Source organism: Pelodiscus sinensis, chromosome 2 (assembly GCF_052426305.1).
Source record: "Pelodiscus sinensis isolate ZL-2025 chromosome 2, ASM5242630v1, whole genome shotgun sequence".
Lineage (NCBI taxonomy): Eukaryota > Metazoa > Chordata > Testudines > Trionychidae > Pelodiscus > Pelodiscus sinensis.
In genome coordinates this window covers 235537688-235681866 of record NC_143053.1, presented here as the reverse complement: position 1 = coordinate 235681866, position 144179 = coordinate 235537688, and positions in this window count along the sequence as shown.

Below are 144179 nucleotides of genomic sequence, written 5' to 3'. Positions count from 1 at the left end.
GTCCCTCATCGAGACAGACAAGCAAGCGGGGAACCCTGAGAACTGTCTGTCTGGGGTGGGGGTCAGGACCCTTTTAGCATAGCCCTCAGCTAGCCTGAGGCAGCAGCTCCATACCCTAAGTCCTAACCTGATGCCCTGCCGGCACTGCTTCCGGCCAGCCTTAACTTCGGTTCAGGGTCCATTCAATGTGGACATGCTATTTAGAATTAGCAAAACGCTAATTCAAATTAGGTTTTGGGTCTAGATGCACTAATTCTAATTAGCTTAGTTCGAATTAACTAATTCCAATTAAGTTAGTTCGAATTAGTGCTGTAGTGTAGACATACCCCTACAGACATGGCATAATGTCTAAGTATAAGTTAAGAGTTAAAATATGGGTATACAGAGTGGATTTAGGAGTTACTTGAGGGACTGAATAAGCAATTGGATATCACAGCAGAGGGTACCGTAGAAGAACCACTATCCCAAAAGATATAGGTCTTTCAAGAAGATCTGAAAGGGTAAGAATACGAATGGGCCATCACCCACTATATGCTTTTCTGTGGTTTATCCTGACCTGTGCCACTTCTCAATATTTCTTAGCATTATCCTTCTTCAGAAACACTTCTGGGCATCTTTTGAATTTCTCATTACAAGTCACCTACCTTGGTGCCATATGTTTGTTTCCCTTTCCATGAAATCATTCTTTGACTTCCCTTTTTCCTTCTTCGTGTCTGTCATCTTTGGTGAAAACTGATCCTTGATTTTGTTTCCCTCTGTAGTGATAGAAGCAAAAGAACTATTTAAGAATTCTGCCAACTCTAATCTCGAGGGTACATCCTGAGCAAAATGAGCTGTACAAAGGAGACCTTGTCTAAATGCCTTCTGTTAGTCTTCTATGCTTTTGTTTTCTTCTCTACTCAGCCATATTATTTTCTGTCACTTTTTAAGTTTTATTTTTATTAATTTCTTTTACTTGGATGAATTTTGACTGAAGCCTCCTTGACTACATCTTAAGTAGCTTTCTTATGTAGAAAATCCCAGCCAAATCTCCAACTTGTTCCACATTCGTTCAAGTAGCTAATATCATCTCGCTTGGGAAGTTAAAAAAAAAAAAAAAAAAGTTATAATGCACAAAGAACTAGGGCAGCTTTTTGTCACATTAGCATAGTGGTTGAAAATTCAGACCAAAATCAGCTCTCTCTTTTCTGAATTTACAGGAACAATTTAGATCTCTCTGTTTAACAAATAGCTCTAGATCCAATTCCTAAAAATAGAAACTTTTGCCAAGTATTCCAGCTATGCTTTACCAGACCATTCAGAGTTTTCCAGTTCAAGCTTTTATCTTTCTACAAATCTAGTTTTGTCAAGAAAAGTTCCTTGCAGCACTGTTTTAGCCTAGAAAAAATCATATTAGAAATTGCATCTTTTATCAGCATATATTAGTTAATTTAAATGAAAAGTATGTGAAATTCTCACCTCAGATGTTCAAATCATCACTAAGGTCATGTCCACACTACAGAGGTAGGTTGAACTTCTAGCATTCAATTTAGCGTGTCTAATGTAGAGCCCTAAATTGAACACTGAGGGCATCCGCCACTGGCATCTAGCACTCCTTGTTCTATGAAGAGTAAGGGAAGCTGGCAGGAGTGTATGCTCCCATCGGACACCTGCAGTGTAGATGCCACGATGGCTCGGCTTAAAGTAAACCAGATCCAGCTATGCATTTTGCATAGCTGGATGGAGTACCTTAAGCTGACCTGCTTGGCGTAAGTGCCAGTCACTCACCTGAAGTAGACTCCATCATTTCAATGAATTACTTCTCCCCAATATGAATAAGAAGTTCACAATCTAGCTCCAAAACAGAACTGCTTGGGCTCAGGCTTTTGAATTCAAATTACAGCTGATATAATTTTAGTTGTATAAATAGAAAATAATATCTTAAGGATTCATGCAGTGAAAAGTCAGAACTCTCTGAGCTGTCAAAATCCAATAAAATAGTTTCTATCCATCGCATATAAACTGAATATTTGCATTTGTAGCACAAATACAGTGGTATGGTAAAGACAGGGAAACTCAATCTAGCAAAGTATTTTTGTCTTTCTACAGCAAACCCTCAAGCTAATCATCCAAGGACCAGATTTCAAATCCCATCCAAATTTCTAAAGAACAAGCTGGCAGACAGTAGAAGTAAGTTCTATGCCCTTTGGCTAGTTGTGCATTACATTTTGTATGAATGGCAGTTTAAGTAACTTTCTGAACAAGATAATTCTATATATCTAATTACAGAACTGGTGTCAGAATTGTTCCAGCTGTCCAGAAGGGTTTGCTATTTTATGATGTAATAAACAGTGTGTTATTAAATCACACATCATCTGGATTTTTTACTCCGGTTACATAAAGATTTTATGACAATATCTGCATATCTCTTAGTGAAAAAAATCCACTCTTTAAATTAATTCCACAGATTTTTAATAACAAATCTACATTTACAGATGAATCCACTTTTAAAAACAGGGCCTATAAAATAAAACGTGTTAATAAGCTGGTTAGTATGTGTTGTTAGTTAAAACATTATTTAAGAGGTAAATCAAACTCACACTTTAAGCACATTAGTTAACTTCTAATTAATATTTTTCAAAAAAAATACTAGAGGAAATAACCTGGAAACAATAATGAAGGATTTCACAACAGTAATCTTAAAAAGGCCGTCAGTATTATGTACTATTATTGAGAAAAAGACTGTATTTTCCTAGCATTATTTTGAAAACTATTTTGTAATGGCTGTAGAATATTGTCTTGGTCAAAATAAAAAAAAACAGACCACAAAGATTTTTCCAGCCTGAATTATCTACTTTACTATCACAATGAAAGACTATGGCCCTGATCCTACAAAAACTTATGTGCATGTCTATCTTTATGCATTTTTTACTTTGACTGCAATGAAACTAGTAATAAGCTTAAAGACTCTTAACAGTGCTGCCAAACATGTCTCCTGACATTTAGTGTTTGTATTCTTGTAATCATATTCTTACAAAACTATTTTAAAGAAGAGTTTCTTTCCCTTACTCCTCCTAAACAGTAAGAGCGAGGATCACCAAATTTGATATGCAGCTTCCTCTAATCTTAACTTAAAATAATATCAGGGTTTGATTGTTCCAGAACAATGTGATGTGCATTGAATGCTATTGTTTCTCATCAAGTGGAAAGAAAGGGGTGTGGTAGCAGACCTTAGGAGGCAGCAAGCACCTAAGCCCTGAGGAACAGCAGCTGATTGGGTCATGCAGCTCCAGGCTGTCCCAGAGGAGCCCCCGGTGGGTGGGATGCACAGCCCACACCACCCTGGGGAGCAGCCAGTGGCTGCTCCCACTCTCTGATATAACTCTTGCATTCCCATCCCCTGCTCTGAGCCCCTCCTCACCCCAACCCTGACTCCTGTACCCCCATGCCTTCAGCTTCCTGCCCTGAACCCTCTACATCCCTGAACCCCTGCCCTTCCTCCTACACCACCCACACCCCTGAGCTCCCAGCCTCCTGCCCTGGAAGGCCCTGAGCAATGCTGGGTAAGTAGTCTAGTTAAATATAGGCTCATGTGGTTGAAAGCTGACCTAGGGAGGCTTCTGACCACCTCCTTCTACCACAGAAGGCACCAGACAGATATTGGAGTCATCACTGCTGATGTGGGGTAGCTTGGAAACCTATGTCTCTTGGGCTACATCTACATTGGCAAGATTTTGCACAAATACTCTTTAACGCAAGAGTTTTTGTGTTAGAGTATTTGCGCAAGACAGCATCTACACTGGTATGTGCTTTTGTGCAAGAGATGTGCTTTTGCTCAAAAGCATCCTTGCCAGTGTAGATGCTCTCTTGTGCAAGAAAGCTCTGATGGCCATTTTAGCCATCAGGCTTTCTTGCGCAAGAAATTCATGTTGCCTGTCTACACTGGCCTCTTGCGCAAGAACAGTTGTGCAAGAGGGCTTATTCCTGAGCGGGAGTATCATAGTTCTTGCACAAGAACTCACCACCAGTGTAGACAAGCAGCAAAATCTTGCCAATGTAGACACAGCCTTAGAGGAGAGTGGTTCCATTGTTGAAACATTTAAGTTACTGAGCTGTAAAGAGCTTAATGCAATAAGCCATTGTCGCTAATTTAAATATTGCGGTAAAGGGGAACAATGACTGTATTAACTCACACACAGAGAGGCAGAACTAGAACCGTGGCTCTTCAGCTTCCAATGCACAGACCTACTCTGTTTGACTTAGAGGAGAACTCACTTCTTGATTGATGTTGATAAATTCAAAGGAATGCACACTGGCAAAAAATAATCCCAACTCGATATACACAAAATGGTGGCTCTATAGAAGTTGATGCTACTCAATAAAGAGATCTTGGAGTCGGATAATGCTCTGAAAATACCTGCTCAGCATTCAGTGTCAGTCAAAGAGAGTGATAGGAACATTTAAGAAAGGGATAAGTCCAGGTCTGTATCTTCATTGCACAGCAACCCCCTTCTGACAACAAAGTCACTCCAAGACCCTGGGAGAGGGCTGCAGAGAAAGGGAACCACAGCGTGAGCTCCACTGACCATCATGTGGAGGCTGCAGCCTAACCACCACCCTTCCAGATGGGGATGGAGCTTACGCTTCAGCATTAGCCCCGAGTCCCCACAAGTCTAATGCTGGCTCTAGTGAGCCCCATAAAATTGGGTAACAACCTACTTTGGGAATCTGACCCACAGTTTGAGAGCCACTAGGACAGATAAGAAGATGGACATTATTGTAATACTACTCTATAAATCCATGGTGTGTCCACACCCTGAATCCTGAATGCAGTTCTGGATATATTAGGGATATAGACTGACTTCTGTATGGGAAAAGAGATTTAAAAAACTGGAAATGTTCAACTTATAAAAGAGATGAGTAAGGGCAGGCCCGTCCCTATGGGGAAGCAGGGCCATCCCTAGGGAATGTTGAAAAGCATGACACAACCTCCCTTTCTGCCCCTCCTTCCTCTTTCCATCCAACAGTTGTCCTGCAAAATTAGACACGACGACCTTTAAATGGAAACAAATTTCTTTTAAGTGCACTGGGATGAATTTGCAGTGCACCGGTACTAATCCGTATGTTCTAGCTGTATGCAGAGTTTACATTTTCACTTGCTAAAAGTCCATTTATAGGTCAGGTTTTACAATGGGATTTTGACGTACTGATGCTGAGAAATGCAAGACTTAACTTTTAGACACCACGAAAATCACTGGGATTCACTGGGGAACACTACAGCCCTGCAGTTGCATTGCTTGAGCAAGGACACTTACTACATTGTCTGGGAGAGTAGTTAATCAATCTGTCCAAAAGGCAGTAGTAACTCAATGACCAAAGAATTCTCTGCCAACGTAGTGCTATCTACACTGATGTTTAGGTCTGCTTAACTATGTGTTTGTGTGTATGGATTTTTCACACCCCTGAGGTAGCTATGCTGATACAACTTTCTAGTAAAGATCAGCCTTCAGTAATTGTGAATTAGGTTCTTAGGCTTTCAATACAACAAACAGAGGGTGCCTAAAAATGGGTGTTTGGTAAATATACCAAGGCTGGAGAGAGGTGCCTCTGTCTACTTGGAGTTCTCAGCTGTGAACCATCTCCTAGAGTCAGGAGGCCAAGTTGTTTCCTGTCAGGAAGAGGACAACCACTTTCTGTGTTACTCTTAGCCTATTAGCTAACGTAAAGTGCCATTACAGCAGTAGGATTCATGAATCTCCCACATCCTAGGAATGCTTCAACCACAAGACTATAGAATTATTCTCATGCCTGGTCTCTCTACCTGGCCTAATGACTCTTTAACTATGTAATCCAAAGTGGAATTACTTCAAATAGGAAAGACTGCTAGACCCTTCCACTCCACATTCACATTCACATGCATACAGAATATCCCGTAGCACTCTCCAGAGAGGAGGCAGAGACCTGTTCAAATCCTTTCTCTCTCATTCCAGGTTGATACTCTAGCCAGTGAGATAAAAGTTATGAGGATGGCCTCTTTCTCCCCATCCCCCCCTCCTTTTGCATGGAGGTTTACATGCTCTGAGCTCACCTACCAAATGGGGCTGCACTGATGAGGTAGGCAGAGGAAATGTCTCTTTCACCAGATTGTGAATTGCATTGGGGCTTAGGCGTCTGATCGTCTAGAGCAGTGGTTCTCAAAGTGTGGGTCGAGCCTCTATTTTAATGGGGTCGCCAGACCTAACATTAGACTTGCTGAGACCCACGGCTTAAGCTGAAGCTCAAGCTCCAACTCCACCTAGGACAGTGGGGCCTAAGCTGCGGCTCCCTCTCCATATACCCCACAGTGACGGGGGTTGGGATCCACACCTCCCAAGATCATGTAGTAAGTTTCTTGTCAGAAGCAGGTCATGATGCAGTGAAGTTTGAGAGCCCCCTATCAAGAGTAAAGCTTCAGTGCACATGCTCCAAGGCAGAAATATTGGTGCCTGGGGAACGGATGCTGCCAACATATAGGCATCAAGTGAGTTTAGGCTGACAGATCTGATCTCTGATACCAAGCATGTGAAGATCAGAAGTCAGAAGTGATAGATTTTAAAGTCAGAAGTGACCTTGAAATAACCTTTTCTGACTTCTTACATAACATAGCCCATTCAGTTTCTCCCATATACCCCTGTATTGAGCCTAGCACTTGTGTCTGACTAAACTAAAGAATATCTTCCAGAAAGGCATCCATTCTTGGCTAAACTAGAGTGATTTAAGACAAGTAATTACTTTGTGAAGACAAATGATTGCATTACAGTTCAATTGTCCATTGCTCTTCCTGGTAAAAGGAAGGCCACAAACTGACTCATGTGTAAATTGTTTTGATAATTTTCTTTATGTCTATCAGAGTTTGTCATACTTTTTCTGATACTGTGCACCACTAAACATCCTCCCAATAGAATGTTGGAAGATACCACTGCACTAAGTTCCCTGATGACAGAAAGAATGCAGCCTGGTTTACTTACACAGAGAATGTGCAGTATCAGACAAGCTGTGAAGACTTCATTCCATATTGCTCCGTATTAATTTTCCAGTAAGTACAATGAGCCCTGGTTGCTTGCTATTTCAATACTAATACTTACTTCTCCTTACAAATCATGCTATATCAGTGCTGTTTTGTGATCTGTCCATTGGTTTCCTGTCAGGTTTCAGATTTATCTGAATTTTTCTATGGACTTTTAAGGTAGTTAGGGATTTGGACCTTTCTACATCATTGAAAAGCTTGTTCTCTATAGAATATGAGGAGCTCTAATCTTCCCTCTCTGACTTTTTATGGACCCTAAGATTTTGTTTTGAGAGTTCTGGCTACAGTGCATTTTCATTTTGTGCCGTACACAGCACCTTTAAAAACTTGTCATTCCTGACATCCATCCAGCTGAATCATTGACTCCTGTTCAACTCAAGGTTTCAAATCAATTTGCTCTGGTTCACTTCTACCAATGAGAATTAATATGGTAGTGCATTGTTACTAAGTTAAAATTCAGTGTCAACTCAGTCAAAATACGACATGCTGAAGAACCATAAGTGTATAAGGAATGTCACTCAAGTGGACCTCCACACACTCTATATATGAGGGCTTTTCTCTGGCACTAAATATACCAAGTCTGAGGGACTGTAAAGATGGGATGGGAGGGAACTAACTGAACCACACTTAAGTGGTTGAATAGTCCAAAAACATGCGTAGATGGCACTGAAGTATAAAGGCTGGAAGCAATGGAGGGACTCCCTGTAGAGGTTTATTATTATTTGCATTATACTGTCAACTAGAGTCCCCAGTGACACCCAAGTACCATCATCGTCGACAGTACAAATACAAGGCAGTCCGTACCCAGAAGAACTTACTATTTAAATAATGGGAGAGAATTTCATTCCACTATCTCCTGAGGAGATCTCAACACATAAATGAACTAGATTACTCAGGATTTACACGATCAGCTGTTTGGCGGCACAGTGCGGTAGTCTGGACGCTCTCCGGTCGACAAAGGAAGCCCTTGTCAACCGCCCCGGTAAACCTCATTCCCGGAGGCATAATAGGGCAGTCGACAAGAGCTTCCCTTGTCGATCACGGAGCGTCCAGACTACCGCGCTGTGCCATCAAACAGCTGATCGGCACAGCGCGGCAGCCATTTTGATGTAAATGAAGCGGCGATTATTTAAATTGCCACTTCATTTTTCTATGTCTAGAAACCTGATCTACATGGCTCCGTCAACGGAGCCATGTAGTCTAGACATACCCTAAGGTGCTATGTGGTCACTTGTTTTTTTAAGTCTTTCTCCTTTCTGAATACTGACTATTTATTCCTACCCTTTGTTTCCTATCTTTTAACCTGTTATCAAACCACGAGCTCCCGGCTGCCCAGGAGAGGGGCAGGAAAAGAATACAGCAGGCTCTCCACTTTCCACTTGTTTGCTGAGAATCAGAGGATACAACAACAAGATGAACAACAAGAAAGCAACACACAGAGACCAGTATGTGTGGCTGCAGTCCCCCCCACCACACTGGGTTGGGGGGTGCCCTCAGCCATCCCCTCTTACTTACTGAGATGAGTCACAGGAGCAGGATTAGAACTCTAGTCTCTTGAGTGCTAGCACAATAAGGGTACATCTACACAGTAGGGTACATCTACCTCAATTGTATAGCTGAAGTTGAAATAGCTTAAATTGGCTTTTGGTGCTGTCTACACAGCAGGAAGTCAAAGGAAGACCACTTTTCCTTCAACTATTCCCTACTCCTCATGAAATGAGGGCTACCATGAGTCTGAGTAAGAAGTCCTCCAGCTCAACATTATTTTGAGGCACTCTTTTGTTATTTCGGCATAACAACAGTTATGCCGAAATAACGCTGCCGTGTAGATGTACCCTAACTGATCTACTGGATGATGCAGCCTCTTCAAACTTTCACTCATTGTTTTGCCTATATAGGGCAGTACTATGGCTGATGCAGGTCATGAGTAAGTTTCCCTATCTCACCCATATGTCCCTGCACAGGGCTAAATACATTCCCAGCAGACAGCATAAAAACTGATTAAACTGAGTGTTCCAATGCCCAAAGGGTGCATGGTGCTGCACAGCAGTACCAGCTGATCAGAGCTGGTACTGAGGATGCAATTTCTGCAATTGTACTGGGGATGCAAACACTCCTGCTCTGCTGTGACATGCTTCTTCCTTTCTGAGGTATTCCGAGTCAGATACAACATTTCCGTGAACTATTGTGCCTATGTTGTGCCTCCTACAATAACACATACTTTCTCTGATGTTCTTCATACTCAAAATATCAATTGGTGGTGATAATATTAATAGGAGAAAGCGTATCTTAATTGCTTGACCTATGTTAGAAGCACTGAATGTCATGTCAACGTCTTATTTTGCTTCACTAAACCAAGTCAGTGACTTTGCTTGCTGGAAAACAATAATTCCACATTATGAAAAGTTTCTAAGTTTCCATTTTTGGGGTGTGTGTGAAAAACTGAGAGTGAGACATACAGGCAGAGAGTGAAAGAGCGCGAGAGAGTGGGAGACAAAAAGGACTTTTAAAGCACTTAATAAAATCACTGCGGAAACATTTTCTTATTTTTAAATTCAATAGTGATGGGCCATTCCAAACACCACACAGAACAGTTCCAATAGACCACTGCTGAATAAAATGATTCAAATTGTTTATAAGCATATAATGAAGGTGTAAAACCACATGAAGGTGTAAAACCTAAAAATCTAAGACAGCCTGAAGACCATCAGCAATCCCAGTGCCAAATAATTACATCATCTACTTCTTAAAATGATCATATTTGCTTGACCAAAAATGAAGTTTGCAAGGCATATCACAGATCTATTTGCAAACCTACACTAAATGGTAAAAGTAAATATAGTAAAAGAAAAACGAAAAAGACAATAACCAAAAAAACCCTGAAATACAAGAAATAATTATGGTAACCTGGAGTAAGTAAGAAATATATGAAAAATAGTCTCCTTCATGTCACAGAAAAGGCTATGACACAGACAACTCTGGGGTCAAACAGTGCACAAATACATTCCTGACAATAGTTCTGAAAAGAATTCTACATTGGACGTCAGCCATCCTCTTTGCAATTGGAGGCTTATATACAATTTGCCAGGCGGGCTGGCTGGCATCCATCACCAGAAGCTGTCTTCTCTATATTGCATATGGATAATCATGAAGTGTTTGGAAATGACAAATCTTTACCACAAGCATAAACAATGACTTATGGCCTAAGCTACTGAAAATAAATTCAGAAGACCCACTGAAGCAAAGCAAGCTGCCAGGATTGTCAATATTCCAATCCACCGCATGAGCAACAGGCAAGAAAATAGAAATATTTTTATAATCAGGAATGGCTCACTCAAGGAGGCTACTGTCTAGTCTGGCAACACTTCCCCAGGAAGGGCTGATTCCAGCAAAAAACCAGCAAACAGAATGAAAACCAAACTTGACACAAGAACATGAGAATGGCTGCATTGGGTCTGACCAAAGGTCCATCTAGCCTCCTGTCTTCTGACAGTCGCCAATGCCAGGTGCTTCAGATAGTATGAACTGAACATGACAGATAGGTGAGATATACACTGAGACCCATGTACGTTCAGTTAAATCAGTCAGTTTTGCTACATCTGCTGCAGTAAGGGAAGAGACAAGACTCTTAGAAATAAGATTAGGAATCCTCATGGTAGGGTTATAAGTAAGGGATTCAGCAAGCAGCCTTGGGAATTCCAGCTCCTATCATACATTCTCAGCTTTAAAAACATCAAAGAATTTAAAAAGCTACCCCAAAATCAAGGCATCCAGAGTATTATATAAAACATTCCTTATCAAAACCCAACCCCCCAATCTGCTGAAGAAAAGCAAAGGGCAGTTGCTTGCAAGGAACAAGTTCAGTTACTAGCAACAGTGGCTGCAAAGATTGTAACTGAAAAGTCATGACTCTGCTCAAAAGATCATTGAGATCTGAACACCCTTCCACAAAATACTCTGCTTCAGCCAATGAAGGCCATCCCAGAGAAAGTAGAAAAGAACCTTTTGATTTTTTTTCTAAAAAGAGGGGATACAAAACAATACACTTATGCCACAACATAGAGGCAATTAAATTAGAGACTAATACCTGCTGTTGGAAGGGGAGATGAGGCAAACATTACTTCCACTTTTGCAGCTTTCCCTCCAATTATTCCATAACACCATTCTAATTCCAATCCATATACCATCCAGTCCCAGCAAAATTCCCAGTGCCTTAAAGCCAATTCAGCTCCCCTATCGTTCCCTGGCAAAGTTGTGGGGCTTGCGACCATCCAAGCCATGAGCAGGAGGGTCTCACTCTTTACCCATTTTATGCAAACTGAGCAAATCTGCTCAGCAGAGGACCGGTGTTCAGTTAAAACATGATCATGAGTCCCAGTGACATTATCAATGTTTGCAAAGACTTTCACCAGAGGACAAGTTGGAACAGGGAGTGAAAGAGCCAGAAGGACACTTTACCAACATGCATAACTAAGGCTTGACAGAAAGTACATACAATTAACCCAGACAAGAGAACAACCCTTTCTGATTTCCCTACAGACTGGAAAGGGGATACTCAAAATACAGCTATATATATCCTTATATAGTAACTAGTATCACAACCAAAAGCACAAATGGTGAGAAACAAATACCTAAAATCTCCACCAGGGGAGTATCTTTTTTGGGCCTGGGATCACAGACCCACAGAAAAATCAGTTGGAGGCTGATTTTTTGGGGGAAAAAAACCTTCACTGGATTGCCTCTGAGCTGTGTAACTGAACAGCTGTGCAGTTTTACATTAAGCCCCACATAAGGGCTCATGGCTGGGGTAGGGAGAGAAGATTCTGTCCATCAGTCCCTGCATGGAGATGCCCCAGACTTGCTGTAGCTGGGAGACTGGCATCCCTCTCCTAGCCCTCCCCAAACCTTAGCACAGATCTGTAGAGTCTGGGGGAGAGGTGACTCTTCCCCATCCCCTGCCCAGCCTGGCCTATCAATGCCAGGGCCATGGAGTGGTGCCCCTCCCCGGTCAACCCTGACTGGAGCTGGTGTGGCCATGGAGAGGAACTGTCCACTTGGCTCCGAGCTTCTGTGGTAAGAGAGGACTGGGATTTGTCCTCTCTCCCTGGAGCTGCCTGAACCCCTTCCAAAATCCCTCATCTCCAGTCACACCATTGAGCTTGCGCCCTCATCTAGAGCATTCACTCCCTCCTGCATCACAGGACTGCGCCACCACCTTCACCCCAAAGCTTGCATACCTGACCGCAGAGCACATACCTCCACCCACCCACACTTCAACACTGTGCCCCAGCCCTGAGCTCCCTCCCATACTCTTAACCCCTCAGTCCATTCCTTCCATACACCGTCCAACCTCAGAGAGACTGGAGGGAGAGAGCTGCTGAGAGAAAAGGGGCAAATATAACATCTGAGAATTCTCCGTGACCTGGAATAAAGAACCCCATTCAGCAGTGTACTTCCCAGCTACACGAACCAAACTAGCACACTCCAAAATTGGAGCTCCTACTACCACCATGTTTTGCTTTGGGGTTTTGCCTGCAAGGCCTCAGCAAAGGCCACAGATTCCACAATGCCAGGCTGAACTTCCATTTTGAATAAACTTAAAAAACAACAAATGGTCTGTTAGCACCTTACAGACTAACAAAACATATAGATGGTATCATGAGCTTTCGTGGGCACAGCCCACTTCTTCAGAAAGCTCATGATACCATCTATATGTTTTGTTAGTCTATAAAGTGCTACCAGGCCATTTGCTGTTTTTTAAGTTTATCCTGTACAGACTCACTCGGCTACCCTCTGAAGCTCCCATTTTGAAGTCAGGCTAAGGCCAAGAGGACACTGAATCAGCAGCCACAGAACCAGTAATACTGTCTCCTCCTGGTTGTAAAGCAGACACCAACCTCCCAAAATCACCAACCCCAAAGACATTGGGAGCCTGTTGGGACCTAGAGTCGTTCAAAGCTACCCTCTCCGATCTTTATCCCAGAAACAACCATCTCTCCAGGCACATGATCACCATTCGCAGCGGTAACTTGCTTCTTTGTAGGGCACCAAATGTGTGACTCTCACAATGAAAGCAGGCCTCATCATCAGTGGCAACCAATAGTGTAGCCACTCTCTCTAATCCTATACTTCAGGGAACTTAAAACATTTTGGAAGGATTGTTTAATATAAACAGAGTTGCTTACAAAACAAGACCTGCCAAACCTCTGGGGTTTACAGCCTAAAGGATTCTTGCTAATAGAGTTAAGTGATCGTACTATAACTCATACCATTTCTAGCCAGTTGCTCATTTCCTGAAAAAAGAGGCATACCAGAGACATTGAATTTAACAGCAGATATTGAGAGGGGCACGACAGTGACAAAAACCCACTCCACAACCACCTACTTAACAAAGCAAAGCATGGCCACAAACATAACAGCCTGGCTCAAGTGGAAGGCATCCCTCACATGTGTAAAGCCAGCCGCTTTCCCACAACTAGAGCACACACCTCCACAGAGGCAGAGTCTGGAGACACTGGGATCTCTTGCCCTGACTAGCCAGCCCAACAGGCAGACAAAAGGCTACTAAAACAAAAGAAATCCTGACATTAATCCCACAAACCCCACAAAACTAAACACACACAACAAAACAGTACCCCATTGCCCCAACAAGAACTCCTCCTAAATGGTGAGAGCTAGGACTACCAAATTCAATAGACAGCTTCTTCTTATCATAGCTTAAACCCCGGTAAGGGTTTGGTAGTGCCAGGAAAACGAGATGTGCCTGGAATGAGACTGCTTCTCATAAAACCATACAGAAAAGAGACAGAATCACCAGGCAGGTGACAGGGGCTGGCTGGGCATGCCCCCTTCTGTCCAGGACTGCTTCAGCTCTAAGCCTCCCCCTCCAAGGTATCTCCTCCCCTGATTTGTATGGAGACATTTCTGGTTGTTTCCCTTCATCAGCGAGCAAGGGGAAAGGGCTCAGTCTGGTTGAGGAGTGCAGGGGGCAGACAAACCTAGGCCTACCCCATGGAAGGGATCTGAACGCTTACTCTGGCTGTGCCCACTGGAGCTGCAGCAGCTGTGAAGAGGTGCTTCTCACCTGGCCGCAAGCTGCTGTGGCTAGAGAGCACTGGGATTGTCCTCTCTCCCCCAGCGAGCCTGAATACTGAACCCATCACCCTCCCCTCCTTCCTCCCCCCCCCCCTCCCCCGAGCACTGATTTAAATGAAGTGTATACATTTTCATTTTATTTTCAAAAAAACAAAAATTGATTGAGGTTAAGGACCCAAGCAACACTGAATAAATATTCTAGCAATTAAATACTCAGTGGGAACCATCATAGCAATATCTATGCTGTAGTGTTGATAACTTCAACAAAACTCTGTGTGTGAATGTAGGACTACTCATTTTAGTGAAAGTGGCAGAATAAAGCAGTAGAGAGATGCAGTGACTTGTACCTTTCACAGTCTATAACCCAGAATACCTGGACATTCAGAACCAGATTATTTTGGGCATAATCCATTTATCTTATACAGTGTCTGAGGCCAGATATGTAGCTGTTCATATTTCCTTCACATCCACAATAAGTATCAAATATCAGTTACATCTGTTTCAAAAAATGCAGGACTACAACATCACCAAGTCAGAAATCATTCTGAGCATCCTGAAGGAAACAGAATCATATGTGTACGTAGATGCTAAACAAAATAATAAATTGCATCAGATGTACAATGATTTTTTCTTCATAAAAAGTCATTCCATAAGGTCATTGAATATGGAGAAAAATCTAAGAATTCCTTTTTGTGTTTCAGAGATGGGTGGGTAGGGTGGAGGTAAAATGTAAATGGTTGCAGTCTGCACCTTCAGAGTGACCAAGGAAGAAAGATAAAAGGGTTAGAGGGATCTTAGGGACCTTGAACTCATTACTGTGATTACTAACTGGTATGCTCTTTGTTGGGTTCATCAAGACACTGACTTTGGCATTTATTTGTTTTTTATCAACAGAGTTGCCTTGTGTCCTTCTCCAAAGTGAAGAAGTATAATCTTCATAGCCTCAAATAAAAGCCAGCAAAAAAGCCAGCCAAAAAGGCAAAGTTCTTCCAGGAGATTTGCCAGAAGAAATGTCTCAGTTTTTGTACAACATTAACAAAAACGTGGCTCTCTCAATTTCATAATCATCCCTGTTTGTGTTTCTTCACTGGGTAGGAAAGTAAGCAGTCATTGCTTTCCTTGCCTTGGTTATTTAGCTTTAGTATTAGTATTCTAAAGGAGCATGGTAATAATCTTTGAGTTTTCTCACCAGTATTGTATTGCACTGCTGTAGCCAAATTTTACGGTTGCAGAAAGCATTAGCAAATCAGTCCAAGAGGCACTTTGACTTTGATTTAATATGAAATTTTATGCTGCATCCCCAGCTATTTCCATCATTGAACTAATTATTTGGTGTGCTTTATTCTTCACACTTACTGTAAAAAGGGTTATTTTTTTCCAGAAAACACTAGCGTCTGATATAAACAGAACATGACTCAGACAGACGGAGACCAGTCAATCAACATCATGTTCTTACATGACACAGTATTATTAGCTGTATTTTCATAAATCATGGTAGTGCAGACATCTAGTTTAAACTTCTCTTTATTTCTTGCCAGTATTCTTGAATCTTTCCCTCCTGGTTCATATTTTATGCCTATTTCAGAAAGCTGTTAAGACTTGTTAATTATTTTTAGGACAGTATAGGTGTGTATGCCTCTTTACAGGAAAAGTCTAGACAGATTCCCTTCCTGGAAACAGCTTAGGATCTAAGGGCTCAGTCATGCAACTTAGGCAGAGTCCTGCCTTGGAGAAGCATGGTGCTTTGGGGAAGCAAAATTACCTAGACTTCAGAGTATGCACAGGGAGTGTGCCCTCTCCTACTGTCGAGGCCAAGCCTACACATTGAACTGTGGCAAGGGGACCCACCCCACTCTCACATCTTGGCATCAATGCATGCCCAGTGATTAGGGTAGACTATAAAGAGAAAAGGAAGATTTCACTGAGGGAGTTGTATGGGAGTGCTGCTTATACAAGTCATGGCAAGTAGGCAGGTGGAGGGAGGATCCTTTCTGTACTTAGCACATTTGGTGCTGCCTTCCCCCTCACTCCTCCTTACTATGATCCCTTTGTGCATTCCTGGCTTGCGCAGAGGGAGAAGTCTCTATGCTTACCCAAGTGCAGGGGCTTTGATTATAACAGGGATTTTCATGTACAGGCAGTCCCCGAGTTACGCGGATCCGACTTATGTCGGATCCGCAGTTACGAACGGGGTTCCTCTCCCTGGTCTCCAGCAGACCAGGGAGAGGAAGCAAAGAGGCGGAACACGTGGGCAGCGGACAGGGCTGTCCGCTGCCCACGCGCTCTGAGGCTTGTCTCTGCTTTGCCCCGTCCCCCCGTCCCCCTGGTCTGCAGACCAGGGGGAGGGGGGGGGCAAAGCAGAGCCAAGCCGCGGAGCGCCCGGCCAGCTGACAGCCCAGAGCGTCTGAGCTGTCAGCTGATCGCGTGCTCCACGGCTTGGCTCTGCTTTGCCCCCCCCCCCGTCCCCCTGGTCTGCAGACCAGGGGGACGGGGGGGCGGGGGGCAAAGCAGAGCCAAGCCCCGGAGCGCCCGGCCAGCTGACAGCCCAGACGCATCTGGGCTGTCAGCTGATCACGCGCTCCGCGGCTTGGCTCTGCTTGGCTCTGCTTTGTCCCCCCCCCCCGTCCCCCTGGTCTGCAGACCAGGGGGACGGGGGGGGCAAAGCAGAGCCAATCCCCGGAGCGCCCGGCCAGCTGACAGCCCAGACGCTGACACCCTGCAGACCAGGGGGACGGGGGGGGCAAAGCAGAACCAAGCAGAGCCAAGCCGCAGAGCGCGCGATCAGCTGACAGCCCAGACGCGCCGTGGCTGTCCGCTGCCCGCGTGCTCCGCGGCTTGGCTCTGCTTTGCCCCCCCCGTCCCCCTGGTCTGCAGACCAGGAGGAGGGGGGGGAGCAAAGCAGAGCAAAGCCGCGGAGCACGCTGGCAGCGGACAGCCACGGCGCGTCTGGGCTGTCCCGCTGCCCCCGTGCTCCATGGCTTTGCTCCAGACACCTGTGGTACAGCAGCTGGGGCGCTGCCAGTTGGTCCCGTAGCGCCGCTCTGGGCGCTACTGGACCAACCGGGCAGCACCCCAGCTGTTCTGCCCCAGGCTCCTGATTCAGCCACTGCTGGTCAGATTCAGCAGCGGCTGAATCAGGACGCCTGGGGCAGAGCAGCTTGGGTGCTGCTGGGTTGGTCCAGTAGTGCCGAGGAGTGGCGGCGCTACTGGACCAACCCAGCAGCACCCCAGCTGCTCTGCCCCAGGCATCCCCAAGTCAGCCGCTGCTGAAACTGACCAGTGGCTGACTGCAGGAAGCCTCTGCCCCGGGCTTCCTGGAATCAGCCGCTGATCAGTTTCAGCAGCAGCTGACTTGGGGATGCCTGGGGTTCTTAAGTTGAATCTGTATGTAAGTCAGAACTGGCGTCCAGATTCAGCCGCTGTTGAAACTGATCAGTTTCAGCAGCAGCTGAATCTGGACGCCAGTTCCGACTTACATACAGATTCAACTTAAGAACAAACCTACAGTCCCTATCTTGTACATAACCCGGGGACTGCCTGTACTGCATGATGTAGGACACCATATATGCTTCTCCAGATATACCTTAGGCACCTCCAGAACCTCTGGTCATCACTGAAGATGACAGCAAGAGTAGGAGCTACCAGAAATGGGCAATGGTTATGGAAGGCTGATAGAAAGTTGAGGCCCAGAAGCTTACATGGCTATTTGGTTTAAGGAGAACATAGTTTGGAAGCAAGTTTAAAGATGTGGGTTTTTGAGTAAAGACTTAATGGGGGAGAAGAGGGAAACTTAGTGGATGGGGTCTGGAGTTCCAGGCAGCAATAGAAAGTCTTTGTAGGCTCCAGCCCAGTGTGACAGAATGTGGGAAGGTGTTTGAGAATGAGGTGTATATGGGCATGCGGAAAACATCTTAGTTTATCAAAGTACAGGAAAATTTGTGATTTTATTTTTCCATCTGCACTGTAATGGTCTGTAAATGCCATACAATAATTGGTACCTGTAGAGTAACTGTGCAACCAGTGGCACTGGGAGAAGCAAATTGTACTACAAACCAGCAGCTGTTTCCACTGGTCAAGAACTCTTCAGAGAAAATACGCCCTTTTAGACTAGAAGATTGACAGATGAAGTGTCTCTGCTGACAGAGGTATCTCATTGGGAGAGAAAGGTGGTTTCTCAAATTGTCATGGTTCAAACCACTTTATAACTCAAAGCCAGCACTTTGACCTCCCCTTCGCAATTCTACCTGTAGGGCTTTGTAGTTGTGCTGTCACTATGACTCTCCACTTTGTAATCTCACCTGTCTCTCAGAGTGCTGGTAGAACAGTGCTAATACACAGATTGAAAACGTCTCACTCACTAGCATATGACAAGTTCATACAATCCATCAAATATTACCTTCTCAGTTAAATCTTATTTCCATCCAAGGCGATGAAAACTTGTCAAATAATTTCAAGAGGTCCAGCATTTGAGGTGAATACGCAAGATGCTGACAGAAAAGAGAGGGAACAAAGTTGTATTTTCTGTCAGTAAGGAGTCTCTCAGGCTATGTCTACACAGCAGCATTATTTTGGAATAACTGATGTTATTTTGAAATAACAAAGAGCGCATCTACAAAACTGCAAGCCATTATTTCTAAGTAATAGTGAGCTGGAGGACTTCTTACTCCGACTCATGTAACCTTAATTTCATAAGAAGTAAGGGAAATTGAAGGAAGAGTGTTCTACCTTCGACTTCCTGCTGTGTAGAGAGAGCCAAAAGCCGAATTAAGCTATTTCTAGCTCAGCTGCGGAATTGACATAGCTGAAGTTGCGTAGTTTAATTCGACTTTTGTTCTGCTGTGAAGACGTGCCCTCAGATCAAGCTGATAGAGATTTCATATTTCAAAATCTGGCTTTGTAATTAATTGAACCAAACAAAACAAATGAAGGAAAATTATAGAAAAAATATTTGCAGTTGATCAAACATTTCATTTTTATTTCAAGTTTATTTTGTGTTATGGTAGAACAAATAATATAACATTTTAAACATTTGAAATTAAAAGTAATTTTTAAACAAAAAATCAAAATGTTTAATTCCACAAATGTCAAAATGGAGCATTTCAACATTATTCAATTTTTTTCAGTTTTCTTCCGAAATGAAATTTAGACAAAAGTGTTTGATTTGGCAAAGTGTTTCAATTTTGGTGGAACTGCATATTCTGATGGAATATGGTTCTGTTGAAGTGTTTTCTCAGCAGCTGAACTCAAATCATTTATAAAGATGAGGCGACACTGTGTCACAATATAGATTCACAATTGTTCAGATTAAGCATCTCTCAATCAAATTTCCAGATTTTCCTTGGCCATCCAGTGTTATCTAGAAACTCAGGGTATGTCTACACTACCCTCCTAGTTCGAACTAGGAGGGTAATGTAGGCATACCGCATTTGCAAATGAAGCCCGGGATTTGAATTTCCCGGGCTTCATTTGCATAAACTGGGCGCCGCCATTTTTAAATCCCTGCTCGTTCGAACCCCGTGCCACGCGGCTATACGCGGCACGAACTAGGTAGTTCAGACTAGGCTTCCTAGTCCGAACTACCGTTACTCCTCGTGGAATGAGGAGTAACGGTAGTTCGGACTAGGAAGCCTAATCCAAACTACCTAGTTCGTGCCGCGTATAGCCGCGTGGCACGGGGTTCGAACGAGCAGGGATTTAAAAATGGCGGCGCCCAGTTTATGCAAATGAAGCCTGGGAAATTCAAATCCCGGGCTTCATTTGCAAGTGCGGTATGCCTACATTACTCCGCTAGTTCGAACTAGCGGGGTAGTGTAGACATACCCTCAGTGATTAGCCTTGCTCTTCCTCTTCATGTTCAAGGAATCACATACAGAATTATACATAGTACATGGAACAAGAGAAGCAATTCTGCATAGAACTTAATGAGCCACCCTCGTGCCCCAAAAGTACTAATCAATTTGAGATACGTCACCCTGTTCTAGGAGTATTTCCTCAAAGTAAGGCGTTCATTCTGCCTGTTGGTAACACAAATTGTCACTAGAAAAAAATGCATCATCATGATACCTGCCTCCATAGTCTTATCTCCTGTACTTCCTCTTTTTCTTTATATGAAACTGCCCTGTATTATTTGTACCACCAAAGGATCATTACTGAAGTCCAAACACTAGTGCTACTATTTTATTATTACAAGTTGATGTGTTTCTCCCAGATAATCTCCTTCACCCACAGGTTTCTCTTTCTTCTTCATGTTGCACTGTTACTTTGTATGGCACAGAAAAAAAATCTATATTTTTGGGATGGTTATTTCATATTATTTTAGAGGAGATCCTCAGACTCCAATTAAGTTCAAGATCATATTGCATGATGCGTTGTGCAAACACATGCGAGGACATGGCTCATGCTCTGATGAGCTTACAGTGTAAGAAGACAAGTGCATGAGGCAATGGGCAAGAAAGATACAATCAAATATGTTAGAAATAGATAAAGGAAGTTCCAGCTATTCCCATCAGCCACTCAATTTAGCCATCATTAATAGACTTATTACATATAAGACAGACAAAGTGGGCCAGGTAATATCTTATGATGAATGAGACCAGCTTTTGAGCTATACAGAGCTCTTCTTCAGATTGCAGGTAGGAACTGGGACTCACATGGCTATAACAACACTAATTATATCTAACCAAGGCTGTAGAGGTGAACCATTGGTAATCTGAACCATAAAAGGGTAATAGCTAAGTTTGTCTACACACACAGTTGTTATACCACTTTATAGAAGTACAAAACCTGTATGTACATCAGGTTTTTTGTCTCATTTAGAAAGGCTGTTTCATACACAAGGGGTAGCATGGAAGAAAGAACAGAGATGCTGTAGGAGAAACTAATCAACTGGCTGATAAATTTCTCCTTGTAGAGGTAGTGAGGGGTGATAGAAGATAGAAAAAATAAAGGGAGGGGCAGAGATCTGGAGGGACTTGCAGGTGAGGAAAAATATATAAATTTGTCTTGCAAAATGAAAGATACTTTAGAAAACCAAATTCTATTACCAAACCCAAGTAATGATTCCATAGATAAAGATTCTGGGAACTTTAAATGATAAGTCCTTCAAACCTCCTCTAATATTTCCCGGGGGGGGGGGGGGGTTAAGGAAGGCTAGAAACTTCTCTTAATCCTTTGTGTATTCTCAAGATAAAGAAAATTCTGACACTAACCATGAGAAAATTCAAGATAATTTGAGTTAGAAAAGTGTAAAAACCAAGGAATTTTTGTGGGAGTTCTTACTGGGTGACTGGAAATAATAAACCTCATAACTCCAAATGCATCACAGGGACTTGGGAAGTACTAGGTCCTATTCTGTTGAGTGTGACCTTGGTCATGTCACTTCATCTCCAGGCTTCTCTTTGGCTATCTATAAAACTGGAATCATGATTTCACACTGCCTTTGCAAAGTGCTTTGAGATAGATGTAAAGAATTGTATGAAAATAAGTATGTAGAGCCGAATCTCTATGTCAGTAGAGTAACACCAGTGATTAATATGTTCTAGTGTCCACAATGAGGACATGTAGGTTTTGTAAGTTTGAAAAAAATTAGGCCTGATTTTTAAAAGGTCTAAAAATTTTAAATCTGAACTGCAAGACAACATGCACAGCTTTGGTTAAGGACAGCCGTGTGTGTTTTCTTATATGATCATCAAAGCTGATATGTATGTTACTGCCTAATAGAGAACATGCATATAGTTCATCTGAGGCCCTTTCTGCCCTCTCTAAGGCTACGTCTACACAGCAATGTTCTTTTGGGATACCAGAGTATCTCAAAATAGCAATTCGATGTCTTCACAGCAAGCCCATTATTTTGGGCTCACTATTCCAACATCCCTGTAAAGCTCATTCTACAAGGAGTCAGGGACGTTTTGGAATAGCACTTTATTTCAAAATTTGGCACTGTGTAGGCAGCCTCAAATAACAAAATAAACTATTTCAAAATAGCATTGAAATAATATACGCAGCTCAAATTGTGTATCTTATTTCAAGTTATGGTGTAGTGTAGACGCACCCATAGATGCTTTTGGCCATAGAAGCCAGAATCTATCCCTAAATTAATAATTAACACCTTTAATTTAATTTTGCCAGGAAATATTATAAAGATATCAGAGACAGGGGAAAACAGTAGAATGCAATGCTAAATGAAAAGAGCAGAATAGGCTCAGGATTCTTGAAAAGCCATTACTGAATAACAAGAATTAAATAAGACACTTCCCTGAAAGATTCTTTTACATTACTTTGATGAAGCTGGGTGGAGAGGCTACACTGGAAAGGCTTATGTTCTCCATATGTAACACAGAGAGTATATCATCTGAATGTGAAGGTAGGTCAGGGGTCCATGGTAACCAATGGCTCAAAACTCCATACAATAGCATGTACTGGCCCCTGTGGATTGCTTGCATTTTGAAAGCAATGCAGAAGGAGGAAAGATTGGAAGAATCCCAAACTTCCAGGTTAATGGAAGAAATCAGCTTTAAATCAACAACAGGATTATCATGAATATTGTTAATCTTTTGTAAGAATCTTGTCTTCCAATACAAGGTGGCAACAAATTTCTCTTGGAGGCAATGTGTATCATATTTTTAGAGATGAGACTCATTATGGTCAAATTTCCAAAGGAGCCCCAAACTAGCATGTCATTTTAAGAGATCAATTTTTGGATGTGATTCTCTAAATTCTGCCACTTCGAGTTATATTTATTTACTTAAATCAACATAAGAACATAGGAATGGACATTCTGTCTTATCTTGGCTAATAGCCACTGATGGAGCCCTTCTCCGTGAACTTATCTAGTTCTTTTTTGAACCCTTACATAGTCAATTAAATTGAAAGAGATCATCTTTGAATGCCAAAAATTCTTCTTGACAACAAATTACCACAATCATAAGTTATCCTACTGAATAGAACCTGAGACATATGAATGGGGCCTATTGGCTTCATTGGAGTTGAATATGCAGCTGTTTGTCTGCATGCTGTACATAACAAGATCCTAGACTAACAAAAGCTGGCTATGCAAAGTTTGGGATCTTAGTTGGTAGTGGTAATAATTCACAGGCATCCTTTTGCTCACAAGGTGCTAGAGAGGGATGTAATATTCCAGGTGATAGTGCTCTACAGAGATCTATCTATACTGAGCAAAATCAGAGCTTTATTTATAAAAGACACCTATCTCACAATCTAGGCCAGGGTGGGCAATAATTTTTGACTGGGGGGGCACTCAAAGAATTTGGAAAGTGGTCAAGGGCCGCACTCTTCCATGATATTAATGGGGAAGGTATGTAGTCTGGGATGGAGGTTGGGTGCAGAAGGGAGCTTGGGGTAAGGGAGGGAGTTCGGCGAAGGAAGCAGTTGTGACCTGGGGCACTGGACTAGGGTGCAGGGGGTTGGATTGTGACCTAGGGTAGGGAATTGGGGTACAGAGGAGGGTGCAGGGGTTTGGGTTATGAGCTAGAGAAGGAGAGGACTGAGATCTGGGGCAAGGGATTGCGGTGCCGGATCTGGAGGGGATATGAGTACAGGATGGGGCAGAGAATTTGGGTATGTGTAGTAGGGGGGCAGGAGTGGAGGAGCAGAGGATAGGGGAAAGGAGGGGCTGGGGTGCCAGAGGCAAGTTCTGGCTAGGAGACTTATCAGCCAGCAGCCTGCTCCTGAATCAAGCTCCCTGATTGCCCTGCCCTCTCAGAGGCTACAGCCATGTGCTCTGTGAATAACTACAAGTCCCTTGTGCTTTGTGGCTGCCTGTTATTGAAATAGGCAGCTCCCATGGGCTGGCTTCTGGCCAGAAGCCAGTCAATAGGATTCTGCTGGGGGTGGGAGAAGATCCTAAAGCTTTCCCCCCTCCCCTCCGGGCTCAGTTTTTAAAGTGAAACTGCCCCATAGCCGCATTTCTGAGGGGTGTGTGGGTGGGGCGAGGCAAGCAGGGAGCCTGCCTGGGGTTCCCAGCAGTCTCCGCAGGCCAGATCCAATGGCTTGGCAGGCCGGATGTGACCCGTGGGCATAGGGTTTCCAGATGGTTTCAGAAAAAATACTGAAAAAAAGGACCCCGAGAGTTGTTAAGCAAAAAAAAAAGTGTTGCCCATTTAAGAAATGTGTGGTGAGGCTTTTTGGCCCTGCTGGTGACTACCTGCTACCTAGCTTCCCTGCGCGGGACCAGACAGCTACCCTACAGAACCTGGTAAGCACTAGGGTTGCCAGGCTGCCTCCATATCGAGACGGAAAGCCAGGACATTTTAGGTGTCCAGTGTTTTCTGAATTTTTACCAGACAGAAGGCAAATATACAGAACTTTCCAGTTCAATACCAGATACCTGGCAACCCTACGTGGGCCGCATTTTGCCCAGGCTTGCTCTAGGCAATTCTGACAACTGATTAAATCCATAGTATTATTTGTACATGGGGGGGAAACACATTTGTCATATTAAAAAGTCATAAATATATGTTTTATAGAGACAGAGAAAAAAAGAAAATGCCCTTTATCTACTAGAATCTGAGTAAATTAAAATTCAGCAGTACTTCCATGCAACCAAATTCATACTAATTATTTTAGTATTTGCACAGCTATGGAACACAGTTATAAAGCCAAATCCAGAGGAGGTGTAAAAGGTGCTGTGAATTAAAACCAATTTGAGTCCTTTATTCACTGCTAGAGTAGCCCTACAGAGGTCTAAATTATACCATTTGGCTTGTACTGTACTTCAGTGTGGACCAGGCCTTTCACTGAATCTGGCTTTCATCAAAATCAAAGTAACAGATAGCCACACCGGAAACATTAAAAAGACAACCTTTTTGCAGTTATAAACCTTGAAACTATTCCTTAATTGTTATTGAAAATCTACATGTTTATTGCTGTAAATGAAAAATGGGTTACATTGCCAAAGAAATATGATTTTTGGTAGAATAACACACACACACACACACACACACACACACACACACACACAAAAGAATAGTGATAGAAATGTAGCTGTGTTAGTCTGGGGTAGCTGAAGCAAAATGCAGGACAATGTAGTACTTTAAAGACTAACAAGATGGTTTATTAGATGATGAGCTTTCGTGGGCCACGAAAGCTCATCATCTAATAAACCATCTTGTTAGTCTTTAAACTGCTACATTGTCCTGCATTTTGCTACACACTCAAAAGGTTTTGATGTTACAATGATGTAACTGCTGGTTTCAATTGAGTTACAATGGCACAAAACTAGTCTGAGCAGAGATACAGACCGCTAAGATTATCAATAGGTATATTAATAGAAGTCCCATTCTGTGGCAACTTTTAAGGTTTTGACATTTGTTTTTATTCTACATAGGACACTAAACTATGCTGATATGTTTGGTTTTGGATAAAAAAGATATGGGTTTCAATTTGGGACTGGATTTCTCTTTCGCGCTCTTTCTCTCTTCCCCTAGAAATGACCAGGGAGCCCACTCTCAATCTAATAAACATTCCCATCAAATCTTTGTTAAATTCTGTGCATCTCTGTGAAACATTTTGACAACACATCATTTTGCCACAAAAATATTTAGTCATGATGTATCAACCTGCCTCTAACTGATGATAATATTTAGTAATGCATGGGAATATCCAACAGTAAAATACCATGGGACAGATTTCTCAAGGAGCACACAGTTGTTCCCATCTAGGCACCCAACTATATGGTCATATTTTCTAAGGAGCTAATTCTGATTCAGGTACCAAAATAACTGCTCTCTTCAAAAATCTGGCCCTAACTGTGGGTGCTGAGCACTTTTTAAAACCCTGCCAGTAAATGTAAGCAAATACTGATCCCTTGCTGAGTTCTGAGATCTAGTGCAAACAATGTGAGACTTCATAAAAATATACAGCTTTTCATTTATCCCCTGTTTTGCTTTATATTAGGTCACTAGCTGAGAAGCCTTTTGCCAGCAGAAAATTTTATAGGGAGCAGAAAACAGCCTTATTAGTTAAGTTTATTTATGATGACAAAAGGAAAAGCCCATGTTGTAAATGATAATTTATTCCTGATCAGTAGTAAATCAGCAGGATTTCACTGCTCACATGGGGACCTGCAGTTAAATAATTAATGATAAATAATGAGCCTCATAAATGCTCACAGTGTTTTTGGAGCTGCTATTTATACATGAGCTCATTCTACAAACTCTTGCTGTTATAATCAAGATAACCTGATGTCCTTACTGCATATAAAACATAATATGATAACATTAACCATCTCTGTGGTTAAAGTTTAGGGTGTTATTGCCAGGTTAAACTAATTATTCACTATCTCCAAGGACTTTCCTAAATGATGAGTTAATATTTCAATTTGATGTGTCTTTTGTCATGATTAATTTAGTTCATATAGTATTGTCAGGCATTCCACTGACTTGGTTTTTAAAACAAGAACAAGGAATGTTACAATAGCAAAGATTAAAATAATAAATAAATGGATAAAAACCCAACTGTCTTGGAAAGTAATAGAACCTTCATGATTCATGCCATCAGTCAACCTCTAATAAATGAGAATTAGGAAGAAATGTTTCAAATAGACTGATTATTCTATGCCTTTTTAAAATAGCGTTTCTTGCACCTTGGCAGTGCTGACCCCTGAACTAAACGGAGCTTTAGTCTGATACAGAATGGCAATTCCACGTTCCTTCACTTTATAAATTCTGAACAAAGAACTAGGCTATGCTCTTATAAAGTTCTGGACACCTCTTGTGAATGTCTACAACTCCAGTTGACTCAGAATCTCACGGAATCATCAAGTTCCTGGCATGATAAGGGAGCTTGATAATTTTCTTTTTAAAGTTGTAATCTTGTTCTCTTTGAAGCTCCTGTTTTATCATGGACTTCAATGACAGCAAGATCAGGAACGATAATGGTAATCCCTAACATGTTTGTCAGGGATGGATGTATTTTTGTTGCAATTTAAATGCATTCAATGTACTATCCAGTGTGTCCAACATATAAGAAAAGGTGCACTCAGAGTACCTGTTTTTGGTTTCTGTCTAGAAATACTCAGGATATACATTTGGGGTGTGTCTAGACTTTTGTCGACAAAACTATGCCTGCGTCTATACTGCCGCTGAATTGTGTTGACATAATGTTGACAGAACTCAGCAGTTTTGTTGATGGCTGTAAACCTCATTCTATGAGGAATAAGGCCTTTTGTCAACAGAGTTCTGTTGACAGAAGGCGTTATTGCATCTACACTGTGATGTCGACAAAGCAAGCTGGATGTAGTCTAGATGATCTTTGTCAACAGAAGATACTGTCGACAAAACTTCTGTCGACAAAAGCCTGTAGTCTAGACATACCCTCTAATGTATTTTAGAAACTATTAAGATAAAATTAATAGTACAGAGCTTTAAAAACATCCTTTTGGGTAAAATGTCTCGTTTTAGTTCTTAGCCAAGAGATTAACTTTATTTTTGGAAAGTTTTTTAACTTCCTTTTAGCTATTTTTGATCAGACAAGGCCTTTTGTAGATATTCTCTTTTACAAACAGGACACTTGAATGAGGCTTTATAAAAACTTCAAACAAAACATGGACTGGATCTTCAGTGACTTTTAGCTCTTCAGTCTTTTTTTAAACCAATATAACTGGGGAATAATGAAGTAAAGGGAGGTGAACACAGTATATTATCATATTGCTGCTTTTTACTGCCTGTTAGGAACACTTAGAGATGGGGCACCCAAAGAATATGCATGTCTGCACGTAAAAGAATATCATAGAAACTGGCATGAGACAGTTGAGACAAGCCATTGTTGCCCACAGAAATGAGGAAAGACCCACTCAAGTTTTCCATCCTGGAAAGAATCTTCCATTCATATTAATGGATTAGAGTTGGGTTGGAGGAAATGGAGACTTCCAGAAGCCTAAATTGTGTCCTCCTTGAAGAATGAGTGGTAGCTGGCAATTAAATACCATGGCAGAGCAATCTTTCAAAGCTCCAAAGACAGCATTTCCTTTCATAATAAAAAATAATTCATAATTCTGACAATTATTTGCAACGTTTATTTATACTTCCAGAGTCTTATCCCCCACTCACCCGGGTGAACACTGTAGAGTTTCTCACATTGGTATAAGTGATTGGAGAATAGGCCTTACCTCTGTAAGGATCATCTAATTGGAATATATAAATATTATCTTGTACTGTCTTTAGGTTCTTTGTTAAATGTGCTATCTGAAGTTTTGGTAATTCACTCATCTCTGACAAATAACCCATCCTCTGACTTTAGCAAAGCTTTTGATATGATCTCCCACAATATTCTTGCCAGCAAGTTAAGGGAATATGGATTGGATACATAGACTGTAAGATGGATAGAAAGGTGGCTAGACTGTTGGGCCCAATAGGTAGTGATTAATGGTTCGATGTCAGGTTGGCGGTCGTTTTCTAATGGAGTACCACAAGGATCTGTTCTAGGACTGGTTTTGTTGAACATTTTTATTAATGACCTGGATGAGGGGATGGATGGCACCCTCAGCAAGTTTGCAGATGACACTAAGGTAGGGGGAGAGGTAGATATGCTGGAGGGCAGGGATAGAGTCCAGAGTGACCTAGACAAATTGGAGGATTGGGCCAAAAGAAATCCGATGAGGTTCAACAAGGACAAGTGTAGAGTCCTGCACTTGGGACAGAAGAATCCCAAGCATTGTTACAAGCTGGGGACTGAATGGTTAAGTAGAAGTTCAGCAAAGAAGGACCTGGGGATTACAGTGGATGAGAAGCTGGATATGAGTCAACAGTGTGCCCTTGTAGCCAAGAAGGCTAATGGCATATTAGGGTGCATTAGAAGGAGCATTGCCAGGAGATCTAGAGAAGTGATTATTCCCCTTTATTCGCCTCTGGTGAGGCCACACCTGGAGTATTGTGTCCAGTTCTGGGCCCCTCCACTATAGAAAGGATGTGGATGCATTGAAGAGGGTCCAGTGGAGGGCAACTAAAATGATTAGGGGGCTGGAGCATATGACCTATGAGGAGAGGCTGAGGGATTTGCGTTTGTTTAGTCTGCAGAAGAGAAGAGTGAGGGGGGATTTGTTAGCAGCCTTCAACTTCCTGAAGGGAGGTTCCAAAGAGGATGGAGAGAGGCTGTTCACAGTAATGATGGACAGCAGAACAAGGAGCAATGGTCTCAAGTTACAGTGGGAGAGGTCTAGGTTGAATATTAGGAAAAGCTATTTCACTAGGAGGGTGGTGAAGTACTGGAATGGGTTACCTGGGGAGGTGGTAAAATCTCCATCCCTGGCTGGAGGTTTTTAAGTCTCGGCTTGACAAAGTCCTGGCTGGGTTGATTTAGTTGGGATTGGTCCTGACTTGGGAAGGGAGCTGAACTTAATGACCTCCTGAGGTCTCTTCTAGCTCTGTGATTCTATGATTCTCTGAGAACTGAGAAAAATGTAGCTGAAAATATCACCACCAGTTATGATTGGTCACTACTCTTATGCCAGGTTTGAAGGTTATAGCAGAAGGATGTGCATGAGCAGCCAAAGCATTTGCTTTCTGTCTTGATTTCAGAATGGAGGTAAATTCTTGGGGAAGCCTTGAATTTGAGATTCCTGAAAAGAAGAGACTACCTGCATGCTGTTTGCCCAGCTCTGTTCCAGGACTGGTTTACATGCATGAATAAGAAAACATACACATAAAATACACCCAGACTCTGCATCACTGATTTCTCCTCCATAGGGAGGCTAATCAACAAGGCCTTGGATATCTAAAGGAAAGAAAATATTGATGATAGGATGGCAACACACCTGCACATTTGGGACACAGATGTTATGGCCATTCCCATATACTGATCTTCCAACTGCCTTGGACTTTAACTAAACTGCAGATTCTTTTGGGGCTTCCTTTATATGCATGCTTACTCTCCAAGAGGTGTCATCTTCCTCTGCATCAGGGCCAGGAAACTGATGCCAAGTTCAGAGCTCTGGTGGATCAAAAGATTGAGGTTTGAAGGGATCATCATGGTTCTAAGAGCCTTTGGTATTATGTGCACTAGGGATTTGTGGAGCCCTGTAGTGCTAACTACCAGTGTTGCTGCACTGCAACAATGTAAAGTGTGAAAACATTGTAATCCCTGGGGGTAGGAGGTGTGGCCTCCCTCCGAGCCAGTGTGGAAGGAACCAATCTCTCTTCCTAGCTGGAGAGAAACCAGTCAGGCCTAGCTCTCCCACTGGAAGTTGAGGGAGGGGAAGGACATACAAATGATGGAACCTGTTGGGGACGAGTCAGGGAAGAAGACACACATGCCCTGGTTGATGCTGCCCATCAGTCCTGCTGCCATGCCAGGTGGTGCCCTGGACTTGAAGAGGCCTGAGGCTGAGGAGGATCTGGCTCTGGTGGGACTGCTGGTGGCTGAATACCTTGACAACTCAAGGAGCCTGAAACCATGGAGCCTGATCTGGAACTCAGGTAGGGTATGTCTACACTACCCCGTTAGTTCGAACTAGCGGGGTAATGTATGCATACCGCACTTGCTAATGAAGCCCGGGATTTGAATTTCCCGGGCTTCATTAGCATAAGCGGGGAGCCACCATTTTTAAATCCCCGCTGCTTCGAACCCCGTGCAGCGCGGCTACACGGGGCTCGAACTAGGTAGTTCGGACTAGGGTGCCTATTCCGAACTACCGTTACTCCTCATTTCACGAGGAGTAACGGTAGTTCGGAATAGGACCCTAGTCCGAACTACCTAGTTCGAGCCCCGTGTAGCCGCGCTGCACGGGGTTCGAAGCAGCGGGGATTTAAAAATGGCGGCTCCCCGCTTATGCTAATGAAGCCCGGGAAATTCAAATCCCGGGCTTCATTAGCAAGTGCGGTATGCATACATTACCCCGCTAGTTCGAACTAGCGGGGTAGTGTAGACATACCCGTAGGAAGTAGCCCTGGGGATTTACTTTGTTAATGTTGCAGCTTAGCAGCTGGTCATCATGTTACAGGAGGATCCCCGCTGACCCAGTGGTGGGGCACCTTGCCACAGGCAGAGCCCTGGGCTGGAATCAGGCGAGTGGGTGTTCTCCTACCTTCTCTGGGGTAGCAGCCTCCCCACTAGAAGCCACATGGCCAGTGTTTGCCAGTGCTCCCCTTCCTCAGAGCTAGTGCTATAGACAGCTTGCCAGAACTCGCCTGTCTACGTGACAGCACCATAGACTACTTGCCAGCGCTCCCCTGCATAGTTGCCAAGGGCCTCTTAACCAATGGGAATTAACACTTTCACAAAAGCTGGGATGCTGTGCCTGCTTTTCTAGTTCCCCCAACAATCCTGGTGATATAGTGGGGCAATGTGGCCTCCCTCTGACTCATAGGCAGGAGGAACAACTGCACCCCTACTGCAATCCCCTTTACAACAGTTCAGGGCCTCTGGACTGGGATTTGCACCAAGTTAGCCAAAGTTGTGTATAAATATTCACAAAATCCCTAATGTAAGCAAATCTGCTATTACAAATCCCAGTTTTCTGTGAAAACTTTAGACTCGGGCCAGGATTTCCAGAAGATTTGTGAGGTTGAACAAGTGAGTGCGAGACTAGATATTAGAGGGCTTGGAATAATTATAGATACTTCTGAGGCTTTTTTGACTGAGATGAGTTTTGGTGATTGGGGCTAATTTAAACTTGAAGCTTACAGCAAAACATTCTGGATTAATTTAATGGAACCACACAAATCAAAGGCTTTTCTGTGACTGGAGACTGCTATATTATTACACCCCGGCCCCATTTGAAAGCCCTGTAGTAAAAATGCTGAGGCATGTCTGCACCTTACTATGGCAGGAACTATAGTGTGCTGTATTCTGAAGGCTGGGTCCTTTTAACATATGTGGAAACTGCACACTTAAAAATCAGTGAGGTGCACGTGGGAAGTGTGAGCAGAACTTATTTTCACTTTTGAGGAAGGGGGGCAAAAGGGGGAGCAAGGAAAGGCAAAGAGAAGAGAGAGAAATTGGGATATTTCTGCATCAGAGAGAAATAGATTGAATGCCCAGTAAAAAAAACCAACATTACAGCAGGAAACAGAAAGTGGGTAATGAGGTAAATTAATGTAAATATATACCTACAATCTATCAGATTCTGAATGTGTATGTGGAGGGGGGAAGCAGTAGTGTGAGTTTAGGATGCAAAGGTTGTTTTGAGCCGCAGCCTTTTCCCAGGCACTGGGTTAAGCTGTTAGGTTGACAGACAGGGCCCAAGGGGAAGAGGTGGGAGGAGGAGTGATAGGACAATTTTTTGGCTCTCTGCCTGGGAGCACTCAAGCATTTCCGCAGCCGAAGTAGAAACTTTCCCTGAGCAGAACACAGGGCAAGGACCCTGTGAGAGGCAGACTATGGAACCCAGTGCTCCTTCCTTCCCCTCCCAGCCCTTTTCCAGCTGTGACTAAGGCCCAAGGCACCATTTAGCACTTGTGTAGAGAGGAGGGAGAAGAGAGGGCCCAGGGGCTTGTCTAACCAGAGTCCCCTCGCAGCATGTGTGCAAGGTTTTACTGCTGGCAACGACAAGCCATTGCATGTTTGATTATGTAGGAGTTGAAAGGCAACATGCTGAGTTGGAGCTGTCTCCTCCCAGCCCTTGCTGGTCTTTTGTTTGCAGGGAGCGAGTGAGTGAGTGGGGGCACTGTTCTCCTGCCACTTAATTCCTATCCAGCTGACAGGCTCCTGCCTCTCACGCTCCAGTTTCTCAGGCATCTTTGGCACACACTGTGTGTCTGTGTAGAAAGGAGACAGTTTGCAGGTTGCACACTGCAGCTCATACCCTCCCTCCTGAATTGCCTCCAGGTTTATGAGAATGAGTCCCAGTCCTTGTGAGCCGGTCCCCTGTGACACTGGCCCACATTAAACCTTTTCCATGGACAGTTCACTCTGTATAATCTACAAATGTGCAGATCCTAGGGAGCATGGTTTTTAGATCTCAGTTCCCTACGCTTGCATATCTACTTACAACGGTCCACATGTGCACCCACTCCACCCACCAGTTCCTCTGTCCTTTCTTTCTGGAAAGGGTCAGCAGGCACAGGTTGGAGAGGGCTTCCTGGAAACATCAAAGCAAAAGTCATTTTCAGTCCTTGCATAGTAACAGGACAGTTACCCCTACCATAAACCCTGTTTACATTGGGCATAAAGAAAGGACACCCAAACTCAGAGCCTCAGGTGTCTGAGGCTGTCTGTATATGTGCATGTGGAGCGATGACCATTTAAATGAGGGTCAGTGTTTTCAAAAAATAATGAGCTTTTAAATGTTTCAGTTGAAATTCATTCCAGATACTGGGTAAGGAGGTGTACGCAGCTGTAAGACTAATCCAAACTGAGGGGCAGCTCTTCTCCATAACACAGAGGTTTGGCAAGTGTACTGTGTTGAGGTTGGTTCTGAAACATTCCTGTTTTCACATCTAGGAAAGTAACCTGTGTGCACATAGTTGTGCGTGCGTGCGTGCGTGCGTGCGTGTGTGTGTGTGTGTGTGTGTATTAACATGTCTGTATAGAAACACTAGGACTTTTTTTATTATTACTCCATCAAAGACCAGTTCCATCACAGCCCAGCATGTAGTGACTTGCCTCAAACAAACAAAATGTAAAAGGCAGGCACTTAGGGGGGAAAAAAGCAGACAAATAAGCTATGCAACTGTCATCTGACAACACACTGTTGATTCTGAATGAGAAAGAGTTGTTTCCCCTGAGAAAATTTCCCCTTTGGAAATAACAACTAAAATCAGGTTGCATATACCTGCCTGCACAAAGCCACCTTGTCAGCCTCAATCCTGTCTTCAGACAAATTGCTTAATAACCTGAGTGGGATTAGTATGTGGCTTCTCACAATGTGTCTGTGGAAATGTAACTTGCATTCACTCTGTCTTGCTAACACTCCATGTGAAAATAAGAGGAAAGTTAAACTTTTGAAGCTGTATCTATCTATTTAAAAGAAAGTACATGTGTGCTTGCTGTTTTAGCTCAGAACTGCTTAATGATCACAATGCAATATACTACAAAACTAAGTTTCTCCTGAATATAGAGTAGTCACTGGCAAAATAATGTCTTAGCTTCAAGTCAGATCACATCCATGAAGATGTTTTTAGGGGGAACTTAGATTTGTCAGCAGTGCTGTGAAAATCAAGGCTCTCATGCTGCAACTTCATCCTTGTGGGTGAGATCAGTGTGGCCTAAGATGACTAGGTGTCCAGTTTTCACCTGGAACAGCCAGTCAAAAAAGGATCGTAACAGCTCCTGTCACTGCTGCTGACTTGGCCATTGGCTGGTTGATAGTGCAGCAGGCTTCTTGCTATCCTCCACATTCCACAGCACCCAGGATGCAGCCAGCATGTCCTCCATCTGGCTCCAGTGTCTGGAGGCTTCATGCACTGCTCCCACCCGAAGTACCATACCCACCACTTCCATTGTCCAGGAACTGCATGGGCAGCACCTATTGCATGTGCAGAGCCTCCTGGCCACATCTCTGTAGGAGCTAAGGGAAGACATGTTACTGCTTCTGGGAGCTGCTTGAGGTGCATGTGCCCTGACCTCCTCCTGGGCCTCACCCCTGCTCCAGCCCCGATTCAAGCTCCCCCCCCCCCAAACCTTTTGGTCCCAGCACTGAGCCTTGTTCTGCTCCTTAAGCCCCTCATCCCCAGTCCCCCGCTCAGTGTCTGCACCCCAAGCTGAAGCCTCAACCTTAATTCCTGGACCCACTCCAGAGCCGGCACCTCCCAGAGCATAGAGTCTTCCCCTCCCCCCCCCCCCCCCCCCCCCCCGCCGTCCCCCTGCCAAAAAAGGAGTCTACTCTAATTTGGATTAAGGCTCAGGAGAGGGAATATCTAGCTAAACATCTTACTACATGATGAGGATAATCTGTAAATGTATGTTTTTTCTTTGTGAAAAACATCTCACACTTTTGTCCTTCCTGTGATCTCAATAGCAAGGGAGCTTTCTCTCAGTGTGGCAGCATAAACAAAAAACATGACTATGTAGCACTTTAAAGACTAACAAGATGGTTTATTAGGTGATGAGCTTTTGTGGGCCAGGCCCACTTCCTCAGATCAAATTGTGGAAGAAAATAGACATGACCATATATACCAAAGGGATACAATAAAAAAAAGTGAACACATATAAAAAGGACAAATCAAATTTCAGAACAGAGGAGGAATGGCGGGGGGGGAGGTAAATGTCTGTGAGCTAATGATATTAGAGGTGATAATTGGGGAAGCTATCTTTGTAATGGGTAAGATAATTAGTGTCTTTGTTAAGACCCCGGTGTAAAGTGTCAAATTTAAGCATGAATGACAGTTCAGACGTTTCTCTTTCAAGTCTGGTGTTAAAATGTCTTTGAAGCAGTATGCAGGTAATCAAGTCGTTGAGACAATGCCCTTTCTGGTTGAAATGGCAAGAAACTGTTTTTTCTTTGTGATACTGTCTGATATCCATTTTGTGTACATTGATTCTTTGGCGAAGTGCCTGAGACGTTTGTCCAATGTACATAGCAGATGGACACTGTTGGCATATGATGGCATAAATTATATTTCTGGATGAGCAGGAATATGTGTTCTTGATCTTATAACTGAATTGGTTAGGTCCAATAATGATGTCAGCAGAGTAAATATGGACAAAGCTGGACAAAGTGGACAAAGCTGGCAAAAGGGTTTGTTGCAAGGAAAAGTTCCAGGGTTGGTATTAGTGTGGTATGTCCTGTGGTTGTTGGTAAGAATCATCCTGAGGTTAGGTGATTGTCTGTAGGAGACTATGGGTCTGTCTCCCAGAGCCTCTTGGAGTGTAGTATCCTGTTCTAGTATAGGTTATAGTTTATTGATAATGTGTTGGATGGGTTTAAGTTGGGGGCTATAGGTGATGACAAGTGGTGTTTTATTGTTGGTTTTTTTGGGTCTGTCTTGAAGTTGATGGTTTCTGGGTATTTGTCTGGTTCTTTCAATTGTTTTTTTTATTTCTCCAGGTGGATAATTGAGGTTTAGAAATGCTTGGTAGAGATCCTGAAGTTTCTGGTCTCTGTCAGCATAGTATTTTATGTTACCTGATGTCCATGCTCACAGCTGTACTGTACTACTTATTGTATTCCCAGCTATAATCATGCAGGTGCTAGCAGAGTAAACCCCTAAATAAGAATATCTGGTGACATTTAAGAGAGATTTAATCAAGCCATTCAGGACAGTTTTGGATTATCAGTGTCCAAACAATGCATTAAAAATGGAATATTTAGATTTATAAATGCTGTGTTGAAATGTGACTTACACCTAAGGCACACTTTCACTGGGACCAAAATACTGATCAGCTGCTTGATTTATAATTATTTCACCCTTGCTCCAGTTTTGTAAATGCTGATTATAATGAACAGACACTTGGCATCCTAATCAATTAATTATGAATATACTTGAGTACAGAGTAGCAATAGTGAGGCAATGCTTATATTTATCTCACAATGGTGAGCAGCCAAAAATTGCCAGGGTAAGTATCTGTACTCATGCCCTCTCTATCCCCCATACAAATAAGAATCCACACGCTGGATGCAGGCCATGCTGAAAACTGTCAGTTCTAGCCTATCAAAGCTTTCATTACATGTGTTGTGTGTGATGACATAAAAAAAACAATTTTTGATCTTTCCGGGAGGGGGGAACCTACATTGAATGTGAATTGTAAAATGGGAGACCTCACGCAGCTTTTTAAAAGATAAAGAGTTCCTGAGGGCACCCATTTTACCCATTGTCAAGAAAAGTTCACCTGCCACCTGGAAGCCACCTTTTCTGGCATAAATAGGGAGACATCACAGAGAAACTGAGTAGATTTTCAAAGGGATGTGCAGGAGGTACATGAATAACTGCCTGCAGTTATCAATGGGTACTTAATAAATAAACTGCTTTGAAAAGGTACCTCTGTGTGTCCAGTCTTCCACTCAGACAATGCTCGCAGCAAGCATTCTAAAGGAGCTCTACCCTGCTGGCCAGGCAAGCTGAGAGGGCAGGAGGACATCTGTCTCTAGAGCTGATGTTAATCACACCCTAACAATCAGTGTTTCTTCTTAACTGAATTTATACAGAGGAAACCACGTTCAATCATGGTATGACACCATGACTACATCTGGCTCATTCTCCTGTTACAACACTGATCTCTCTGTAATTGTGTCTTCTGCTTTCTTGTGCAATAAGCCTCTATAAGCTTGCAAAGTATCTGTCTAATTATGACCGTATGCTCTTTCAGACAGGGACATGGTGATCTTCTGTATTTATAAAGTACTGGGACTATAAAAAGCAGAGACAACAATGCTGAACTACATTGATGGATTGAAGAAGAGAAGGAATATTAAGGAAGAGAAGCATACTTTGTAATATTTAGAATAAGCCAAAATCAAATCCACTTGTCCCTTGCTTAGCTAAAGTATTTTATTATTAAACCTATTTGCATTGATTTTCATGAATAAAGTTGCACTAAGGGTGCAATTCATGAAAATACTTTGGCACTTACATCCTATTTTTAGGTGCCACTGTAATTCATATAACTTCTGCTTGGTTACTCCCTATCTCTGTAGGCACTTAAGGTTTTGCTTTTGGCCATGGACACTACAACCTCACTCTAGGCATCTGGGTGCCTCACACACACACTGATGGATGACTATCTCTCACCAAACTCCCAGAACAATTCACACAACAGCGAAGATAGGTGTTCAACTGTCCAAGTCTCACATGGAGGCTCCATTCTAGTAGATGTACTCAGAGGACACCTACTGGGTTGGACTTCTTAAGCAAATTCACACAAGAGAGCTGGGGGAAACTGCTTTCTAATCTTTAGTGTGGTCAACAGGGTATTCGCCTAGGACAAGGGTGGCCAAACTGTGGCTCCAGAGCCCCACGCAACTCTTCAGAAGTTAATATGAGGCTCCTTACATAGGTATGAAATCCAGGGCTGGAGCTACAGGTGACGACTTTCCACTGGGCCTGAGGGTGCTCGCTGTTCAACCCCCAGCTCTGCCCTAGGTGCTGTCCACCTCCACCCTTTCCCCCTAGGATCCTGCCACTTCCTACTCTCACCACTGAGCCTGTCACACCCATGCTTCCCCCGCTCCAGTGTCTCCCACTGCAAAAGAGCTGATCAAAGTGGGCAGGAGGAAAAGGAGCCGGAGGTACTGACAGATGGGGCTGCCAGGAGGCAGGATGGGCTGAGAGTGGAGGTGGGGAGAAGATCAGGGCTGGTGACATATAAGTGTTGCTCTTTGGCAATGTGCATTGGTAAATTCTGGCTCCTTCTCAGGTTTAGGTTGGCCACCCCTGGCCTTGGATGTTAGAGACACGCACAAGAAATTTGAACAGGAATCTGGCACCTGTCTGGTGAGTGCCCTACCCACTAGGCTATGGCCTATTCTGATGTGGGGAATCCCTCATGTTCTCTTACTGAAGTCGTTCCACTTTAATTAAATGACCATTAACAGCATTAGACCAACTTTATAGCCCAGTGACTAGGGCACTTACCTGACAGGTGGCAAAACCCTATTCAAATCTCTTCTGCCTGCCAGGTAGCGGGTGAACTTGAGCCAGGGGCCTTCCACATTTCAAGTGAGTATAGAGGTTATAAAGGGAGGCAATGGCAGTTGGTGCTATTTTGTTTCAGGCCCTGTGTGCCACCTAAGCAGCCGAGTGCCTCTTTTGCCCCTATTTAGGCCTAGGTTGATATTCAGAGGTTTAGCACATCACCTGGGCTGTTCATGGTTAATATTAATTTACAATATTTTACAGCTTCATTTTCTAAACTGCTCTCATGCAAATGTGCCCCAGAAGTCTGCACACAATTGCATTCCCAGTTCATGTCTCTGCCACTTCTTTAAACAAATACTAGTTATGCATGCAGAGCTAGTCTTTTCCACATGACTAGCTGTTTTTCCATGGTGTTGCAATCAAGGTAATAAGGTAGGCAAATTAGGCAATCTTGCAGCTGCAAATGTGTGGGCAGGTAGGCCTGTTAGACATTGTCCCATGAGCAATTGTGTGTGTGCAGTTCAGGAAATCAGCTCTGCAGGATTAAGGGCTTTGTTTTAGCTTTTAAATTTTGCATATTTCCTGTGTGGTGTTTTAAAAGAATTCCCATAAATTCTATATAGCAAATTTCCCAAATATTACAGCTCAAATCAAAGCACATATCCCCTTCTGACCCAAATGCAGTATTTACTTTTAAAATAACAATAGCTAGCTCTTTCACTGCTCTCATAGTTGGGAAGTTCTTATTGATATTTCACTTAAATTTCCTGTTCTTAATTTCATCCCTTAACTCCGTTTGTTATTATGCTAAATATTTCCTGTCCCTTACTGTTGCAGATAGCCATTTTGGATCTTACTTAGTTGTCACTTAGCCGACCTATGCCTATTCAAGTTCCATCTATAAATCATTCTTTCCTTCCACTTCTATGGGAATGTCTAGACTGTGAGGATCTATCGGAAAAAGATACGCAAAATGCACTCCACATTTTGTATATCTTTTTCCTATACCTTTGTCAGAAGAGGCTTTTCTGAAATTTGGCCCATCTAGACTGGGCCAAATTTTGGGGAAAAAAAACTTTTTTTGAAAATCCCCTTCTTCCTCATGGAATGAAGAATGCAGGGGCTTCTGAAAGAGCGTGTCTGCTCTTCCGCAAAAAAATGCAGAAGAGCAAACACATTCCCTGGACGCAGTGGAGTTTTTCGGGGATACCTCCAGAATCCAGAAACCCCCCTGCAGTCTAGCCATACCCACAGCTACTTTCAGTTAGTCTAGTTAACTGGGAGGTTCTATCCATGTGTAAAACAAAACTATGGGAAAAAAGTCCTCACTCCACACTCCCATATGTTTACATCCGTTTAAAAGTTCTCTTCCTTTAAAGACATGTATTTACATTTGGCTATTTGTCAGTTCAAAAATGTTATATCACTGATATACAAGTTGGCAAGTGGAGAGATACAAATTCAGGTTATGCTCAGGAAATCACATATGTCCTCAGCTGCCTTAGATAAAGCCATGTTTATATCAGTGCAACGCTGCTGTTAGCCTATGAATACTGAACAGGATACTGTATGTTATCAGATATTTCAGGACAGCTTTTAACTCCTTCTCTGTTAGAAGAGACTAGAGGGCAGATTAGGAGAGGGAAGGGAAGAACTTTAAACAATAATAGACCTTCTTTCAGAAGATCTATGTAACAACTCTTCACTATCTGAATTAATAACTCTAGACAAGACCACATAGTAAGGACAAACGACTCAATAGAACTACTCAAGGAGAAAATTATTATGAGTAAGGGTGAAAGAGACTGCTTCTAAAAGGAAGCCGTTGCAAAATAACTAAAGTAGATAATTAATGGGACAAATTCAAGAGTGATATGTAAATTATAATTTAAGATGTGAGTTAGGGAGTCAAGTTATTGTAACACATGGGCCAGAAGAAAGGGTTTAGCAGGAACAGCAATAGCATGAAAGGAAGGACATGCATATAAATATATGCCTTTCCAAATTAACTCCCTTATGCTAACTTAGAATCCATTATGCCTACTGAAGCCTTGTGCTTCTTAAACATCACCCCTGAAGTTGTTCCTGTAGTATAGCTTCTGAACTGAGAAAACAGTCCACATCTTATATACTTCTCATCTTTCAATCTGGTTTAATCCTTTAACTCATCAGAATTAAATTTTTGCCTGTTGAAAGCAGTGAGTTGAATTCCATATTTTTGTATTACTATCACATCAAATCATATCCTGCTATTAACCTGCAAATGTAACTTCCCATGGTAACTAAATAGCACAATTTGGCCCATATGAAGATTGGAATTTTTGCATCTTAAAATCATGTCATTTTTATAGTATGATACAGCATATGGGGAGAATGTGGACATTTTAAGATGGCATGAATAACTCGCCAAATGTCTGAGTCTTGTCCCAGATCCTGTGTTGTAATCCAACCCCGCAAATCACATCGCAGGATAGTCAACAATGTATGTCTCATTCAAGGCCATTTTAAGCCTATGTTATATTCTGTGTCTTTTCTTCATCACTTAAAACAAATGACACTATAAGACTTCATTAAGCTGTCAGTTATGCTGAGATTGCACACTGTCCCTCTGGGAATTCTACTGCCATGCACGTTGTCAGGTGTTCTCATGTAAATATTAATGTGTGCAATGCTGTTCGCACTCACTTATTTCAGTACTGGAATCTGAGCTCTGAGAATAAGCCTAAAGTTACCATTGTGGCTGTGACTTTAGATGATGACATACAGGACACCTACCTCCCCAGCCCCCCTCATCCCCTGCCCCATGCCTTGTTGTACAAGTCTCAGAAAGAAGCTGGATAACTGATTCTGCCATGTGTGGGTGTGGGAACAGGCTATGGAGAGACCATGCAAGGGAACTCCACACCTCCTGTGTACTGAGGAATGATGTTCTGTACCAGCATCAAGAAGGAACTACAAATGAGACAAAGGGTGTGACCTATGAGCTGGCAGACGGTATGCATGTGTAACCTTTGGGTGGGCTATGGTTTACTTCACCACCAATATCCTAGGGTGTTATACACAAGTCCAATGGAAAACCACTCAGAGACCCAGAATCTAGTCATGGACAATTTTCACTATGTGTGTGAGCGGTGGAGGGAACTGGGACTGACTTGTTGATACTTAGGTATCACTATGAGGACAATGTATCTGAATTATTAAATAGATGTTATGTAGTAAAAATTAAGCTGTTATAATGTTTCTTTATCATTCTAAGAGTTTATAAAGTTGATACTTGAATCTGAGGGCAAATACTGTGTTCTTTTTGTACTTGATTGTACAGAGTATAACCCTATTCTGAAAATTGTCTTTTGTAAAGTAGCTGCATTGTCTCCTTGCCTTCAATCGAGTCTGAGTCAAGCTACTGGAAACCTGTTGAGTGCATCCCAAACTGCCATTCCCAAATCCAGAAATTTCTGGGCTGAAATATTAATTGTGCATCTGCCTACCTCTATTTCTCTGCAGATCTCTTAAAAAAATATCACCCTATTAAGTACATAGCTTACACATGGACAGGCTAATGCTTCCATATAGACACTACTCTAGATTTCAGAAGAGAGGCCAACAGATTTGCTGAGCCCATGGGCAAGGTGGGTGTGGGGGAGGGTGACTCTGTGGTCTTGGAAAGGGCAGAACCTTGGGTATAAGAGGTTAGTCTGAGGATAGCCTGCCCTCAGCACCACAGCCCACCCCTTGGTAGTCTTCAGAACCACCCGGAATGCACTGTACAGTGCTCCCATCGTGATTTAAAAGTGCCTGGGGTTCTGGGTCCTTTTGAATTGCTGGAACGCAGAGCAGTTGCCCCTTTTCCCCTCAAACCTCCCCCCCTTATTGGTGGGTCTGGATTTCAGCAGTGGCTATGAAATGTCTTTCCAGATGTTATGCTACTATTTGGGAAGGTGAAAATTATATCAGTGTAGGTCTTTTGAGCAAAGATCACATTATTCAAGTCTGGCATGGCAGATGAAAATTTGGCTTGAAGACTTTGTTCTTCTAAATTTTACTGGGGGATGGTGGTAAGGTATGGTGCTTTGAAATTCCATGTATGTATTGGGTATTAATTAGTTAATGTGTATGGCTGAATGTTCCTATCTCTATTTCTAGGTGCACATTAGAAGTAAGAAAACAAAAAATGACTGCCATGGAAGTTCACACAAGAGCAGTTAGAAGAATCCTCTCTTCACCACTCCTTAGGCATAAATCTCTAAATCTACCCAACAGGCAAATGTCAGAATGAACAGTAAGACCTCCACGGTGCTCACAAAGTCAGCAAAATCCAACAGGAAGCAAGTTCTAAAACTGAGGACTAGCCCCTGAAAATGACCTTCCATGTTGTGCGGGGATGCCACTTAAAAATTAGCTTTGGCCCATATATTTCACACAGTTCTTCCTTTTTCCTTGAAATGTAGTTGATCATATTCCTTCCAGGGCAGATCTCCCAGCCATTCTGTCTCCACTTCCCATCCCTGAACTGTTGTTCTGTATTTTATTTTTATTTGTGAGCTCTTTGGGAGGAGAGGACCTTGTTTTCTAAAGTGCCATGAATATTTGCTACAATTATCATTTATGGCATAGTGTCAGTCTGCATCAGTGCTTATATGGTCCTCTTCATTGTAACATCTCAGCATCTACTTGTGGGAAATTCAGTATAACTCAAAATAATGGTAAAATTCAACCCAGAGCCACTGCTTGGCTGTGTCTAGACTGGCAAGTTTTTCCGCAAAATCATCTGCTTTTGCGGAAAAACTTGCCAGCTGTCTACACCGGCTGCTTGAATTTCCGCAAGAACACTGACGATCTCATATAAGATCGTCAGTGTTCTTCCAGAAATACTATGCTGCTCCTGTTCGGGCAAAAGCCCTCTTGCACAAACCATTTGTGCAAGAGGGTCAATGTAGACAGCACAATACTGTTTTGCACAAAAAAGCCCCAATGGCTAAAATGGCGATCGGGGCTTTTTTGCGCAAAAGCGCGTCTAGATTGGCACGGGTGCTTTTCCGTAAAAAGTGCTTTTGCGGAAAAGTGTTCATGCCAATCTAGATGCTCTTTTCCAAAAATGCTTTTGAACAGAAAACTTTTCCGTTAAAAGCATTTCCAGAAAATCATGCCAGTGTAGACGTAGCCCTTGTGTTGATCTTGGCAGAGGCTGTAAGCCATAGAATGTTTGCTAGCAGAAAGATTTCAGCACAACAACCTCTCTACTTCTACATTAAGTGGATCCAGCCCACAGAATTATGGGATATTTCTCCTAATCAGTCAGCCTTTTACAGATGCTTCAGTTATCATTTGTGACATTTAGCCAATTCAGCTCTGGTTTAAAGGCACTCTCTAGGGTTTGTCATGCTGCACTGTTTGAAGTAATTTGAGACAAACAGCTGACATGTAGTAGCCTTCAAAGGAAAACAGAGAAACTGACTCTGAGGCTGTGGGGCCACATACTTTACCCTAGATAGAGATGAAAAATATGTTGCTGCTTGAAAATATAAATTTGATTTCTCAAAAGTCTAAAAGAGAAAATTGAGCTACTAGAGACTAACATGAGTAATTCAGCAATTTATCTCAGCATTTTGCTTGAGATAAATTGATATGGAGACAGATGATTATCCACAAGTCTTTTAGTTTAATGGAAGTAAGCATTTTTTCTTGAGTGAAGCACTGGCCCATATAGTCTATATTCTGTGAGAGAGTTTGTCTGTGAGCAAGCGAGTCTGTTTGTCTGTTTGTTCAAGAACCCCTCCCAAATGGTAGGAGCTAGAACCATCACATTTGGTATGCAACTTCCTCTTATCATAACTTAAAGCAAGGTCAGGGTTTGGTTGTGCCAGGACAATGAGATGTGCCTGGAATGTGATTGTTTTTCATAGCACAGAAAGGGAGGAGAGTCTGTTAGCAGGAACAGTTATACTGTTTAATGACCACAGGAGCGCGGCAAGGGGGCAAGAGATGGAGACCAGGGCAGCTATAATGCCATTGGGGCAGTAGGGGTCAGGGCTGGAGATAAGCTTCCCACCTGATGCCTGGGAAGCGAGGTCCCCACCACAGTCAGCTCCAGGAAGCTGCCGGCTCACCAGTGTGGTCCCAGAGTGGCCAGCCCTGGGGAGCCACTGCCTGAGCAATGCAGCCCCCACCATGACCAGCATGTAATGACCCTCTTTCCCAAGTCCTTTGTAACCCCCCAAACCTGACTTCTGCACCCCCTGCATCTCCAGCCCCCTGGCTGAGCCCCTGCCTTGACTCCTGCATCCCCCACCCCCTTTCCTCATTCCTGCACCCATCATACCCTGCCCTGAGTCCCCCCCCCCCCATGTCTCTCAAATCCCTACCCTGACTCTTGCACACCCTCCCCCCTGCCCTCAGCCCACAAAAGGACCCGAGTGATGCTGGGTAAATCCTCTAGTTGAATTATATTGGTCATGAGAATTCAAGACCCAGTACTTTCAGGTCCCATTTGCAGTCAGAGTGAGAGGGAAGTGCTTAGAATCTTGCAGGAGGTACATGGCACCCTACAAATCAGTCCCCAATCATTGCAATGTGACACTCACATGCCTCCCAAATGGAAAAATATAGCATGGAAGTCCTAGCCTCATTAACGTGTTCATGCAAATGGAAGTACAGAGATTAACACACTTTCTGTGTGGGTGTCCAGACAATGTAGCCATTTATCTATTAAATTCAGTTGGGGATAAATGGCTTCCTTTGCTTTTTTGATAACTCTCTGCAGTTGTTCATCTCAATGTTGAAAAGGTTGGACATTTCAAATCCACAAATTGTCCTGAAAATTGTTTTTATTCTTACAAAGAGAGAACCGCGTGCTGACACTCCATGCTGTTCTACATTCTCTCCGCTTGTATTTTTGTGTGAACTGATTTCCACAATGTAGGGGGTATTTGAGAAGTATCATAAGAATGTCTATTCTGATGTCTGTACTTCACAAGGATCCTCTGAAAAATGCAGCACTTTAGGTGTCTTTGTAATGGGTCTAAATAGGGTAGTATTCTACAAGTGCTTGATGTAATGGCTATTATCAGTCAACTCATTTAAACTGCTCAGAAGGAAAAGCAATTATACATGTATAATAACTTTTATGGAAAGAAAGGAAGCTAATGTAAAAGTGAACTATGCTGGAAAAAGTAGCTTAGCTGTCAGCAGTTTACTATTCTCACCAATATTTAATCAGGCAGCACTCGGCGAACACTGATCCACACGCTGGCTGCCATTACTGTTATGTCATCAAGGTCCAAACGATTTTGAGTGTCATGCTGGGAACTGGTTGGTTAGCAATTGAAGCTCTTTCAAGATATACAGTTGGGTACACAGTGCAATGTCTCTTCCAGCCCCTCTTGAACATTATAAATTGAAACTCATAATTGGACATGTCCAAGGTAAATATTTGAGTTGATTTTTCTTATCTTGCATTAATTTTAAAAAAACCAAGAGGCTGCCAAGCAAACTGTTCCAAAGCATTCTTTGTGAAGCACAATGATCCAAGTTATTGTACTATAAATACAAACACAGCTACTCTTAACTCTAAGAAGAGAAACAATACGGGCATTCCATTAGATACTAATAAGTACAATAGTGGGATATTTTTCTTCTGAAAACAAAAAAGTCTTTATGAAATTCTACTAATTCAGGATGAATGCTTGGTAATTAAATTATCTTAAGGTTTAACTTTCACTAGCAGTCATGAACACACTGTTTTGCAAGACTAACCTTTACCTCTAATTACAGATTATTTCGTATAAGAGCTATGGGTTTCTTATGGCCCAGATTATGGAAGATTTACTCAAGCCATTGAGGACATGTGTGTAGTTGCATTGAGTCAAAACAGAAGACAAACTTTACCTGCATTTTTTGGTTTTACCATTGCATTAAAACGTGAGGGGTGAAATTATCCATAATGTATAAAGTCACATCAACCTTGTAGATGAGTGACACAGGTTCTGCTGAGGTCAGCATACTCATGTGTGCTGTGAAAATTGTCTCCATGCCATCATGCATGGCTCAGGCTAGCTACACCCCCTTTGGAACCTGCCCCCCCTTCAGGTATTTGAAGGCTGCTATCAAATGTCCCCTCGTTCAATGTTCCCTGTAAACTGTGCACTTTCAAATTATAGTATAAAACTTTTCAAGAGATATATAACCTACAAGAGAGCTGTGCAGCCTGACTATCTTTCAGTTTCTCACTGTTGTTGCCCCCAAAGTTCCTGCAAACTTCCTCACCAACTTCTATTGTTATCCCATGCCACACAATGTCTAAATTAGAATCTCAATCTGACCAAGGCTCAGAACTGTCTGTTTAATTCATCAGTAAAGAATTACAACCCCTTTGGTCCTGTAAAGACAATACATCTAATTAATAAATGAATTTATCTTCATGAAGTTCATCATTAAAAGAAGGACAAGTTGAGTACAAAAAATGAACACAGAGCAATAATGCAAAAAGGGACTTAGGCAGATTTCAAAATATGACAGAAAATAAAATTCTAGAAAAATGCAAGGTTCTCCCTTTCATCTAGAAAAAACATCTAAATGAGAGATACTCAATGGGAAAATGATCTATAGAATACAGAAACACATGAAAAACATCTACATTTAGGTATGATAGTGGACAAGCATGTGTATACACACACACAGACACACACACACAGTCACAATCTGACCTTACGTAATTGCACTATCACACTTACATAACCCTTACAATGTGAAGTGGCAGCACAAAAGGCAGTCTGAACTGCCTAGAGAGTTGTTGGGACTAAAGTCTCTAACCACACAAACTCTGTCTCCTTGAATCAGGTATCTTTTGCTTGCTTGATTTCCTCTCTTCATCCCCTCCTATTTCATTTCTAGTCTCTATAACACACTAAAACCACCCTTCCTAAGGTTTCTATGACCACTTTTCTATCGTTACTCATCTTGGGTATGTCTAGATTACATGCCTCTGCCAGCATGTAAATTAGACTACCCGACATAGTCAATGAAGTGGGGATTTAAATATTCCCTGCTTCATTAAAATAAAAATGGCCTCCACACTGTGCCAGCTCAGCTGATCGTCGGCACAACACAACAGTCAAGACGCAGATCAGTCGGCAAGGAAAGTCTTTTCCGACCGATCATGTAAACCTCGTTTCCTCGTTGACCGATCCACGTCTTGACTACCGCATTGTGCTGATGATCAGCTGAGCAGGCACATCACAGAGGCCATTTTTATTTTAATGAAGCAGGGGATATTTAAATTCCCACTTCACGGACTATGTCAAGTAGCCTATTTTACATGCCTCTGTCGGCAGAGGCATGTAGTCTAGACATACCCCTTCAGTTCCTCACTACCTTTAACATTTTCATCACTCTCTCCTCTTTACTTTCCTTCCTCTGGCCTTTGTACTGCTTGCTTCGCCAATCTATCCAAACATCTGCTGCTAAAATAATTTTGCATTCTGGCTGCTCTAGTCACATCATATCCGCTGAGTCCCTTCACTAGTTTCTTCTCTTTTATTAGATTAAAACTAATTATGCTGCACCCATAGGTGGAAATAAGATATGCAATTTGAACTACGAAAATTGCATAATTTATTTCGCTATAATTTTGAAATAAACCATTATCCCAAAACCTCCCTTAACTTTTGTGGAACCCTCAAAATCTATTTTGAAATAATGGGCTGGTTCAAAAGATGCAAAATAGCTATTTAGCATCGCAGTCTAGACATACCCCTATACACTATCAGAACCCAGTATAACCTCTCCCCTTCACCATAACCAGTTTAATATCTATTGTCATTTCCTTCCATCATCTGTTAGGCTGCATCTAGACTGGCAAGATTTTGTGCAAAAGCGGTTGCTTTTGTGCAAAATCTTGCCACCTGTCTACACTTGCCACGAGTATTTGTGCAAGAACACTGACTTTGTACTGTACAAAATCAGTGGTTCTTGTTCAAATACTCCGATGCTCCCACTCAGGGATAAGCCCTCTTGTGCAAGTATTCTTGTGCAAGAGGGCCAGTGTAGACAGCCAAGTTAATTTCTTGTACAAGAAAGCCCGATGGCTAAAATGGCCATCGGAGCTTTCTTGCAAAGAGAGCTTCTACACTGGCAAGGATGCTTTTGCGCAAAAGATGTCTTTTGCGCAAAAGCATCCATTCCAGTGTAGACGCTCTCTTGCACAAATACTTTTAACAGAAAAACTTTTCCGTTAAAAGTATTTGCGCAAAATCTTGCCAATCTAGACGCAGCCCTATAGTCAAAGCGGTCTACCAATTATGGTTTATCAACCACTTTCTTCTGTCTTCTGCTTCTTCCCTTACTTCATAATCTTTCTACAAATGCTTTTACCTGGACCATTGTTCCAGGATTTCTTGATTTGGCTTTGTGTGACTTGAGTCTCATAAATGTGTGTTTCTTTATAAATGAATAGTAGTAATTTTGCTAATGAGCCTGGACCTGAAATACTGCATTCAGTTCCATATACCTCTGTAGCAGAGAGATCTATAGAAACTGGAAGAAGTTCAGGGAAGTTTATGGTACCAGAGGGGTTGATATCTAAAAAAAGATTAAAAGTTAAATGTGGCTGATTTAGCTAAGTCATAACTAAAGGGGATGGAGAATATAATAATCAGCTACAGGTATGGGAAGGGTGAGTAGGATGGAGAGGAATTATTTATGATTTAGCTTTTAAACTGGAAAGTTCTTTAACGAGAGCTTTGGGAAGTGACTAGCTTAGCAAGCTGAGCTGAAAAGTAAAAACATTTCTTTCTGAGAATTTAATACATGCAACACACAAGATTTAAAAAAAACATTTTATGTCCCAAAAACTCTAATGTTCTGTATATGCATCCCAAAGAGTTGATCATGAGATACTGGCCTGTATTCCAAAACCATTTTTATGTGGTGGGTATATTTTAAAACCCGAGAGAATGTTTTTATAAGTAACTAAATAACAGCCGATAAGATTATCCCATCCAGTATTTCCCAGATTCTTTCTAGTGTCTGTGTGTGGGCTTAAAACTAATTTGTATAGTACAATCTGTATTAGTGCAAGATGGGACTAGCAAAATATGTTTACTTTGGTTTGACTCCTGTAGTAAAGAGCAAGGCAGGCTGGTTCCTTCCCTTTCTGTCTCTGCTTAACTTGTTTGTTGCATAATTGTTACATCAGAATCTGGTGGCATGAAGATAAAAATGTATTTTTAAAAACCCTATAGTTATCTCTGTCTCTTTTTTCTATTTAAGTTCTGAGTCAAATCATGGGATGTACCTCAATGTAGTTCTCTTGTTTTCAGTGAAGTTATGTTCCAGTTAAGAATTTATCCCTCTATTTGTCATAATTACAGACAGGAGCAGTAGGACCAAGACATCAGTTATCAAGTTGCCAAAGTCAGTGAAACTGAATAAAATGTTATACAAAGAAGACAAATGGCACAGATATTGCTCTCTATCCATAACCCTATGACCTATTACAAAACCATTCACTCCGAAAAGGTTTTGAGAAGCAGCGGAGTTGGGGAGAATTTAGAGACCACTGCCCCCCATAGCTGTAGTATCTCAGCACTTCACAACCTTTAATACATTTATCCCCACATACCTTTTACTAAAATGCCATAAAGCATTTGTGTTAGGAAGCTGATATTCTCTTTCACTGAGTTAATTTGCTAAATTAGGCCCAGTCCTATACATATTGGCACATATGCTTAATTATATTTTTATCTAATTACATCCAGTGGAATTATTCATACAAGTAAAACTGAGCATATGCATAAATATTTAAGGACTGGAACCTTAATTTGGATCAATTTAAGTGCAAAAAAACAAAGTAACAAAAGCATATGCAATAGAATTGCCTAAATCCAGAGAATTAAGACATACTGATATTTGGGTAGAGATTCTCATGTGCATTTATGTGTGTTGCCAGTCATTGCACTCATATTAGTACTTCTCTGTCTTGTGCCACTTGATGATCCACTGGTCTCTACAATTATTAGATGCTCTGTGCCACATTTCCCTTGTATGGGCTATTCTAGCACAAGGCATGGAAAATCTCTACAATGCCGCTTTCATAGTTTCCTGAAACTATGGAGATCTTCCATTGGGAAGGGGAGATGCTTCAGAAAAAGCAGGAGTTTCATCGCTCTAATCACAAAGTTCTATGCCTACACAGCTCCCCTGCTCGGACCATTCCACCACTCATTGGACCTGAAGCTGTCTGTGAAAAAATGATTTAAAAGCATTCATGGGAAAGGTGGGTTAGCAGATTAGTCAAATTTAACTTATCTGCAGAATTCTGCCCAGTCCATGTTAGCCCTACCCTAGTCCAATGGTCTTGACGGTACTGGGTCCTGCTGGGAAGGCAGGGGACTTGACTCCATGACCTATCAAGGTCCCTTCCAGTTCTAGTATTACTACGATTGTATGATTCTAACCCACTGTCAACCATGTGTATCCCAATCCTTCCAGAACCGCCATAGAAAGACATATGATGGACAGAGTAAAGTCTAATATTGTAGCATCCTAAGCACTTCTTGAGAAGTAGTCCCCATTCTCAATTTACAATGATTGTCCAATGGTTGCTTCCAGTTGTATGATTCTTGGGGCATAGGTCTTTCTAGAAATGCTCCAAAATGTATTTGAAATCTTTTCTTCTTTTTGTAATCCAACTTAAAAAAACAAATATTGAGAGGTTGTGAAGAAAATGGTATAGTCCTCTAGAACTGCTCAAGAAAGAGGAGAGGAAATGTCATCAACATTTTTCCGGTGTGTGGATTTAGGTAAAATTAAAAATTAATAAAGGTATCAGAGTGAGGGCTGGTTTATTTATAATGCTAGGATGATTTAAAAACAGCAACAATAATCTATTTTTTAATTTTACCCTGTGAAATTGTTTAATTTTACATCATTGAAAAGAATGGGGGAAAACCAACAATTAGCTTCTAAACAGTTGTGACAGAATAATGTTCTTAAAATGTGTTTGGTAACAATGCATGAGCCTAATCTGTCCTAACCAAAAGAATTTGTATTTGTTAGACTAACACCAGTTTCATCATCAAGCAGAGAAAATGTAGGTGCCTTTACATGTAAGGTAAACAAAACTGTCAAGCTAATAAGTGGGGAGAAGACAGCATTTCATCTCACCGGCCCATCCTCCCCCATCCAAGAGAGACAAACTTTGTCTGGGTTTAGTTTTCAAACACTACATTTCAAAGGTTTGCTGGACTATAGTTGTCCATCACTTGGGAGATTCAAAGGGTGAGATCTTTGGGAACTGCAGAACATTGGGTCATTCAACTAAGGCTGGTTGAAGTCTCAGGGAACTGAATGTAGATGAGAAAACTTCTTAGGCAAAGATTGTAACTTGCTGAAGTTACGCTTTAGTCTTCGAAGCAATTTTTCCCCCTTTTGTTTCTTTGTAAACCTCTTCTGTCTTTATTCCTTTTACTTGGTATCACCTGAACCTATGGCTCTTTGTTTTATAAACTTGTTGCACTTTTGCTATAGACCAATTCATTGCTGTGACTGAAATAAGAGTGTTGCTCAAACACCAGGTAAATTAATGAACTACCATGTATTGGGTCTTTAAAGGAGCAATAAACTTAATTTCTCCTAGGAGGAGGCTGGACACTACAGAGTCTAATAGGTTTGGGGAAATTTGGGAGTATGGGTGTCTGGATGACTCTGCAAAAAGTAACTAGTCAGTGGAAGCCAAGGAGTGTCCTGCAGGCTCGCAAGACTAGGTGTTGGTGTCAGGGCTGAGAGCCATAGCAGTGTAGCATTAAAGTACTGGGTGCAAGTAGCAGTCTGCCTTGAATTCCTAAACATCACACCTGGTGAGACTTTGAAATTTCTTGGGCTCTACCAGAAGCAATTGCATTTGTTAGTAGATGAAAATGTGTAGAGTCAAGTCTATCTGATCTAAATCTTGGTTTCAATTAAATTAATAGTGAAACTCCATCTGGATTTATACGTAGCAAGTACACAAGCTCCAAACAGACTTGAAAATTATACACATGCACTGGTTCTTCAGCTTCAGAAACAAAGGGGTCTAGCCAGATAATCATTTGGTTAAAACCAGTAGTAAAAATAATGCCAATTAGCTATTAAATAGTGCATTAGGTCCTATTGTATGACTCTTGGCCAGCCACTAGAAGGCACCAGTGCTTTCATGCTATCTGCCCCCGATGTCATTCTAGCATTGGAAAATATCACAAATCACTGTATTTATTTATTAGTTGCAATGCATAGACTTCTCAGTTGGGTGCCAGAGCACCATTTACTATGCACTGTGTGCTATAAAATAACAAGATGACCCCTCTCCCAACAGCTTACAATCTATATTAACCCTATTCTTCTTTCAATACCGCTGTTATTATGGGGAACTGAGGCACAATGAGAATAAATTACTCTATCATACAAGATGCCTGTAATACAGACAGAAATCAACATGCCAGTGACTTAGCCTGAAGCTTAGCTTCTCATCACTTATGCACACAAAGTCAGTACATTATTCTGGCAAAACTGAGATCTGAACTTGCATAATGGTCTTTCATGCCCATATGCCCACCTTCGGGTCCAATTTTTTTTTCTGCAATGTCATTGAATTGAATTCTGACCTGGGAATTCAGATATAATGAAGGGCAATGAAAATACAAAAGTTAATCCTCCTCACGATGATTATGTAATAGCATCTGTACCTAAATAAAATGTGCCAAATGAACACATTTGACGGGTGCTAGCTATAATCTTCTGCTTCTAGTAGACAAAGACAATCAGGACATGACCTAAGGGTACGAGGAGGAAGCTTAATGAATAATATTTTTAACTGGATTCTGATTTTTGTTTCTTAAACAAAAACAAATCGAGTTGCTTGTACTTTTAACTTCCATCAATTGTAAATGTTTTACTAGGAGATTTCCAGGACACTTGAAAAGGAAACTGGACCATAACAATGGCTAATATGAGCATTTATCTCCACGGCCCTGCACACTGATAAGAAGTCAACGAAATATTCTGTCTCTCAACTTTCTAACTTTCTATTGGTTACCTCCAGAAGTCAATTGCTCCATTTAATACAGAAAATTATAAGGGCTTATCTAAACTTACAGAACTACAGTTAGGGTGACTGATACTCAGAGCTTATATTGGGATCTACCACCACCCCCATCCCAATTTTCCACACTGACTGCCTGATCATCCTAAACACAGAGGTGCAGTTGTACCAGTGAAGTTGTGCTGCTGTAACACAGTACAGATGCTACTTATGCTGACAGAAGAGCTTCTCTCATTAGTGTAAGTACTCCACCTCCCCAAGAGGAAGTAGCTATGTTGATAGGAGAGGCCCTCCTTTCAATATAGCACTGACTATATCAGGTTTAGGCTAGTATTACTATGTTGCTCAGGGGTGTGGATTTTCCACCCTCTGTACAACATAGCTATACTGACATAGGTCAGTAGCGTAGACAAAGCCTAAGTATCCTGACCTGTAAATCTACCCTTGCTCTCATCATTCCCTGGATGAAACTGAGTTAAGAAAGAGGAACAATTTCCCTACAATGAGGTCTGTTATACTGTGTAATAAGCGCCACAAGGAAAAGATGAGCTGCATGAGGCACAGGTAATAGTAGAGCATCACCTTATTAATGATGCCCATTGAAAAGCAATGTGCCATCATAAATGGAAACATGCTAAAAGGTCATGTGTCAATTTCTACTACACATTAGCGGTGCAGTGCACATTTCTGGTTGAGGATTATAACACTGCATAAAACAAACCTCATCACTGCTAGACAATGCCCTAGATTATACTTAATCTAAAACAACTACTTGTTTACTCTCTGTATTATTCTTGGTCTTGTATTCTTTGAGTGTTATGAATAATAGAAATAATTCATGCAGGTCATTGGATTACCCATGTTGTTTCTGCATCCCATTTGGCATTCTTCTTGAAAAAAAAGCCTAATATTTAAAGGAAACTACCCCAATAAAGAATCATTGACTAAGCCTAAAGGGTAAATGTCCCCTAAGTGAAAGGCATGGAAAAGCAAAACACTTCTAGCAAAAGGCATTGAAAACTGTAGTAATGTAAATGCCATCTATTACCTGGAAATTTGGGGATGAGGCTTGCCCTTGATACCTACATGCCATAGTTTGACTGCAAAAAACAAAAACAAAACAAAAATAAAACCTGACATGTCTTGTACAAGTCTCAGAGGGGTAGCCATGTTAGTCTGTAACTTAAAAAAAACTTGTACAAGAGCACTATTGATTGGCTGCAATTTTTTGACCTGCTGCCTGCAAAAGAAATTATATTTTTGGATATGGAAGAATTTTTGGATATGGCAAATGATGCTTCTTTTTTAATTCTGTCCTATATGCTGGTGAGGCACAGAGTATTTTGTTCTAAAGGCCCAGAGTAAATGTGTCGATATTTTAAACAGCATGATTGATAAAACTAAGCTGAATGTGTTTCAGCTGCCTGAATGTCTGTTGGTAGCTCTTTATTTCTTAAAGGCATCGTGATCCTCTAATGAATGTTCTTTATCCCTAATTTCATATTGAACTTTGTGCACAATTTGTTGAGTCCGCACTTTCTGACACATAATTGCTGGCATTTTGGTGAGTGCCGTTGCTATAACTGACGTATGAATGATATGCTGCTGCTGCTACTATGTGTATCTCAATGTTTTTGTTCTATAAAAAGAAGATCCTTTTCAGTCTTTTGAAACAAAACATGATTTAAAGAAGTTAGATCCAAATTCTCAATAGGCAGAAGCCACTTATCTCAAGGAATTGGTGGTCAGACACAGAACATTCTACATCTAGGTTGCTGGTTCAAATCCAGTTCACATCTCTTTTGATAAAAACCTGATTCTGTATGTTTTCCATAAATAAGGAGACAAAAATACATATTTTCAGTCTGTGTTACTTATCTTTAAAATTAAAGCAAACAACAAATCAAATTTAAATTTCTAGGAAGGGAGAGAAAGAGAAAGAGAGTATACATAGTGCATATCTCATTTGTAAGAATTTCCAACTTGAATTGTCTCACAACTTTGCCCCCAGAACAGTTATATTTTGTTATTTTGTCAGGTATACAACTCCACAGATGTGCTTTACAGAAAATATGGAGACAGATTATTCAAAACATTGCTCAATCTAAGGATTTAAGGTAGTTTTGTTATTTAGATTCTGTCTAGAGTAAGAATAATTAAGTTCTTAGGTGTATAGATATCACAGTGATAGGCATAGTGTGAAAATTCTGACCTGAAGTCCAGCTCTTACAAGTGGATGTGTACAGATGTCTCCTTGCTCTCAGGCCTCTTTGACCTTCCAGAGGTCTCAGTTACAGCTGAAAGATTAAGACCTGAGAAAAACACATTGCTTGATTTAACCAGAGTCTCCCAACCATGTACCTTATCCTGTCTGATCTACTCTGTGGATACAGCTGCCTAATTTTTTGACATAAGAGGTGACAGTTTTCACAAAATGTTTTGTGAAATCTGTCTCCATTTTTTTCAGCCAGTTCTGCCTGTGGACTATGTTTGGTGCTGCAGTTGAACCCACAATGTTTAAATCAGTGCTCAGAAAGAACATGTAAAATGGGAAGCACATTCTTCTGAGATTTTATTTTCCTTATCACTGAAAAAAATAGCTTTTTAAAACAGTTGTGGTAAATTCTCTGTCAGAAGAAGAGTTTTTACTTTACCAAAAACCTTCTAAAATTCAAAGCAACATTCTGTTAATTTTTTTGAACGTATGTAAGGCTATGTCTAGACTACAAGCCTCTTTCAAAAAAGAGCATCTAGACTACAACCAGTACTTTGAAAAAGCAAGCCGCATTTTCGAAAGAGAGCACCCAGGCAGGCTGGATGCTCTCTTTCGAAAAAGCACAGTTTGCATTACATAGCGCCTTTTTTCGAAAGAGCACTTTTGAAACAAGGCGTTATTCCTCGTAAAACAAGGTTTTCCGTGGTCGAAAAAACTGCCGCATTCTTTCGATATACTTTTGAAAGAAGGTGGCAGAAGTCTAAACACAGGAGAAGTTGTTTTTTCGAAAAAAGGCCACTTTAAAAAAAAAACTGTAGTCTAGACACACCCAAAGTGTACAGAGAAATAGCTTGACATCCAATCCAGCTGTTTTTATTTGAACTATTGTTGAGCAAATAGTTCTCAGCAAATTAATGATTCCATGAGTTTAGCCTCTGTTTCTGTTAACAGACTATCCGAGAGACTCATTTTTTCAGTTTCATTTGTACATCAAATGTATTTAGTCCTCTCTTTCCAGATTCCTTTTGCCTATGAATTAATTACCAACATTTAAAGGCTTATAATTTATATTTGGTTTTAAATTCAAGCTGTTTTTCTTAACTATGATTGGCTAAATAAGTCACATGCTATTAATTCAGTTTCCTTGTAGGATAAGACTAAAGGTCTAATCCAAAAAACAACTGAAATCAATGGTTATTGGCTCCCAGGGTCATTGTATCCAGCTCATAAACTGGAAAAGGTCTTAGAGGGGCTACTGGTGATTTTGAATCATATTGAAAGAGTGAGAAGTTTGAGAGCTAACATAAACAGGATTAGGCAGTTCTGTAAGTACCAACCTACCTAGCTAGCTACCTTCCCTTCCTCCCATCCTTCCTTTCCTTCCTGGGCCTTGTCTAAGATAGAACAAAAATATTACACTGCAGTAAAGTATATTATTACTGGATACAGAATTTAGCTCCCTCTTCTCACATCATATATATAGTAGCCCAGTGTCTGAGAGTCTGTAACGCCAAAATGCTAGCTGTTCCCTCTGGGGGGCGCTGTTGCCTGAAATGCTGGCTGTTCCCTCTGGGCAGCACTGTTGCTGAAATTCTGGCTGTTCCCTCTGGGCGGCGTTGTTGCCAGAAATGCTGGCTGTTCCCTCTGAGCGGCCCGTGCTTCATGGGGAGTGCGGGGCCCAAACAGCCGCTTGTGCCACTTGCTCCCCTGCGGCGGCCTGGCTGAGCAGCGCAGAAGTCAGCTGAGTGCCACGGTGGGAGGGGAAGGGGGATGGGGCGGTGACGTGAGGAGTGACAGTGGCTCCAGGCCCCGCCTCCTGGCTGTGAACATCATCTCCCCGCCCCCCTTCGCCTCCCGCCGTGGCGCTTGGCTGACTTCTGAGCTGTTCAGCCGGGCTGCCGCAGGGGAGCAAGTGGCGCAAGCGGCCGTTTGGGCCCCGCATTCTCCATGAAGCACGGGGAGTGAGGAGCCTAAAAGGCTATTTGGGCTCCACGGTCCCCTGAGTGAGAGGCAGGAGGCAGAGGAGAGCTGAGGGGGGGGGGGGAGGAAGTAGGAGGAAGAGAGAGAGAGAGAGAGAGAGAGAGAGAGACAGAAAGAGAGACCGGAGGCTCAGGAGAGAAGACCGACGTGGAAGAGAGACCTGAAAATCCTGTCTTATGATGGGCTAATTGGCTAGTTTATATATAATAATTCTAAGGATGTGGGGAGAATGTGATGTTTACTGTACGAGATCTCATCCTTGCCAGGCAACTTTAATTTTCTTTGATCTAGGTCTCTGGTTAAGGTTTTTTGTGTTGAGCAGCCTCCCATCCATGTCAAACATCCCAAACGTCTTTACTGCTCTGTAACTAGCTGTCATCACAGCAGTCGCTAATACAAGATAACAAGATCTGTGTCTACAATCCTACTTGTGATGGACGGAGTCAGATATTGTCTGACTGATTTAATTTCCCCCCTGCACCACTTCTAGTGATGCCAGACTATATAAAATATATCCCTTCTGATGTTAGTGCTCAAGTGTGTTGGCCTAAGCCTTGTCAGCTACAAGTGTAAGGGCCAATAAAAGTCAAATTCATGGAAAAGCAATGTCAAAGGGGGATGAACAAGTGAATTTATTGTCTCTTACCTTGACTAGGGGCCCAGTGAGTCTGTCAGCCATGCTGGGCAAGGCATACTTAATCTGGGGAGTCAAGTTTCTAGTAGGCTTGGTCCTATAAAAGGAGGGTCTCCACTGTCCTGTTGAAAAACACTGTTAGAAGAACTTTGGGTACTGAATACCTTATGTGGCAAGAGGACATCTTATTAGTTAAGTTTAGGTTCTAGAATATATGTTAAGATTTTATTTTATATGTAGCCAATGGTTTCCTTTAATCCTACTTAATTCACTTAGATCTATTTCCTATTAAATGAAGTTATTCTTGTTTTCACTATAAACATATCTAAGTTATCTGTGTTAAGCAGAGCAGTGCTCCTGAGATGAAACTAATAAGCCAGTGTGTGTTATTCCTTTTAACATCAGCAGATCTGTGAATTCTGAGAATGTCCAATGGAATAGTAGCTAGACATTCCAAGATGGCTTGTACTGCATTTATTGCTAACTTGCAAAAAAGGCATGGCAGAAGCTACATAGCTTGAGAGAAAAGTACTTGTACTCACAGCGGCCAGCCATGCTAAGGAGGTGACACACGACAACAACAACGTTACCTCGCACTGAAGGCAGGAAGTAGCAAGGTACCCCATAATCTTGGTCAGAATCTGGATTTGTGTCATTTCCTCTGGAAATTCATTCCACAGTTAGAGCCACTCAGTTGAGGATTCCTCTTACCCAGCTTTAATTGTTTTGTTCTATGCTTTCTTATCTACCTTGTCCTACAGGAATGCAACTTCTTTCAGCATGGGCATTAGGACACATGTTTTGTTGTCCCACTTCAGTTATAACAAATTAGAAACTACTTTAGGTACAGCAATATCACCCTTTAGTGTGGATGCAGTTCTACCAGAGTAAAGGAGGTTAATATGCCTTAATATTGTAAATGTACTTGTGTAAATACCTTTATACAAGTACAATAAGAGGAATCATATTATTATAACTGCACTGATTTCTAAAGCAATATAGATAAATAAGCAGCACAAAAGATTGTGCACAGACCAGCTGCTACACTTACCAAGAAAATTAGGTCTTTTCCTAGATGTATCTGATACATATAATCTTGCATCATCAGGTACACCATTTAAATTGTAATCCAGTCAATTTAAATTATTGACAGTATACACATCTTGCTGAGATATCTAAAGGATGGGGCAACATCTTCCTTTTCCTTACACCCAACTTTAATTAAAATGAGGAAGAAACTGCTCTTAAACGTCACACTATCTGAGGGAAAGGCCAGGAACATCAAAATTAAGGCAAAAATGTAGGTATTTAAAGAGAATAGTTGTTTGGAGGCTTGCACTGGACTTGTGGAAATGTGACTAAAATAATTACTTTAGTTCAAAATTAAATTGCACTATAAATGTGTAATTTTAGGTGTATTACACACAACATGCCAGGAATTTGATTTAGTGCCTGATTTTTAAAAAGTCTATGACCTAGCCTATTTGGTTTAGTTGGTGCAGATTTTCACCTGTTAACAATTGTACCACATTCTTGCATCAACAATTAATTCCAGGTTCAAGTCTGACCAACTTGCACAGTCAGCTCTTTAAGGGTAATATGTGTATGAACAGTGAATTGTGGGTGTAAACATCAGGCACAATTAGTTGCAGGTGCAAACTGACACCCACAGAAATTAAAGCCACTTTTAACAATCAGGGACACAAAATTCCAAGACAGGTTAGCTGTATGGATAGAATATGAACAATGAATAGGATTCCTAAGGAAAACTGAATAATAATTGGGCATGAACAGAGTTTAATACATCATTTTACAATCATATTAAACATTTTTCCCTAATGTTCATCTATCCTGGATTGTGTTACCAAAGCAACATTTTTTACTGCAGCATTGTCAATGTAATAATCATTAAACTAATGTTTTCCCATCAGTAATCAAGTGAAATTTAGCCAGAAACAGAACAGTGGTGTGAATTCATAAAGGAGCACACTCTGAGTTAAGGCTCATTAACTTTTTCCTGTGGGGAAAAAGCAGTCACACAATCAAATGCTATTAAAAATCAGCTGCCAGGCCACATTCATGGTAGTGTTGAAAACTTGGGCTTCAAAACCTTATCTTAATATTCTGTTGAGCAGGTTTTTTTTTTTTTTTTTAAAAAGATGTTTGTTTTACATTAGCTGTGTGTTAGTTACAATAGTGAGTTTTGTAAAAGGGCAATCTGTGACCCGTATACATAAGCATTAGGTTGGAAAGATGTTTACTATTGGATATAATAATAATAATAATAATAAATAATAATCCTATCTCTTAGATAGCACTTTCCCCCTGGATATCAAAGTACTTTACAAAGGAGATCAATATCATTATTCCCATTTCACAGGTGGGGAAATCAAGGTTTACAGAGGTAGAAGCAATTTGCCCAAGATCATTCAGCAAACCAGTGGCAGAGCTGGGAATCTTCTGCTTTAGCCCTCAGTCCTGCAAACTACTCTGCTCCCGTGGTTCCCTGTGCATGTGAAATGACTGGTTAACTTAGGTGGGGTTTTTGGTACAGTCGGGTATCTGCCTGAGTATATTTATCTGCTAGAACTGGGCATTAGTTTGGTGTTGATCCAGAGTAACTCTATTGGATTTAATTTTATTATTCTGGCTTTACATTTGTGTACCTGAGAGGCCAGTTTGACCAATAGTGTCTCAAATTCTAAAGCCACAAAGGGATGAATGAGCACACTGTACTAGCGATGCGCTTTTGAGATGTAGACGTGCTTTTGTGCAAGAAGTTTTTGGAGACGATCTCTTCCTCGAAAAGCTTCTTGTGCAAAAATCCTGCAGTATAGACAAAGCCAAAGAGCAGAGAACTTTCCAAAATCATCTGTGGTGCTTTGATCCCAGCTATCCCAGTCATCCCATTACGTATATTGGCATTTTCAGGTACAGATGCCAAATTATTTGATTTGCCTTTACTTCACCTTCAGCTCAGTTACTAATGTCCTGGTCCAGTTTCCATAGAAGTTAGAGTGCAGACTTCCATTGGCTTCAGTGGGAGCTGGATCAGACCCTGAGCATGATTAGTGTGGTAAAGCTAGTGGAAAGTAAAAGATAATGACATGTTCTGGGTTATGTCTCAAGGGATTATGAAGAATAACAAGCCACCTGCCAACTCCAATCTGATTATTTTTACAAACAGCACACTGTAATGCAGTCTGTCTTCAATAATAAACACACTTTCTTATAGATTTCCAGAGGTCTCTTCACTGTCCATCAGAATGGATTATCAACAGATGACTGTTAAAGATATGACTCTCTTCTCACAACTCCAGTGAAACTGAATTAACTATGGAGGAATTATTCCTAATGTTCACTGCTATGGAGGAGAATCGGGCACACACTTGCTGTGAAAATAGAGTTGTCAGAAGGCACTTAATAGAAATGGAATATCAATAAGCACACACTGAAAAGAAGTTACATGGGAAATACTGGAGAGGGGGAGGAGGGAAATCAGTGAAACCGCAGATCCTTCAGAAATTAAACCAGCAATTCTCTACCTTCTACACCAAACAGAAAACTGCCAACTCTGCTTAGTATAAATGAAGCAAGAAATTGTTTTGTGGGAACACAGCAAAGAAATAAAAATTCCTGGGGCAGAACAATTGTACAAGATAAGATTGGAGAAAAGGGCAAACTGACTGAAACTGTATTTGAGCCCACACTAAAGATGTCAACGTAAACAATGAGGAGTCCTGTGGCACCTTAGAGACTAACAGATAAATTAGAGCATAAGCTTTCATGGGGAAAACCCACTCCATCAGATGCATTGGAATGGAGTTTAGAGGCCTGGATATATATAAGGATATCAAAAGAAAGAGGGTACTTGTTTAAATGAGTGTAAGCCCTCTTTCTTTTGGTATCCGCATATATACCCAGGCATCTGTAAACTCCGTTCCAATGCATCTGATGAAGTGGGTTTTACTCACAAAAGCTTATGGTCTAATAAATCTGTTAGAGTACATCTATACTGCACACTCTTTTCAGAATAAGCTATTCTGGAAGATATATTCTGAAATAGCTTATTTCAAAATAGAGTATCCACACAACAGGGAAGCCTCAAAATTAATCCGAGACGGGCTCCCCTAATGTGGATGCTCTATCTCGATTTAGAACCTCAGAAGCACAAGAAAGAAATTACTTAGAATGGTCCTGGTAAGGAGCTATTTCAAAATAGCAGCAGTGGAGCATCCACAGAATGACAGTGCAGCTATTTCGAAATAGCTGTTTCAGAAGAGGAGTTATTCCTCATGGGATTAGGTTTACAGATGTCGGAATGCGCTGCATGTTATTTCAATATTATTTCAAAATAACAGAATTGCTGTGTAGATGCTCACATAGTTATTTCGGAATAACGTTATTCCAAAACAATGATGAAGTGTAGACATACCCTCAGTCTCTTAGGACACATCTACACAGCAGAGCAAAAGTTGAATTAAGATACGTAACTTCAGCTACGTCAATAGCTTATTTCAGTTGCATAGCAGGAAGTCAGAGGAAGAACACTTCCTTCAACTTCTCTTACTCCTCATGAAATGAGGGTTTGTCAGAATACAAAATTCTCCATTTCGACATTATTTCAAAATAATGTCTTGCTATGTAGACGAGCACTATGTTATTTCGAAATCACGTCAGTTATTCCGAAATAACACTGCTGTGAAGTCATAGCCTGAGTTGCCACAGGACTCCCCATTGTTTTTGCAGATACAAACTAATAGTGATACCCATCTGAGACTTTTCAAGTCAGCATGTTCTTGGTCATCCAGTTTCCTCATGTCTTCTAGGCCAGTGACCCTGTCAAGAAGGAAATTAGGTTGGATTGGCATGATTTGCTTGTTATTTAATATTAATGGTTAGGTAGCTGGTGTACTTGACTCCTACTTTTTAAATGAATCATTACTGAATCGCTTTTCCTTTTTTGCACTTCCACATCTGTTTGTCATATGAACCTATGGATGCTCATCTTACACATAGAAAGTATGCTCTTTGGAGAAGGACCCATTTTTTCATTACATGTATATTCAGAGCCTAGATCTCTTACTGGACCATCTAGGTACAGCTACAATACAAACGTCAACAAGAAAAATAAATCATTTATATTTTTATTATAAAAATAATGAAGTAATGTCCATAGCATTGCAGGGTCCTAATGAAAAGTTCTGAACTGATTCAGGGAAGCACTTATTTAACTTTGATTTCAATGGGAGTTGAGCATGTTTTTCAATGTTTTGCCAAAGAAGCACAAGGTTAATGTTAAGCATATGCTAAAGTTCTTTGCTGAATCAGGGCCTCTATGCTCTGGGCACCTACCCTCCTATGTCTGGTCTACAATAGACTTTAGTCCAAAATTAGCCCACCCAAAGTAGATTTTTTAAGTGGTGTGTCCACACTACCAAGCCCATTATTCCAGATTAAGAGGCTGTGGAATTCAAACTCTGTAGTCCTGCTTTTCATAAAGAGCAATGCTATTCCTGAATTCGTAAGTCTAAAAGAACTCATTTGAACTAATTGGCCTCCAGGAAACCTCCTGTAGCTCCCCAGAGTGCTTCCTAGGGCAGGCTCTGTTATTGTGGACATGGTACCTAGGACTACATTCAATTCTTCCCCGTAGTGAGGAAACAGAACTTTGAATTTGTAGAACTGGGTGCCCAGAAGGTGAACTTGGTAAATTCAAAATAATCGCCTAGTGTACACATGGCCCCACTGAGCTCTTTCATGTAAGTATGAAACAATATTTTGAAAATACCATTGTAAGATTTTTACAGCTCTAGGTACTGTCATGTGTTTATACTGTTGAATTGTCTCACTTTATTTAATTATAGGTACTGGGAAGAAAAAAATAACAAAGTTTTCATTTGGAGGAAGAAGACACCCAATGAAACAAATAGAAAACTAAAGTTGTGAAATACATACTTGTATATATTTGTAAGAAAGACTAGAGCAGCTGCTTATATTTATCACTTCAATTGTTTGTTTCTCTCTAGCTCTTAAAGAAAACTGAAGCAAAGCAACTATGATGCCTAAAATCCTTGGCTAAAAAGTATGTGCAACTGGTCAGTGTCTGTTTGATAATGGTACAGACCAGGAAATTCAATGCTAAGGCCATAATTGCCACCTTAACTCATTTTAAATTGAGTGCCAGCCTTCAATATATGTTTTTAGGGTTTCTATATTCAAACCAGACTCCTCAGGTAAATTATACATATTTTGTGGATGAATTTTCTGAGGAGAGGTGTAATATTTCATGGAAGAATATATAAATATACAGTACATATTGAACAAAAACATTAATCTATATTATGTTTATTTGAAATAATTTGAATTGGTAAGGGTTTATTTTTAAATTGCCTTAACTCCCAATAGCATTGCTGCAACTACATAATAGGCGTCTGTAGCTGTCCTAATTCCAAGAGTGAACCCAATGTACGGTAGTATTGCCTGTTATTACACACAGCATACTTTGAACTTTCACGTGCCTATATTTATTCAACAGATGGCAGAGCTTGCAAAAGGATCAAACATCTTCCTGACAAGAGAGTAGCTCATTTTGTGCAGAAGAATTGCCAGGTATACTTACTGGCTGGTAAATAAAATACTTACTGGCTGGTAAATAGCTTGAGTCTTTCCAAGAGGAATTAACTACTTGTCACAGTCAAAGAGGGGCAGGGAGGCATGAACATCAGAATCATGCAATGCTTAATTCCATAGTTGGCAAGAGGAATTGTTTATAATATACAATAGTGTGCAAATTTAAGCTTATGTCAAAAAACATACTTCTTAGCCCATGGGTTTTACTTGCATAATAAAGTTCGAACTAGGGATGCAAATGTAGGTGACTGAAATTACTAATAAAGCGGGGATTTAAATATCCTACGCTTCATTAGCATCATCTCGTTGGTGTATTACTCTGCTCAATAGCTGTTTCAGAAGTGAAAGTGCGCCGGGACACGTTAGCTCGAACTAAACCCCTTGGTTTGAACTAACGTTACTCCTCATTTTTTACTCCAAAAAATGAGGAGTAACGTTAGTTTGAACCAAGGGGTTCGTTCGAACTAACACGTCCCAGCGCGCACTTTCACTTTCAAAACAGCTGTTGAGCGGAGTAATGCACTGGAGAGATCATGCTAATGAAGCGCGGGCTATTTAAATCCTCACTTCATTAGCAATTTTGATAACCTACATTTGTATCCTTATAGAACAGTCTAATTGAATGTAGTGGAGGAGAATCTTCCTGGAGAATTTCTCGTAGCAACTTATGATGCCACACACCACTAGGCCAAATGTGAGGGTGGTCTGAAGGTGCTACTACAACATAAATATTAAATAATAGTAATAAAGATTTGACAGCCGGGATATAAGTCTGTATTAAATTCTGTAGGATCATTTAAAAGCACTATATGAAAGATTATTAATAAATGTGTATGCTTTGGAGCAATTTTCATAGAATCCTCTTTAATTTTCCTAAAACCCTACAGGTTTCATTCCTATTAAATTTTGTAGTATTTTTCTATAGGAGATGATACCCCAATCTAATTTTCTCACATGATAGTTCAAAAGCCACTTGATTTTCCCTTTCATTACATCAGTTTTTAACTGATTTTATCTGACTTATGCTTTATAAAAATGGTATAATGGAGTTGGGAATCAGGCCATTAAACAGAAAATAATAATAATGCTTACTTCTCACATAGTGCTTTTCATCAATGAATCTCAAAGGCTATGTCTATACTGTAGAACTTTTCCAGGATACTGGAGGTATCCCGGAAAAGCTATGCCGCATCCAAAGAATGTGTCTGCTTTTTCGGAACAATTTCCCAAAAAGTGGACATGTTTTTTCACCATCCCTATAAACCTCATTCTACGAGGAGGAAGGGATGTTCCAAAAGAGAGTTTTTTCTGACATTTAGCCCTGTGTAGACAGGCCAAATGTTGGAAAAGCCTCTTTCAGAAGAAAACTGAAAAAGATATGCAAATTGCGAACTGCGAACTTTTCTGACTTTTCTTGTAGTGTAGACATAGCCAAAGAGCTTTACAAGAGTGATAAAAATCATCTCCATTTACAGATAAGCCAACAATGCCAGTGTGAATCCCTGCGTAATGTCATATGTAAACCCAACAAGGTCCAATGAGAAGTATTCAGTAACAATTAGGACTTCTTTGTCAGGCACTATTTAAAACAGTTCAAAACATTTGCAGTCATGCTCAGGTGACCAGGTAAAGCATCTTTATTTATTATGGTGAGAAGATTGTTAGTGACCCTAACAAGGGACTGTGACCTTCATTGAAGCCTGCTTGAGACATATCATACAGGTGAATGCTATCCATGTAGCTGTGTGCTTGTCTACAGACTGGCCTACACAGGGTACAGATGATACAGTCATCCTCATGGAAAGATATAAATTAGGCTTCACCATCTTATGTGCAAATATTTCTGTGTATATTCCATTATTTCCTATGTCATTTTTCTTGCATTCACACAGAGACCACGTTAGAAACTGCCCTAAACTAACTCACTTTGTGTTCTTATCACCAATTCTTGTGTTCTGCTATACTATTACCTGTTTCTCTTGCTCATTTTGCAGCTCTCCATAATTTTCCACTGAAAATGTCATGGGAGAATGGCACAGTGGAGTCACAGGCACAATACTGACCCCACCTCAGCATCCTCCAAGTAATATTGTTTTCTTCTTGTCTGTTCAATAATATTTCCTACCTGGTTGTTCTGGATAGCACCATTTCTAAAAAAATATTCTTCTCTCACGTCAAATCCATCTACATATACATGCATGCAAGACATAACTTGTCTCCTTAACTGGTGACTGTGGTCTTCTTTTGGTTATGACTTGTGTCTCCTGCATGTATGGCTGCTAGTGTTTTCCTTAAATAAGTTGCATGGATATGAGCTACTTGATATAATTTGGCTTGCAATAAAAATATTTTCAAGCACAAAATAATTCAAACTCACACTGGAGAGGAAGGTGTTAAGGAGCTGGTCTGGGCCTAACCAGCTCCATCCCACCACATCTGCAATGCACACACAGGCTTGAAATAACAGGTGTTTTCTTACTAGCATTAGCCACAGCTTGCTCATTGTGAGTTATATGCACATCCTGAAGGACAAGGGAGATGCTACACAGAAGCTCTTCAATCCAGTTGCTGAAAGCAGAAAAGGGTGGGGCATGACAATCACTCTCCTTTGTTGATAGGCACTGTGGCCCTGGTGTGGTTTGAACCTTCTGTGGCTCAGCCCTCTGACGGGGCCACAAGTTGTGCCCATTCCTTTTGGGGAATGTAAAGAGTCCAACAAAAGTCTAATCCCACTGCCCAATAAGGGCCAAAGTTCCAGACTTGGGATAAAAGTTCCCCCGATCTTAAATCTCTCATCTCAGAGATATTAGGTTTTTTAACTCCAACTCTATGAGAGATTGTGTTGAAGAACCTAGGCCCACCCTGTCAACAAGGTTCTCACCAGGATCTAATGGTAGGTGGCTGACTACTGCACCCTGGCACACTATGTAGTTGCCTCCCTGAATCACTCCCAACCAGTGTCCCCACATAAGAGTGGAAAGTAAAGGCTTGTATAAATGAATCAAAAAATAAATTGCCAACCTCAACTATGTTTAGAGGCCTTTTCCCTCAGCAGGTTAGGAGTACCATCACTAAGTAGGGCCCTGGCAGCAAGGCCTTCTACAGTGTTCCTTTTAAACAGTTTCACCAATATAGGCATGTATGCCTCCCCTGGTTTTCTGCAGTACTTTTCTCCCTGCTTCAGCTCTTCTTCAAGCCTGTGTATGTATTGCAGATGTGGTGGGATGGAGCTGGGTAGGCCTAGACCAGCTCCTTAACACTTTCTTCTCCAGTGTGAGTGTGTATTTGTGAGCCCATTACAAGGATCCATGCAGAAGTGTTTTCTCTGGCTGTATGCATCTCCCACACTGAACTGCTTCAAGCAAGCATGCCATGGCTGACAAAATAGGTTCCTGTTCTTCAGATAGGTGTCTGTTCTGCAAACAGAAATGACTGAAACTGGTCATGAGCAATTACTTTAACCCTATGGTTCTATGTGATAGGAAAAAGGCTAAAGACAAGTTGTCCCCTTCCATAATATTTTATAGTTCACTATCATAATCCAGTACCATGCTTACCTCTTTCCAAGCTAAATAGTTCTAATGTTTTTAATCTCCAGCCATGTTTTTTCAGTGGCAGATGCAGTTTCCATAAAATGGACATTTTTTAATTTGCTGATTTTTTCCACCAGGAAAGCTTCATTATTTTAAGTCAGATTAACCTGAATCAAAATATTATGTGTGGGGGGCGGGGGTGTTCAACCAAATCAAAATGACTAACAGAAATTCCAATTGTCAACCAGATTTTGAAGGACAGATGGGAGAAAATACTTTCCAACCCACAATGTAGAAAAAGATGCAGGGAAATGTGCTGGGCATCAGTAGGAGATAGACACTTTAACTCCCATGTACGCATAGACATTTAGAACCCTTTGCCTTCATTTTCCTTATAAACTGACTCTGTGATGCAGATGAAGGCTATATGAATAATTCAAGGAGCTGCTCATGCTATATTCACTGTCTTCTATACATTAGCAAATAATTCATTGTTTCACCTAATTTCAAAGAAGTTATTAGACTACTTAAGAATTAATCATTTCATGGATGGGAATATTTCAGTTAATGTGGTAACATTATTTTTGCATGAGAAAGAGCCTTCTCCCCAAGTGATACCAGAAAATACTGGATTTTTTTTATTTCCCTTACTCAGACCCTATATTTAACCTCAGTTTACAATTTCAGAATTGCTGCTTTAGAGTGCTACAATAGATTGATATCCATGAGACCAGTACAGAAAGCACATTAATATTTTCAAATTATTCAGGTGATTGTTACACATTTAAAAAATACAAGGAGTTGTATGCTGCAGATTTATTTTATCTGTTGACATGCTTTGCAGCATCTCCTAATGGACAGTAAATAGGACAACACTGTCATATTATGGAGAGGTAAATATTTTACTGCTCCAGTGGTAGTGCTAAATGGGATGAGTGCCAAAAGGAAGACAATTTACACATCACACTCAGATCTCCATATTTTTTTCACCTATGATGGTTACAAATAGCATTTGAAATAATGATAAATGAACAAGATTAGAGAAAAATGTTTCTAATCTTTCACTCTCTAACAATTTGTTTACTTGAGCATCAGACCATACTTTGTCATGCCTCATGTAGGATTTATCAGTGCCTTTTATAGAAGCAGAACTGGACTGAAATGGATGGTTGACTTGAGAGATAAGAGTTACTTTGGCTAGCCAGAGTACTGACTTGAGCAAAACTCATAGAGGTGGGGATTGGAATCTTTTATAGACGCAAACAGAGCAGGGAAGATTCAAATGGGCTATATTAAAATCATCATCCAAATTCTGAAGTAGGAGCAACTGATTTTTTTATTGAATTATATTTTAAAGGGTTTATTTCTGACTCTAGGTTTTAAAAGACATTATTTATGTTTGTAGAATGCTGTAGTATCCCTTCCACGAAAAATGTCTCATGGGGTAGCCATGTTACTCTGTATCTTTAAAAACAATGAGTAGTCCTGTGGCACCGTAGAGACGAACAAAAATATATATAGTATCATGAACTTTTGTGAGCAAAACCCACTTTGTCAGATGATAAGTGTGGCTATTAAGGAGTTGTGCTCTGATTACATCATTCAGTGCCTTGTTTTACTGCTGGATTTTCATGTATGCTGCAGATTGGTTACTCTACAAGATACAGTTCTGAGGATCAACTTCCAGGGCTTCATTGTACAACATTATAACTGTATGAAAATCACAATCATGATAGGCCTGGACGTTCTGATGAACTTTCTCAACAAACTCAGCCTTGCTCAACATGGAGTCATCAGGGCTTATTCTGCCAAAAGATTTTGATCCAAAGAGGGGAAGCTGTATTGGCATAAGTATTCCAACTACAACCCCACAATGCAATGCTCCCTTCAGGAATGACATGCATGTCAGTATGTTTGGGTATGTCTACAATACAAAGTTAATTCGAACTAACAGACGTTAGTTCGAATTAACTTTGATAGGCGCTACACATACAAACCGCTAGTTTGAACTTAATTCGAAATAGCAGAGCGCTTAATTCGAACTAGGTAAACCTCATTCCACGAGGACTAACGCCTAGTTCAAATTAACTAGTTCGAATTAAGGACTGTGTAGCCACTTAATTCAAACTAGTGGGAGGCTAGCCCTCCCCAGCTTTCCCTGGTGGCCACTCTGGGCACCACCAGGGAAACTCTTCTGCCCCCCTCCCGGCCCCGGAGCCATTAAAGGGGCATGGGCTGGCTACGGTGCCCGTGCCAGGTGCAAGCCTGCCAGCACCCAGCCAGCAGACCCTGCACCTGGCACGGCTCGAGCCAGCCACCCGCTGCCACCCAGCCCTCCGCCTCTTCCTGAGACCAGGCTGGCGGCTCCCGGGAGCCTGCCCAGGTCCGCAAGAGGCGGGCGCCCGCCTGGTCTAGTGCAGACATCGTGGACCTCATCCACGACCTCCGCACTAGGCAAAGGAAAGTGGCCGTCTAGGGCAGGATAGCTGCCAGCCTGGCCACCCAGGAGCAGGTTTCCATGTACATCAGGGTGGTCCACTGAGACCCCCTACCCTGAGCCCTGAGCTTAGAATGGCCGTACTGGGTCAGACCAAAGGTTCATCTAGCCCAGTAGCCTGTCTGCCGACAGCGGCCAACACTAGGTACCCTGGAGGGGATGGACCGAAGACAATGACCAAGCCATTTGTCTCGTGCCATCCCTTTCCAGCCTTCCACAAACAGAGGCCAGGGACACTATTTCTACCCCCTTGCTAATAGCACTCCATGGACCCAACCTCCATGACTTTATCTAACTTCTCTTTAAACTCTGTTCTAGTTCTAGCCTTCACAGCCTCCTGCAGCAAGGAGTTCCATAGGTTGACTATTTGCTTTGTGAAGAAGAACTTTCTGTTATTAGTTTGAAGCCTGCTACGCATTCATTTCATTTGGTGTCCCCTAGTCCTTATATTATGGGAACTAATGAAGAACTTTTCTTTATGCACCCTCTCCACACCACTCCTGCTTTTATAGACTTCTATCATATCCCCCCTCAGTCTCCTCTTTTCTAAGCTGAAAAGTCCCAGTCTCTTTAGCCTCTCTTCATATGGGACCTGTTCCAAACCCCTGATCATTTTAGTTGCCCTCCCCTCTCCTACCCTCTCTCTTCCCCTCTCCCACCTCCTTTTCCCAGTCTCCCCGAGTTTTGTTCAATAAAGAGACTTTCTATTTTTGAACACACGTGTCCTTTATTTTATACATCAGGAAAGGGGGCTAGGGAGGGGTAAGTGGAAGGAGGTGAGGGAGGAATGGGGTATGAGCCCCCGATGGGAAGGACTGGGCTGGCTCTGCGGGCTCCTCGGGGTGGAAGCTCTCCTGAAGCCCCTTGATTGACCTCCCCTCCGGATGCCAGCCTGCGGCAAGTGCAGCCGGGCTGATGGCCGAGTGCTGTGGTGTGCCGAGTATGGGCACTCAGGGCACTCCAAGCCAGGACTGCTTTGCAAGCGGGGAACCCCTGAGAACTGTCTGTCCAGGGTGGGGGTTGGGTGCCTTTAAGCACAGCCCTCGGCTAGCCTGAGACAGTAGCTCCACGCTCTAAGTCCTAATCTGATGCCCTGCCGGCACTGCTTCCGGCCATCCTTAACCTCGGTTCAGGGTCCACTCAGTGTGGACATGCTAGTTCAAATTAGCAAAACGCTAATTCGAACTAGTTTTTAAGTCTGGATGCGCTAATTCGAATTAGCTTAGTTCGAATTATCTAATTCGAACTAAGTTAGTTCGAATTAGTGGTGTAGTGTAGACGTACCCTTTTGAGCTCTTCTGTCTAGGAATCAAATTGATCAGAGGGCCATCTCAGTTTTAAAAGTCCATCAATGATCATAGCTACATCTGTCCCCTTGGCCGCTGCCTTTTCGCTGAATGTATGGCTCCTAAAAAACTCTGTAAAGTAGTACTCAGAATAATGCACTCCAAAATACCACTGTCTTAGCTCAGGGTTCTGCTATCAGTGCTGTCACTGTTTGTGGGGGAGGGATCTCACTGAGAAAGCCACAGTACATAGAAGAATGGAATGCTGAGAATGTATCAGTTATTACACCAATTAGTGCTGGAGACTTGTAGCTTAGCTATGTACCCACCCACCAATCAGTGGTATGAACCTCAGCTAAATAAATGATTAAACCTATTCTGAATATTTCTGTCATTGGAAGGTTCGGAACATGCTCAGACGGCTACACTAAGCTGTTGATACTGAATAGGCAAATGGTTGGATTGTTAGCACTCATACCAGCTGCTCAGAACAAATGATATTTTCAGTAGTTACTGGAGTTGTTTCCAGCTGTTTGCAGAATATAATATAATGCTGAGGATTGGATTAAATAAAGAGTCAGAGCTCTGTATTCATAATATTCTGCTAATTGTCTCTTCTTCTGTAAAAACACAACATGCATATACATATACATATACATCTCCAGGTATTTTCTATGGTAAGTTCAATACTTGAAATTTAGCTTGTGGTCCACTATAACCCCTAGATCACTTTCTGCAGTACTCCTTCCTAGACAGTCGCTTCCCATTCTGTATGTGTGAAACTGATTGTTCCTTCCTCAGTGGAGTACTTTGCATTTGTCCTTTTTAAACTTCATCCTATTTACCTCAGACAATTTCTCTAGTTTGTTGAGATCATTTTGAATTATGTTTTGTTGGATTGCTTAAAAAAAAAAAAAAAAAAAAGAAAGTCTGGGCAGCCAGCAGCTGTCTCCTGCTCTCTCCCCCTTCCTTCTCGCCAGTGGCAGCCCTATGTTTTGTTGGGCTGCTTTTTAAAAAAGCTCCTCTGCCCCTTTCCCTTTCCCCCCAGGTAGTTCCAGCTGCTTTGGCTGATGTTCAGAGTACAAGGCAGGAAGCACTCAAAAAATGAGTAACATTAGTTTGACCCAAGTGTTTTGGTTCAAACTACTGTGTCCTGGCGCGCACTTCCTGGTTCGAATCACCTGTGATTCGAACTAACGCGCCGGCAAGATCATGCTAATGAAGCGCGGAATATTTAAATCCCTGCGTCATTAACAATTTCAAATGCCTGCATTTGCATACCTAGTTTGAAGTAGGGTACAAGTGTAGACATACCCTAAGATATTTGTTAGTAACCAGCAGGCGCCATGGTGGCACACATCCGCACAAGGACAGATTATCTAAATATTGGTGTACATAATGAAACTCACTCCACTCATGGATGGAAAATCTTAGAGGGAACATTGGTCTGTGGCATCTACCAAGAGAGACTGGAAATTCAGTACTGGTCTACATCACAAAGGAAACAATTTTGAGAATAAGGCATTGGAATGGGCCTCAGGAGACCTGAATTCGGTTCCTGGATCTCCCAGATTTCCTCTGTGACCTTGTGCAATTGATTTAGCTTCTCTGTACCCCAACTTCCCAGGATGAGGCTAACACCTCCTTTCTCAGACCCTACCAGTGACATGTCTTTTTAGACTCCAAACTCTTTGGTTTAGGGAAAATGTGTAGCACAATGAAGCCCTGATTTCTGTTGAGGCCTCTCTGATAAAAATAATATCAATACTTGTTATTAACATAGCACATGTTGTTATGTAACAAGGTTCATGACAACTGATCTGGAGGCTTCCCTCCTCCACAGCTTCCTGTTATTTAAGTCACAATGTCACGGTCTGTCATTTGCCTCCTGCTGACTGAAAAGTGTGAAGGGCCACATCTTCACCTGGTGCCATTTGCCGTAACTCAGATCAGTTGTCAAATGCAACAGAAATATTCTTCCTCATTACAGCCCTTTATGAAAATGAATGAGTTACATGTGCCTTTTGAGTTTGATGGCCTTGCACCAGGAATAAATGTGGCCTAACACATCTGGTCTGAGGTTTCCAAAGCTTGTAGATGCCCAGTGTGACCAACAGCCATGATCCCAAAGATACTGTTGTTCTCAGCCCTGTTGCTTAATTTGTCTATCAAGGGTAAATATATATATGTGCAGTGGAGAGCTCCACTTTAAGCTAAACAAACTTGCACCAATCCTTGCTTGTATGTGTTCTCCAACATTATAGGAATAGATGCAGCAAGAGTTTGGAGTGCCATTTGGAGCTCTTAATGTGGTGTACCTTTTATTGTTTCCAAGGGAAGACAGCACTAATATACATATCATGGGAATAGTATAGAGATTTATTCATTTTTACATTATAACAGTAGAGGTTCTGGCCTCATTTAAGACAATGAAGATGCAACACCTCACACTGTGATTTATGAAAATCCATTAAATTGAATGCTTTTGAAAGAAAGAGTGAGGCCGGGGTCAGATGAGTGTAAAACAGTTCTACCAGGCAATGGAGTCAGCAGGAGGAAAATAATATGTGAATTCAGTTTTCTTGTGCGGTTAATGTCACAGTACAAAATTTGTTCAGAGTTTGTTGCATAGCTTGAATATTTCTCGGTTCAGAAGAATACTATGGCAGTTGTTTCTAAAGCTGCCAAGGGCACATATATGTCAGTTTTCATTAAGAATAATTTCCCCTAGGATCTTTGACTTAGGTTAACCTTCAGACCTTTGCCGACCCTGGCTGAACCATCAGGGTTTCTTTTTGTGTGTTGTTCTCTGGATAAATGCACCTGGCAAAATGTAAGTACCTGCAGAGGAATATGTTGGCTGAATCTCTGAACAGCTCTCACATCTACCAATTTTGTCTGAAATCTACAGCAAAGAATTCTCCTTTTCTTCTCCTGAAAAGATTTATTCCCCCATTGCATAGAGGATGAGCACATTAGAAGTGCATATAATTTAACATGAATAAATTTTCTTCACTTTAGACTTATTTTCTAAGGGATATTGATTTTTAAGCACAATTCCCCATTGATTTCAATGGGAAAAGTTCTGCTTATAAACCACTGGTGAGATATGTACCCAAGAATTCTTGACAAATTTTAAATGGATACAATCCACCATGTTTCAGATGAACGTTTTAACAAAGAGTCCTATTTTAATATGGAGAATCCAGCACGTTCCTACTAGCATAGCTAATATTACTCTTTCGGATATAGAAAAGTCCTGTATTACTTCAGAGACAAGAGTTGTTTCCTTGAAACTGCAAAAACCTGTGGATGCACCACTCAAGACTGGTGTCAGAGTCCTCTGTTCTACTCGTTGCTAATGATGTTTTTTCATTGTTCACCTGTAACAAAGAATTTCAGAGTTAAGTCACCCCTGGCACACACAATAAAGCTGGTGGGGAAAAGAAGTTTCAGGAACCTTTTGCCTAAAACACATGAGATTACTGTACTGTACTGTTTTAGATTTACATGATCCACTGATATTAATATGTATGGCATGCTGAACAGTTCTGATCTAAAGTGAATCTAAATGTGTACTGTAAATGAATGATTTACTTAATTCTACACCCACAAGTTGAGAAATAGGCATTTTACATGAAACATTTTCTGATATAAAGCCATATACCCAAAACCCCATTTGGTGATTGTACAGTAGCTAGCATAATGGGGTTCTGTACCATAAGCCTTATTATAATACAAGTAATACACTTGCAGCAACACTCTCGGAATAAATCTTCTTGCCCAGTTTCTTGTTTTCTCAGGGTATGTCTACACAGCTACAATAACTTTCCTAGCATCTACACAGCCAAACCACTATTTCTAAATTAATTTGAAATAGCAGTGCACTTATTTCGAATTTGGTAAACCTCATTCTACGAAGAATAACACCAAATTCGAAATAGCTAATTCAAAATAAGCACTGTGTAGATGCTTATTTCGAAATAGGGGGCCTCCAGCCCTTCCCAGGATGCCCTGGTGACCACTCTGGGCAAAACCAGGAAAACTTCCTCTCCTCTCCCCCAGCCCCAGATCCTTAAAGGGGTAGACTCTGGCCACTGTGCCTGTGCCAGCTCCAGACCTGCCAGCACAGAGCCAGCAGTCGCTACCCCTGACCCAGTGGTTCCCCCATGAACCAGGCAGCTAGTGCCAGCCAGCCCTCCACTGCTCTCTGGGTCCAGTCTCCCAAGCTCCCAGGAGCCTGCCAGGGGCCAGAGAAGGCGGGCGCCTTCCTGGTCTAGTGCGGAGATCGTGGACCTCATTGAAGTTTGGGTAAAGGCCTTCAATGTCCACGGTCTCCACACTAGATGCAGGAACATGGCTGTCTACAGGCGGATGGCCGACAGCCTGGCCACCAACGCCATATGCACACCCAGGAGCAGGTGCGCATGAAAATTAAGGCGCTGCAGCAGGCTTATGCCAGAGCCACAGGGGGCAGCTCCCAAGCAGGGGTGAACACCTTCCCCTATTTTGATGCCCTGCACCGCATCCTGAGGGGACAGATGGTCCGTGCCACCCCGGGGGTCATTGATTCTGGACCAGAGGAGGAGCGCCAGGAGCTGCAGGATCCCAGAGGGAGCATGCCACTAAGCCAGGACCCCTGAGCCATCCCAGCAGGCTCATCTCCAGTGTCATCTGGGGAGGCAACAACATGTGAGTGCCATCACTGTTCCCTTAATGGGGGGTCGGGGAGGAAGACCAGGGTCCACACGCGTTAGTCCTCGTACAATGGGATTTACCTAGTTCGAATTAAGCACTCCGCTAGTTCGAATTAAGTTTGAACTAGCGGTTTGCTAGTGTAGCGCCTATCAAAGTTAATTCGAACTAACGTCTGTTAGTTCGAATTAACTTTGTAGTGTAGACATACCTTCACTGTGTCCCCAGGGATAACTCACCACTTCTCTTGTTTCTCCACAGCCGCACCAGCTGCGCATGCAAGATGCACCAGCCAGCCTGGGACATGCTCCCATACCCGAGGGCTCCGTAGGACCACCCGTGCAGTGGAGGGGTACCAACAGCAGCATCTGGGGGCACTGCGAGCCCTGCACCACACCCTTCAGAACTGGGTGCAAGAAGACCTGGATCTCCGGCGGGAGCAGCTTGCCCAGGGCCGTGCCATCTGCCAACACCTGCAGACCTTGGTGCAGAGTGTGCTGCCTCCTGCTGCTCCAGTGCCTGCTGCCTCCCCAGCTACTGCTCCTCCTCCCACTCCTTCTCCCCCTCCCACTTCTCCCTCCATCCCCTCCTCACCCTCCACCCCCTCCCCATCCCTCTGGGGACACCGAGGCCCTTGCATCCATGGTGCTGGGAGACTGTTAGCCTGGCGAGACCCCCACCCCTGAGCTTCCCCTTCCCATTCTTCCCCATGCTTCCCTCTTCCAGTTCCCTCCTCCCAGGTTTCCCCCTCCCCTCTCCCACCCTCTCTCCTCCCTTTTCCCACCTCCTTTCCCCAGTCTCACCAGAGTTTAATTTCCCCCCAACCCAGTTTTGTTAAATAAAGACAATTCGTGTTTATGAAAAAACGTGTATTTTATTTTCCATCTGGAAGAAGGGTGGGGGAAAGTGGAAGGACATGAGGGAGGAATGAGGCACAAGCCCCCAGGGGGGCAGACCAGGGAGACTTTTAGTGCTCCTCAGGGTGGAAGCTCTCCCGCAGGGCCTCCTGGATACTGACAGCCCCTGATGGACCGTCTAGATGGCAGCCTGCAGAAAGTGCAGCCAGGCTAGCAGCAAGGCATACAAGAGAAGCATCAGAGTATCCAGGGGTAGCTCCGGCTCCATGCTGCAGAGTGCTGTGGTGTCCAAAGTGAGGGCAAGCAGTACACGCAGAGACAAAATGCTTTGCTGTCCCTCATCAAGGTAGGCAAGCAAGCAGGGAAACCTGAGAACCGGCTGCCTGGGCAGCAGGGGCGAGGGGGCGGCGAGGATGTCCCTTTAAGCACAAGCTTCAGATAGCCTCAGGCAGCAGCCACACAAAGACACTCCTGACCTGATGCCCTGCCCGACCTGGTTCCAGCCAACCTTAAATGTGATTCAGTGTCCACTCAGTGTAGACATGCTATTTTGAAATGCATTTTGTGTGTAGATGTGTTATTTTGAAATAACTTATTTTGAATTAACTATTTCAAAATAAGATATTTCGAAATAACGCTGTAATGTAGACATACTCTGAATGGCCTGGTAACCCTGGTAATCTCTCTCACTGGCTGCTGACACTAACAGGGATCGTGGAGATGGATGACTTCAGAGGTGCTCAAACCCTTCTCTATTCAGGACCCCTCTCACAAGCATCTATAAAGGAGTGCGCAAACCTCCTCTCCATTCTTTTTTCGTTCAATGAAAGGGAAGTTGTAGTCCTGGTAGGTTCTAAAATAGTGTTATTAATAGGGAGAGCTATTCTACATAGGGCTTCAGATGCTAAGATGTCCACCAGCTAGTGGGATTTTTCCTGGGTCTTTTCTAGGTTGATGTGCAGGACCATAGGCATCCTCCTCAATAACTTAAAATCACCAGGAGGCAGAGCATTAGGCTCTGCTACAATTGCCTCAGGAAGGGAGAAAAAGAGGATGCCAATAGTTCTGGAGACAGGGCCAATTCCCACTCCTTTATAGATGCTTGTGAGAGGGGTCCTGAATCTTCATGAGAAACTCAGTTCTTAGGCAGTTTGCCACATCAGTGCTTCTGATGATCAGTATATGGAACCAGCAGAGGTAGATAGAGGAATGCTTTTGATTGGAAGGAAACCTCATGGGTTTCAAAAGAGCCACTGATATGACTCCGGTCCCCTCCTATGAATGGCCCAAGGGTCCTGTTCCATAAGCCCCTTGTTAATACTGAAGCTGAAACCAACATAGGCAGGTGGTATATTCCTGAAGGTGCAAAGGAGACCTGCAAGATCCCACTTCAGAGTCTGATGAGGAAGCTCTTCTTGCCACCATGGTAGGCACACTCCACCAGTAACGATGAGCAAGGTTCAGACTCTGTAGAATGGGAAGTCTGAGAGATGATCTGCTTACTATGAATGTGTATAGAGGCCAGCCAGGAATGGGGCCTCATTTGTGGTAATTTACAAACACAATAATAGATGCTTCTTGCCCTGAAGAGTTTAATCTAAATAGACAAGACAGACACAAGGGGGGTGTATGTGGGGGGGGGGATATAACTCAAAAGTAGAGTGAACATTGTCATCATTGCAGACATAATGTGGAGTTCCTCTGGTTTTAGGGGCTGGGATTTTGGATAAATGATTCCACAGACCCCAAGTTCCTAAGTTCTGAGTACCCTGGTTTTAAATAAAAAATTCAGCTTCACTCATAAATGACTGACCTTGGTGACTTAACAAGGGAAAACTGTTAATTTCTTACCCTTAGAAATTTGGTATGCTGTAAGTGGCTTATATGGTTAGTGGAACCTTTTATCATAAATTGGTAAACAGTAGGCAGAAATGCACCAGACAGTCATTTCTTTAAGGGAATCTAATTTAACAGCTCTGACACCTTGTTGTTGTCTGGAAGGGTGGTGAAGAAGATACACTGAATGTAACAACCTGTCTTTTTTTGCACTCCTCTGGCTTAATGGAGCAGCAGCAGGCTTGATGGTGAGCTGTGTGACTGCATTTGCAAGCATGTTTACAGATACAGTATTGATTTCTTGGTTCACTAAGAGCAGTTCTGTACTGCCACTACTTGCAATAAATAACCCTGCGAGAGCCTACATGGTTGTGAAGAAGTAATACATTATTTAACAGGAGCTAATCAATATAAAACAAGCATTCCCTTTGTCAGTGGAGTGGTATTGACAGAATGGCTCTCCCTTTTAATTTTTTATTATTTAACATTGATTGCTGAAACTCAATTCTGTCGGTTACTTTTCTGCATCAGCAGCTGTATATTGAACTGCACCTGATCAGAAATTTAACTTTCTTTTTATGAAAAAAATTGCCCAATTTTAGTTCAAAATTAATTTGGGGGATGATCCTGCACCCTCTGAAATCAATAGGAATTTAGCCATTGACTTCCATGGAAGTAGAATCAGGCCTTTGATGAAATAAAAATTACTCTTTTGCCCTTCTTTGGAATAAGGAATCAGTTCTCAAACAAATCCCCAAATAAGCCTTTATTATTTCACTAGAAAGTCCACCAGAAAAAAAACACAGAAATTGCATTTCATCTCCTGCTCAACTATTAGGAGATGAAGCTTTTCCCACATGTAATCTGAAAATTAGTTTTCCCTCTTTTTCCCATCTCCAATGAAGTCTCACATTAGACCTTCAGCCTTAATGTCACAGTCTTAATGATCATACGGGACTTCGAGTATAGGAGAGGATTTTCAAAGGCCCTCACTATTGGCCTACCTTTGCTTCTATTGTTGTCAATGGTAAAACACCCACGGAGATTCAGTTGCAGCATTGTTAGGCCAAAGATTCGCTCTGTAGAAAATCCCTCCTGTGAGATTTTGTACCTGTTGTAGAAATGTAGTAACTGATACAAATAAGCTTAGCTTGGTTTTGTGCCTGGGAAGTGCTAAGTATCTTCCCACTGAAGTCAGTATGATTTGTTGGGATCCACTAATCACAGGATTATGCACCCTAAGAGTTATTGATTGATTTCCAACAATGAACTTACTTATATAAGTTCCTGAAGTAAGCTGATTGGTTATAATAGTAAAAAAATACCAAGTTTAAAACACACTGCTGTTGGAATATTAGCCATTTTATTTCCAATTGAACGTTATCTTCAGTTCTGTGATCGAAGGACAAACTCCACAGCACTTGTGCCATAGCTGCAGGGCAATAAGAAAATTGCCTTCTACTATTCATGTGTTATAGTTGTTTTATAGCCAGAGAGTGATAAGTGCTTTATGGACATAAGGAAGTCAAAGCTGTGGTATGAATGGCTTATTTTTAAATAGCCTAAAGCAGAGTAGAAATCCGTTGTCCACGCCTTCCTGAGCCCTGTGACTTGGGCATTGTCTTCACTTACAAGTTGAAGGCACAGCCTCAGTAGCACTTTAAACTGAAAGTGTGGCCATGGCACAAGAACTAGGAGAGAGATATTCCCAGCAGTCTATGTAAACCACCTCCATGAGGGGATTAACTAACAGGGCTGAGAGCACAAGTCCCAGTGCTGTAGCCTGGGTCACACTGGTGTTTTATAGCGCTGGGCTTGGGAGGGGTGGGGAGTGTTCTTCACATCCCTGAGCCAGATAGTTACAGTGCTATAAAGTGCCAGTGTAGACTTAGCCCAAGACTTCCAAAGACATCTGCACCTCCATTTGAAATGTTTACCGATCTGGAAATGAAAAGGTTGAAAATTGCCAGTCTTTAGCATGTAATGGCTGTGCCTGACACTGCACAAGTGCTGAAATGGATTTGTGTGGGAACAAGAGGCTACAGTACACTTCACAGCACCCAGACTGTACCAGTCTATGAACTCAAAGGGTGCAAGGACTGTAGCTCTAACACTGTTACTGCTTCAGCAGTCTGCAAAAAGGTTTTCGTTTTTTGCAAATAAATCTAAAGCTGGTAGACAGTGCTGTGTCATGATGATTAAGAGTGCCAGAATGGCAAAACTTCCAAAACTAGCCCAACAAAGGATATTGTTTTTTTGAAATGTTGTATTCTTGTGACTTTCCTCACCAGCTCTCTCTGCTATTCAATCCACTCATAATGTTAAAAAAAAAGCACAGAAATTGTAATCTATGGCCAAAGTTTTTCAGTTATAGCCAGAGAGAAATGTCTTCAATTTAATATGCTTGTTTTGGGAGATCTGTTTTTGTCCACTACAACCAACTGCCCCGTATAACCATGTCCATCAAAAGTGGAGCGTGCAATATGTAATTTAGCAGCAGTGGTTAGTGCAGCAAAAACCAACTCTTGAGGTTGGGTGGGAAACCTGAGATATTTTGTTAACCAAATATGTCTTAAAATACTTCTAATTTTTGAGAAACTATCAATCTCTGCATTCTTGGCAAAGCATTGTTATTACAATGTTAAAATGGCCTATTCAACTTGAAATGTACACTTCTCCAGGAAAAGAGGAGATTTGTTTATTCCTTCAAAGCACTGAATGAACAAGGAAGAACTCAGAAACTACAGGGGTTTTGGAAAAGGGGATTTAAACAGGAGGGGTTAGTATCAAATGCACACTAGGGGATGGGAGATCCTTGAAAGACCTATAACAAATATTAGAAAGACAAGGTGGGTGAGGTAATATCTTTTACTGGACCAACTTTGTTGGTGAGAAACAAGCATCTAAGCTACACAGAGCTCTTCTTCAGGTCTGGGAAAGGTGCTTGGAGTGTTAAAGGTAACTATAAAAATCAAACAGATAGTTTAGGATAAGTAGCTAGAATATATTCTAGGGGACCATTCAAGTTGAAATAGTCATAGGACGTAAAAAGAGGTTAATGTAGCTTACAGATTGTTGTTACAAGCCACAAATCCAGTGTCTTTATTAAGACCATGATTTTTAGTGACTAGCAAAGTTATGAATTTAGGGTTCCAGGTTTGTCTCTTGAAATTGTTGTGAAGGTTTCCTATGAGGACGAGGATTGATAGATTGCACACAGAGAGATTGCTTTGTGACCCCACAAGCGTCTTTTATCAGTTTCTTGTGTGGGTATATTTGAGAGCATGGGGTGTGCCTGGTTTCATCCACATTGCCGTTACTGGGACATTAATGCACTGGATGAGGTCTACTCCATTAGGAGAACCAACACAACTGCCGGACCCCTGAGCAAGGTGGTGAGGGATGGCACTGCATTCCTGAAAGGTGCAGGGCTTAGAGCAGAAAAAGAGAGTCTGGGTGCAGCCAATCCTTCGTGTCACCCGGAACATGCTGTCTAGGTTTCTGACAGTGATTTAAAGGGCTTGGGACTCCTGCCACTGTGGCAGCCAGGAGCCCTGGGTCTTTTTGAATCATCAAGTGCCAGGGCAGTTGCCCATTTTGCCCCCCTCTTCCCCACTCCAGCAGCTGACCTGCAACCCATGTTGTGATAGGCCTGTGTAGAAAACATAAATCTTGAAGGGGTTGTTGTGGAAGGTATTGACCACTGCAGCAGAGGAGATGTGTCTGCAAGTGTTTCATATGACCTGTCAGGGTTTGGTGACACTGAGATAGTGTGTACTGATCTCTGGGGACTTTGGGGAGGTTGGGTCATTATTTGAAGACCAGAAGAAGGAATGCTTTCAGGATGAGGTCCCCTTGGGGTATGGATTGTAGTTGTTTGATTCATAACATTGCTAGACACTAAAACACATGGTCTTAATAAGGATCCTGGATTTATGGTTTATTGCAACATAAATCCCTTTTTTGCCCTATGACTATAGAGATGTGAATAAGCCACTTCATCTTGAATGGTCCCTTAGAATGTGTGCTATCTGCTTATGCTAAACAATCAGTTTGACTTTGTATTTAGCTGTGCCACTCAGAGTATCTTTCTCATACCAGAGGAAGAGCTATGTGTAGTTTGAAAGCATGTATCTGTCATCAACAGAGATTGGTCCATTAAAAAAATATTACCTCACCGTAGCTACCTCCAGACTGCATCCCGCTGCCAGCAGAGGGATGCAAATAAAGCACTTTGAAAGCACAAATGAGCCCGGGATTTAAACATCCCGGGCTTCATTTGCATACTCACGTTCCGGCACTGTGCTGATCATGCGCCATTTCAAAAGTGAATGTGCTGTGGATCCGTAGTTCTGCTAACAGCGGGGAGCTTTTTCGACAGATCTTGTACTTTGAGGATTACCTCACTTAGAGAAGTACAGGATCTGTCGAAAAAGCTCCCCGCTGTCGGCAGAACCGTGGCTACACAGCACTTTCACTTTTCCAATGGTGCATGATTGGCACAGCCCCGGAACGTGAGCGTGCAAATGAAGCCTGGGATATTTAAATCCTGGGCTCATTTGCACTTTCAAAGTGCTTTATTTGCATCCCCCTGCCGACAGTGGGATGCAGTCTGGAGGTAGCCTTTGTGTCTCTAATATCCAGGGACCAACACAGCTACACAACAACACTGCACGATACCAAATATTGAAGTTGATTGTAACTTAAGTGGAGAAACGTAATGTGTCTTACTTCTTTTAATGCAAGGTATGTTATTTAGAAAATTAAGGGTTTCAATAAAGGAGTCCCAATTTGGGTCTTGTTGCAGTAACCAGGAGTGGGGAGGGTGGGGGAGAATGGAAGATTCACAGGATGATGTATTTTATCTTCTGAACATATAAGTGAATCATTCATCCAATTTTTTATCCTGCTATCACTGGGAAGCCAGAAGAATTTATGAGTGTTTATATTAGTATATACAAATTCCATGTCGCCACACCCCCTTACTCAAAGCTATATGTGTTCATATATCTGTCAAACTAAAGGAGCTTCAGGGGGTAGCTGAGTTAGTCTGTTACAAAAAGAAAACCAACAAATGTTCTGGTAGGGTATGTCTACACTAGCTCGTTAGTTTGAGCTAGGTAGGGTAATTAGGGCAACCGGCGTTGCAAATGAAGCCTGGAATTTAAATATCCCGGGCTTCATTTGCATGTTCCCGGGCGCCGCCATGATTCCAATCCCCCTTAGTCTGAACTCTGTGCCCGCGGCTACACGCAGCATGGAGTAGGTAGTTCCAATTAGAGATCCTAATTCAAACTAGCGTTTCTCCTCATTCCATGGGCACAGAGTTCAGACGGCACCCGGGAACATGCAAATGAAACCAGGGATATTTAAATCCCGGGCTTCATTTGCAACTCCGGTTGCCCTAATTACCCTACCTAGCTCAAACTAACGAGCTAATGTAGACATATCCGTAGCGCTTTATAGACTAACAAAACTTGTCGATGGTATCATGAGCTTTCATGGGCATCTGAAGAAGTGGGCTGTGCCATCTACATGTTTTGTTAGTCTATAAAGTGCTACCAGACCATTTGTTGTCAAGCTAAAGGCAACCTATGGTAGATTTGCAAAGCTGTGCGTGAAGTGGTGGTAATCTGGCATTCATTGGGGAGGTTTTCGCAGCACATTAGGAGATTGGAATCATGAACATTGGAAGCCTGAGGAAGGAAGGCTTTCAAGGCTATTATGAGCTGCAGAGAGGCATTCTTTGTTTTCTAGAACTGTAGGAATTCCAAGAAGAGTGTATCATCCAGAAGAGACAGGTGTAGTTGTAAGCCTTTCTAGTGTTAACTGAGTGGGGCACACCAGAAACATGAGATCATTTACAGCTACATACTTGGACCAAGATTCAGAACAAAATGGGTGCCTGAAGTAAGGCCGAAGTTCTCAATGGTATTTGAGTGCCTATTGAATTCAATGGGAATTACACACCTTTAAGGATCTGGTTCAAGAACCTAAATAAGGGATCTGATTTTCAGGGGTGTGCTGAGCATGCTCTGCTGTTCTTGACTCCCATTAAAAATGCAGCTGCTCAACTCTTTGGGAAAATCAGGGCCCTTTTATAGACATGTGGAGAGAAATGGTCCCTCCAGCCAGAACAAAACTGAAGTATGTAGCCTATCAAGTTGCTTGCCTATCATGCTAATAATACTATTGTGTTGATTCAGATTAATTCATTAATAGATTAATAGGTAGATTTAGTATAGAGGTAAGAGTTAAGAGCTGTAATGCAAGAAATCTCATGAGGCTGTAACAGGCCATTTGCAAGATCAGCGGAAGCTAAGATAAGCAAATTTCTGTGGTTGAGACTCGGGTCTGACGCAGACACGGTCATAGCTTATTTATAGGTTCCCTGGACTGAAAAAGGGAACTTACGTCTGGGACCTTTCACCCAATAGTAAAGACAACTTGAATATGTTTGGATGGTGGTAGCAAAAATACCCTCAGACTCAGCAGATACATCATTATATAACAGGTCCTGAAATTACTCAGCTCAGCCTGAACCAGTTATCAGGTTGGACACAGCATGTGATAGATGACCACAAAAGACCCATGGTAATGAATTGGCATATATGATAATAAGCTGAGATCAACAATACATTGACCTATAGGAAAAGGACACCTCAACATTTATAATGGAGATTGCCTACCTCCTAGAACTGGAAGGGACCTTGCAAGGTTATTGAGTCCAGTCCCCTGCCTTCACAGCAGGACTAAGTACCATCCCTGATGAATTTTTGCCACAAATCCCTAAATGGCCTCTGCAAGGATTGAACTCACAACCCTGGATTTAGCAGGCCAATCCTCAAACCACTGAGCTATCCCTCCCCCATTAGAAGCAGCCCCTGCTGAATATGTATCAATCATATCAATATCAGCATAACATATTATAAAAATGGCACCCCTCCCTAGGTGGAGTTAGGAGAAGAAGACGTAGTCCTTGGAAGGGACAGAATGATGGACTCTGGTGAGGATGGGGAAGGTGAAATTAATGAGAAAAATGATGGGCTTCCACCTATGTTTGTTCTAGAGGGAATTATGTGAGTATATGATATGGAAATATGGATGTACATTCCCTATCTATCTTATGAAATTTGGGAGTTTATGACTGTGCTAACTCTATTAATAAACTATATTTGTAAATATGCAAGAGTTTCTATAGTGTGAGTGTGGCAACAGTCAACCTCAGGGTTCCCAACCATAGAATAACTGGGCCTGATCCTGGAACAAAGAACCTGGCGACCCTAAAGTTGGTAATTAAAAATTGACACAATCTTACATCAGGCAACAAGTACCCCTGAACAGGGGCTGATCACATTTTCCTATAAGAGGAACAACCACAAAGATCTGGTAACAAAATAGGGCTCTGGTTCCATCCTTTTCTCTGCTGTTCTAAGGAGCTGAGCAGGTACACAGTGGATGGGGAAGCAACTCACTCCACTAATGACTTAGTGTAGCAAGTACACTCATCCATATACACCAAACAGCACTGGGAAAGACTGAGCTTCTGATATCATCCCTTCTGGGATGCTGGAAGTTGGACAATTAGCCCTGTGAGCGTTCCAGAGGAAGAATTGTAAGATAATTTCTAAGGGAGCTTTGAAGTCCAAAACCCAATATCCACTGCACATTTAAACCTCTCCTGAAATTCTTCTTTACTATAATGCCCCTGTGTGACGGGGAAGAAGCTCCCCGCACTGCCAGCCCCTCCCCCGGGGAGGCGCCGAGCGGCGCGGCGGAGCTGAGCCCGGGGGAAAGCGCCCAGGGAGAGGAGCGGGGGCGCACAGCCGCAGGCGCATCGGGCACGGCAGGTGGCGGGACCCAGGAGGAGGCGGACGGGAGACGCAAGGGGGAGCGGCATGCCCCTGGTGTGCCGGCTCAAAAGGGGGAGGGGCCGGAAGGGAAAGGGGCTGCCGGCATTTCCTTTAACTCGGCAGGCAACCAGGGAAGCAGAGCCGGGGGAGTCGGAGGAGCCAGAGGGCCGGAGGAGGGGGTCCGGACCCTCGCAGCCCTTGCCCGGGGCAATGAGACTCCCCAGCCTGGGGCACGGAGGATCGAGGCTGAAGACAGAAGGCCCCACCTCCTGCACCTGAGGAGGACCGAAGGTCGGGCCCGACGGAGGGCCAACCCCCGCGGCTGGTTTGTGAGCGGGGCGGAGAGCGGGGGGGCCCGCCAGAGCCCGCGGGCTGAGCGAAAGCCCGGGCGCGGTGGCCACAAACCCGGGGGCCAGGACAGAGGGATCAGGACTCGGGGGCCGAGACTGTGGGTGAGGGATATAGGCGAGAGAGGGGACCGGCGGTGGCGGCGCTGACCGGGGGGGGCCCGACTTCGCCACACTGGTGGAGAATGTGAGCACCCTCATAATAGGGTGACCCGCCCCCCCCCAAAAAAGGGAGAGAGGACCCTTTGGGGCTGAAGGGTGGGGGGTAGAGACCATAGTAGGAGGATAGCATGGAGAAGGGGGAATTGCTGAAATGGTTGGTGGACAACCAGCAGCAGCAGCAGCAGCTGATAAAACAGCTCACGGACCAGCAGCAACTGGTTCGAGAGGTCTTGGAGCAGCAGAAGCAGGCGGGGGCCGGGTCACCCCGGGGGGGGGGGGCAGTGGGGCAGCCCTAGCCCTACCCCTAAGGCTGGTAAAGATGACGGCCGAGGACGACCCAGAGGCCTTCCTGGTGACGTTTGAGAAGGTGGCCACAGCTGCCCGTTGGCCAGAGGAACAGTGGGCAACTTTCTTGGCACCCTACCTCACGGGCCCGGCCCAGGGGGCATATAGGGGCTTAGCCGCACGAGACGCCCTACACTACCATAAAGTAAAGGAAGCCATCCTCGACCAAGCGGGGGTCACCCCGGAGACGCACAGACAGAAATTCCGGGCCGAGAGGTACCGGCCAGGGGAGCGGCCCCGGGAGGTGGTCCAACGCTTAAAAGAGGCCGCCACTCGCTTGCTGGACCCCGAGCGGCGGACCGCAACCCAGGTGGTCGATATGATCGTGTTAGACCAGTTCTTACAGATCCTCCCCCCCAAAGGACGGATGTGGGTACGGCACCACCAGCCCACCATCCTCGGAGAAGCGGTCACAATCATGGAGAACTACCTGGCTGCCGAGGGGGAGGAAGACCAGAGGCAGGGAGCCAAAACCCAGAATTGAGGCCCCGCACCCTCAGGGCAAGCGCGCCCCACTAAAGCGTGGGGAGCAGGGGCCGGCCCACCCATCCCATGGGCCCACTGGGAGAGCGGAGGCGGACCCGCGACATCGGAGAGCTCGGAGGCGACGGCACCTGGAGGGGCCTCACCCAGCCCGACGGAGGCAGGGAAGCGCAGCGTCTGCTTCGAGTGCGGCCAAGAGGGGCATTTCCGGAGAGAATGCCCCTTCATGGATTGTTCGTTTGGCCGGGCCTCAACGGTCGAGTGGCGGCCCCCACGCGCAGGACCCCCCCGAATCACTCTGCCGGTAAGCCTGGACGGGCGGGCAACCTGGGCCTTAGTGGACTCCGGCTGCAACCAGACCCTGATACGCGAGGAAGTGGCACCCAGGGGAAGAGAGGGGGGGCCCCCCGTTACAGTACGGTGCATCCACGGGGAGATGCGGCAGTACCCGACCCGGTGGGTGCAGATCAGAGAGGGAACAAGCCAGACGCGTTGCCGGGTGGCAGTGGCCCCGCGCCTGGCCTACCCCGTGATCCTCGGGTGTGATTGGCCGGGCTTCCGGCAAGCCATCCAGCGGTGGGAGAGGACAACAGACCGGGCGGCCTCCCCCGGGGCCCAGGAGATCGAAGACCCGGGCGAGCCAACGGAAGCCCAGGCAGGCGACACCACGCCGCCCGGAGCACACAGCGGCAGGGTCGGTGAAGGAGAGGACTTCCTGTGGGAGCAGAGGGAGGACCGCTCGCTGGCCCACGCATGGGAGCAGGCCCAGATGGAGACACCCCCGGGACATCCGCACACTCAGAACCCGTGGTTCGAGGTAAGAGCGGACCGGCTATACCGCGTGGCCATGCGGCCGGAGGAAGGGGGCGAAAACTGGCAGCTGCTAGTGCCGGCGTGGTTCCGGTGGCAAGTCCTCGAGCTGGCACACGCGAACCCATGGGCTGGCCACTTGGGGGTAGAAAAGACGTCTCAGAGGGTCATGCAGTGCTTCTATTGGCCCGGGATTCACTGGGAGGTCAAAGACTTCTGTGCGTCCTGCCCCGAGTGCCAGTGGTCCGGGGGCGGGGGAGAGCCGAGAGCTCCCCTAGTACCGCTGCCCGTGGTAGACACCCCTTTCGAGCGGGTGGCGTTGGACCTGGTGGGCCCTCTGGCCCGGTCCAAGAAGGGCAACCAGTATGTCCTTGTTCTCATTGACTATGCAACCCGCTACCCCGAAGCCGTGCCGCTAAGGAACACTAAGGCCCCAGGGCTGGCGGCAGAGCTAGTTAAGATCTTTGTCCGCGTGGGCATACCCCGGGAGATCCTGACCGACCAGGGGACAAACATATCGGGGCAGGTCATGATGGAGCTATGTAAGCTGCTATGGGTGAAAAAGCTGCGGACCTCCGTCTACCACCCCCAGACCGATGGGCTGGTGGAGCGTTTTAACAGAACGTTAAAAACGATGCTGCGAAAATTTGTGGGGTTGGATCCCCAGGATTGGGACCGCTTCCTGCCCGCCCTCCTGTTCGCCGTACGGGAGGTACCGCAGGCCTCAACCAGCTTCTCGCCCTTTGAGCTGCTCTACGGCAGGCAGCCAAGGGGTATCCTCGACCTTCTGAAAGAGGGATGGGAGGAGCAAGACTCCCGCACGAAAGGGACAGTCCAATACATCCTGGAATTGCGCAAGAAACTACAGGTATCCGGCGAGCTCGCCCGGGGCAACCTGCTAACGGCCCAGGCACGCCAGGCCCGGTGGTACAACCAGGGGGCCCGCGAGCGGACGTTCGCACCAGGCGACCGAGTGCTGCTCCTCCTGCCAGCCACGGATTCGAAGCTGTTGACGACCTGGCAGGGCCCCTACGAGGTGCGGCGGCAGGTGGGACCCGTAGACTACGAAATCCAGCTGACGGGTAAGCGTAAAAAGACCCAGATTTACCACGTGAACCTTCTCAAGAAGTGGAAAGCGTGAGAAAGCCTACTGGCGACCACGCGCCCTACGGAGCCGGAGTTGGGGCCTTGCGGAATAGACCTCAGCCAACCCGAGGGGGAGCCGCGCCTGGGGCTCCTGTTGACTGACTCACAGAAAGAAGAAATGCGAACCCTACTCCGGTCCTTCGCGGCTGTGCTATCGACGCAACCCGGGCGCACCGAGGTGGCGCACTACCGCATCCAGACCACACCGGGGTGGAGGGTGCGGGAACCGCTGCGGCCACTCCCCCGGAAGTTATGGGGGACAGTGCAAGAGGAGGTGAGAAAAATGTTACAGATGGGCGTAATACAAAAATCGAAGAGTGAATGGCGGAGTCCGATTGTCTTGGTACCCAAGCGAGACGGGACACTGCGCTTCTGCATAGACTTCCGCAAGGTTAATGCTATCTCCAAGTTCGATGCATACTCTATGCCATGGACGGAGGAGCTGTTGGAAAGACTGGGAAGGCCCGGTACCTGACGACCCTTGACCTCACCAGGGGATACTGGCAGATCCCCCTCACGCTGGCGTCCCAGGAGAAAACCGCATTTGCGACACCATTCGGACTCTACCACTTTCTGACCATGCCCTTCGGATTGAACGGGGCCGCTGCCACGTTCCAGCGGATGATGGACCAGTTCCTAGAGGAGCACCAGGCGTACGCGGCGGCGTATATTGACGACGTGGTCGTGTACAGCACGTCCTGGCAGGACCACCTAGGGCACGTCCGTGCAATCCTGGAAACGCTAGAAAAAGCCCGGCTGACCGCGAACCCCGGCAAGTACGTGTTTGCACAGGACGAGGTGGCCTACCTGGGGTATATTGTGGGGAACGGGCAACTAAAGTCCCAAATGGACAAAGTCGAGGCCGTACGAGACCACCCAGCCCCCACGACGAAAAAGCAAGTTCGGCAATTCTTGGGCCTGGCGGGCTATTATAGGAGGTTTATACCACGCTTCGCTACAATAGCTGCCCCTTTAACGGACCTGACAAAGGGCGGGGCTGCCCAGAAAGTACGGTGGACCCCACAATGCGAGGAGGCGTTCCAGGAACTGAAGAGGGCTCTTACCCGGGCCCCGGTGCTGGCACAACCGGACTTCACAAAACCCTTCCTGGTGCAAATCGACGCCTCCGACGTGGGGCTAGGGGCGGTCCTGGCCCAGCGGCAGGGCGACACCGAGAGACCGATACTTTACCTGAGCCGCAAACTGCTGCTGCGAGAACAGATGTACTCCACCATCAAACGGGAGGCCCTGGCAGTGCGCTGGGCGGCAGAAGCGCTCCGTTACTACCTGTTAGGGGGCGCGTTCCAGTTGGTAACTGACCACGCACCCTTGCAGTGGATGCATAATATGCGGGAGGCAAACCCGCGTATAATGAGGTGGTACCTGTTCTTACAACAGTACAAGTTTTCGGTGGCGCACAAGGCGGGGCGGGAACACGCCAATGCAGACTTCTTGTCGCGCTGTGGGGGAGTGGGGACGTGGAAGGAAAGGACTGAGGGACAGGAAGGGGAGGTGTGTGACGGGGAAGAAGCTCCCCGCACTGCCAGCCCCTCCCACGGGGAGGCGCCGAGCGGCGCGGCGGAGCTGAGCCCGGGGGAAAGCACCCAGGGAGAAGAGTGGGGGCACGCGGCCGCAGGCGCGTTGGGCACGGCAGGCAGCCGGACCCAGGAGGAGGCGGACGAGAGACGCAAGGGGGAACAGCACGCCCCTGGCGTGCCAGCTCAAAAGGGGGAGGGACCAGAAGGGAAAGGGGCTGCTGGCATTTCCTTTAACTCGGCAGGCAACCAGGAAGCGGAGCCGGGGGAGTCGGAGGAGCCAGAGGGCCGGAGGAGGGGGTCCGGACCCACGCAGCCCTTGCCCGGGGCAACGAGACTCCCCAGCCTGGGGCACGGAGGATCGAGGCCGAAGACGGACGGCCCCACCTCCTGCACCCGAGGAGGACCGAAGGTCGGGCCCGACGGAGGGCCAACCCCCGCGGCTGGTTCGTGAGCGGGGGGCCCACCAGAGCCCGCGGGCTGAGCAAAAGCGCGGCGGCCACAAACCCGGGGGCCAGGACAGAGGGATCAGGACTCGGGGGCCGAGACTGTGGGTGAGGGATATAGGCGAGAGAGGGGACCGGCGGCGGCGGCGCTGATCGGGGGGGGGCCCGACTTTGCCACACCCTGGATTAAAAAAAAAAGAATCGATCTTTTTTAATAGTGCACCATTCAACACCGGTGCCTATGCTAGAACCCATAGCCTTCATCTTGCTGGTTTTTTGCCTGCCTTTGTCATGCCCTGTCTAAATTGTATTGCCAGCTGTTTTCAGCAAGAGTCTTGAGTTTTTAATCTACATTAATTTACCTCCTGCTGCAGCAAAAATAAATATAACTCTTTCACCGTGAAGGATTAGGTAAACTCGTTTAATTATTACTTGTTTCAAATTACAGCACTCTTAGGAAGCTCTTTTTAAGCCACCATGCTAGCTCTTACAAATGAGGTCCATCCAAATGCAGTAGAGTCTAGTAATGAGAATGAAGCTTCAGGACTATGAATTCCCCCCATAATAAAATCTGAAAAACCCTGTGATAGACTCCAGCCTCGTTCAGTTCATCCACTAGGAAATTAAACAATCTGCTGAAAAATTTACGACTAATGAGAGGTCAGTTCTACCCTGGCCTTTAAAATGGATGAGCAGTAAAGGCACTCCTTTGTCCAGTGATGAATGCAGTGTTCATTTCAAGACTCAGCTCTGCCAATAAATTATAGTTGAAACTGTTCGGAGAGGAAAAATTTTACTTGGAAAATGAGTGTATTATGTGTCAGTGACAAGATACTTGTCTGTGTATGTGTATGTTGTGAGGGAGCCTTGACGGGTAAAACTATAAGAATTAAGAATACATAAGTTGTCAACTATTTTTTTCCTTTTTAGAGCTTATAGTGATATTGAGGCCATCTCATTTCAGCTCTTGTATTAATTAGAAAGGAAAACCTGAAGAGAAATTTGCAAAATAATGTATGTAAATGATTTGATAGTTTGCATCTGCAATGATGTGGATCGTTCATGCATCCATGAAAGAGCCAGTCTAGTTAATGATGTGGAAGACAATCTTGATATTGTCTAATCAGTTAAAAATGGAAAGACCCCTCTGAGTTATGTAAGCTCTATACGCTGTGTGCTTGGACTTCGAGTGCTAATACTAACAAACAACTAGATTGCATGAAGCATCATAGGATGAGATGTCACAATATACTGAAAAATGTGCATCAAATTAATGTCTTATGTACATTTCTGCATAAAGTCTTCATATAACCATTAAATTTCTACATGGATAGCAAACACACACAGGAGGAAGAGATTTTATTTCTCTTTATAGTTTTTAAATCATTTGGGGAACACAAAAGTCTTTCACTTATCTCTCTTTCTTTCTTTTTCATCTTCTTTGTTTAAAAAAATAATGTATTTTATAGAAAGGAGAAGGGTGCATTAAGATTTCATTTGTTTTTTTAAATGCAACAAAAGATGGCTACAGTCCTGCTTTACTGTATACCAATCAAGTAAACTCCAGCTGTCAGTCCTCTGATCAACTCTTCAAGTGGCAAACAGAATCCAACTACATCCTGCCCACATGCTCATTTTTTCTTTATGAATTGAATTTACAATTACTCCCTTGGTTTCAAGGAAATATTTGAAAGAAAAATGTAATTAAACTCCCTTATGATGTCCTCTTTTAAGAAAAGAGCTGTAGCTATATTTTGATGAGACATGCAGCAAGTATTTTTGCCTGAGATGCACTATCAAAACTATAATCACTTCTCTGAACATGACCAAACCAGAAAGGTTAAGGCATACAATGAAATATACCTAGCAAGGAATGTAATGCAATAAGCAGAGGTTCTTTAAATACATTAGTAGCAACAGAAAGATTAAGAAAGCTGTAGGAGAGCTCATAACTGATGACCTCAAGAAAGCCAAAATGTTTAATATCTATCCTGTATCAGTCTTCACCAAAAAGGTTAATGGTGAGAAGTTATGCAAAACAACAAGGGGCAGTACCTCAAGTTAAAATCAGGGCTGAACTAAGGGGTGGGCGAGCCGGGCGACAAGTCAGGAAGCTGCCCGGGGCGCCAACTGATGGGAAGTGCCTGATGGCAGCTGTAAGGGGCGCATGGCGCCCCTTATAGCTGCCACAAGACGCTGCGCGCCCAGCTCCCAGCGGGCTGCAGTGGTCGCCCGGGGCGGAGGCCTCGTTAACGCCTGCAGTGTCCTACTCCCCGCATGCGCTGTGCACCCAGAGGTGGGCCCGCATGCCCCGGGGTCAGGCTTGCACATGCGCTGTGAGCCCGGAGGCGGGCCCATGCGCACCGGGGGCAGGCTTGCGCATGCGCCGTGTGCCAGGAGGCGGGTCCGCGGGCCCCAGGAGGGCAGGCACTCCCACCCTCTTAGCTTGTTTCACATGATTAGCCAAATCTTCCCCGACCAGCATAGGAATGGGGTAGTCATCATAGACTGCGAAAGTCCAAGTTCTAGACCAGCCCTTGTACTGAACTGGTAGCTTGGCAGTAGGCAGGTCGAAGGGGTCGGCCTTGAAGGGTTGAATGGTAACTAGAGTCTCTGGGTCAATGGCCTTGGGGTCCACTAGAGCATGGTGAATCACTGACACCTGTGCCCCGGTGTCTCTCCATGCGATAACTTCCCGTTCCCCCACTTTCACAGTCTCCCTCCGCTCTAGGAGGATCAGTGAGGCATCTGGGCATGAGGCTCCTTGTGGCAACCCCGGAATGATGAGTTGTAGCCAACTGGTGCTCTGGGGACAGTCGGCCTTTACATGCCCCAGTCCATTACATTTAAAGCATCGCCTCACAGTGGTATCATTAGAACGGGGGGGGGGGACCTCCCAGCAGATGGTATGGAGGAATGGGAAGAGATCTGGTGTCTTCCTGGGTGTATATAGGGCCCGTCTCTGCAAGGTGGGGATCGGGGGGATCCCCAGGTGTTGATGGGCCCCCTCAGACTGCTTTCCAGGTTGCTGTGGCCCCTCAGTTCCATCCATCTGGCCCCAAGCACTGCTGCCTCTCTGAGGTTTTTTGGTTTTCCGTCCAGATGTACCCTCTAATCTCTCCTGGAACACCCTCGAGGAACTGTTCCATCTGCATCAGGAGAGAGATTTCTTCCCGAGTGTGGGCCTTCTCTCCAGAGAGCCACGTTTCCCAGTTTTTGAGGACACGACTAGCATGTTCGGGGAACGGTGTATTTGGGGTCCACTTGGAGGCCCTGAAGCGACACCGGGCCTGTTCAGGGGTTAGGCCCATCCTGAGTGTGGCCTCCTGCTTAAACAGTTCATAATCATTTGCCATGTCACCTGGCAGGTCCGCGGCTACCCCCAGTAAGGGACCAGCGATTTGGGATCTTAGCTCTCTCATGTACTGATCAGGAGGAATGTTGTACCCCTGGCAGGCCCTCTCAAAGTTGAGGAAAAAGTCCTCAACATTATCCCCTACTTGGTACATGGGGAGCTTTCTGGGGGGTTCAATGATGATGGAGGTGGGAGTGTTGGATGGGCTAACCCTCATAATCATGACAGCTGTCACCTCAGGAGCATCCTGCTTTTCTGTGCAGGGCAGGAGAGGGAGAGGAGGGTGCTGATGTCAAAGTGCCCCCTCCTCTCAAACCCTGTATCCTATCTCCACACAGCAAAGAGGGGGCACAGCAGGACTTGGGATGGAGTTTGCTGGCTGCTTTTGGGAGTGGTGCAGGGCCAGGACAGCCTGCCTTAGCCCCATTGCACCACCACCCAAGAGCTACCTAAGGTAAGTAGGGCCCAGCTGGTGTCCACATCCCAAAAACCTACCCCAGTCATGAACCCCCTCCTGAATCCAAAGCCCCTGCCCAAGCCCCAAGCACCCTGGCATCCAAATGCCCTCCCAGAGCCTGCACCTAGAACCCTCTTTGGCAACCCAACTGCCTGCTTCAGGCTCAGCTCAGAGCTCCGCTCACACTCCAGATCCCTTAATCCAAGACCAGAGCCTGAACCCGAACCCACTGCCCCAGACTGGTGAAAGTGAAGGAGGGTGGAGGAGGGAATGAGTAGGGGCGAGGCCTCGGAGAAGGGACACAAAGGAGGCGGGGCAGGATATTTGGGTTTGAGGTAGATATTGGGTTGCACTTAAATTCAAAAAGTGATCTCATGGTCTAAATCATCCCCGATAGATGTCTATCCAACCTGTTCTTACATATCTCTAGAGACAGTGATCCCACAGCCTCCCCAGGCAATTTATTCCAGTATTTAAGCACCCTGGCAGTTAGGAAGTTTTTCCTAATGTCCAACCTAAACCTCTCTGGCTGCAATTTAAGCCCATTGCTATTTGTCCTATCATCAGAAGCTAAGGAGAACAATTTTTCTTCGTCCCTCTTGCAACACCATTTTAGATACTTGAAAACTGCTATCATGTCCCCTCTCAGTGTTCTGAAAGACCCTGCAACAAATTATGAAACAATCAGCATGTGAACACCTAAAGGATAGTGGGGTTATAAGGAATAGCCAGAATATAGCTGTCAAAAACAAATCTTGCCAAACCAACTTAGTGGACAAGTGAAAAGCAGAGGGTATGAAATATCTTAATTTTACTAAGGCTTTTGACACATCCCACATGACATTCTCATAAACAAACAAGAGAAATGTAAACTAGATGAAATTATTATAAGTTCACAGTAGGTTGACTATACTCAAAATATAGCTATCAATTGTTTACTGGCAAAATGGAAGGGTGTATCTAGTAGGGTCTCACAAATTCAGTCCAGGATCTAGAATATAATTCAATATTTTTCATTCAAGACTTTGATAATGGAGTATAGTGCATGATTACAAACCTTGCACATGACACTACACTGGGGGAGACTGCAACTGCTTTGGAGGATAGGATTAGAATTCAAAATTACCTTGACAAGTTGGAGAACTGGTCTGAAATCAACAAGATGAAAGATAAGTTCACAGTGCTAAACTTAAGAATGGGAAATAACTGGCTAGGAGGTAGTACTGCAGAAAAGGATCTGGGTCTTATAATAAAATTGAATATGAGTCATCAATGTGATGCAGTTGAAAAAAAAACCCAGCTAATGTCATTCTAGGATGTATTAACAGGAATATCATATATAAAAACAGAGAGGATAGTTCTCCCACTCTACTCAGAACTGTTGAGGACTCAATTAGAGTACTATGTCCAAGTCTAGAAAAGATTTGAACAAACTGTAGATAGTCCAGATCAGATCAACAAAACTGATAGAAGGTTTAGAAAATTTGACCTGTGAAGATAGGTTTTAAAAAATGGGGCATGTTTAGTCTTGATTAAAAGAAGAGTTGGTAGCAGTGTTAAAATACATTGATGGCCTTATACAGAGGACAGGGATCAATTGCTCTCCATCTCCACTGAAAGTAAAATAAGTACTTTTTTATTTTATAAATTAAAGTATATAATGGTTTTAATCTGCATCAAAGGAGAATTAGCTTAGCCCATATGAAAATCTTTCTAACTGTAATGATAATTAAGTTCTGGAGTAGGTTTCAAAGGGAAATTGTAGAATCCCCATCACTGGAGACTTTCAAAAACCAGGCTAACCAAACTCCTATCAGAAATTTTTTAGCATTAGGGGTGTGTCTAGACTACATGCCTCCGTCGACGGAGGCATGTAGATTAGCCAGATCGGCAGAGGGAAATGAAGCCGCAATTAAAATAATCGCGGCTTCATTTAAATTTAAATGGCTGCCCCGCTCTGCCGATCAGCTGTTTGTCGGCAGATCGGGGCAGTCTGGACGCGCCGCGCCGACAAAGAAGCCTTTCTTGATCGGCACAGGTATGCCTCGTGAAACCAGGTTTACCTGTGCCGATCAAGAAAGGCTTCTTTGTCGGCGCGGCGCGTCCAGACTGCCCCGATCTGCCGACAAACAGCTGATCAGCAGAGCGGGGCAGCCATTAAAATTTAAATGAAGCCGCGATTATTTTAATCGCGGCTTCATTTCCCTCTGCCGATCTGGCTAATCTACATGCCTCTGTCGACGGAGGCATGTAGTCTAGACACACCCTAGCTGGCCCTGGTTTGGTGCAGGGGTCTGGACTTGATAACATCTTTAAGGCACCTTCCATCCCTACATTTCTATGTATTTATGATTCTCTGAGTGAAATCCTGGCCCTACTGTGGAGTCAATTAATGTCTTTCACTTCCATTTATTTTTTGTTTACAATGTTGCAGTAACCATGCTGGTCCTGGAAAGACAAGGTGGTGAGGTTATATCTTTTACTAGACCAACTTCTGCTGGTGAAAGAAAAGCTCTTTGTAGCTCAAAAGCTTGTTTCTTTCAACAGCAGAAGTTGGTCCAATAAAAGATACTACCTCACCCACCTAATCCCTTAAAAAAACACTTTAACTTTTCAAAACTTGAGGAAGTTTTTAAAAGTTGCAGAGTGGCAAAAGGAAAAATGAAACTCTAATTTTAATATTTCAGATGTTGAAGGAGGGTTGAAAAGATGGAATGGAAAAAGAACAGTGGCGGGAGGAAAGAAAAAAAAAGGAGAAAGTGTGGGAAGTGGTACAGGCAGTCCCCGGGTTACGTACAAGTTAGGGCCTGTAGGTTTGTTCTTAAATTGAACTTGTATGTAAGTCGGAACTGGTACATATTGTAGGGGAAACTCTAGCCAAACATTTCTCCAGAGCTCAGTTTTATTCTCCCACACCTCACTTTCCTCAGTCCTTTATTCTCAAGCTGAGGTATCTGCTGAGAAAAGTCGCTCCGCGTCTCCTTGCTCTGCTGGGGGGGGCACTAGCTCCGCGTCTCCCTGGTCTGCTGGGGGGAAGCAGCTAGTGCGGGATTGACTCACCCTGTTTGTAAGTAGGGATCCGATGTAAGTCGGATCCATGTAACCCGGGGACTGCCTGTATATGTACATAAGAATGACCCTACTGGGTCAGACAAAAGGTCCATTTAACCAAGTATCCTGTCTTCCAAAAGTGGCCAAAGCCAGGTGCCCCAGAGGGAATGAACAGAACAGGTAATCATCAAGTGATCCATTGCCTGCCTCCCATTTACAACTTCTGACAAACAGAAGGAAGGGATACTATTCCTGCCTATCCTGGCTAATAGCCATTGATGGACCTATCTTTTATGAATTTATCTAGCTCTTTTATGAACTCTGTTAATATCTCAGACTTCATAACATCCTCTGGCAAGGAGTTCCACAGGTTGACTGTGTATTGTGTGAAGAATGTAGTGGGAACCCTGGACATTATTTATTTTGCTGTACTGAATATCCACAAGGAAAGAAAGCTGAAAGGGAAAATAATTGTGAAATTATGAAATGGAATTTTCAAAAATTTGGCAAATATTTTAAAAGATTCTACTGTGAATGCTGAAAACCAGGAAGCTGTTTGTGAAATTCCCTCCCTCCCTCCACCTTTTTTCAACCAACTCTCTTAAACACCATTATATTAGTAATTCAAACAAAATAACACCTTCAAGCATTTTATACATTTCATAGTTCTAACACTGGTTCATTGGGTTTTCCCCTTCTCCCTCCCTTGCATTTCCTCCCTGAAGAAAAAAAAAAACCCCAGCAAAGCACATAAGACTAAAAAGCTTTGAGAACACTGAAGCTATGAGTTAACACCAATAAAATTTTAAGTTCACATTCCTCAGCTTTCACACCAGGTATGATCATTGTTGAATGGGCGGGACACTGTTTGAGACAACACTCAGACAGAATTCACTTGATTTCTCTCTAGAGCCCTGGCACAGAAAAGTAGTATGCACAAAATGGTTTCTAGAGGTTCAGGAGACAAAACACGAACTTGGGGTAAAAAAAGGTCAGCTTGAACTGACAGAGGGTCCTCATTTTGATCTGGAAAATGGCCATAACCTTTGTCCAAGGACAGCCCAACCTTGCTGAAGAGTTGCAAAGACTTTGGCTTGCCAGACTCCTCCATGTGCATTTAGTACGTTCAGTATGGTTTTTTAGACCTTTTTACTGTCTTTTGATTTATCTGTATGATTTTTGCCTTAAATAAATATAGTCTGCTTCAGAAGAGTTCTGTGGTCATTTGTAACCACTGAAGAGGAAGCAGAGCACAGGGGTTGGACTCTTGTTCAGATGGTTGAGGATAATCACAGTGAATTTCAGGAGAGCTGTAATCTAATGTCCCAGTCAAAAGGGAATGGGTCATTTGTCCTGCTTAAGGAGAAGTATGCTACCTAAAAGAACATACCTGGAGCAGACCACAGATGACAATCTAAGATGCAGCTACTTGCATCTGTGACATTGTTCAGGGAATCTCTGTGAAACAGTTCATGAAAAGAAGGCCTCCAACATTTCAATAAGTTATCTGAGGTGAATTGTTTGCTCAGATCTGGGTACTAGTGCACTTACATTAGTGTAATTATGGAATAAATAAATCATAGGCATGTTGCAATTTTAAAAACTCCAGTACATTGGGTTTTTTTTGTGCAACCAGTAAAATAAAATACCTAGAGTATATAAAGTGCTCAGAACTACTGTTTAGTAATATGAACGTAATTCTGCAGTATTCTATGGCTGCTGTGAGTCTGAGTTTCAGATGAGCCTTTTCAAATCATAGAGGATATGTCTAAAGCAGCTGAATATTCTGATTAATATTTCCATCAACCACTGGCATAACTATTGAGAAAAAGGTGCCAACATGCCAAGCTGGCTAGCTATATCTTTGAAAATCTGACCATAAGCCCTCTAGCTGTAAGCAATAATATTCTCAAATACTTTATACAGAGCAGCCACTAGAGCAGTGGTCCCCAACGTTGCATGGCTGCCGGGTGCCCGGGGGCAGAGCCGCTCACGTGCCAGGCATCCGGGGGCGGGGCCACGCATGCGCCGCCCAGCCGGGGGCGGGGCCACCCACGAGCCATGCCTCCGGGGTCGGCACTGCGCATGTGCCGCGCGTCTGGGGCAGGGACCGGTAACGCACCCCGGGCCGGCACCGCGCATGGGCCGCGCGCCCGGGGCCGCCCACGAGCCACGCGCCCCAGGCCGGCACCGCACATGTGCCCCAAGGCGGGGGTTGGGACCACCCACGCGCCCCGGGCCGGCCCTGCGCATGTGCCGCAGGCCCAAGGGAGGGGCCGCCCATGTGTCCCGTGCCTGGAGCCAGCACCATGCATGTGCCATGTGCCATGTGCCATGTGCCGGGGATGGGGCCAGCCCAGATGTTTCAGTGGACGCACATAAATGTCCCGGCGGGCGCCATGGCGCCCGCGGGCACCGCGTTGGGGACCACTGCACTAGAGGATAACAAAGATGAATGCTCTTCTAGGATGCATCTACACAGTACCCTTACCTCAAAATAAGCTATGCAATTTGCACTACGCAAATTGCATAGCTTATTTCAAAATTTGGCACGGTACTCAACACCAAAATTTGAAATAAAGTGCTATTCTGACAAGTCTCTTAACCCTCATGTAATAAGGGTTACAGGGATACTGGAATAGCATACCCGTTATTTTCAAATATATTTCAAAATAACGGGAATGTTTAACGATGTGGAATTTCTATTTCAGAATACTTCCGGTATCCTGAAATAGCCTGCTGTCTAAACGTAGCCTTAGTGTGGGTTACATAAACACACTGGATCAAATTCTGCACTGATTTAAATGTTGTATAGTCCCATAAGACACCATAAAGCTTACCATCTACAGGGTAATTTCTTGTGCCAGATCAAGGGGGTTTAAAGTCCCTAGATATGAGGATCACCAACCTGTTTAAGGTTGTTTGGTGGCTTTCTAAATCAAAACCTCAAACTCCATCAGGTTCACCTACCTCTAACTGGTGCATACACACTATGGCCTCCTTGTAACTAGAGCTAGTCTACAATTTCACACACGCTTTTTAAAGACATTTTCATGTAGATATGCTCAGTTATTGTTTTTCCTCCTCTTCTCCCCAACCCTCCCCCCTTCATCTTTTTAAAAATTCCTCTTTCAATGGCCAAAAAATTGGGGGGAAGGGGAAACAGGAGGAAAAAGGAAACAATGCAAAATAGCCCAGAATTAGAGAAGTTCCTGAATGGGATATATTTGGCCTAGCTTTGTGAGAGCTGTCAACACACTGTCACCCAAGGGAGAGATGGTGGCATGGTAGGCGGCTTGATTATGCATATGCTGGACCACTGAATCCACAGGTATGCCAATCTGGTAGCTATAAAGAGTGGAGGAATAGCTTCCATAGTAGGAGGCTTTATAGCTGAAATAGTTCAGAGAAGAGCCAAAAAATTATTGAAGGACTAAAAATCATGCCTTATAGACAGAGACACAACGTGCTCACACTATTCAGTTTTAGAAAGGATATTAAGGGCTGACAATTTCAGTCTATAAGTTTTAATGGGGGGACAAATTTGAAAATGGGCTCTTCAGCTATCAGAAAAAGATATAACATGATCCAGTGGCTGGAAAATAAAGCTAGATAAATAACAAGCCATGTATTTATACCAGTAATGATAATTACTATTTGGAACAGTTTACTGAGAGCCATGGTGGATTCCCGCTCACTGACAATTTTTAAATCAAGATTGGATGTTTTCCCAAAAGATCTGCTCTAGGAATTATTTTGGGCTTCCTATGACTTGTGATATAAAAGAGGTTAGACTACACAATCACAGTGGTCCCTTCTAGTCTGGGAATGTATGGAGGTCATAATTGGGACAGGCGTTGTTATTTCTTTCCCTTCCTTATGGAATCTCCTAACGCCTAGCCCAGAAACTCAAGCCCTGTATTTGCGGGTGGATTTATCTATTAGTGACAATATTCATCTTTACCATAAGAACCTTTACAAACCCAACATCTAATTTATGGCCTTTGCATTTAGGGAGATATGAACAGTTTTGCAGCCAATCTGGGTTTATTTTATTAAATCAATCCATGAGTTATGTCTCAGAAAGTAAAACTTAATGTTTAGCTGTACTGCAGCAGTAGTCCCATAGCCTGTGCAGCTATTGATAATAAATTAGGTTTTTATATTCTTTTTTTTTACATTTAGAACTGAAGTCTGCACTTGTCAAAGTGGCAATATACAACCATTCCAGTTGGACAACTGTGGCAAAAACGATTGATGCATGTGTCTAGCTTTTGTAATCACTCTGTGTGAGGTCTGGAGACCGGAGGGGTGGGGGAGAACATTCTCCAAAGTAAAGAAGATTGGTTGAACTCCAAAGCAGGCAACTGAAAAACTGTTTTGGTTTAAATCCAAAGAACACAATTGAAAAATTGTTTTGCTGCAAATCTCTGCAAAAAGACTCATTCAAGTGAGTATGATTAGTCCTTTCTCTTCCTTATAACATTCTCTTCCAATTAACAGAAATAGAAGATTCTACTATAGCTATAATTTTGGCCATGTTTAATATTTATTTCTCACTTAAAGGGTATTCTGGTTATGATCAGGACAATTGATACCTGGTTTATTTCTACTGTCAAACAGCCCCTGCGTTCTTCTGATTTTTTTTTTATACCAATGCTAAAAGCTAACGAAATACAAAGACAAACATTCTTCAATAAATCCAAAACAACCATGGGACTGTCAGTATTTTAAGATTTCTTCATTTTTTAGTGTGATTATAGTTGATTCAATTTATATTTGGAACAGTTTTATAATTGAAATGTTATATTTTTATTATAAAACAGTAAATATATTCTAATCGGGCAACTGATATCATGGACGTCAGCTTCATTCCAAAAGAGCTTCATTTAAGCAGTGTTGCTTTTGTTCTTGTTTGTTAATTTTATCATATTTATATGAGAGCAAATCAGAAGAAAAATATATAAAAATACTGCTGTAGGTTGGACTATACCAATATGATGCCTACAGGACATGAGCCAGGGTATAATGGGTAGGAAGAGGAACATGTGGGGACAGCCAATACTTACCACTTCACTTACTGCCATATGATTTTTTTTAAATGTTCATATTTGGCTATTTTCTCAGCTATCGGTCACATTTGTTTTTTTAGGGCAGGACTATGTTTTCCTCTCTGCAGAACTGATCCCCAAGCAGGATGTCTGGCTGCTACCATAATATAAATATTAACTAAAAAGAATAAACTACATTAGGGAAATTCCACTTGATCCATAGTTTGGGTATGTCTATACTGCCACCCTAGTTCAAACTAGGGTGGCTAATGTAGGCATTCGAACTTTCAAATGAAGTCCGGGATTTAAATATCCTGGGCTTCATTTGCATGTTCCCAGTGGGCGCCATTTTTAAATGCCCGTAGTTCGAACCACCTGACCGCGACTACACATGGCATGGACTAGGTAGTTCGAATTAAAGCTCCTAATTCGAACTACCATTATTCCGCCTGAAAGGAGGTTTAATGGTAGTTCGAATTAGGAGCTTTAATTCAAACTACCTAGTCCATGCCGCGTGTAGCCGCAGGCAGGTAGTTCGAACTATGGACATTTAAAAATGGCGCCTGCCCAGGAACATGCAAATGAATCCCGGGATATTTAAATCCCTGGTTTCATTTGCAAGTTTGAATGCCTACATTAGCCACCATAGTTCGAACTAGGGTGGCAGTATAGACATACCCTTTCAGAGGGGTAGACATTTTAGTCTGGAAGGCTACAGCTACACTGCAGCTATTCCATGTCTTTTGAGCACACCCATTATTTTGAAATATAACGGGCACACTATTCCGACATCCCTGTAAACCTCATTCCACAAGGAGTAAGAGACATTTCAGTGATTTATTTCAAAATAGTGATTTATTTCAAAATAAGTACTGTGTAGAAAGCACCAAATTTTAAAATAAGCTATTTCAAAATAAGTTCAAAGTAAGATCCATAATTTGTGTAGCTCAAATTGCGTTTCTTATTTTTAGCTCCGCATGCAGTAGATACACCCTAACTGAAAAAAAATTAAAATAATGAATTGTCTTGCAGCACCTTAGAGACTTAGAAAAAATGTAGACAGTATCATGAGCTTTTGTGGGCACAACCCACTTCTTCAGATGATCCATAGCTAGGGGAGTGTATTATGGCCACACTTAGACTACTGTATAACTAACCTAAAGTGAGAACAAAAATGAATTCATTTTGCATTTATTTTTTCATTGGTGACTTGGCCAAACAGGGTTTGTCAGTTTCTGGCATAAGTAAGAGTAGCTGCAGGGCTGCACTAATCAATTATAGCCTTCCAAAAGCCAAAGATTGGGAGGTCTGCGGGATGTGCCATTCACCTTACCAATTCAAAATAGCCATAACAAGGGTGAAGGTCTGGCCAAGTGATTATAATTATACTGTAATTGAAATGTGAATATGCTTTGATATGTCTAATTATTGTTATTTCATGCAAATGGAAGGTTAAATACTGGTCCCTGACTGAGTGTAAAAGCAATGTAACTAGCGTACCTAGATTATAAAAATGCAGACTCTGGCTGGCTACGTCTAGACTGGCCCCAAATTCCGGAAGAGGCATGCAAAGCAGGTAAGTCAAAATAGGGAAATCCGCGGGGGATTTAAATATCCCCCGCGGGATTTAAATAAACATGTCCGCCGCTTTTTTTCCGGTGTCTAGACTGGCGCGATCCTCCGGAATAAAGCCCTTTTCCGGAGGATCTCTTATTCCTACGTAGCCGCTGCTTTTGCAGAAAAACTTGCCAGCTATCTACACTGTCCGCTTGAATTTCTGCAAGAACACTGACTTCCTACTGTCTGAAATTAGTGCTTCTTGCGGAAATACTATGCTGCTCCCATTCAGGCAAAAAGTTCGGCCAGTGTAGACAGGTCAGATTTGTTTTGCGCAAAAAAGCCCCGATCGCAAAAATGGCGAGCGTAGCTTTTTTGCGCAAAGCGCATCTAGATTGGCACGGACGCTTTTCTGCAAAAAGTGCTTTTGCAGAAAAGCGTCCGTGCCAATCTAGACGCTCTTTTCAGAAAATGCTTTTAACTGAAAACTTTTCTGTTAAAAGCATTTGCAGAAAATCATGCCAGTCTAGACGCAGCCCCTGTATGGTAATAAGTAACTCAATCATGTAGCCAAGCTTCCAGTTTTATGAAGCAGTGGTAAATACAGGTGTCAGAAAGACTGCTCACACTATAATTTCAAGTACTATATCATAAAGTGTAACTCAAAAATTATCACTCAGATTTCTGCTCCCTTCCCCAATATTTTCCTGCAATGTTCTTGTAGGTAATCCTGTTTCATACCTGCTGCTCTCAATTATGGCTTCTACTTATGCTACTTTCTCATTCCTAGGGCAAAGCCCTACTCTGTCATCAGCATTCTATTCATTTTCTGAGCGGTTTCCTTGCCAAAGAAGGAGGAGATAGTAAATGAAACATTCTCTTGCCCCACATTCACAAACACCACTCCTGAAATGTACCTGTCTCTAGTATTTCCCTAGACCCCAGTTCAAAACCATGCCTTTGTACATACACAACTCTTAACTGTCCATTCTCATCTAGCTGCTTCTCCCCCACACACCCAGCTCCTGCTCATTTACACGTTCTTTCTCTCTCTAACACACACACACACACACACACACTCTTCAGCTCCTGTTTTCCAACCTTTGCTAAGAGAGGGGCCTATGTGCTGCCCTTGGATTGCTGCCAGTAGGACCCCTCAGAGAATGACTGAGGCACGGGCCACTTCGAGTTTACAGGCCCCATCCCAAATTAGGATATTAGGAAATACAGTCAACAGGCCAAAATAAAATATTTCTTGAAGCAGTTCTTTTGGCTTGCAGTCTGATTTAAAGTTGGTGGAATGTATATGTTCAGGGAGACAACCTCATCACAGAGATCTCTTGAAATTGTATCTTTTCTGAAAGCATTCAGCCGCTGAATATAGATCTTCATCACTTAGTTCTCAGAACTCCCAAAGGAATCCAAAAAGGGTACAAATTTGTCATAGTGACTGATATCAGTGTGTAAGACCAGATTTGATGGAGTTAATAATAATAATAAAAATAATAATAAAAAAACCACTGAGTTGATAGTGCCTTTCTACATCAGATTGATATGTTAGGCTGCAATTGGTGGAAAACTCAGATAAAATGGCGATATCTTGTGCTACTGATTTGGGCTCAGAAAGGATTACATACCATTGATCACAAATCTTCTGAATATCTTTAAGAAATCATCCAGTGTTATCCCTCAATATCTAATGTAGCCCTGCTTGCTTCAATTACAAAGTTGGTTTCATGGATCATTTTTAGCAGCTTCATCCACATGGATGACATTAGAATGCATTCAAATTTGGATGAATTCTTCTGAATTAACTTAAGCTCAGTGCGACCCTGTGCTATGAGAGTAAGAGTTTCAAGCTCACTTAAAACTTTTCTCGGAGTCCAAATGCTGTGCAACTGGTTTAATGCCATCAATTCACGCTAACCATCTTGTTGTCAGCATGCTATGAAGGGAAACAGGCAGATGCTGCTTTAGAACTTTCCACTTTCTAGGCCTTCTACTGAAGAAGTTGTACAATTGCTAGATTGTTCCAAAGTATGTGACTGCTTCCTTGAATGATTCAGCACAATCAATACCAATAAGATTTAGTGCATGCTTGCCACAACTGGAGACAATACAGTTTGGATTTTGCTCAAAAAGGATTGCTTGTACTCTATTGTACTTCCCAGTCATATTGGATCCATTATAATAAGCTTGGACAATGCAGACTTAAAAATTTAATTTGAAGCCTTCCAGAATTTCTAATACACAAGCAATGAGTTCTTTTCCATTTTTTTCATGAAATTATTGAACAAAATTATTGTTTTTTCAATTGAAACATTTGAACTTCCTGCAATTTTAACATATTGAACAACCAAGGTCTTCTGTTCCTTATGAGAACAATCTGGAGTTGCAACAATAATAATTGAAAAGTACTTTGCATATCGTATTTCTTCAAGAATTGTTGTTTGCACAAATGTCCCATACAGCTCAAACTAATTTTGTATTCTGGTAGACAGATAATGAACTTGCATGTATTTTCTGTTCTCTTGTGATTTACGAACATGCTTAACATGGCCTGATAAAAGTGGGTCATACTTGCTAAGAAGCTTAAGAATTCCAAGAAAGTTTCCATTTGTAGGGTCCCCGATACGTTGACTGGAACCAAACAAAGCCAACCCTGATTCAGAAAGAAAAAGAATGACATTCAATATGCGCTTAAGCATTTTTTCCAGTTATCAGTTTGTGTTTATTTCACTCAGGAGTAGTGCTGCTCTACTAGCTGATATCCATATAGCATAATTATTTTTATGTGATATTGAAGTTTATATTGGACAAACTGGACAGTCCCTATGGGTAAGAATTAATGGACACAAATCAGATATCCATAAAGGCAACATACAAAAACCTGTTGGGGAACACTTCAATCTGCCTGGGCATTCATTAACAGATCTTCAAGTGGCTGTTTTTGTTACAGACCAATTCCACAAGCCAAATACACAGGGAAGGACTGGAACTACAATTCTTTCACAAGTTTGATACTCATGCTAATGGCTTAAATAAAGATACCGGATGGCTGGGACATAATCAACCTACCAAACAATGAAGGTGCCAACGGTTCTTTGTCTGTATAGTATCTGGTGTTAGTACTCTTCCTCTCTAATTGCCTACTAAAGCCTACTTATCTGCCTCTTTTGACTATCCAGTCTTCAGGTGCTTATAGCCTGTTTTTCTACTTACATTCCAGCTCGGCTTTCCCCTTGATATTTTTATACCCACTGCCTCTTCTTGTCCTCCCCCCCATTTTTCCTTCTCCCTCCCCCCCTTCCTCCCTATTTATTTTAGCTCTGGACTTCCAGCACTCTGGTCATTTGAAGAAGTGAGCTGTACCCACGAACGCTCATGATACCATCTACATGTTTTGTTAGTCTTTAAAGTGCTACCAGACTATTTGTTATTTTTTAAGTTTATCCTGTACAGACTAACTCGGCTACCCCTCTGAAGCTTTTGAAGTTTCATGTGCAGGTATTCGGTCTTTCAACTTCCTTTAACTTATACTGATGCTCCAACTGGATGGATCAGACAGTACGGATGCATTTGAAGTATTACTGTTAAAAATGAAATAGGGTACACAATACAGAGCCTGCTTTTCCATATTCCAGCAGAGCTAGTCTCTTGTGTAGATCTCTCCATTTGAAAGAGTTTTTGTCAGCAGACGAGTAGGAAAAGCACGATTTCACTGTTGTTACACTGTGTCCTGTGCTACTCATAAGTTCTTGCTCTTGCTCTTGCTGCACAGCATCTCCAAGATCCTCATTTTCTGCCTGCACAGTCAAAATCGAGTGTAGATTCTGCACCTATTGCTACTATGGTTATGCAAAATTTTAATTGTATATATTTACCAATGAATATTATATAATTACAATTTGAAGGTGTTATTTACCACGGCCCTTGTAGCCTTATTTCAAAAGGAAGTTTTTCTTCACACAACGCAGGGTCAGCGTGTGGAACTCCTTGCTAAAGGAGTTGTGAAGACCAGAACTTTAACAGGGTTCAAGAAAGAACTAGATAAATTCATGGAGGTTATGTCCATCAATGGCTATTAGCCAGGATGGGTAGGAATATTGTACCTAGCCTCTGTCAAAGGCTGGGAATGGGTGACAGGAGAGGCATTGCTTGATAATTCCCTCTTCTGGTCACTCCCTCTGGGGCATCTGGCATTGGCCACTGTTGGAGGACAGGATAGTGGGCTAGATGGACCTTTGGTCTGATCCAGTATGGCTGTTCTTATGTTCTTAAATTTTCATCTGCTAACATGTTCCTATTTTTAAATTCCTCTATTAATTCATGTGTTATTATGAATATGAACATGGGGCGATTGCCAGATTAAATATGAAGTTTATTAAACAACTAGAATTAAAAGGTTTTTATCACAAAAAAGCCCTAAAGGTGAATTAAAACTAGATGAAGAGGTAGCTTACAGCTGAGCCTTATCAGATTATTGTATATGAAGACACAAGACAAAACAGGAATACAAAAATCTCCTTTGCAAAGTTAAACATCTCATTTAAAGGTTAAACTCACCCTCCAACCAAGCACAATCACTTTATAGTAACAGAATTATTTACGACTTTCAAAATGTGAGGCCCTTTTGAATCCTGAGGACTGGGCTAAATGGTCCTCCTGCTCTCTCCCCTCCCTCATCTAATAGGGCCTGGCTGCCATGGAATGGTGCAGGAGTTTTTCCTGTTACTGCTTGATTCTCTCTCATGGAAGGACTTGTGCCCTTTCTTCCTCCTCTAATCATACAGGGGAATGGAGACAATCAAGGTAGCATTCCCTACTATTTGGTGAGGCACATTTCAGGGACTAGATGCAAAAGCAGCTGTAAGCTGGTGACTCAGGCATACTCTCCAGTAACATAATAGAGCCTGAAGGACTCATGTGACCACAGAGGTTACACAACTGACTTTGTCATCAATTCCGATGAAACTTTGGGGAATCTGTATTCTCTCACACACACCCCTCACACACACCTCATCACCACTTAATCCATTCAAAAAGGGCGATGAAGATAAAAACAAAGGGAGAAAAAACACGGGAGGGAAAACTTCTCCTACTTTCTTCCCCCCTCCCCCACCTCCACCGCCCAGAAGAGTAGTGACTCTTTCCCTCCTTCTCACCTGAAACTCAGCTTCTGTGTTATTATCTAGGCAGATCAGCTCATCACTTGATCTTCTGGATCCCCACATGCCCCTACTGCAAGTTGGTCTTTATTTCATGTCTCACCATGCTGTGAGGCTCCATCAAAAACTGGAGGAGCAGGCACACTAATTCAGGGAACCCGAATCAACATTAATGTAATAGTTCACACCTCTCTGAGCTACATACACGCACACACTCCTACACCACACACTGACTATATTTCAGGCTCTCAGCAGACTCAGGAAGGTATCAATTTACACTCATTTCCTGTTTTCAAAGTTATAGGAATGGTGAGGCCAGGGCCGGCTTTAGGCCGATTCGACCAATTCCCCTGAATCTGGCCCTGCACCTAAGAGGGCCCTGCACCCGAAAGCCGGAAGTGTGCTGGCGTGCCGGGTGCGCTGTTGGAGGGGAAAAGTTGCAGCATCAGGTAAATGTAAAGATTGATTAGTAGAAGGAAAGAGGGAATCTAATGTATGCACATTTAAAAAAAAATTAAGATCACACAAACTTAAGAAATGTACCTATCAATCAACTAGATCTGGGTGCTTGATTGTTGTATCATCTCAATCAGCATCCTCCAGGTGTTTCTCTTTTTAGATTACAGTAGAATCTCAGAGTTACAAAAACCAGACTTACAAACTGACCAGTCAACCAGACACTTCGTTTGGAACTGGAAGTATGCAGTCAGACAGTGCAGCAGTAGAGACAAAAAAGCAAAACACCAAATATAGAACAGTGCTAAACAGAAACAACTAAAAATTTAAAGGGAAAGTTTTTAAAAATTGACAAGGTAAGGAACCCGTTTTTGTGCTTATTTCATTTAAATTAAGATAGTTAAAAGCAGCATTTTTCGTCTGTATATTAGAAACCTCTGCCGCAAAAAGGATCGGAAGAGAATATGTAAATGAGAGCACGGGATATGCCATAGCCTAGCTATAGGACAAGAATTGTGTGTTTTGCTGTATTTGGGAAATGCCCAGCCTATTTTAGCCTCAGCCACAAAATAAATCCTCTTATACAGCATCCTCTATTGCTCAGTCAATAAGTTAGCTTGACTGCATTTTCAATCACCTCTTGCATTCTCTGGGGTTTCTTCTCTAGGTTTCACAATTCATTGCCCGCTACATAAAGATGTTTTATTCACTCAGTCTGTATAATCAAATATGCAGTTTCAGAAGAGGATTTTGTTTTGTTTTTTAGTTTAGGAAAATTAGATAATGGCAGGTTTAATGACCTCACTGAAGAGTGGCCTATGTACCGCCCACCATCAGAGAGCCTCTGTGCATTAGTCAGCAAGACATGCTGCAAAGAAAAAACTAAACTCCTTGCAGCTGCTCAGTTTCTCATTGCTAGCCAAGTGACCCTCATCTGAGAACAGACACAAAATCCACAAGGCTGAGTTCATAACTGTAATACACTCTTCATAAGTGAGAAAGCAGAACCCAAACATTCATTATTGTCTTAGCACTTGGGACTGCAGTCAGAAGACCTGGATTCTCTCAGTTCCCAATGTCACTAACTTCCTCATTTTGGGTGAAATGTTGCTTCACTGAAGTTAATGGGTGTTTGGTCATTCAGTGGGCTCAGGGTTTTATCCTTTGAATTAAACAGGAGTTTAGAATATTCATATATATGGGTGCATCTACACTGCACAGCTATTTCAGGATACTGTCAGTATCCCGAAATAGCTACTCCGGGTCTACAAAGCCACCCGTTATTTTGAAATATTTTTCAAAATGACAGGTGCGCTATTTCGCCAACCTTGGTAAACCTCGTTGCACGAGGGATAAGGGATGGCTTGAAATAGCGCATTATTTCAAAATTTAGGACTGTGTAGATGCGCCAAATTTCAAAATAAGCTATAAAAGATGATAAAGTCATAGCGGAGAAGCTAAATGAATTCTTTGCTTCAGTCTTCACGGCTGAGGATATTGGGGAGATTCCCAAACCTGAGCCATTCTTTTTAAGTGACAAATCTGAGGCATTGTCCCAGATTAAGATGTCAAAAGAGGTTTTGGGACAAATTGATAAACTAACAGTAACAAGTCACCAGGACCAGAGGGCATTCACCCAAGAGTTCTGAAAGAACTCAAATGGGAAATTGAACTATTAACTGTGGTTTGTAACCTATCCTTTAAATCAGCTTCCACACCTAATGACTGGAAGATAGCCAATATTTAAAAAGGGCTCTAGAGGTGATCCAGGCAATTACAGAATGGTAAGTCTGACGTTGGGCACATTAGTTAAAACCAGTGGGTTTTTTGTGATGGTATGCACCGGTGCGGCGTACCGGCACCTTTTGGGGGGGCACTCGCCGCGCCACTTTCCCCCGGCACAACCTCCAGCTGGCCCTGGGAGCACTTGCACCATGCCACTTTCCACTGGTACAGCCCCCAGCCTGACTGACTCCTTCTGTGGGAACAGCAAGATGAAAAATGTGCTTTTTGCTTATGCACATACATATGTTGACATGATATTGGAAGAAGGTGGGAGAGGCATTTTTCAAATTTACTTTGCTCAAGAAATGAGTACTGGCACTTTTTTTATACAAAAAAGCACTGGTTGAAACTATAGTAAGGAATAAAATTATCAGACACGTGGATGAATATAATTTGTTGGGGGAAAGTCAACATCATTTCTGTAAAGGGAAATCATGCCTTACTAATCTGCTAGAGTTCTTTGAGGGGATCAACACACACGTGGACAAGGGGGAATCCAGTGGATAAAGTATACTTAGATTTCCTGAAAGCCTTTGACAAGGTCCCTCGCCAAAGGCTCTTAAGTAAAATAAGTTGTCATGGGACAAGAGGGAAGGTCCTTCTGTGTTAAAAACAGGAAACAAAGGGTAGAAATAAATGGGAAGTTTTCAGAGTAGAGAGGGGTAGCTAGTGGAGTCCCCCAATGGTCTGTCAACTTATTTATAAATGATCTAGAGAAAGGGGTAAACAGTGAGATAGCAAAATTTACAGATGATACCAAACCGTTCAATATAGTTAAGACCAAAGCAGAGCTTCAAAAAGATTTCACCAAAACTAAGTGAATGGGCAACAAAATGGCAAATGAAATTTAATGTTGGTAAATGTAAAGTAATGCACACTGGAAAAAATAATCCCAACTATATATACACACAATATGATGGGGACTAATTTGGCTACAACTACTCAAGAGAGGGATCTTGGAGTCATTGTGGATAGTTCTCTGAAAACATTCACTCAGTGTGCAGCGGCAGTCAAAAAAGCAAACAGAATATTAGGCGTCCTTTAAAAAGGGATAGAAAATAAGATATAAAATATCTTATTGCTTCTATATAAAATCATGGTATGCCTACATCTTGAATACTGCATACAGATGTGGTCACCTCATCTAAAAAAAAAAAGATATATTGGCATTGGAAAAGTTTCAGAAAAGGGCAACAAAAATGATTAGGGGTTTGAAACGGGTCCCCATATAAAGAGAGATTAAAAAAGACTCGGATTTTTCAGCTTAGAAAAATGGAGACTGAGGGGGGATATGATAGAAGTCCATAAAATCATGACTGGTGTGGAAAAGTGATTAAGGAAAAGTTATTTACTTATTCCCACAATATAAGAACTAGGGGTCACCAAATTAAATGTATAAGCAGCAGGTTTAAAACAAACGAAAGGAAATTTTTCTTCACTCAGGGCACCATCAACCCGTGGAACTCCTTGCCAGACGATGTGGTGAAGGCTAGAACTTTAACAGGATTCAAAAAAAGAGCTAGATAGCCATTGATGGACCTAATCTCCATGAATCTATTAGCCAGGATGGGTAGAAATGGTGTCCCTAGCATCTGTTTCTCTGGAGATAGGTGACAAGGGAGGGATCACGTGAGGATTACCTGTTGTGATCCTGCCCTCTGGGGTATCTGGTCTTGGCCACTGTCAACAGACAGGATACTGGGCTAGATTGATCTTTGGTCTGACCCAGTATGGCCGTTCTTATGTAAGATACGCAATTCACATAACGCAAATTGCGTATCTTATTTCAAGTTTAGGGTGCTGTATAGATGCACCCATAATCATAAATAATGATACTTATCCAACTTTATAGAGCTCTTTAAGATCTCTGGGTGATCATCTTCATATAAAGTATTGTAATTAACTCTAACTTGTTATTTCACAGGAAAGCATCTGCCATACAGTTTATACTATCTGGGACAGGCAAATACTCAGGCATGAGGCCTAGTGTTCCCAGGCCATAATGTCAGATACCATAGCAAATGTGTACACCTTTTAAATGTCTTCAGTGGATTTGTTTGTATTCAACTGTGTTATATATGTGTCCGTACATAACTTGTTTACCGTATATGTATGTGTACAATTCAGACATGTTCTTATAGGAGTTTAACTCAGATACAGCACATTGCTCATTTTAAATGAAAGGAGACCATCAAATTGGGGACTTAAGATGTTATTTTTTATTTTATGTGGATCATGTAAAATGTATGCACTTTTAAAATATCGGTATTGAAATTCTGAACTTCATAGAATGGATGGACTTAACCAATATACATAAACTAATTTGTTTTACACTTCTGTTGGTGCTGAGGTATCTGATGATGATTTAGAATGCATATGTAGTAGCAGACCTATTTGTTTTTGGTTTTTTAAGTTTACTAAAAACATGGAAAGAAGAATTGATTCACTCCAGTGTTGGTTTTGGTGCTGTCATTGTGGATTAAAAGATATATATTCATAAACTCTGTTGTGCTTTTTGCGGTGCCAGAAGCCTACAGCAGACACAATGAATGAACCATTGGTTCTCTTGACAACTGTTCTCAAATTATTATTTTAAAGAAATATAACCTTCTTGTTTATCCTGATACACATTTATGGTAACATCAAATAGCCCAGTCTGTGACCTGTAGTTATAGTGTATTCTCTACAGATCTCTGTGTCAGACTTCATTTCTGCAAACTGGAGCATTGTTCGCAGCCTCGGGGAATTATTAATTTCCCTCTATTCTTCCTGTTTGGTATGTCTGTTAAGATGACGTGGATGAAATTCCCATCAGAGTTCAAACTCTGTATGAAACTGAGGCTTCCAGAAACATGGAGGTTTCAGCTTCATAATTTCCTTTCTATGTAGTTCCAGAGAGAAGATGTCATACTGTAATTATACAATTGTATGTGTATATAGACTACATATAATTGCATAATAAACTTAATTGAAGTAAGATTAATAAGGTGGCAAAGTCAAGTGCTCAGAATGTAAGAACTAACTTTCCTATGCAACATTAATTCAACCCTCCCTTGTGAATATGCATTATGAGATAGTCTTTAATTACATGATCAAATGCTAATTTTTCCACATGACTCCTGCCTCAGTGCACAGAACCAATCTGTTCTAGGGATGAATCAGGAGTGTAGTAGAGATTGATGTCTGCAGGTACTGTATATATATAGATACTAGCAGACTTACCCAGCATTGCCAGGTCCTTCAGGATAAGGAGGGAGGGGTTTACAGGAGGCTGGTGGCCAGCCTCCAACAGGAGCAGACTGTTCTCTCTGCCCTTGGCTTCCATCATCCATCTCTACCCCCCACATCCTTCTTACCCGCCAGGGGCCTGTCCTTTGTCAACCAAGCCTCCAAGCCCTTCAGGGGCCTGTTCTCTTCCCACAGATACTCCCAGCCCACCAGGGGCCTGTTCTCTCCACCCAGACACACATGCCCAGCTGCCAGGGGCCTGTTCTTGACACCTCCAAACCCTCCAACTACCAGGGGCCTGTTTTCTCTCCATCCACCCACCAGTGCTGCAGCCAAGTCTGGGAGGAGGGAAGATTTTGAGGAAGGGCTGCTTACCAGAGTGCTGCCAGGAAGATGGCACAGCCCCAGTCCTGCTGGCCACTCCCTTGGCGGTATGGCTGTCCCCGGTGGACACTCTGCAGGATCGCTCTCCCCCTTGCATGTTATGGAAAACTGCCCTTTTCCCAGGGTTCCCAGTTGTCCTGGCACAACCAAACCCTAACCTTGCTTTAAGTTAAGAGAAGAGGAAGCTGCATAGCGAATTTGGTCGCCCTAACTCTTACCATTTCGGAGGCATTGTTGAACAAACAAACAGACAGACAGACTAGCGATAGGATAATGGAACTACTATAATGTAAAACGATAAAAACAATGCACAATGGTTAATAATGTTCTACATTTGGAGAGTTCAAAGAACTTTACCAAGGGGTCATAATATTAGAATCTGTTTTACAAATTGAGGAACCTGAAACATAAGTGACTTGTCCACAGTAAATCCAGGGACTAAGGCTGTTAAGCATCCATTTTGACCACTTCAGCACACTAATTTCTGTAAAGTGGGAAATAAACATCACTCACACAAGTTTCCTTTTTCACCTCAAAATTCTCCAAAATGAGTTTGAATGCAACAGATGTTACAGGAGGCTTTTCTAAGCTACCTATGGCTGTACATTAAAATCTCTATGGTTATGGCTACACTAGCCACCCTAGTTCGAACTAGGGTGGCTAATGTAGTCATTCGAACTTGCAAATGAATCCCGGGATTTAAATATCCCGGGCTTTATTTGCATGTTCCCAGGCACCGCCATTTTTAAATGCCCAGTAGCTCGAACTACCTGCCCGTGGCTACACACAACACGGGCTAGGTAGTTCGAATTAACACTCTTAATTCGAACTACCGTTACTCCTCATTGCAAGAGGAGTAACGGTAGTTTGAATTAAGAGTGTTAAAAGCAAGCTGCTTTGTTGACATGAGAGTGTAGACGCAAAGGACAGTGTAGATGCAATAACGGCTTCTGTTGACAGAACTCTGTCGACAAAAGGCATTATTCCTCGTAGAATGAGGTTTACCACTGTCGACAAAACTGCTGAGTTCTGTCGATGTTTTGTCGACAGAACTCAGCAGTAGTGTAGATGCAAGTATAGTTTTGTCGACAAAAGTCCACTTTTGTCGACAAAACCCTGTATTCTAGACATACCCTAACTGCCTTCATTAAGGCTTATATATTTGAGAGTCACACCTGTATTTACAGTCTACTAATCAGAATTCTGTCAGACACTGACATCATCCTTGAGAGTTTCTCAGTCACCAGATAGCAATGATCCTACTTTCTGCTCAGTTTAAATTCACGGTTAAACCAAAGTGAATCCCTTCAGTTCAAGCGCCCTCTAATTATCATTGACTATATGCACAAAAAAAGCTAAGTAGATTTTATTATAAATTCATCATTAGCTTCCATTTAAAAAGTGAGGTGATATCCAGACTTGTTCCATGGAAAAATTACATATTACACTTGGAAAAATGATTCCAACATAATTATATCATATATCATATTTAACCCCGTCTCCCCCGGCCCTTTCTCTCCTCCCTTGTCCCTCTCCACCCGACCCCCCCCCCAACCTTGGTGGTCAGAGGTGGAGAGGAGATCCAGGGTTATTGTGGGGTAAGGAGGTAGAGCTGGGGCTGGCGCAGCCTCGATCCTCCCCTGTAGCCAGAAGGGAGGAGGGGGCAGGTTAGGGCTGCCATGCCTTGGCTTGGCCATCCTCGGTGGTCGGGGGAAGAGCAAAGGCTGCCTATCCCCAGAGAGAGGGGAGTTGGCAAACGTAGCAACCAGGGGGCACAGCCCCATAGTATTATATTATTCCAGAAGTTTCTAGAAACATTGCAACTGCACTGCTAATATTCAAGTAGCTTTAGCACCATATCATAAACTTTGAGAAAAGAGCTGCCAAATTACCGTGCATTGCTAGCACATAGGTGGAATACCTCAAGAAATAAGTAGAATTGATAAAAATATTTGAATTTCAATATTTTTTTAAAAAATGGACAAACTTTTTCACAAATTTTTGTGAAAGATACTTTTGACCATTCTATAAATAAGGTTATTCTGATTATTTATTACATTTCAGATGAACCTTAATTACAGCCCTAGAACATGGGTAAATAGTCCAGTGGAAACTTAATTATGGATCCATGAACGTATTCTATAACATTTAGGCAATATCAGAGGTACTGTAAGCAGAGGATTTTTGGCTACCTACGAGTGATTACAATTGGATACCTAACCTAAAATCCCTGTGGGTATTCTCTTTTGTCCAATTTAATCCATTTCTATCCATGGAAATCCTAGAAAAACTATGAAAATGGTCAAGTTTGTGTCACTGAGAGGGGGTTTAAGGGCAAGCAACCTCACACCATTCTCCACCAACAGGATTCTGAATGAGCCATTTGAGTATGGAGAGTTTAAATCTGATGTGAGGGGTAGGGACAGGCTTGGGATTAGGTAAAAAGAGGACAGCTCTTTTTAGTGGCATTAATCCCCTCCAACCAAATAAGGGAAATATCCTTTGGCATTGATATCCACGCTTTCAGTGTTATTTCCTATGGACTATTGCTCTCCACCAACAGACTTCTTTGCAGAGATACATTTGGTGTTTACCTTCAGCAAGGACTTCACTAGGCCATGCTGCTCTGGAACATGGGAGACAGGTATTAATACTGAGAATGTGTCAGTAAGCTAACCTGTAGTTCCATTTTACCTGTAGGTCCATCTTACCTTCTTTTCCAAAGAGCAGCAAACACCAAACCCCCGAGTAGTTTAGTCCACAGTGTGGTGGCACACACACTCCCTGTCACTGGGGTGACCACATTCCCCTCAGCCGCAAGGCAGTTGGCTGTCTCTATAGCCCACAAAACTTCCCCAGTTCCCAGGTAACCCCAAGTCCATAAGTGACCCTGCTTGCCAGGCAGCGTGGCCCTGTGGCCAGAGTCAGTATATAACCCTCAGTCCAGGGCAGTATAGCCTACTGGCCAGAGTCAGTAAATTGTGGCCCCCAGTCCAGGGCAGTATGGCCTACTGGCAAGAGTTAGTGTGGTTGGGGGCTAACAACCTGGTAGGGGGACTTGGGCTTACCCTGCTCCACCAGGTCCCAACCCAGGGCCCTGTGAGCAGCAGCACAGACTGTTACTCCCTCGGATGGGAACCAGCCAAAACACGCAGAGGCTACCTGGGTGGATGAGGCTGCTCCTGCACCCTCCCCGGGTTACTTCCTACTGCTCTGGTTGGATCAATGTCCCACATGGTAGCTGGATCTTTCAGTTCTCCAGCAGCCGCTTCTGCCTGGAATTCTGGGGGTGGTTGCAGTCTGGCTGTCTCCCAGGTCTCTGGTTCTCACTGCCAGGGTGGCTGGCTGCAGCAATTCAGGAGCTCTGGAAGCAGGCCCTTCCCCTTCACTGGTCAGTCCAGACTGAGCCACTCTGCTTCCTTTTATACAGCACCAGTACTTGGAGCATGCCCCATATGGGTGAAGGGGTGGGACTTCATCTGCCCGCAGAGTCTTAGCCCCGCCTCTTCAGTGCAGGGTATATTCTCCCCATCATACACAGCCTATATCATTTGTTTTTATTGTGTCCTTAATCTAACAATAGACAAAGTCTTAAACAAGATTTCCTTGAATTCCATAGAAGAGGATTTTTGTTATGATGAGACATGGTGAAGTGGTCTCATCATAACAAAAAGCTATGGGCATTTGTTGTTGACACATACATGAAACAAGACCCATTTTAGTAGCTAAGAAGGTTTCTTTCATTCCTTTTCTTGCCATAGTCTTGTATTTGAGCAGTTTTAATTTTAGCAGAAGAGAGAAAATAAAGTATCATCAAGCCTAGGTTTATGTGTATCATATCCCCAGTAATGAGGCTGCAGAGGCCAGACTACCCGGAAATATTTTTAAAATGGTTAAAATTATATTGGTAGTATTTAAATAAACAAGCACTTATAAAAATAAGCATATATCCATGTCAGACAGAAAGAGCATAGTTCTGCCTTATGGTCTCAACATAATGTCCATGATTTTGCTTTAAAAAACAAAACAAAAATCAAGTGTTCACTCTTTCATAGCTCCAGTGGGGGAAGCCAGTGTCTCCAGCCTGTAACTTCCTACAACATCTGTGGATCAGCGAGTCAGTTCCCCAGCTGGTGAAAATCAGCATCTCTATAGAACAGTCAATGGAGCTACACTAATTTATAGCACTGAGAATCTAGTCCTGTGCATCCAGAGGCTAATATATCAACAAAGGTGTTTTTGTTGCAAGCATAAAAGGAGTCTGGCTTATATCTGACAATTGGAAAGAGTCCAAGCTCTGTTGGTTGAGAGGAGACTTTTACAGACTCTTGGAAGATGGTATTTTTGAAAATGGTACTAGAAACAAATAGTAAATCCAAAGAACAGGATGCATTGCCAGAGAATGAGATGAGCCCAAGTATAATTAAACTGAGGCAACAAATGACCTCTCTCTTGCCAAACAATTGTGTCTGCAAAATTGTGGCTGCTCTCCTTGCATGGTCTCTGCAATCCTGCCTTCCATACTGAATCCACCTGGACCAATCACATTTTCTAAAGAAAAGGCATGCACACAAACACTACAAGAGAGTCTTGTAATGACAAAGCAGATGAGATCGGTTCATAATAATAAAGTGATTTTTCCACTTTATTTGGCACTGGTGAGGCCACATCTGGAGTATTGTGTCCAGTTCTGGGGCCCCCGTTATAGAAAGGATGTGGACGCATTGGAGAGAGTCCAGCGCAGGACAGCCAAAATGATTAGGGGGCTGGAGCACATGACCTAAGAGAAGAGGCTGAGGGATTCGGGGTTATTTAGTCTGCAGAAGACTAGTGGGGGAAGTTGATAGCAGCCTTTAACTACCTGAAAGGAGGTTCCAAAGAGGATGGAGAGAAGCTGTTCTTCGTCCTGCTATTTGTCATCACTGAGAACAGTGGTCTTAAATTGCTGTAGGAGAGGTCTAGGTAGTACATCAGGGAAAAACTATTTCACTAGAAGGGTGGTGAAATACTGGAAGGGGTTACCTAGGGAGGTGGTACAATCTCCATCCTTAGAGGTTTTTAAATCCCAGATTGACAAAATCCTGGCTGGGATGATTTAGCTGGGGTTGATCCTGCTTTGTGCAGGATGCTGGACTCGATGACCTCCTCAGGTCTCTTCCAGCCCTATGATTCTATGATTCTAAATTGCAGTCATCACACTGAATGTGGGAAAGGGATTGATCAGATGAAGTGGAGTTACTTCTATCCGTGATTAGATACTTTTGAGTTTGGGGGGAAAGCCATTCAAGACAATGATGTTTATAAAATGGGATATTATTTGCCATGTGCTAAAGCAGGGGTGGGCACTAATTTTTGATGGGGGGGGTACTCCAAGAGTTCAGAATAAGGGTCTGGGTTGTGGGGTCTGAGAGGGAGTTTTGGGAAAGAGGGGGGGTTGTGACCTGGGGTAGAGGACTGGGGAGCAAAGTCCAGGGGGTGGGTATAGGTGCAGGAGAGGATTCTGGCCTGGGGGAAAGGATGTAGGAGCAGGTGCAGAGTCTGGGAAGGAGTTGTGACCTGATGCAGCAGTGGGTTGGTGGGTGCTGAGGGTTTGGGTGGTAACCTGATACAGGGGATTGAAGTGCAGAGTCGGGGAGGGGGTATAGGTGCAGGAAAGGATTCTGGCCTTTGGGGGGGTGAAGGAAGGGGTAAAAAGTCGGAGGGGGGGAGTTGTTGAGTGTAGGAGGGTGTGTGGTGCTAGAGGCAGGCTCGGTCTAGGAGGTTCTTACCTAAGCAGCTCCTGGCTTCCCTGCCTGCCAGCAACCCCCTGCTAGCTGTTCTATGGAGCTCTCTACACTGGGAGGGGAAAAAGGGGAGGCTTTGCATGCTGCCTTCTCCCTTAGAAAAATCTCTCAGCTCCTATTGGCCAGAAACTGGCCAACGGGAGCTAAAAAATTGTGCTGCACTGCTTCTGCCGCCCCCAGCAAAATAGGAGTTGAGAGATTTTGCTGGGGGGCAGGGGCAGCATGGAAAACCTCACCACATTATTCCTGCCCCCCAGGGAGCAGTTAGCCACTTTCAGCAGTGCTGCTCTGTGCCGCAATGATGGGTTGGCCAGATTAAAAGGATTGTCGGGCTGGATCCAGCCCGAGGGCCGTATCTTGCCTGCCCCTGTATTAAAGTCATTTTCTCGTCATGTGGCTCCTCCTTTTCACAATAAAAACACTAACTAATGCCTCTCAGAGTTCTGCATTTACAAAATGTCTTGGTGCACCTCTCACGGTATGCAATATCATCAAGATACTATGGTTGGGAATTGCTGAGGAGCCTAAGGGAGTGGTGTATTTAGTAATAAATATGTACCTTCGCATTAAACCATAAAAAAACTCCATTAAAATAACACTATTAAGGCTGCAAAGTCAGAACACAAAAGTTAGGATATGCTAGAATTAAATTTGCCTGTACAACTTTAATTCAGCTCTCTTGTCCAGATGCATTAATATGACACAGTGTATAATTACATAATTATATACATTCCCCCCCCCCCTCCCATGACCCTAGCTTCATTTTGTGTGCAGAAAGAACAATACTGAATTAATGAGCAGCTATTAGATATTTTGTGTTCTCTTTATTGTTTAATGTGTCTCAGGCCTTTTTTAGTGCACACTATTTAGATTCTGCTCTCAACACAGAGTTATTAATTTCCTCATGGGCTTTGCTATGGTACTCAATGTAGTATTTTAGTGTCCATTAAGTGACTATCAGCCATCCTGGATTCATTTCGTATTGCATTTAAATAACAATTCAGTAACAGCTTTCCTTCAGTCCAATGATACTGAAAATTAACTAATTATTACAAGACAAATCCTCATCTATTACTAAAACCGACAAATGTCATATAATTGACATTTTCTAGATTAAAATACACTAAAAGCCATCTGAGAGCTACCACATATTGCTGCTGAATTATGTGTTGATGACTGACACACCATACATAGTAATGTAATTAATGAGAGTTAATGAGGTAATACTATATGTCTCTCTGCCTGTACCCTCCCTTCTTCTAAAAGCAGCTGCTTTCTACATTACCCCATGTTCTCATTTGCTAAAATATCTATCAACAAACTCATTTATATCATTTCACCTACAGGGTCACTCCCTGCCTGGTCTTCTTTCACAGTTTGTCAGAAGTCTCTGACGAATCCAAAACTGATCTGACTCTTTATTACAAAGCTGGATAATTTGAAAAGGTCTAAAGTGGAAGATTCTGTAAACCTTGTTTCACGAGGCATAAGGGATCGGTTGACAAAGGCTTTCCTTGTCGATCGATCCATGTCTTGACCGCTGCGTTGTGCCGATGATCAGCTGAGTTGGCACAACGCTGTAGCCATTTTTATTTTAATGAAGCGGAGAGATATTTAAATCCCCACTTCATTGACTATGTTGGTATGTCTAATTTACATGCCTCTGTCGGCAGAGGCATGTAGTCTAGACATACCCTAAATTTCAACACTGTTTCTTGAAGGCTACATTAATTATGACAATCCAAAGGATGGAAATTAAGTTCTCATCTTTATTGCTGCTATAGCTTAGCTAGAAATACTTCTCTCGGGTGTATCAGTAGAAGAGACTGAAAAATAATATTCTTTCTGAATAAAGAAACTACAAATATTTTGTTCTATTTTTTTCTGTTTGGGATTTGAAACTGTAGATTAAAAAACTCACTTCAAGTGTTTGAGCAGAATTGCAGCTGGACCAATACATTCCTCTGACTCTTGTCATTGTCTGATTGATGAGTGACAACTACAGACTAAAAAAATAAATTGGAAAGTATCTTCCCCTTAGCAGTCGAGCAGAAAATAGTAGGCTGGTTCAAAATAGAAATAGTAAATGGGAGGCATACGTGGGTTTGGAACTGTAAAGATCCCCTGATAGGACTAGGCAAGCTGTTTCATTCCAAACCCAAAACACCCTGAACATCAGCTATATAATTATGTTTGGATTTGGCTTTTTACTGCCTGTAATATTTTCCTTGGCTTCTGGACTGTTTGGAAGTTAGAATTTCTTATGCTGTCTATTTACTTACAATGTTCAGAGCTGGCAAACTAGTACACTTATGAGCTACAAAACTCTTAAGGTTCACAAGAAGAGCTGGAAAAAGTTTTTATCATAAAATTTATTCAGTGAAAAAATGCAGGTTTGGCAACACCAAAACATTTTGTGAACTTATGTCATTTTATGAAGTGTTTCACTAAAAATAAATACATAATTAAAAAAATTCAAGTCCCATTCATACATTTAATTTCAGCATTTTTAAATGAAATGTCTCCATTTCTGATTTGAAGAGATCTCTATATCAAAATGTCTTTCAATTTGATTTTTAAAATGTAAACCATTTCAAATGGTTGAAACTGAACAAAATATTTTGATTTTGTCAAAATATTTTATTATTCAGTTCACAACATTAAAATTTTCCATTTTTCCTGAGTTGTTGGAATTGCTAGAAAACTGAAAAAATGAGTTATTCATCCTGCTCTATTCACAAGAACATTTGAACACCACAGTTACAAATAAATTTCAGCTATTGGGATGTTAAGGCCATCACGGAGACACTGGAATGTTAATTAAAATATATCAATATCTTATGTTTTTATTGAAAGGTAACTGGATGGCCAGCAAGGAAGGGCACAATTAGAAAGCAAGACCATTCATTTTTACTATTACGTTCAAAATGAGTCAAAGCTATAGGTGTTGTCACTAATACTAATGAATCTTGTGCTCACTACCAGAACTAACTTCATTTGAGAGTTTTACCAAAGAAAAAAAATAAGGATTTTAGGATTTGACCCCTGAGACTTAATCCAAAGACCATCAAGGATAACAGAAAGACTCCCATTAACACTAGCATACTTTGGCTAGGCCCATGGAATGAAATATTCCAGATACAAACGACTGGGGCTATGTCTATACTACAGAGTTTTTTCAGAAAAATAGATGTTTTTCTGAAAAAAATTTCATTTATGTCCACACTACAATCGCATTCTTTCAAAAAAATCAAAAGAACAGAGGGGTTTTTCCGACATAGACAAACCTCTTTCTACATGGAAAAAGCCTTTTTCCGAAAGAGCTCTTTTGGAAAAAGGAGTGTGTGGATGGGGAAGAGGAAGTTCTTTAGAAAGAAGAGGAAAGAGGAAAAAGCACAGGTGCCCTGGTGACCACTCCGTCCATAGTAATCACAGCTTAAATGCGAGATAGCGTCCATTCAGTGTGGATGCTATCGTTCAAAATAGCAGATCGCTTTTTCGATGCACTTTGGCAGCATAGATGCTCTCGTTCTGAAGAAGGTTTTTTTGAAGATCTCTTCCACAAAAGCTTCTTCCAAAAGAAGCCTGCAGTCTAGATGTAGCCTGAGAAAACAACTTTGTTTGATTTTTTTAAAAGCTAACTATTTTAATTTTTAAAAAGGCAATTTCAAAAAGATGACATTTTCTGATCTTCCCACTAAAAATTTTTGTTCAATAGCTGGTCAGAATTATTTTGATTTTTTGACATTTTAGGGAGAGGGTGTTGTACTCATTCCTTTGAGCACCCCCCAGTATTGCTGCCATTTTCTTTGGCTCTCTGCATCACTAGCAGGCTAAAAGTCACTTCTGTGGGTCTTCTGTGGCTCAGCCTTATGGCTAGGTCACCTAGTCCAAACCCTTTGTGTAGTATGACAGACTCAAATAGAAAAAAGTTCCTTGCCCTTCAGGACCAATTATTCACTATAATGGTTTCTTAAGCATGTGGACTTAATTCTCTTTCCACAGTTAACTCAGCAGATTCCTCCTACACTCCTTCATGTAATTACATCTAAAAACAGGCTCTGGCCTGCATTGGTTTCTTTGGCTGTGTTCTAGGGAGCAATTTTTCTTGTCTTCAGTCTCTTTAGCCAGGAACTGTCTTGCTAGTAGAAGGCAGCTCCTTTTATTTTGGCCTGCTAGCCCCTGATTGACTATTACTGGTCCCTAACCCTTCTAGCTCTCCGAAGACCAGATATCAATGATTCCCAAAATAGCTGCTCCCAGGTTGCTCTTTACTGAAGCCTAGAGGTCTAATACTCAATGCTCTTTTCCTCTCAAAGAACTATTAGCAGAGTAGAGTGCAACAAAGAGCAGAGCCTCTAACAAGAGGAAGAAAAGGCCTGAAACAACCTTTCAGAAGGCATTGATTGATCACATTTTCAAAAGAATAAATTTGTGACAACTCCAAAAAGTTCATTCAGTACTAATTTCAGATAATCAAGCTTCCAATAATTCAATTTCCATGACTTGTGATTACAAGGGAAAGAATGGACTCCAATCCACGATCACTCCTTCAGTAAAAGATGAATGAGTAGACACAGACAAAGCATTTTCTATTTATCGTCTAGTTTACTGCAAATACCTACAGTCTTCAGCCGGGCTTTGGTGGCAAAAGCAAAGCTTTCCATTCAACTCTCAGGACTCCAGCCAATACAGCAACTATATATGAATAACATCCCTCAGCAATTTCTCTTTCCGCTTCTTTCCCCAAGATACTGTTCCCCAAACTGCTGTCTCTCTCACCCTCAAAGCCATTAAAAAGTGTCTGCCAAAACCTCAGCCAATGTAAATCTGTGCAGCTCCACTGACTTCAATGGAACTACACTGATTCACCACAGGAGAGGCCAGGGCCTCATATACATTCAATAGTCACCTCTCTAGTCATATGGTCACAGGCCATCAAAAATTGGCACCGTGCCAGAGTTGACTTATTTAGATGTATTACATATGAGGAGACTTCTGCTTTGTGATAGTAGGTGAAAAGAACCGCTCAGGTGCCCCTTCAGAGCATATAATACATTAGCTGTAACTATCTCAGCCCCAGAATCCTGGTGATCCCACTTCAGCTATTTTATTTCAATGTTTATTCATTCATATTTTTAATTATTATACATTTTTATAGTGCCAATAGTGTGCTGTTAGGCCCTTCATCTCTACTACATGTTTTCCAATTGTTTTTTTCACTGTTTTTGCTACAATACATGCAAAAACTAGGTTACTTTCCAAACTGCAATGATTGAATTGGTCTTCTCCATGCTTGTAATACAATCTCTGCAAGAATGGCCTCTGCATGAGATTTCTAATATTTCCATCTTCTGCCCAAGACAGAAATATTCAATTACTACAAGAGAGGCCTTTCTTGCAGTAATTCAGCCCTTCCATGACTGACTTCCATGACCTAAGGTAGCAAGGTGCTGAAGTAGTCCTAATGACTCAGATGCTTAACATTTGGTACATGCTTAAGCACTTGCTGAATGCTGAGGTCTGCAAAAACTGATTAATAATGGGGGTGAGAAGCTCACAGCCTTTTCATTATTCAATTGCAAATGCTGTCATTGTTCTAAAATTGCCTGAATAGATACTGAGGCCCTCATTCTGCAACTTTTCTCTATGCAGCAAAACATTTATGCTTGTACTTGTGCTTTCCTCAAACAAGACCTAATGAAGTATTCTCTCACATACAGTATTTCTATGTTTGTAAATGCCTATTGGTGGATGCAATGCACGTTCATTATTAAAATTGACATTTTTGTTGTTAAATGGGTACCATTTTCTGCTTTTCAGCCTGTCTAGTCATGTCTGGTTAAGCGCGCAATACAATCTGAAAATCACATCACCCAACTCAGGTGCAGACATAAGTCTCCATTGGCTCCTCCTTTTCCACTACATTAAACACAAAATCTAGTCCTTCCTTTCAAAGCATCACATAGTTTAGTCCCTTCCTATCTAGCTGACCAAGTACCTGATTGTAACTGTAACCCTTCTGCTGGGTGGTTAATAGCAACAATACAAGACAGGGTCACTACACTAGTTCAAGCCTCCACCAAGAAAACTGGGAAAACTAAATGCTCCTTTCGTAGGTGCCATTAATAGACAAAATATCCCACTCACAGGCATTCCAAGAACAAACATGTGCAAACAAGGAAATCCTTATTAAGCGAAAGGGAGCATAGTAACACAAATGTCCCACAAGTATAGTCCTTTGACTTTAGCACCTTACCCATCCACCAAACCCAACTTAGAGTCTGGGTCAGCAAATAGTAGTAACCAAGTACATATTGTGGGTCTGTCTCCAGACTCAAGGAAGCTGCTTGTCTCATGTCACCTGGAGGCACTATCATCTACCCAGACTTAGAGATTCTCTTTCATTAAGATTCTGAGTTGGCAAGGCCATATCAGAGTCCACTCGGCTGTGATGCTGCCTTCTTCATCATCTCTCACAGAGGCATCCTTAGTCCGTGTTGAATCTTGCAACAAATGCCCCACAAGGTGGGAGCCCAGAGTTCTAGGTGCTCAGAAATGAACTCTTTGCCCTTCTGAAAATTCTCTGTTGGGCCATGATCCCACCCATAACCCAAATTCATGTATAGTTATGGTGGCTTCCTGAGGTTCACTGAAGGAATTATGGGAAGGTATCCTATGCAGATGAAGCTCTCTGTGGCAGCACTTTTCCTTCCACCAACAGAAGGATCACAGAGTGCTTTTTTCTTGGAATCTTTTGGCCACAGGAGAGAGGTTGGCAACTTCAGCACACTGCCCATCAGGGTAATCTGCTGGTGGCACAGAGACATTTTGTTTATGTTGACTGTCTGCAGGCACAACCCCTACTGCTCCCAGTGGCCACTGTTCACTGTGCCCAGCCAATGGGAACTGTGGGAAGTGCCATGCCTCATACAGTCAACATACACAAAAAGTCTTACCCTAATGGCCATGTGCTGATTCCCCTAATGCAGTGGTCCCCAATGTGGTGCTCACGGGCGCCATGGCACCCGCTGGGCCATTTCTGTGCACCCACTGGGCCATTTCTGTGTGCCCGCCAAGTGAATGGGGCTGGCCCTGCCCCCGGGCGCATGGCACATGGGCAGTGCCAGCCCCCTGGGCGCACGGCATATGGGCAGCGTCAGCCCCGGGCGTGCAGCACATGGGCGGCCCCGCCCCCAGGTGCACAGCATTTGGGTGGCTCTGCTCCTGGGTGCGCAGTGCAAGACCTGTGCCATCTCCGGGCATGTGGCATATGGGTGGTGCTGGCCCTGGGTGCATGGCATATGGGCGGCGCCGGCCCCTGGGAGTGCGGCACAGTGGTGGCACCGGCCCTGGGCACACAGCACAGGAGTGGCGCCAGCCCCAGGCATACAGCACACGGGCAGTGGCGGCCCTGCCCCCAGGCGTGCGGCGCATGGGCTGTTTCGGCCCTGACACATGGCATATGGGCAGCCCCACCCCTGGTCATGCGGCACAGGAGCAGCGCTGGTGCTGGCCCCGGGAGTGTGGCACATGGGTGGCACCAGCACTGGGTGCACGCTGTATGGGTGGGGTGGGCCCACCCCCAGGCACGTGCACAGCCCCGCTCCCGGGTGTCCGGCGAGTGAGTAGCTCCGCCCCCAAGTGCCCGGCAGCCCCAAAAGTTTGGGGACTACTGCCCTAATGGGCTATGTGCTGAAGGCTGCTACCCCCTGCCATAGGCTTTATGTATTCCAACAGCTACTTCTACCTTCACACCATCATTAATGCCAGTCTTGCTCTGCCAGTTCTCTAATTCTACAACAAATGCTTTCATGTTTTCTCCCATGCCACTCCTTGTGAATCAGGGAAGCTCGTAGGCAAAACCCCTAATGCCACCATCGTATCCTCCTTCAATTCCTTACTTAAAACTCACCTTTACATATAGCAAAACTTCAACTTGATAACAGCTACCGAAATGGTGACTGGTCACCATTGCTACTGACTGTCTAAAAAAGCACACATATTCTTGGTTTCCCTGTCTCCTCCAAATATTGCCCCAGCCCACTTATTTGTTTTGACCATCTCTTATGTCTAGTCTTTTAGACTACAATTTCTTTAGGATGGAGACTATCATAAATTAGGTGCTTGTACAGCACCCAGCAACACAAACTGGTGCCTTTTTAACGTTACCATAATCAAAACATCTATAAGAACACTTCTATCTTTAGGGCACCTCTGAGAAAAAATATACAGATACATGTTAAGAAATTAAAATTCTTAGTAATGAGCGTGAATGCACCTTAAGAATGTCACATTAGAGTCACAGAAAATATGAACAATCTTAAACAAAAAAGTAAAGCAGAAGAGCAATGAAAATAATGTCCTTGAATAGATTGCCTGTCCAATATTATAAAATAATTGTAGAAGTTATTATATTATACTAACTCTATTATGATTTAACATATATATTGTGGTTCCTCTCAGAGGACTGAACCAGGATAGTGCTGTGTGCTATATAGATACCTAAGAAAACACTATTTTAAAACTTGCATGTCTATTTAAATGCTTAGATATCTTTACTGGTACATGAGAAACATAATCCCAGACCAGATCATGACTGGTAAATAAGGCAGAACTGAAATGCAAAAGTTTTACTTCAAAGTGTGTAAAACATTTGACAGATGCACAAGCATGGGAGTAGTTCCATTGACTCCATTACACAGTGTGTAACTTTAAGCAAATACTTGCATTTTTGTATTTCTCAGCCTCAGTTTGTGCAATTCTAAAGGTAAGTGACTGTGGCTTCCTTTTCTTGTGCAGAGCCAGTCTCTGCTGGCCCTTGGCACATAATAAATATTATGTATTTTGCAACAAGTATCTAACTTTGCAAAGACAACCAGGTGGTTGAACTCCTGTACCGCATGGTTCTTCTTGAATGATCGGAGCCTAAATCTTCACATATTCTCCTAACTATTTGTGATCTTAAAAGTATTTTTATAAATAATTTGTAGAAAAGTTTTTGGATTAACTTTTAGAAGTATTTTGTTTTATTTTCAGTAAAGCTACTGCATTTGGATTAACTTTTAGAAGTATTTTGTTTTATTTTCAGTAAAGCTACTGCATTTGGTCCTGCTTCCCACACCCTATACTCCTTATTAATCACCCCAAATTCTCTAGTGAAGGATGTATCTACACAGCACCCTTACCTCGAAATAAGCTACGCAATTTGCGCTACGCAAATTGTGTAGCTTATTTTGATCTTATTTCAAAAAAGCTTATTTCAAAATTCAGTACTGTCTACACAGCACCATATTTTGAAATAAGGCACTGTTCCGAAATGTCCCTTAATCTTCGTGCCATGACAAGGCAGGGACGTCAGAATATCAAAATATAACGGGCTTGCTCTTAAGACATGAAATAGCTATTTCGGGATACCAGAGGTATCCCACAATAGCTCCGTTTTGCAGATGCAGCCTAAATGATCATCTTTTAGAGAGGTATCTTTATAAGCATTTGGCAAATCTGTAGCTCAAACTGCAGCTCTACTCAAGATTCCTCATGCACCACACTTTTTAAAAGCTGCCATAGTGTCCAAGGCACATCCATGCTTGCCAATCCTCGGGTCCACATTTAAAGAAATTGCCCAAAGCCTGTGAGCAATGTTTAAATATCTTCCAAAATATTATATGCATACCTCTACTAGTATTTTAATCTAACCACTCAAGGAAAAAAGTAGCAAACTTTATAAGCTGTACCTCTTCCATTTCACTGTAAGAATTCCCTAGTGCTGTTGGTTCATTCAATGCCAGAAGTATCATTTTACACAGTTTTTCATTGTACTCAAGGGAAGTATATGCATATTTTACAGCAATAAACTACAAATGGGGAGCTGGTCTACAGCCAGTCTGATTCATTCTCATGCCCTTATAGCATTTTTCTTCTGCACTTACTGTGTTCCACATTGTATAAAATATTTATCCTACTAGGCTGTTATATTTGTTTTGGAGGTGCAAAGTTTATTAAATATGCCTCTAACAATGATGTCTAAAGGACTAAGCTGACATTTTTGCTTCATGCTTCAAGAAAAGTCCAATTTTTTTTAAATCCTCAAAATCAGATTCCATTTTATAGTGTTCAATTTTTGCATACCAGCTTTCTTCTAAGTTAGCTCTGTTGCAAATTAAACACAATTGACAGCTTGACTATAATTGTAGTATCTTCAGAAAACTCAAAACATGTCTACTTATGGATATGCTGGTTAGTCTGAATAGGAACTTCACTTAAGACTAAATGGATTTTAATATAAATAATAAATAATAATTATATAAAGGAAATATACTTAAATCATATGTAATCTGGTGCTTTGGAGCAGGTTATTGATATATCCATATTATTTCTGTTACAAAAATGCATCTTACAGTCATTTATTTGTAAAATTATAATATTCATGTATGGTTAATAAAGTATTTATATATGATGCCTTAATTTAAAGGATAACAGGAAGAATAGTTGATCAGCAGAAGTGAGGTTCATGGTTCTGTATTTCTTTTGCAAAGGCTGATCACTCACCACAAAAACTATACTAGGAACTATATTTTCTGCATCCTTTTTACAGATTTAGGTATTACATTAGTCATTGGAAAACACCAGGGTCCAGAGGATCCTACCCCAATGTAGAATTAGCTGGTAGGCAAAAGAGGAACTGATTTTCAGTCACATTGTTTTAACATGTATGCTGCATGCAGCATTTGTATGTTTAATGCTACCCACATAATCTGTTAATGGCTCAGTTAATTTATTTCCAAAAACAGAACTTTACAGTTCATATTTAAAGTGTTTTAGCACATAGGCCTGCCTACATTCATTTCTCTTTCTCATCGAGGAAGAAGGTGTGAACTTTTAACCTCCCACCTTCCCAGCACAGGGCTCTATTCATAAAAAACAGAAGACTTACACACTTGCAAATGTAATATACATATTTTTGGTTGCCTGGCAGAGAGCACTCACAATTTATTCTTGGCTCAGAAGGAAAATTTGGAAAGTAAGAAATTGCAGACAATTAATGAAGTCTTTTATAAAAACTAACTTTGTACCTAAAAAACAGAAATCCAATTGTTTTTAAGGAAAAACGTACAATACTACTAAATGTTCATTTGGAGGGGCTTTTTATGCTGTCATATATGCTAGCAGCAGAAAAATATATGTACTTTGACAAATCTATCTGATGCCAGTGGCGAGAACAAAGTTCCCAGACTGCACAATTACAGCTGACCCTGGTGTTAAAGTCTCCAGGGATTACAAGTTTGTCATTAAGTGGAGTTCTAGGTTTTCATAGAATTTTGCTGTTGTTTCTGAGGGGTTTGGCATGAAATATGGGACCAAAAAATATTTTCACTTGAACTTAAAAACATTTTCAGATCTTTCTTGTCTGCAGCCTGTTGGATATTTTCTGCTCTGTGCTTCCAAAATGATCTTTCATTATATGCAGTTTAGACTGGGAATATTTATTTGTTTGTTTGCTCGCCCAAATACCACAAGCCCATGTTAGGGAAAGCCATATATGTAAAAAAAAAAAATGAAGTTAGATTTTCTACCAAAAGGCATCAAAGATAGACTTATGGGTCTGCTGTTGGTCTATTGGAAGATATGCTATGCTCATTAGTACATATGTTCCCATGCTAAACCCTACAAAAATTACAGAAAAGTTCTATGAAAACATAGTAGTCACTCAGTGATGAGGGCATTTTCGTGAGCTGTCTGAGTCTTATCTGTAACATCAGTAGTAGAACAGCCAATATCCAAGTCCTGGTGTGGTACAGCATAATTAGCATTGAATCCCTAATCTTACAGAAGCATCTTCACTGGGCTGGCCACCTCATATGGGTGCACAATAAGAGTGTGTCTAGACTACAGGATTTTGTCAACAAAAGTCGACTTTTGTCAACAAAACTATACCTGCATCTACACTACCACCGAGTTCTGTCGACATAACGTTGACAGAACTCGGCAGTTTTGTCAATGGCAGTAAACCTCATTCTATGAGGAATAACGCCTTTTGTCGACAGAGTTCTGTCAACAGAGGGCGTTATTGCATCAACACTGTCCTTTGCATCTACACTCTCATGTCGACAAAGCAGCTTGCTTTGTCAACAGAACTGGATGTAGTATAGATGCTTTTTGTCGACAGAAGCTTTGCTGACAGTATCTATCAACAAAGCCTCTGTCGACAAAAGCCTGTAGGCTAGACCTACCCTAAATGACTCACCACAGCCATATTTTATGAACAATTGAAAATGGGAGCACATACTCTGGGGCTATGTCTAGACTACAGGCTTCTTTTGGAAGAAGCTTTTTTCAGAAGAGATCCTCCAAAAAAATTCTTCTGAAAGAGAGCGTGCACACTGCAAAACTGCATCAAAAAAGCGATCTACTTTTTCGAAAGAGAGAGTCCAGACTGAATGGACACTCTCTCACATGTGAGCTGTGATTGCTATGGACGGAACGGCCACCAGGGCACTTCTTTCCTATTCTTCCAAAAGAACTCCCTCTTTCTCATCCACACATGCCATTTAGTGCAAGAGCTCTTTTGAAAAAAGGCTTCTTCATCATAGAATGAGGATTACCGATGCCGGAAAACCCCCTCTGTTCTTTCAATTTTCTTGTGGAAGAATGCAATTGCAGTGTGGACGTTCCTCAAGTTTTGTCGGAAAAATGGCAGTTTTTTCGACAAAACTCTGTAGTGTAGACATACCTTGGGAGGCTGGCAAAACTATATGTAAGGACATTCTGGCTATGTCTACGTGCCAGGTTATTTTGAAATAATAACTCCCAAAATAACTATTTTGAAATAAACGTATTCCTCTTCATAAGCAGAAGTCATTATTTCAAAACAGCCATTATTTAGAAATAACTTTCCTAGCATGTACACAGCCAAACTGCTATTTCAAAATTACTTCAAAATAGCAGAGAACTTATTTCAAATTTGGTAAACTTCATTCTACAAGGAATAACACCAAATTCGAAATAAGCACTGTGTAGATGCTAATTTCAAAATAGGGGGCCTCCAGCCCTTCTTAGAGTGCCCTGGTGGCCACTCTGGGCCAAACAAGGAAAACTCCTCTCCTCCCCCCAGCCCAGGAGAGGTAGAGTCTGTTTGGCCACAGGGCCTGTGCCTGCTCCAGGCCTGCCAGCCCAGAGCCCACAGGCGCTCCCCCTGACCCAGTTGCCAGCATGAGCCAACCAGCCAATGCCAGCCAGCACTCCACCACTCCCCACGAGCAGTCTGGCAGTTTCTAGGAGCCTGCCTTCCTGGTCCAGATCTGAGATCATGGACCTGATTGAGGTTTGGAGGGATGCCTCCAATGTATATGATTGCCACACTAGACACAGGAATGCAGCCATTTATAGATGGATGGCTGACAGCCTGGACACCAAAGGCCACATGCCTGGCCACCAAAGGCCACCCAGGAGCAGGTGCACATGAAAACAAAGGAGCTGAAGCAGGCTTATGCCAGGGCCACAGAGAGAAGCTCCCAACCAGGGGCAGACCCAGCTCCCTTCCCCTATTTTGACACCCTGGGGTCAGAGGTCATCCTGGGGAGTCAGATGGTCCATGCCCCCCAGGTGGTCATCGACCCTGGGGCAGAAGACCCTGACCAGGGCAGAGAGGAGGAGGACGACAAAGACGATGGCCAGCAGTCACAGGAGCCTGGAGGGAGTGTGGCACTCACCCAGGACCCCCGAGCCATCACAGCAGCCATGTCACAACTGTCTTCTGAGGCTGAGGAGGCCTCGACATGTGAGTGCCATCCCCTTATGCGGGATGGTGCAAGGAGGGAGGGGGAGAGGGAACCCAGGGACCGCGCATGTGAGCCTTGCTGACCACGGATCACACAGCAACCTGTGCATTTGCCATGCCAGCCGGGGCATGTGGCTGCCACACAGGGGCCCTGGCCTGTTACCCATATGCATGTATATATGAAGGCACATGACATGCTCCTGACCCCAGGGAAGGACCCTGCACAATGCCCTCCCTCCAGAAGCCCCCTCTACGCAGAAGCAGGGCACATCTCTCCTTCTCCTCCCTCCTCCCGCCTTATACAGTATAGGGGCATGGGTGCATTCCTGGGCCAGCTCAGACTCACGGAGATAGCAGGACATGATGGTGCGGAGACCTGCCATCCTCGCCTTATAGAAGGGGGCTGGGCTTCACCCACTGTGTCCCCAGGGATAACTGACCATTTTTCCACAGCCATACCAGCTGCGAGTGCAGGGGAACCACCCCGCCCAGAATATCCTCCCGCACCTGGGCCAGCAGGCTCACCAGGAGAAGTACCAGAGGCAGCACCTGGGGTTACTGCGAAGGCAGGTCTGCAACCAGGAGCACTGGGTGCATGAAGACCAGCAGCTGTGGCGGGAGAGCTTGCAGGAGCTGCTTGACCAGGGTCGTGCCATCCGTGATCATCTGCAGACCCTGGTGCAGAGATTGCTGCCTGTTGCCGCTCCACCTCTGTGGCCACCCCCGCTATCGCTCCTCCTTCCACTCCTCCTCCCCCTCCTGCTTCTTCCTCCCCCCTTCCATACCCACTCCCCCCCAGGACGCCGAGGCCCCCACATCCTCACTGCTGGGAGACAGGTGGACCAGCAAGACCCCCAACCCTTAGCTTCTCCTCCCCCTTCCTCCCCTTGCCTCCCCCTTCCAGCTCCCTGCTCCCAGGTTTCCCATTCCCCTCTCTCACCCTCATTCCCCCCCTCACCCCAGTTATGATCAATAAAGAGAGTTTCTTTTGGCAACAAATGTGTTTTTATTTTATATCAGGAAGGGAAGTTAGGGAGGGGAAAGTGGAAGGACGTGAGGGTGGAATAAGGCACAAGGTCCCAGTGGGGCATGCCTGGGAGACTTCACTCCTCCTCCGGGTGGAAGATCTCCCACAGGGCCTCCCAGATACAGACAGCCCCCCGATGGGCCTCCTGGCTGGCAACCGTGCGGGGCTGTGCGTAGAGGCAAGCCAAGTGGTCGGCCTATGCCATCCAGCCTAGCAGAAAAGCCTCCCCCTTCCTTTCACACAAATTATGCAGTACACAACATGTTGCCACCACGTGCAGAATATTCCGCTTGGATAGATCCAGGCTGGTGAGGAGGCATCTAAAACGGGCCTTCAACCAGCCAAAGGCCCCCTCTACCACGAAATGGGCCCTGCCGAGCTTGGCATTAAAGGCCTATCGGGAGGGGTTGAGGTGTTCTGTGTAGGGTTTTATCAGCCAGGGTTGTAGGGGATAGGCCACATTCCCCACCAGGCACACAGGCATGTCCATGCCCCCAACCATGATGTGGTAGTTAGAGAAGAAAGTCCCAGTGTGCAGCCTTTAGCACACGGAGGAGTTGTGATAAACCCATGCATCGTGTGCTTTGCCAGACCAGCCCACGTTAATGTCCATGAACTGGCCCCGGTAGTCAGACACAGCCTGCAGGATGACCGAGAACTACCCCTTCCGGTTGATGTATAGGGAGGCCTGGTGGTCCGGGGCATGGATGGGGATGTGCATCCCATTGATTGTCCCCCCCACCCCACAGTTGGGGAAGCGCAGGGCGCCAAACCACTCGATCACCACCTCCATATCAGTGAGATGGATGACTCTGCAGAGCAGCACTCTGCTTATGGCCTTGATCACCTGCAGAGGGACACACAAAACCACTGAGAGTCACTGGGGTGCCAGGGTGGCTGAGAGTGCTCCTTCCCTGTCACTCCCAGGAGCAACCCCCCCTGCAGTCCTGGCCACCATGGGCAGTCCATAGTGTGGGTGGGACAAACCAAACCCTTCTGTGGAGGGGTCTTTCAATCCCTCCCCCCTTTTCCCTAGGGTAGCCCATCCCCTCCTCGCACCCACACTCCTGGCACAGTGGCCAGAGATTGCCATACCTGCATGAGCACTGCTCCGACGGTGGATCTCCCCACACCGAACTAGTTCGCCATGGATGGGTAGTTATCCAGCATGGAGAGCTTCCAGAGGGCAATGGCCATACACTTGTGGAGGGGAATGGTGGGCCTCATGTGCGTGTCCCATTGACACAGAGCAGAGGAAAGCCAGTCACAGAGCTCGAGGAAGGTGTCCTTCTTCATCCTGAAGTTCTGGGTCCACTGTTGATCCCTAGCACTCCAGGATGATATGGTCCCACCAGTCGCTGCTGGTGTCCAGGCCCCAGATGTGGTGGATCACGCTGGAATCCGGACACTGCTCCTCCATGGCTCCCAGGGGGGTCCAGAAGAGGGCCTGGGGATTGCACTGCAGCAGATGCTGCCAAGCAGTCTTCAGCAATTGCTGCCAGGCTTGCAGCAAGACATTCAAAATGAGCACCAGAGTGCCCAGGAGCAACTCTGGCTCCATGGTGCCAAGTGCTATGGTGTCCCGAGTCAGGGCAACCAAAGCAAGCAGAGAAAAAAATGCTTTGCTGTCCCTCAGCAAGGTAGGCAAGCAAGCAGGGAAAGCTGAGAACCGGATATCCAGGGGGGTCCCTTTAAGCACAACACTCAGATAGCCTCAGGCAGCAGACACATAAAGCAACTACTGACCTGATGCCCTGCTGGAACCAGTTTCAGCTGGCTTTAAATGCGATTCAGCATCCAATCAGTGTGGACGCACTATTTCAAAATAGCAGAACACTATTTCGAAATGCATTTTGTGTGTAGACGCTTTATTTCAAAATAACTGTTTCAAAATAAGATATTTCGAAATAACACTGTAGTGTAGACGTACCCATAGTGTGGACGATTGCCCTGTTATTTCTAAATAAGAGGAGTTATTTCAAAATAATTCCCCAGTGTAGACATGCCCTATCTAAGCTCATCTAAAAGCTGGCAAAGTTGACCCAGACACATGAGAAGCTGCAGCTGCCAGCATATAAGGTTGGTGAAAGACCTGCTGCTCTGTATTTAAAGCCATTGAGAATAGCAGAACAAGAAAGTCAAAGAGAATTGTGAGCGAACCTGGCTGTGGCAAAAGCCTGCAGCCACATCTGCCTGATGTGTGGATGCATCTGCAGATCCCTCTAACTTTAAGATTAAATTTGCCCAAGGAGATACACTGAAAAGACTGCCTCTCATAGGTCATCTACAATATAAAGTCCAACAATAACAACAGAGCAAAAGGTTGAGCCAGGGTTCAGCTTCATAAATCATTATAAGGTTCTGTGGATGCTGAGTTGCAGAAGTCTGCATTCTCTCCACAGATAGCTTTCATCAAGCTGGAGTTTATAGAACTGGAAGGAACCTTGTAAAGTCATCAAACCCAGCCCCCTACACTCATGGAAGGACAGAGAACCATCTAGACCATCTCTGACAGGTGTTTGTCTAACCTATTCCTAAAGATCTTCATTAATGGAGATTCCACAACCTCACTAGGCAATTTTTCCAGTGTTTAAGCACCCAAATAGGAAGTTTTACCTAATGTCCAACCTAAATCCCCCTTGCTGCAACTTAAGCCCATTGCTTCTTATGCTATTATCAGAGGTTAAGGAGAATATTGTTTTCTCCCTCTTCCTTGTAACAACCGTTTAGATACTTGAAAGCTGTTATCATGCCCCTCTCAGGGTACGTCTACACTACAACGTTAATTCGAACTAAGCTAATTCGAACTAACGCGTCTAGAATTAAAAACTAGTTCGAAATAGCATTTTGCTAATTTGAACTAGCATGTCCACATTGAGTGGACCCTGAACAGGGCTTAAGGATGACTGGAAGCAGTGCCGGCAGGGCATCAGAGGAGGACTTAGAGCGTGGAGATGCTGTCTCAGGCTAGCCGAGGGCTGCGCTTAAAGTGTCCTGACCCCCACCCCAGACAGACAGTTCTCAGGGGTGCCCCGCTTGCAAAGCAGTCCTGGCTTGGAGTGCCCTGAGTGCCCACACTGGGCACATCACAGCACTCGGCCATCAGCCCGGCTGCACTTGCCGCAGGCTGCCAACTGAGGAGAGGGGGCAATTGGGGGCTGCAGGAGAGCTTCCACCCCCAGAAGCCCGCAGAGCCAGCCCAGTCCTCCCCATCGGGGGCTCGTGCCCCATTCCTCCCTCACCTCCTTCCACTTACCCTTCCCTAGCCCCTTTTCTTGATGTACAAAATAAAGATAACATGTCTTCCAAAATGGAATTTGTCTTTATTGAACAAAACTGGGGGAGACTGGGAAAAGGAGGTGGGAGAGGGGAAGAGAGAGGCTGGGAGAGGGGAGGGCAACTAAAATGATCAGAGGTTGGGAACAGGTCCCATATGAAGAGAGGCTAAAGAGACTGGGACTTCTCAGCTTAGAAAAGAGGAGACAGAGGGGGGACAGGATAGAGGTCTCTAAAAGCAGGAGTTGGGTGGAGATGGTGCATACAGAAAAGTTCTGCATTAGTTTCCATAAAGAAGGACTAGAGGACACCAAAGGAAAGGAATGGGTAGCAGGCTTCAAACTAGTAACAGAAAGTTGTTCTTCACAAAGCAAAGAGTCAACCTGTGGAACTCCTTGCTGCAGGAGGCTGTGAAGGCTAGAACTAGAACAGAGTTTAAAGGGAAGTGAGATCAAGTCATGGAGGTTGGGTCCATGGAGTGGTATTAGCCAGGGGGTAGGAGTGGTGTCCCTGCCCAAAGTTTGTGGAAGGCTGGAGAGGGATGGCACGAGACAAATGGCTTGGTCACTGTCTTCGGTCCATCCCCTCCAGGGTCCCTAGGGTTGGCCGCTGTCAGCAGGCAGGCTACTGGGCTAGATGGACCTTTGGTCTGACCCAGGATGGCCATTGTAAGCTCAGGGCTCAGGGTCGGGGGTCTCAGTGGACCCCCTGGGTGGCCAGGCTGTCAGCTCTCCTGCCCAAGCCGGCCACTTTCCTGTGCCTAGTGCGGAGATCGTGGACAAGGTCCACGATGTCCACACTAGCCCAGGCGGGTGCCCGCCTCTTGCTGTCCCGGGCAAGCTCCCGGGAGCCACCAGCCTGGTCCCGGGAAGAGGGGGAGGGCTGGGGGGCATCGGGTGGGTGGCTCGATCTGTGCCAGGTGCAGGGTCTGCAGGCTGGGTGCTGGCAGGCTTGCACCTGGCACAGGCACCATAGCCAGCCCGTGCCCCTTTAAGGGGTCCGGGGCTGGGAGGGGGGCAGTAGAGTTTCCCTGGTGTTGGCCAGAGTGGCCACCAGGGAAACCTGGGGAGGGCTAGCCTCCCACTAGTTCGAATTAAGGGGCTACACACCCCTTAATTCGAACTAGCTAGTTCGAACTAGGCTTAATCCTCGTGGAATAAGGATTACCTACTTCAAACTAAGCGCTCCGTTAGTTCGAATTAAGTTCGAACTAACGGAGCGCTAGTGTAGCGCCTATGAAAGTTAGTTCGAACTAATGTCCATTAGTTTGAACTAACTTTGTAGTGTAGACAGTCTTTTTCTTTTTCAGATTAAAAAACCCCACCTCTTTCAATTTTCCCCCATAGGTCATGTTTTCTAGCTTATCATTTTTGTTGCCCTTCTCTGTGATTCTCCAATTTGTTCATAATCTTCCCTGAAATGTGTTGCCCAGAACTGGACACAATACTGCAGTTGAGGCCTACTCAGTGCAGAGTAGAGCAGAAGAATGACTTCTTGGTTCTTACTCACAACACTCCTGTTAATACGTCTCGGAATCATGTTGGGTTTTTTTGGCAACAGAATCACGCTGCTGACTCATATTTAGATTGCGGTCCACTATGATCCCTAGTTCCCTTTCCTAGACAGTCAATTCCCATTTTGTATGTGTGTAATTGATTGTTCTAAGTGGATACTTTGCATTTTGCCTTACTGAATTTCATTCTATTTATCTCAGATTCTTTCCCCAGTTTGTCTAGATTATTCTGAACTATAATCCTATCCTTCAAAGCACTTGCATCCTCTCTCATCTTGGTATCATCCACAAACTTTATAACTATATATAATTTTATACTATTTAATATCAACTCACATTTCACATTTAATAGAGATTATCCACCAAAGTCATTACAAAAATATTTGTGGTCAACAACTTGATTTTAAAATGCATATCAGTTTTTCTTTGTGCTGTAGGTTGGTACAAAATGTTTTGACATTCAAGTCATTCTCCAATCTTTAATGATTGCCCTGGATCTTGTTGCTACATCAATAATAACAGCAAGAGAAACCACAGCATTAAAAAAAGAATCGATTAACTGATTTTTCCAGAAGTTGTTTACATATGGGGCCTAGGTTTCATTTTTGAAGTAACTAAGGGAAATATTTTCAAAAGTATTTAGGTGCCTAAAAACCTCATAGGTGCCTGTGGAATTTTCAAAAGTGCCTAGACATCAAATTCTACTTAAATCAATGGGAGTTTGGCAACTAGAAACTTGTGACAATCCTGCTACTTGCTTAACTACATCTTTCAATGTCTAAACTTTAAAAATCTGGCTCCAAACTTCTAAGTTATTTAGGTGCTTTTGAAAGTTTCATCCATAATCCATTTTCCATTTGTTGTTTTATGAATAACTGGGATAATACTGGAATATGGTGAAGTATAATAAAGAGAAAGACACTGACTGCCTATATCAAAAATATTTTAAAGTTGGTCAACCATAGACACATTTTTTTAGTGCCATTTGTAAAATCATGATCTTCATATGCTGGAACTGAGGGGAACTTGGGCAGAGATAGAACTGGAATCCTGCAGAGGATGTGGAGTACACAAAAGTAACCATGGTCTGGGCAAGCAAAGGTCAATTAGTGATATGAATGCATGGCAAAGATGGTGATAAAACTCTGAAAATAGCAGCTACTTTCTTAGATGGGCATCTGCACTTGAACAGTGAACAGCCCAGTAGTATAAGAGGATGATTGAGAGCCCTTATTCATCAGGACATTTGGCAAGTTCTGACATATTTAGCATCATCAGGAGAGTGTTATAGGGAAGACTTCTGCGTGATCTTGTTTTGGAGAGAAGGCAATGTAT